The sequence below is a fragment of the Ipomoea triloba genome, chromosome 8, assembly GCF_003576645.1.
Source record: "Ipomoea triloba cultivar NCNSP0323 chromosome 8, ASM357664v1".
Lineage (NCBI taxonomy): Eukaryota > Viridiplantae > Streptophyta > Magnoliopsida > Solanales > Convolvulaceae > Ipomoea > Ipomoea triloba.
Window position 1 is genome coordinate 2787717 of NC_044923.1, and position 141321 is coordinate 2929037.

The following is a 141321-nucleotide window of genomic DNA, read 5'->3' on the forward strand; positions in this document are numbered from 1 at the left end:
TCTAATTGGTTGGTGATGGGTAAATATGCACATGTATTAGTCGGTCCGTAAATCACCTGTCCGTCGGTCACCCAACCTGTCCGTCAACGGTCACCCAAACGGTCCGTCGACGGTCACCCGGTCCGTCGGCCGCATGATCGGAAGCAACACACCTTGTGGATTGGAGGCTCACGAGCGCAACAGTTGCTTGATGTGACGACCGACAACTTTTCGGGAACAAGGGATCCGTGTTTTCATCACCTCGGGTAACTCAACCACTTCGAGCAAACCGATGCGCATTTTGCGGAGTGACAGCCCATATGCCTTCCACTTGCATATCAGACACCATGTGCATAGTGAATCCACTTTGTATAAATAGGGGTCATTCCCCTCACTGGAAAAGGAGGAAGAACTCATCAGTACTACACTAATACACTTGCGATTTGCTCATTTTTCTCCTACTTACTCTTTATTACTGTTCGTCACCCGTAGAGCGATATAGCTTCGAACCGCTCAGTCGCTGACGGTAGACCGACCATCTGACCGGCCGAACGACATTCCTCACCACCCGTAACACACGTATCCGTAGCGTAATCGTAGACCCCGTTTACATTTACGCTATCAGTTTGATATCGTAGAATTCTTTATAAGTTAAAAACAAATGACTATAATTCAACAGTTTGAAACGAGTAATACACAACTGTTAATGCACGGTAAAACTATTGGAATCTACCCTTATAATTAGACTGGAATCTACCCTTATAATTACTATACACGGTAAAAATTTGGGTGTGTGAGGACTGAGTTGCAGTCTTGCACAGTTCCACAATGTCAAATCACCGTAATCTGACATCAAACGTGGATTTTGATTTGATACTTTTAATCTGTCAAATAACAGCATGTCATAAATTGTGTAAATACTCCATTTCTACATTTTTACACCAAGGTTTTATCCTCAAAGCTTTATGTCAAATCTTACTGTACTGATTTTTAAATCTCGCGTAATGTACACCAAGCCATTATCCTCAAGGATTTTTAATTTACGGAGTATTATTTAAAATTGTGCATTTATAATTAGACAATTAAGAATATTGACAAGAATTAAACTCGTGATCTTCAGATACTAAAATAATGATTCACACATTCAATTCTCGTTTAGGACAGTGATGTTATTTGAACTCTTAACCTTATACTTAAATGATTCAGATCCTTTTTGTTAATTTTTTTATTAAAAAGACGGGAGGAACCCAACCACTCAAAAACAAACGCTCCATAAATTATATTGTATAAAAACATTTTGTCAGTCAAAACACTTCCATTCTAACTAAAATTAAAAGTAAAAATTAATCTATTCCCGCTTAATAACGGTGAATCTTACCATATCTACCACCAGATTCAACTCATAAATGGAGTTCATTGTCTATTGCTACACTTTTTTTACCCATCACCACTTCTAAGTGTCTTTAATCGAAGAATCCACAATATCTGAAGTCTCATGTGATTTAGATCACTTTTACAATAATTTACAACCACAATTTGTACAAATTGCTAGTTTGAGAATGGTGTAAACACAGCAAAATAACATTTATGAAACACCAATTTCTGGTCTCTTTTTTTATACTTTTGTTAGTGTCGGTTGAAAATTACATTAGGATATATCGTAATATTTTATGGGGCATACATTTATAATCAAGTTTTTTTTAATAATTCAAGTTTCCTAACCTCGTAGGGTTCTGAAATACATAAATTTACATAAGGCCCATAAAAAGATAAATCAAGTTAATCAATTCTAAAAATTTAACACTAAATTGCATATTTTTACACAAACAATCCAATATAAATTCAAACTCTCGATGTCTGTGGCAAGAATCAATCTAAATACTATTGACAAAAATTAAGCTTCATAACTTTCAAGTACAAGGATAATGCTCTACACACTTATTCACTACATTCAAAACAAAGCTATGTATATTATTACACATACAAAAACGGTGGTCCACCAATGGTGGAGCCATGTATATAAATACATAGGAAGAGATGTCCAAATAGAAGGCTACATATAGTAGCTATACAAAAAGCCTAGTACAACTGTAGTTGAACAGAGATAACCCTATTCAAATGAATTTTTATATTCCCTTTATATATATATATATATATATATATATATATATATATATATATATATATATATATAAAATTTATTTTATAATATTATACATCACATTTCGTATACTTAATTAAAATTTTATATACTTTTTATATACTATTTCTTAAACAAGATTTTATGCAGTATAAAAGTCAGCATTAAGTTGTGAATACTAGAGTCAGAAAAAGCTGGTAACCTCTTAGATTCTTGAAGTTGGAAAAAGGGCAATTTTTTTTTTTTTTTTTGGGTAAATGAGAAAATATATTCCAAAAAGAAAAAAAAAAAAAAAAAAAAAGGCAATTTTTGAAAAGCTGTAATGTTGAGTGTTTATATGTATAATAATGTATTCCAGCTTGGTTTAGGTAGAACATCACCCCCTTCCTTTGCAACTAATGTCTCCCAAGTTACAAGCATTTGTCAACAATTTCAGGTCAAATTCGTTATTTTAAAAAAAAAAAATTCTTAATATTTTTTCTTGTATAGTGTAAGTCTGCTAATAATATAAGGTATAATAAGAATGATAATATATTTGATATGAAAAAAAGGTACATTTTATAATACTAGATATTGTTGATATTGGTGTTGATCAGTGTCGCAATGTTATATTTTTAACCAAAAATTATTAGTTAAATATTAGAAGTCAAGAGTTACAAAAACGAATCTAAGAGATATGACAATGAGCGATTATTATTATTATTATTATTACATTACCTAGTTTCATTAGGTAATTTGAGTAGATAGACAAGAGGCGATTAAATCTAGTAAATTATTCATCATCAAATTAGCTTGACGGAAAATGTGTGACACCAAAGCACATAAGTCAACCATGGTACATTTGATTTCCTTGGAACAAGAACGATATATATGGCAGGAAAGATGTATTATATGTAGATAAAGGTAAGTCATAGAAATTCATGAATCTGGTTCAATTTTCACTTGTGAGAGGTCAAGGAAAGAGCGTTAGCACAACGCAATGCAAAAAGGAGAGCATCCAATTATGTCTCAGCGACAAGTCCCTTGTTTGATCTTTTAGATTATAAGAAATTTAATTACTAGTAATGGAAAAGTTTGTAAAGATTTATAGGTATTTATGAAAAGAAATAAATGTACAAAATATATACAGCGGATTGAATAGTAAGAAAGAGATGTATTTAAGAGATCTACAACATGAAAAAATTTATGAAAGAAAAAAACAAAAAAGCGCTTATGATACATTGCATATGATTTCATCATTCTTGCTCCACTTCATACTTCAAATATTTTGACTTTTGCAGCCTAGGATTCTATTTGAGGATCGACATAGGAAGTAGCTTTCATATCAAATCGTAATAATACCAAATATTAAAAATAGTACATGATAAAAATAAAAAAATAAAAACAGTATATCTTTTCATAATAACAGTTTTATAATACCATCAGTAATTCCTTACCTCTCTTGTTTGGTCCTTAGTATGGCTTTAACCTTATATATTGGCACTACTAGTAAATCAAAACTTAAAGAATTTATTTTGGATTAGTTGATAAGTTAAAGTATACTCAAGACCATAATTGTAATTATAATAGCATAGGGAAGGGAAGTGTAGTGCACAAAATGGGAGCAATGTCATATTGTAAACATAACAAAAGTGTTATTCTCAAGAAAATTGAGGGTTACTTTGGACCAGTTAAAATGATAGGCGAAAACCTGACTAGTAATGGCGTAATATCTTCATCGAATATAGTAATAGTAACAACACTCCCACAAGTGTAGACTGCAAACCAGAGGGTCACTATGTATGAGGAAGTGGATGTTTGCTACTTTTTAAGTCTATTTCCACTTTCTCAAAATGTGGATCCTTGAATCGTGTTCTTGGCAAAAGGTGACAGTGGGTCAGAGGGTCACGAGATGATAATAGCTATGTAGAAAATGCCAAAAGTCTCCCCCTAACATTTAATGTGGTATTTATAAGCTAGGGGTGAAGGGAATACATGTTGGAAGCTCGGCATGCACAACAGTGTGGTCCATGCATAGGGGAAGATTAGAGGCTTTGTTGATTCCCCCATGTGTACTAAGATTCCTGGTATCCTCGTTTCCGTTGCGAATGTGTTGAACTAAGAGAATAAGACTTAACTTTCTAAGTGGGGAGGTCGGATAAAGTTCATCCTGACCTAAGATGGTCGGTGCAGATCTCAAGGCAAGAGAATACTACTACCAGCTGAGCCTCTGCACGGTCCACTATCTTAGTTCGGTTCAATCAGCTCCCAGGTCAGTTATGATCGGGAATAGTCTCTCACGTCTCTCTAGTCGGCTACCGAGCAGACACCCAGTACGTACTGAGTAGTCCAGTGATATTTCTTACCACTAACCTATATTTGTACCACAAAATATTCACTTACCATATCATTTTATGCTATTTTTTAACCGGACAAACCATCTATCATCATTGAGATCAAAGATTAAACCAGTGGCATAGATATTGGGGCAAACCCGACCATCAGATTTAATGGGCAAGCTGCGTATAATATTAGGAACTTTAGTACGAAATTACTACAATAATGGAGAATTCTAGTAGGGTACCCTTTATATTCGGGCGTACGAACCGCGATCTATCTTAGTTCCGCGACAAGATTCATTCATTAAATTCCGACGGAGAAATGCGAAAAGGAACGCCGGCGAGTTTTTACCGTTCCCTGTGGTTTTTACGGCAGCTGTCGGTCGTGTAATTCCGGTTCTGTTATTTTAACGTTGTCCAATTGTATCATAGACGACATGCCAAGCCTGTGCCGACAAAAATATTTAATGCCCACCAACACCACCGGATCGGAGAAGGAGAATTTATAGACAAAAGTCATTAATTTCGCATTTTAAAAAATACTTTTAACTAAAAAAAATGATGGGAAATAAGTTATATCAATCGTTGATGTGACCTATCATTGTTGTTCCATATGATTCTATAATCATTTAAACATTTGGTTGGCTTTGTTTCAAAAAAAAAAAAAAAAAAACATTTGGTTGGTTTTATATTTTGGGAAAGAGTTAATACCATTTTAATCTTTTAACCAGCTTGGTTAGCGTGAGTGGTTATGCCATCTTATCCTTAATAAAGGTAGAGAGTTTGAACCCCTGTCCCTGACCTTTTTGTATGGAAAATTTAATCTGGCCTTTAAAATTGACCAATGTCGTTTCAAGTATTGATTTATTTGTTACTTTTGGACTTCTGACATTTTTCTTAATCAAATGACCATTTTAGTCAGAGTAAAAAACGTAAATTTGTGAAGGGTATGCGTACCGTGGCGTCTAACTATGGGACAGTTAGATCGGTCACGTCACGTGTTTTGCGTTAAATGGACTAAATTAAAGTTGATTGTATGGATGAGAAGACATTTCATGAGTCATTTTTCTATTCAAGCAGGTTCAGCCTCCCGACCTAAAAGGTTCGAGCACGCACTTGTGAGATAGGGATCAGTCGGGAACTATTGCGTACACTATGTACATTCTTATTATAAAATTTATATACTAACACTAAAGTATTAAAATTAATTTAAAAAGATTAAGATGGGATAAAATTCATCGTTCAGTGATAATATTATATTGTTTAAATTAATGTTGAAGCCAAACGAGAATACAAACTTGGAAAGAATCTTGTATGCATGCGCACCTCGAATTCTAGTACTCAAGCAAACATTTGTATAGGTATTCGTAAACAAAATTAATGTTGTTGATAACAACTTTATAACGCAGTATTAATTCCAATGATGATTGACTACTAATTAATTAATTACGAAACACGTGTAGTAATACGATTTGTCTTCTTTGGGGGCGAATTAAGAAACACAGAATAGACCACACTATACGGATATTGCCTGGATTGAAAATTATTTTAATTTGTTCACAAGATTAATGCATAAGCCATCGACATCAACTTCATCATGCAACGGACAACACATTACCAGAGTGAATGAAACATGATTCTCGTACCAGATAGTCACAAGTTAAATTTTTGTCAAAATTATATCAGTTGTGTCTGTTACAAATATTTTTTCTAGTTTTATTTACTACTCCTATATAATTTGCGTCTTATTACACATGATTTTATATGAACTATTGAATAATGATAACGGATTTTTCACGTTATTTAAAAAAAAAAAACACATAAGAAGAGAAAGCAACAACACGTTTTATGAAAATGGACAATTTCACGTCATCAATATTTGGAAGGGTGCTATTGTAGTTAGGTGTGTGGTTGAGTTGGTATTCTAAAAAATAATAATGGGTTCTGCTTGGCTTTTGGGACCAAAAATAATGGCAAATTTTCTCAGAAAAGTGTCGGTCTTTCTCATATATGGTGATTTAGGGGGTGTTTGGTAGGATGGAACTCCAACCATGAAATTGCAATTTCTAGTTTAGGTTCTTTTGAAATTGTAATTTTAAAATTTGAAGAAAAACATTTTTGTTGTTTTGTTCATGAGAGTATTTTTTATTGAATTTAAATTCTTCAAATTTGAGGGAAAATTTTATTCATCGAATCAATATTATTCTAAGAAACCAAAACCAAATTAATATTTTCAATAATTTCTTTCATCTGAAATTTAAATTCTATTTTTGGAAGAAAAAAAAAAAACTGATGAACTAGACGGGATATAAATGTAATTATCTTTTTTCCTTTTGTAAAGCAAATGGAACCGCAGACAATACAAAGATCTTCTCTAGGCTCAATAATTCACTCTTATTCTCTAAATGGAAAATTGTGTATCAATAATTTGATTTCCCGATTCATAGATACATCCAAAATTTTGCCTAATTATTGGAGACCAATACATTTATTACCGCTCTATTTGGAGGTACGCTCAGAACGAAACTCGTCTTGTAATTGTAGCTGATAAAGAACCATAAAGAGGTAATCAACCTAAGTTGTCAATTGCGCTACGTTATCTTAATAAGTAATATCATATATTTTGTCAAAGTTATATAAAAATACAAATTATATATATAGCATCAATTATACAATATTGTAAAATTTTTTGAACTTTCAAAATTAAATAATGTTTAAATTTGATTCAAATAAGGCGTTTAAAATTTGTGTAAAATATTGTATTGGGGAGCAAGCCAGTTAAGGTATTCTCAGTCAATTAAAAAATGTTTAAATTTGATTCAATTATTGTTGAGTTGAGTTTAAACTCAAGTAATTTGTGTAACGACTTGAATCGAATTGAATTTGAATATTTTAATACTCTGCCTGGAGTATTATAAATTTAGTTAATATATTTATATATTATTCCGTATAAAATGCAATAATTTATATGTAACATTGAGTTTTGTCATAATATTTTGTTTTAAAATGATTATTAATTATTATTTAAAATTTTGTGGCATAGAAAATAAAACTATTTGAGTATATATGAGTTACTATTAAATCTAAATAGAAAAGTAGTCAAACTTCGTTCTCACCTAGAGGAGAAATCTGATATAGACACCAATTAAATTATATATATATTTCCCAAAAAGTCATCGTGCGATTGGAACATGATTCTCATACATGAAAATCACGAGTTTAATTCTGGTCAATACTCTTTTGATTAAACTCATTGCAATATCTTTTTAGTGCGATTTACTTCTTCTGTGTGATTTGTATGCTATTATGCAAGAGCGAATTTGTCCAGTGCATACTTCTAAGTGATTGTGAGCTTCTTTCGTCATCCAAAAAAAAGTCATATATTTAATTTCATAAAGTTTGAGTAGATGTTTTGTTGGAAGTATTTTGATTAAGGCAGTCTAATCACTCAAAAAGATGAATGATTTATGAAGGCTAGCTTATCCTAGTGATGTTAAGTGTTAACTAATGAACAATTATATAAATCCATCCAGATTTATACTATTACGGGAATGAACCTGGTCTTACGTAGTACCAAACAAAGATGACGCGAAGGATAAAATAAAATGATGTTATGCATAAAAATGATGTTATATATATATATATATTATTGGTAAAAATTAAACTCGTGACGTTTTTATATGAAAAATATATTTTATTCAGTTGGCTACTCATTTTATAATCATGTAAAACATTTTGCAATATATTTAAGAATTAAGACCACCATTTTACTATAGGGAATATAATATAGGCGCGTATAAAACGGCATAGATATTCAAAGTAGTTAGTTTAATTTCATGCTCTATGTTCATATATGCGTTGTTAGCTGTCAACGTTGAAAATTGCCCAATAATGCAATACGTCACATAAGTTTATTAGTTAAATATTAGTAAAATACTATAAGCGTTATGTTACATTTATTTTCAAAATTCATGTTCTAATATTTATCTTCTAATATGACGTTAGACATTTGATTTTGATGATATATAATATTTAACTTCAAAGAAATTAAAATAGTAGGTCACTACCTTTCATCTATGTATAAATATTTGCTCTCAACTGGCCCGCATAGTTGATCACAGGAGTGAAGTTTGGGACAATGACTAGGGATTGAGTTTACATCCTCAACTCGTCGATAACAACTACCTTCTAGACAGATTCCCACGAAGTTTAACCTATGAATTGACTCAAGACACTTTGATCGAGCCCCTTGAGGCTAGATTGTACTATTTAAGACACACGCTCCCACTCTCCAAACTCGCAATGGCATTATCATTAATGAGTCATTCTTTGACTTTTTTTTTTAGTACTACTGACTCTGTTACAATATATAGTAGTATATGTTCATAACTACTTTCTCAACATACTGAAGCACAAATAACAAAGAGTCAATACCGCCCCACTAAAGTTCAAACTCACAACCTCTTATTTAGGAGAGTCACTATGTGTCACTACATTTTTATAACATCACAAAAAGATGAGTTCCTCACTAATTAATTATTAATTATTTGGTGAACTTTTTTTTCAACCCATATCCATGCTTTGTTGATACGAAAGCATATAATGGGCAACCCTGAAACGGAGGGCAAGGGATTACAAAAAAGAGGGATAATAATTGGGAGCCAAATTATACCATTTGGGACCCTCACCTTTGCACCTATACAACTTTAGTCTCTCCTACCAACCCCCACCTAGAATATAGTACGATGATGGTAAATTCTAAAATGGTCTATCAAGAATTATTTCTTAAATAAACAAGGTTTTAAATTTAAAAATTTTAAATAAAATACCAATTATATATGAAGAAAGTTTTTTCAAATATATCCTCATATATAGTAGTTAAACATGGAAAAGAAATTAATGTATATTGGTCAAACTTTCTCTCAACTCAGATTTTGTGAGCATGATTCAAGTTGAATTCAGATTAGTCTCACAATAATGAGAATGACAAATGTCATAATAATAATAACAACAACATAGCTTTTTTATTTTGAGGAAAAAAATACTTTTGAGTTTCTCAAGTAGTAGTAATATGTAATAGATAAAATCCGGATTATATGATATTATAAATGTTATCGTTAATTTTTTTTAAAGTAACTATATCAGTCTCTATATATGTTTTGATAGTCGTTAGTTTCGTCTTAAGTTTTGCATATTTTAGTTCTCCATATCATTCTCACTTTTAATTTTAACAAGAAATATTCGAATAAATGCATAATTAGAACTAAAACTAACAAGTACCTTGACATAAGAATCAAAATAATCAACTTAACAGCTTAAGACAATCCTTTGTGATAATCCTTTGGTGTGTACCCCGGAGCCGAATTATTTGAATAATCCTCTTGTTAAGTCTCTGTTTCTGAGTGGTACAACTTCTTGGGATGTGGATTTATTGAAAGATATCTTTTGCCCACGAGATTGCTCTCTTATTTTGAGTATTCCTACTCTTTCCATGCTTGGGCAGGATTCTTTATTTTGGACAGGAGAGGAACATGGAGGGTATTCGGTTAGGAGTGCTTATCGTTTAGTGAGAGGGTTGTGTGTGGATGATGGGAGTTATGGTTGGACTGGAGTATGGCGTTTGTTGCTGCCACCAAAGTTGAAATGTTTTTTTTTGGACTTTATGTACTATGAAGCTCCCTACTAAAGATGTTTTAATTATTAAACAGGTGCAATGTGATTTGTTATGTCCTTTATGCGGCTCTGAGGCAGAAACTGCTATTCACCTATTCGCGAATTGTAGATTTGCGCACGAGTGTTGGAGGATTATTGATAAGGATTGGGAGTTGGGGTTTGTGGACTCGATTCAAGGTTGGGTGGATGAGATGTGGGGGGTGTTGTCGAGGGAGATGTGCGAGAAGGTGGTGGTTGTTTGCTGGGCTATTTGGGAAAACCGGAACGATAAGGTTTGGAACAACACGTATAAAGATCCTGCTTCCTTGCTTCGCTATGCTTTCTGTTTTGTGGAAAATTGGAAAGCGGTCTATAGTGCAAATGTGTTTGGGGCGTCGTGTTACTCAACAACCTGAGCATGGAATGTGGCATCCTCCCCCCCCCCCCTCGGTTTGTGAAGATCAATGTTGACGTTGCTATGGATTTCGCGAATAGCAGAATGGGTTTTGGATGGGTGGTCCGGGATGATGCCGGGGTCATTCACGGAGTGGTTATGCGAACTGTTGAAGGCCTTTTTTCTGTTCGTGAGGCGGAAGCTATGGGAGCAAGGGAAGCTCTCAGTTGGATAAAAGGCAGGGGTTGGCAGCATGTGATTGTTGAGACTGATGCACAGGTTGTTGCAAATGCGGTTCAGACCGGGGGCAATTATACTCCCTTCGGTGGTTTAATTGATGAGATCTGTGAGCTTTTGCATCAGTTTGAGTCGGCTTCTCTTGTTTTTATTAGTCGAAAATTTAATATGCCAGCACATGTTATAGCTAAGCGATCGCTGTCTATGGTAGGCGTTGAGTTTTGTGAGCTTTTTGATTCTATTCCCCGGTGTTTGGCCGGTCTTGTTTGTTTGAACTCTGTTTTGGCTTAATGAAGTTTCTTGTTTAAAAAAAAAACAGCTTAAGACAATTGATAAGCTTAAGATTTAACATCTTCTTCCGAATAGGTGTCTAATACCTAGGAATTAAAAGCAACTTTTTCCCTTTTTTGTATTAATTATAATTATATACTAGCATAATCAATTATCATTAAAACAATGGGTTACCACTTACTTTACCATAATTTATCCTGGCATCTGAGTCATATGAACGGACACGAAAACGCTCTCGACTCCCAACGGTCCTCTGAGGACTCCGATCTGCTTGAACGAAGCACGTGGAAACGGAAGGTTTCTGAGGATGACTCCGGTACTACAGCGGTGGTGCCGGATGAGATTACGCCCCCGGAGCAACTATCGCCTGCGGAAGTTGTAGCAGAGACGCCAACGACTGAGCATACAGGTACGACCATGCAGATCGAGAATGATGGCGTGGTTCAACGCGGTGCCACTGTAGATCTCGGTGCTGAGATGACGCCACCGGCGCCGATTGCGGACGCTCTACCTAGATCTTATCTGGACTCGGTAGTGGGAAGTAGTGCGGGTGCTGCTCCGTTCTTGCTGGCATCTCTCTCCGACGATGATGATGTGGACGATCAGATGGGGGATGATGACCCGGGGCTAGAGGAATCTGATCCAACTTGTCCTCGGATCCGATTCACTGCGAAAGAAAAAGATCAAATCAGGGCACCATGGAGGCAATCTTTGATTATCAAAGTGATGGGTCGACGTGTTGGCTATGCATACCTTTTGCGACGTTTGAACTCGATGTGGCACCCGAAAGGACGTATGGAATTAATAGCGCTGGAAAACGACTACTTCTTAGTCCGTTTCGGGATGGTGGAGGGTTTGGAATTCGCTAAGTTTGAAGGCCCTTGGATGATCCTTGATCACTACCTAATTGTTAAGGATTGGGTGCCTAATTTCGATCCGTTTGAGGACACGACTGAGAAGGTCTTGGTGTGGGTTCGGTTTCCCAACATTCCCGTTGAGTATTATAATCTCCTTTGTTTAAGGAGAATCGGTAATAAACTTGGGCACACTGTTCGCGTGGATCACACCACTAGTTTGGTTTCGAGGGGAAAATTTGCAAGGGTTTGCGTTGAAATTGACATAACAAAGTTGCTTCTTTCGACGTTTACTTTGGAAGAAAAGGTTTGGAAGGTGGCATACGAGGGCATTCATCTGGTGTGTTTCTCCTGTGGCCTTTATGGACATCGACAAGATTCGTGCCCTCACAATGCGGTTGATCATACGGCGGTTGAATCGGAGAGCAGTCAAGCGGTGGCTGATCAAGCCACGTCTACACCTCGCAATGCGACCCCTGTCGTGAATACTACAGTTAGCACGAATGCTGCGCAGAGACCGAAACCGTATGGCTCCTGGATGCTTGTAACGCGGAAAGAGCGGCGCCAGTCAGTGCAAGTTTCGGGGCCTGCCAATCGTATCCCCGGCGGTGGGGCTGGCAACGAACGTGGAGCTTCTGGTTCCCGTTATGCGCCTTTGGAGACTGATGACGGTTCAGGCACCGTCCCTAAAAATGCGACCCAAGCCCAGCCGAGGCGACGAGCAGACAAACAGCCTGTTGTGAGCGGTTCGGAGGCTGTGCGCCATCAAGCAACGTCCAGAAGGGCCAATGTGATTGTGAATGAACGCCAGATTGCTAATGATAGGGCAGAGGGCCGAACGGGGAATCAATTAGCGAAGGAGCAGGCGACTAGGCGTCATATGGCCAGCGGCTCTAGGTCTAGACGTGCGGCGGAAGAGGATGAACATGTGGTTGTCCGAGGCGAGAACGGGGGTCAGGTCGTTAATTCAACCAGGGTAGTCAATGGAGAATCTCCAGAGAAGACTCCGGTTGCATCGACAGAAACCTCACCGGAGCACCATGCTGACCCTCCAGATGCTTTGGATGTGGAAGGCGATGTTGTTATGGAGATAGAGGATCCGACTGGAGACAATCAGATGGAGGGTGGCGCTGCCACCACCTCTATTTGAGTCTCTGTTTCGTCTTTTTGGTCTTTGTTTTTTGTTTGTTTTCTGTCTCCTTTTCCTCTTGTTGTTTGTTTTTATGAACTGCATAGTTTGGAACTGTTAAGGCGCGGGGGGGCGAGCTTTCCACCGTGTCCTGAACCATCTCATTCACACCCACAAACCAACCTTTTTGAGCCTTGTCGAGCCCAAAATATCGGGTGCCCGAGCAGATTTAATCTGCAGGAAAATGGGTTTCTCCGATTGGGTTCGGGTCGAGGCGGTGGGTTTCAGTGGAGGCATTTGGACGTTTTGGAATAAATCTTCGCATGTCTCGGTCATTGCTACTCACCCTCAATTCATTCTTTTGCAGGTTAAGAGCGACCAACAAAATCCTTGGTTTTATGCGGTGGTCTACGGCAGCCCGACTCATCATTTACGTCGCCGGTTGTGGGCTGAGTTAACCATTACTAAGCACAACCTCTATGGGCCTCTTTTGATTGCTGGCGATTTTAATTCAGTGATCACTCGGGAGGACATTGATAACTATACCACCTTCTCGTCTCAACGTAGTTCAGATTTCGCTGAGTGGATCCAATCGGAAGGCCTCGTCGACATGGGCTACAATGGTCCAAAATTTACCTGGGTTAAATCCTTTTCGAGTGGTGTTACTAAAAGCGCCCGTTTAGATAGAGCTTTCTGTAACGTTGAATGGCGCCAACGCTTTCCGGAGGCAGTAGTTTCTCATCTCCCTCGAGTCGCGTCGGATCATGCACCGATTTTGATACAAGTGGCGGCGCGTACTCCTACTGTCAGGCCTTTTCCTTTCAGATTCCAAGCAGCCTGGTTCACGAATAACGGGTTATATGACATTGTTAACACCACCTGGGATACAAGTATTGATTTTTGTACTAACGTAGCCCGTATGGGGTTTACCCTTGCAGGTTGGAACAAAAGTGTTTTTGGGAACATACATCACAAGAAAAAAGCGGTTTTGGCTCGCTTGTCTGGTGTTCAACGCCGTTTGACCTCTTCTCCCCATGTCGTTCTATTTAAGTTAGAACGAAAGCTTATGGAAGAATACAAAGATATTCTGTATCAAGAGGAGCTTTTGTGGTTCCAGCGGTCCTGGGAGGAATGGATAGCTTCAGGCGATAGAAACACGGCCTACTACCATGTTGCAACCACCATTCGAAGGGCACGTAACACAGTTACTACCTTAAGGGGCGATGATGGCTGTTGGATTACGGATTCGGCGGCCCTAAAATCATATGTGAGGGCTTTCTACGAAGACCTTTTCTCCAGTGAATCCCGGTCTCTTCCTCACGCAGCTTTAGGAGGAGCTTTCCCCTGTTTACCATAGGCTGATTGGATCTCTTTTAATAGAGAGGTAACGAAGGATGAGGTCCAAGCTGCTCTCATGGTTATGGCACCGTTCAAGGCCCCAGGCCCAGATGGCTTCCATGCAGCCTTTTATCAAAGATTGTGGGTGACAGTCTTTACCAGTTGGTTCAACAAGCTTTTACCAATGGTACTTTTCCGAGGGAAATCAACGACACACTGTTAGTTCTCATTCCGAAGATACAGTCTCCAGAAACGATTAAACAATTCCGACTGATTAGCTTGTGCAACGTAAGCTATAAGCTTATTACCAAAACCATCACAAACAAGTTGAAGTGCATTCTTCCGACGTTGGTAGGGCCTTTCCAAAGCTCGTTTGTACCGGGGCGACAAATCTCCGATAATGTTATCATCTTTCAAGAGGTTATGCATTCTATGCGTACTAAACGGGGTCAATGTGGCCACATGGCTATTAAACTAGACTTTGAAAAAACCTATGATCGACTTTCTTGGTCTTTCATTGAGTCGACCTTACAGGAAGCCGACTTTGACCAGAATTGGATTACCTTGATCATGTACTGCATCCGAACACCTAGTATGTCGATTAACTGGAATGGAGAACGGCTCCAGCACTTCAGGCCAGAAAGAGGGATTCGTCAAGGTGACGCTATGTCACCGGCTATCTTTGTCCTCTGCCTTGAGAAATTAAGCCAAATGATTTCCCTGAAAGTGGACTTCGGGGAATGGAAAGGGCTTAGGTTGGTACCTTCTTGCCCTACGTTATCTCACTTGTGTTTCGCGAATGACACGGTCCTTTTCACGGAAGCTTCTTTGGAGCAAGTCGATATTGTTAAAGATTGTCTGTTGCAGTTTTGTGACGCGTCTGGCCAAAGAATTAATTTTGCTAAGTCACAGGTGTTTTTTTCAAAGAATGTTCCACCTGTTCTAGCTTCTGCCATTTCCAATCAGTTGCAAATCGAACAGACTAATGATCTAGGGAAATACCTCGGGGTGAAGTCGATTCATGGTCGAGTGACTTGCCACCACTTTACTGAGTTATTGGACCGTATAAACGGTAGATTGGAGGGCTGGAAAACTAAAACCCTCTCTGTGGCTGGTCGAGTCACACTTGCAAAAGCGGTCCTTAATGCCATCCCTACGTACACCATGCAGACGTCCGTGCTGCCCGCGAGAGTCTGTTTGGAAATCGAGAAACGCACTAGGAGGTTTATCTGGGGGCACACTAGCCCCGATTCTCAATCCAAAATGAACCTTGTTAGATGGGAAGTGGTCACAACGCCTATCCATGCAGGGGGTTTGGGCTTGTACAGACTACAGACTCTAAATCAAGCTTATATGGCAAAGCTGCGGTATCGCCTTCATACTGAACATGATCGTTTCTGGGCAAGGACGATTTTGAGCAAATATGCCAACCCTCGGTGGAGCCAGTCATCAAAGAATATTTCGAATGTGTGGAGGGGGATCATGTCGGCACAGCACATCACGGAAAGGGGACTGGTACAGCAGGTTCGAAATGGTAAATCTACAAAGTTCTGGATGGACAAATGGTTCAAGCCATTTCCTTTGCATTCTCACCTCACGACGTCGCTGAGTCTACCGGAGTTATATGCCACCGTTAATGACTATTGGGAGGAAGGTCGAGGGTGGAAATGGGAAAGGCTTACAGGGCTCATTCCGGATGATATTCTTGAATCACTCGCTGGGTTTGTTCTTTCGGGAGATGATACTGTGGATGACGAAGTTGGCTGGGGTTTGGACAAATCGGGCTTCTTCTCTTTATCATCTGCGTATGAAGTAGCTACCCATTCAACACCACAATCTGGAATGACTATATGGACGAAGATTTGGGGCCTTCAAGTTCCCCACCGGATTTGTTTTTTTGTTTGGCTTTTGATGCATGAGAAAATTTTAACTAATGTCGAGAGAGGGAGACGTCACCTGACCTCTAACATTTACTGTATTTCTTGTGCAGGGCATCATGAGGATTGCAACCACTTGTTCCGACAATGTAAGGAGATACGAGGGATATGGGAGGCCGATCTTGGCACGCAAGCGGTTCGAGGACTCCAGCATCTTGATTGGGCAGACTGGCTGAAGGTGCAGATTAATGGTGATCGATACATGGGTATTCCCATCACTTGGCCGGAGCGATTCGCGATTCGTTTGTGGTGGATATGGAAATGGCGGAGTGCTAAGGTGTTTAAGCAGAAAAGTTTCCTGCTGTCTCATAAGCTTGCATGGCTGAAAAGGCAGGAAGAGGTGATCAACAGTAGTTTTTCCAGACGTGCAGCTCGGGTGACGCCGAATTCGATTTGTGTCGCGAGATCGGACAGTTGGACAACACCTACCGGAGGGTGGTTTAAGCTCAATGTGGATGGTAGTGTTATTAACGCCACTGGTGCGGCGGGCTGCGGCTGTGTTTTGCGGGATGATACAGGTCGATGGGTCGAAGGTTTCACTTACCATATCGGCCGATGTTCGGTTGCGGAAGCCGAAGCTTGGGGAGTGCTTCAAGGTCTACGAATGGCGGCACATAAAGGAATCTCCAACCTAATTGTGGAAAGTGATTCGAAGGTGACAATCAATCAGCTGAGGGGTACTCATCAAAGTTTGGGTCAGCACAACAATATTATCGGCCGTTGTATCTCTGTAGCGCAAACGTTTGGCGCCATTCGTTTCACCCACGTGTTGAGGGACCAAAACTGCCTAGCAGATGCTATGGCCAAGAAGGCTCTCTCGACTAATAGTGGTGTGGTCACTTGGTCTGAAACTCCTAATGAGTTAGCTTCTTTAGTCCTCCATGATCGCTTGACTGGGGGTGTGCACTAAGCTGCTTTGTTTTTCTCTGGGTTCTCCCCTCCGTTCTCTTGATAAAAAAAAAAAAAATAAATAAAAAAATTAAAACAATGGGCTAAAGTTGACAGACAATTCTTAACTAACCTAAAAGTAATTAATGTGACATAAAGTTAAAGTACATATTAAAACACACATATCTTAACTAATCCAATTAAATAATGGAGTAAATGTGAAATAGGCCATTGAATTACACATAAAATTACATTTAGAACATCTAATTAAAAAAAATTACAATTGAGTCTTTAAACAATCCAAAATCATGCAATTAAACTGAAAGTAACATTGTATATTGACGTGGCCATTGATCTTTTAAAATAATTAATTTATTAATCTTTAAAAACTAATTTTTAAATTTATTTTAATAATTATAAATAACTTTAAAAAAAACCCACTGCACAACGGCCCGAATACACCAATGCATCATTCCTCATATCTTGACTGTCCAATCTCACATCTCAACGGTGTGTGAGGTTCACATCACATGTTCATACATGAAACGGGCCCTATATATATATATATATATATATATATATATATATATATATATATATATATATATATGCTTTTTAGTACTTTACTCTTCTTTTTTTCCAAATATTGCAGAGTGTGTCATCCCATGCATCAATGATTGCATCTGCACTCACGTTTTTCTCCAACTTCCCCATAGTGTGATCGAGTCTATGATCATTACATGTTTGGTCATCATAGTTTCTTGTCTTTTATGAGCCACAATTAGCCTTGTGAACATTATTGACTCATGCTTCTTGAGTTATGATTCACAAATCCAGTTTCAACCAATCTTTTAATTCCTTGCATTTTCAAGAATATAATGAATGATGATAGAACTCATATATAGCATAAAGGTTGCAATTTCAATTAACATTAGCAAATATTGAAGTTTACTCTTGCAAAAGATTATAATCTTGATAGATTTAGCCTTGGCAGGGCCGTTCCAATAAAAATTGGGGCCCTGTGCCATATCTTAATTTAGACCCCTTTTTCGAGTAATTTTTATATATAAATAATAGTTGTTCAAAAAGTTATATCAAAATATAAATATTGTATAAAAAATACATTTAGAATTTTATTTAAAAAGTGACATGAATTGTTCACGTTTAGACGCAAAATCATCAATCAAACTTTTGATATCAACTTCTTCCAAAAGCTCATTTTTAATGAAGATTAAAGCTAATCTATTGAGTCTTTCTTGCAACATACTTGATCGTAAGTAATATTTTAAGAATTTCAACTTTGAAAAACTCCTTTCTGCAGAGGCAATAGTAATCGGGATTGTCAATAATATTCGGTATGCAGTAGTAGCATTTGGAAAACAACTCATCTGTTTCAAAAAGAATTGAAGAATTAGTTGAGTTGCGGTTTGCGATTTACAAAATTACCGAACTGTGAATTAGGAATTGTTGAATTGTTGAATTTCGTTATGGTATTGCCGTATTTTATAGGGTTATGAATTAAGAATTTGCTAATTGTCTAATTGAGATGTGGGATTATATTTATGAAATATAATTGCGGAACGGAATTTGCAATCTTTTTGGATTAGGATATATGTATGTATATATATATATATATATAGAGAGAGAGAGAGAGAGAGAGAGAGTTTTTAAAGCAATTGTCAATTGGGCTCAATTTCATCTTGTCACAAATTGGTCCAATCTACATATATTTAGCCTAAATTTTTGTAAACTATATATACATATAAATATATTTTTTTTAAATATGGGGCCCCCAAAAATTGGGGGCCCTGTGCGGCCGCACATGTTAGACATGCTCAGATACGGCCCTGAGCCTTGGTACAATGATAAAAGCAAATTAACATTATTGTTTTTAATGAATATTATATATGGTGTAATGATTTTTGTATAGTAGAGTTGCAGTTTTTTTTTTCCTATTCAAAAGGGTGGTATCGAATTGCATGATCAAATAATTGTTACGATCACTGATCATATTTAATTTATTCATAATGAGGTTTATATTTTTATTTATTACAATAAATATGAAAAAGAGCAACTTTTTTGTCTATATATTTATACAAAATTAATAGTGATTCTAGTTCCTTAATTGTTGATGTTTACATTATTGACCCTCAAATTTATTATAATGTAGTTGTTTTGGGTCTTTTCACTGAAATGATTTTTGTTCCCTAACATGTTAACGGAGACTTTAATAGTTTACAATTGTAAATTATAATTCCATCCCTTATTGACTAACATACATCATACATGCAATGTAAATGTAACAGGCTTTAACAGAATATGTCAAGAATGCAATAACATTTTCAATAATGAGCGTATTTCATCGTTTGACAAATTATTTTATTTACAAGAATTCTATTACCAAAAATGAACATTTCCCTTACAAGGGAAATAATTATTCCGAGGAAAGCCTAGTATTAAACTATTCTTGGCATAATCCTACTCTCATGTAAAAATTATATATGGTGGCTCTACATCACAATGAAGTAAAGAGAGAATCTCATAAAAGGATCAAACATTTGCTAAGTTACATGTCCAATAATGAATATCAATAATAAGTATTAAACCTAAACCTTAATGTACATAAACACTAAACTTCTGGTACATTATATATCGATCTATTTTCATTCACCCGTAGATTTATAATATTACTTTTATATATAATAAGGATTCTTTAACTTGCACCAATACCCATTCAGCCACCCTTCTGACACAAAAAGCATCCAATTTTATTATAATATATGAACCACCTAATACAATTACTCTATCTTCACATACCATTCAGAATAAGTTAATCTCGTCAGCTAAGGTCACAAGACGTGCTTTACCCAATACACACTTTCCTGTAGCAGTCATGCCTCACGAACTTTCCCGTAAATCAAAGAATCGTCGATCAGAATAAGTTAATCTCGCATTCTCGCGTCCCATTCAAATTCAATACTTATATAAATTATATGGTTAACAAAACTCAAACCCACAGACAAAACCAAGAAGCCTCTACCTAGTGAACAACAACTAACCAAAAACAGCAAAACAAAACAAAACATGAACCGACGTGTGACGATGTGTAACGATGCGTCCTCAGGAGGACCACAGAGAGGGTGGCAGAGACTCGTGCATGGGCTATTTCTACTACTTGTTGTCCTTTTCTCTGTTTACATTTCAGGTAAATTAAAAGTAAGAAAATGCATGCATGCATGCAATATAATCCTTCCAAAAAGTGGCAGTAGAGTTGCAGGACGTGTGGTGCTTATGAGAAAGTGAGAAACGGTCTCTTTTGTTGGTTACTTTGCCAATGGAAACATGCATCACAAGAGGTTATTGGTAGTGGTTGTTCACGTGTCTGATCTGTTCTGTTCTCTCCCATTGGGACATCATCTGTATCAAAATGGAAAACATTCTTACGTTTGTTGTTTTTGTAAAAATTAATGTTTGTTTTGATTATGGATTCTTGGTTTTTGGGTGGGTTGGGTCGGGTATCCAATTCCGGCCCACTCAGGGTGGGCTAAGAACAACTTAACTTGTGTGCCTGTGTGGTTCTCAAAACCCAACTAGATTTAGGGGCGAGTTGATGGGGTTACTGGCCAGTTGAATGGTTTTGGATAACTATACATGACCCTGCTGAATTTTTATTTATTTTTTTTAATATTGCTGCTGGAACAATAATTATACAATGGACCCGTACGTCACGATTTACATATTGAATTGTGAACGTTCAGTATATAAATTGTGAACATTCAGTATATAAATTATGTATTTTGGATTCGGATCTACAGAATAATTTGCTGAATGCAAAACATAATAGATATCCACAGGCTGAATAGGAAATATTGTATATAATTGATGGACTAAATTTATTTAAATTGTCAAACATGATTATAAGTGCAATTTTCTTATATTTAAATATTAATGTAATACGAACTCTCTATTCATGCACAGTTGAATATAATGAATGGTGATTTACTTATCCAAACTCACTATGACATAGTAGCCTTTTGGATCACATTATCCTATTCTTCTCCAAAGTTCATTACTATATTAGAGAGTATTTCAATCATTGGAAACTTATCAATAAATTAAGTTTGAATCGAAGAAATAACCTTATCTAGAAGTAAAAACATTAATAAACAGTCAATTATATATAGTAACTTATCTTTTGTCGGTTAGGATTACAAGGCAAACTTTACCTAATTTGTATTTACCGGCTAGGGTCACAAAACAAACGTTATTCAAAGTGTATTCTCGAATTGCAACTGTGAACCTTTTTTTTAAATCAAATAACCTTAATATATGTAATATGGATAATATTGCTTGAAATACAGTGTGTCTACAATTTCAATTTTGGTTGAATGTACAAAACCCCATTAATCATCATTTCTGGTTTGAGGATTTGAGGCCTCTCCGAATCAAACAGGGACGACTGGCTGCCATCTCCATCATATTCGCCGGAGAACAATTGGCCGGGAAATCAAGAAAACAAAACAAAAGAAAAGTTTCAATCGCTGAATTGCCGGCCTCCATTAAACAGGGTTGGGAAGCGATTAATTCGAGTCCTCACCCGAGTCAACGGCGAGTCATTGGGCGATTCAGCAGCTCACCAAGTCGAGTTTTCGCCGCGCAAGAGCGGCCGCGACTCGGGGAATAATTCTAGGCCGTTTCGGATTCCGACGTGGCAATGTCTCTGAAAATCCTCGAACCGGGCCGCGGCGATCTTGCCCGGATCGGACCGGGCGGAGATGAACCGGATAATTTCTTCGAAAACCGCCTCGTCGCAGGGAATGGCCAACGGGCCGGCGGCGGCGGCGAAGCCGTACTCTTCCTCCGCCAGCGATAGAAGCTTCGAGAAGATTGGGTGGTTCAGGTACGTGGCGCGCACCACGAATCTCCGGCGAGTGGTCCCCACCGTCACCGCCACGTGCCCCGCCGGCACGTCGGACGGCACGCGACTGCGGCTGCGAGTTGCCGCCGCCGCCGCCTTCCTCCGCCACCGCCGGAGCATTTGGCGGAGCTTGACAATGTGCCGGATTTTGCTGCACGCCAACATTATCTTTTTTTTGGTTTCGAGAAAATTAAGGAAAGAAATTAATCCTCCGACCAAAGGCGTTTTCCTCGTACTATGTCTTTCTTGCCTTTGACAGTTCAGTGTTCGGATGCTACTATATGTGTGGGTTTATATAACGGTAGAGTTCGTTACGGTTTCAGTATTATAAACTTAAAACTTTATCTAAAATAATAATATTCCCTTTTCCTATTTTATTACTTTTTTAAAAATATATATATAAAAGGTGGGCCGTGGGCCGAGCAAAGGTAGGGCCCAATAAATTGGGTCAAGTCAATGAGATATATGCGATTTTTTACATGACAAGTGTCATGCAATAGTTATACTATGGATTCGTGTCCACACTTGCAAAGTGGATTCATGTCCATTTACAATACTGAATATTCATAATTTGTATTGTAAACATTCAGTATGTAAATTGTGTATTTTAGATTCGAGCTCACCTTGTAAGGTGAACCGGAGTTCACAGAATAATTTGGCGTGTCAATTCATACAAAATAATTGACCAATGGGGTTTATGTTAGCGAGTGTAAGGTTAATAGAAAAGAAAATACTAAATGTACTCTTTTCATTTTACTCCATAACTCCATTAACGCTTTTCTTTTTACTTTAGTAACACTTTTCTTTTTTGGTGGATAAGTAACTATAACATGCCATTTTGTTGCAAGGAGAAAATTCGAGAGAGAGAGAATTGTAATTCTGTGAGAAACAAATAAGGTAGGAATACAATAGAAATTCAAATTTTATTATTTGGTAGACATGAATAGAATTACTATAAATTTCAATTATATTGTTTGGTACATATAAGAACTGATCGAATGAGAATAAGTAGTTGCAATTCATAGGGAAAAAGATGTAGAATTATTCAGGAGTACGTGTAAATTGGTCCTCACATTCTAGACTTTATTTTTATGTATATATTAAAGAATTACAATTCCTCTCAACAAAACTTTAAAAATTTTCAATTCTCGAAATTAAGTAGAAAAAGAATTGGGCAATTTCTTTGTACCAATCATGCCATAAGTTTTTTGATAATAATATGAGTGAAGCCGTTGAGTTTGACTGATGGAAGAATGGAACGCATTTGTTAAAGAGTGTTGTTAAGTTTAAATAATTAAATAATTTGTTGTAGTTATTAAAATAAAGCATATTAAATTATTAGAAATTTCTATTAGTTAAATTAAATAGGTATATAGTAAGCATTACCCATGTGCGAGGATGTCCCATCTTCGGTTTCTTTAAAAATAATTTAGCTAGTAGCCAATGTGTTTTGGTATCACTAACTATAATATAATATATGCATTCAATTATATATGTTTTTAATAATTAACTACAAGTATTTATTAATCAAATTTCAGCAGCTGAATCATGATTGGGTTGGGTACCTTCTTCTTCTTATTATTATTATTATTATTATTATTATTATTACTATTATTATATGTGCGCGCATTACAGTAACTAAAAAGTGTTAATTCTAGTGAAAAAAGTTTGAATCATTTAAGTGTGTTTAAAAGAAAATAATAATATAGTTACTGTATTAAAAGGACTAAATTGAATACCATAAAAGCTGTAACGTGACAATTTAAGTTCAGTGTCTTAAAAACTTTTCAGCGTCCTCTCAAGGTTGGTTTTACACCGTTACCCTTCCTTAATCCAACACACTTACATTACAATATAATTAAAAAAAATTGTATATGACATGAATGTAATATTGTTTCGAACACGTGCAATATTATACTTTTTTCGCAAGGTACTGAACGTGCATGTGCAGTATATGACGACGCACAAGTGTTTCAATTATATTTTTTAGCAACTATTTTATGATTATTCATTGTTATATATATATATATATATATATATATATATATATATATATATATATATATATATATATATTATTAAAAAAATGTATATGAATTGTAGGGCATATATTTCATGTGACTTTAGGTTTTAAATTCTTTTAATTATATGTAATAATTAAAAAAAGTGTTTATAATAAAATATTACAAAAACATATGCATGGCTTAAAGAATTAAGGGAAAGAGTACATGCATGCATCTCCACACACAAAATGATAAAATGCCTCCCTTGGGGAGATTTGAGGATCGTAGGGCACTTATACTTATTAGGTTCATTGTTTTCAGCATAAAATACTTCCAAACTTATTTTCCCCAAACATATCTTAACAACCCATTTATTAATATATGCTATGCAGTCCTGCTTACAGAACTATATATATATATATATATATATATATATATATATATATATATATATATAAAACTTCGTGGCTAAGTTGGTGGATCATGATTCTCGTTTTCTAACTGTGTTAGCAACGCGCAGGACTTTTCTTGCTGCCCCAGTAAGAAGTTTGTGAGGTGCGGTCACATCCTCTTGGTCGAGCCCGTCACATAAGGTTTTCCTAATGCGACACCTTTGAGTAGTGACTGCGAGTTTCTCTCGTCACTAAAAAAAAAATTATATGAACAAATTTATTTATTTTTATATAATGTATAGAGAGAGAAAGAAAGTACGTAAGTATCCCTTTCAATGTTTTCTTCAAATGCTACAAGAATTTTTGTTTTTTTTAGAGACAAAGATTTGTGGAATATATTATAGATGAACATATTTTGTAATAAAATTGCAAATAATAGTGTATAGGTTTTTGCTTGGGGAAAATACATTGTATTATATCAATGGAGTTAGTTTACCCTATTGGATTTTTGTTTATTACTCCCCTAATAAGTTTTTAAAAATTTTATCATGTCAACTTCATTACTTAACCCATTAAGAATGCGTTCACCCATCAATATTAGGACTAGTTATGTTTTTTTTTTAAATATTATTTATCATTTTACGAATATTATGGTACGCTATGTATTAAATGTCTTTATTATTTTGTTGATTTAATTGTAGGTTTCATTTAAAGAAATTACTAATTTTTTTTTTGAAAACCGAAATTACTAAATTTATATTTTTTAAAAATGAAAATTATATTAACATGTCTTACCGGGTCCTAAACGGGTTATTGTGTCGTATCGTATCATGTTGTAGACTCAAAACTTGTTAACTAAACGTGTCTATCGTGTCAACTTGTTTAAAAATCATGTTTATGTTTATATTTAAAACTCTAACTCGTTAACCTTAAAGAATTCTGACCATGTTTCGTCTTATAGTGTCAACCCATTAACGAATCTGTAATTTAATTTGCAGGTGTAATTGAAATATGAGTAAATTATGTTGGATCTGGAAAGTTAAAGTTCCAGCTATCTTTTGTTGACTAAAAGGATTGTTCTTTAAAGTTACAAAGTCTCACTACTCACTCTCTCTCACCTACTCAAAACAATAGAAAAAAGAACTCTCAATAAATCTATCCATTATTTAGATGATGAATGCAAATGACATGATTGATATATATTCCATTTTAGCCCTTCATTGCATTGGGTTTGCTCCTAAGATTATTCAAATCTTCTATCACCTCAATAAGAATCCAAGGAGCCAATCTTGACATATATCTGCTCATCATCTTTCAGATTATTCTTTCTGGTTCATATACAGAGAGAGGACTGGTGTGTCAGATTTTGGCCAAGCATAGATCCTAAAGCTAGATGCTTTTCTCTCAATAATTTTTCTATAACCTAGGTTTTCCAGTTTTGTCAAACTATAAGCGAGAGACTCAACGGTAGATATCGAATCCTCATATTATTGCTGAAAACAAATCTTAAGTGATACTTCTCGTCCGCTAAACCAATGATGCAGGACACTCCCCTCAATATTCAAGTCTAACAGAGAGTTTCCCCTCAATATTCAAGTCTAACAGAGAGTTTTCCACTATTGATCGGTACATAATCATATAGGATAAGTTAACTTTAGTTAAGAGTAAAATATTTTCCTTATTAAGAAAGGTATGGTATTGAGTTCAAATTTTGTAAGTGTTAGGAGAGATTCCTTGTAATAAAGTTGATCAAGCTCAGAAGATAGTATTGTATGTATTAAGAAAGGAAGTACTTTTCGTCCTTATATTTATATGATATGAAATTAACCTTCTAATTTTCCACGAGGTGACAATTTTGACGGTTTTGGTTCCGGACTTGTTAATAGAGATGTCAATGGTTTACAATTGTAAATTACAATTTTACCCCTATATTGACTAACCAGCTATGCTCATGCAATGCGAAAGCAATCAACTTTAACAATTTCCGTTGGTGAAGAACCAAAATCATGACCTTTAGAAAAAATTAAAAGACAGATAATGCTCACATTAACAATTGAGCGAATAAAATCAGTATCTCATTTAAAGAAAACAAAAAAAAAAACAAAAAAAACAAAAAACAGTAAAATATATTCAAGGCCGGATCACACGGAATTTGCTGTTACAAAAGCCCTTCTCTTTTTGTCCTGATTAATAAACCAGGCCTGCACATGGAAGAATATGCAGCTGAGGCCAATAAGGAATATGGTGTGTTTCTGAAAGGAACATAATACCTAAATGCTGATATTGATTCCCCAGTTGGTCACATATGCAAATGTTGTTAAAACTTATCCTAACTATAAATATATAACTATATATATTTTAGGTATTTTATATTAGAAAGATAGTATTTCTAATATTTAGAATATGATAACCGCTCTCCACTATATGAGATATATGTATTTTACGAGTTGCTAACATAAGCACTGCAGTGTCTCTATCTTCACTCGACACAATCTCACATTTGCAAGTGATACATACAATCTTGCGTCAACTATGCAAGAAATAGTTACATCAAGGACACATGGTGGTCCTCCTACTTAATGAGCTTAGTCACAGTGATGGGACCCTGAGACGAGGGATTTCGCCTTTTGTGGGCAAGAAACAGTTGTTTAATGTTTACTGAAATGGCAGGTGTTTTCATCAACATCGACACACTTTAAAGTCTCGAGGCCATCTGATGTGGAAAAAGAAAGGATGGTATTTCCGAAAATAAACCTTATTAAAGTTTGAAATACCTATTTCTCCATATAATTTTAGTTAATGGAAAATGATTTGTTGGGGTGGGGGGTTGAATTATATATGTGGGGTGTTCTTGAAAAGAACAGAATACCTAAATGCTGATATTGATTCCCACTATGGCATTAATAATGATATGTGGAAATGTTGCCAATGAGTCAATCATAAGTGCCATAGCACAAATGGAATGTACTTGCATACATATACCATAAAATCTAATCCATTCAATGGACAAAAGTAAACATCAAAAAAAAAAAAAAAAGTTGCAGCTTCATGTTCAAAGCCACTTTTGAGACCTCAAATCACTCAAAAAATTCCATCTGGAGAGCAAAACTGACTGATGCAAATGTACCCAAAGATTCCAAGGTCCCCCTAAATCTATACTAGTACAACAGTTGATCACAGTGCACCACCTATAATAAAGTTGTGTATTGACACATCACCAAATCGATTGGGGCGGCTAAAAAGGCTCACCTGCATGACTCTGCATTGGCCTTCATAGTCCCCGCTTTTAGGTCTCCTTTTGGTGTTTTAGTTTGACTGTATACACCCTCTGGAAGAGAAAAAAGTGGAGGAAACAAACAAACAACCTTAACATCACTCACAAATTCCGTTTATACTAGTGTTGTCATGCTCAAAGCATTTCCCGTGGGCTTCAGATTCCTCGCCTTTTGCGAGTATACACTGCATTACAGTTTTGCAAAATGAACTGAGCATTGTTGTGTCTGAATCTCATATAAGATGTTTGTATTTTGCAAAAGCGAGCACTTTAAACTTTATACCTGTCTGTTTGTCATCGTTCTCCTGCGTTCATTTCTAACCAATGAACACATCCAGTATTTGGGGGAATTAACGATCCACAAATGTGGAGCACTTCTACATCAAAACTGCAACCATAAAATTCTTCTTAGTTGAAGATGAAGATATGTTTAGAAATTCCTTTTATGAATCATGGTATAGATGTTTTATAAAATAAGGCTAAAAGATGAAAAGAACATAAATTTTAGTAGTATGATGAGCACAATGTCCTCAATACTCTACCGCTATATTGACTTGCATCCGGAATAGGCGAATAGCAGTGAGATAGAACCACAAAATTTGCTTTTATACCCCAAATATTGAAGCGGGGTTAAGGATTTCCAGAAGAGACAAAAAAAAATTTAAAACTAATCTAAAGCACAAACAAGGACAGCAGAGAATTTCAAAGGGACTCCATAAAATAGGAAGTAGTTAGGAAATAAAAAAAATAAAAAAAAGAGTTTGCAACTGGTTAAAAACATAAAAAAGCAAACGAGCATTTACCTCTTGACTGAGAAACGTACAATTGTTCCCACTTTAATCTTATGTCTTTTATGAGATTTGCTGACAAAAACTTCCTCACCATGCTTCTGCAGGAAGAAGAAAAAATCAAATACAATCAAATCTTGCATCGTGTAAAACAGTACTCCGTAAAGGAAAACATGGTTCTGGAGAGCTTACAATTTTATATTTGAATTTTCCAGACATATCCTCAACTGCAACCACGCCCGATGAAAATCCAAGAACAACTATGTGAATAGACTGTGGTGCTACTTTTACTACCTCTCCTTCTGGAAACAACAGAAATCAAATGACAAGATAACCAAGGTTAATCCAAAGGTTTTACAAATATAAGATAACTTTTCCCAAGTGTAAGACAACTGCCAATGCTCTGAGAAATCCAGGATCCAAATCTTTGAGGAAAAAGAAAACTTCTTTACAGTGATATTTTGCCAACAAAATGACTCAAAAACGCACTGTGGCTATAAAATTTACAGATTGAAACTGTAAAAGATCACAATAAAACCAACTGAGACTACCTAAAAGCATATCTGGCTTTGGATTAAAAGTTAACAACTTTGCTTGAAATCTCACGCCAAAATATGGTTGAATCCCTGGAAGAATCTTTGCCAAGGTAATACGAAACTCCGGTTCATAAGCCAGTACCACACCATCCAAGCATTCATTAAACCTTTAAAAGAGAAAGCGAATATGATGAAAAAACCCCTTGATGATCAAATGCAACTAAAACATAATAGTCTAAACTGCTAAACACGCTTAAAGGCCATAAAACATTAAGAATGTAATCATCCATCCAGTTTATTCTCGTTTTCTTTGGATTCATATAGATACACATTAAGAACAAAATATTGCATTCATACACTTATAAAGACATGTATACTCACAGATATCTCCAAATAAGAAGTAACTACGGTTCCTATCAAATGAATCGAGCTCAAATATAATACTTGTCTATCTATATATAGCAGGAAATGCTGGGAAAGAGAATGAGCAATTACTTGAAAAGCAGATCGCTCAATTCACGGTATATAGCATCCTTTACATTCTTAGACTTGGAAGGGTGAAGATAAACCACTAAATCCGCATCGCGGTGCTGCAATGCCTCCATTGAATCACTCCAAAACGCGAGAATTAGGAGTGTTCTGTTGTGCTTGACAATGGCAGAAACCCTAGATAAACCCCAGCAGTTTTTCTTTCTGAAGTCAACATTACTTCTTTGGATGTGGGCTTGAGCTCAATGTTTGAGAGATAATGGGCTTGTTGGCATGATCACTTTGGGCTTCTCTTAAGTTCAATCAGTGAGGCCCAATTAAGTACTGCCCAAAATAGTTTTATATAGGGTAGAGGTGAACAGGGCAAATTTTACTATGGACCATGGTCTATGTTGCAACGTGAACTATGAAGTATGTATCATTTTAATTATACTTCAATTTCATTTGACAATATTGTTATGTTTTTTAGTTTTATTATAGTCTCATTCTCGATTAAGTTTTTTTTCATTGGATTTTTCTAGCGAAGTTTCCGAATGTTGTATGGTAAGATAATGGTCAAGGGAGAGTGTTATAAATATTTATTATTTATGGCAATTATCCTTATACGGTTTCCTTATATCAATTATGTTATTTTTGACTTACGCGTAAACTCGTACTCGTTATCTGAATATGCGCTTTGGGCGAAGTTCGCTCACAGTCGTTTACTCGAATGTGCGCTTTGGCTAAAGCCCTAGTAAATTATGTCATCTTGCTCCTAATACTGCCTTTTTTTTTTTTAGCCCAAAGTTTTCACTGTTAAACACAGTGACTAATCCTCTTGCTGGATTGTAGGCACCTCTATTGGATAGGACAGCTGGTCTGAAATATTTCACTTCAAATCATCAGAGTGAGTGGAGAATAAAAACTTTCAATTTTGCCACTTCAAATCCTTAGTCCTTGCTTGTGACACCCAAATTGAGACAGATCATGCCTCTAAAGTTCGACTCTTACTCATTAGAGGTGTAGCCTAAAGTTCCTTAACGCGGTGCACCTTTACAAAAGTCACATTGAAGTATCGAACCTTGCAGTTGCATTAGCGGTCCGTTTATATTCATATAATTCCACAGCTGTTATAACTTGATGCATTCATCCTTCTATGAGCAAGACAGATTGCATCAATAAAACTCTAAGCTCCACCACAAAACCAAAATGCTCTCACAAACATGAAGCTCATTATGCAGACTATACATACAATAAACTCGATTGCAGAACGGGAATAGATCCTCACGAGTAATAGATCGAGAATTGTATTCTAAAACGATGCTCAATTTTCATCACGCTTGCTCGTTAAACCCCGCTAAGAGAACCATTTCATACAAATGTCGATTTTAACAAACATGTGATGCAGAATAGTATCAAGGGAACTCACAAGAGTACTTTTTATCTGTAATAAACTGAAAAAGTGAAGATTGATACAAACAAATATTCATATCAATGCAAAATTTTTCATGTTACAATGCTCTCTCTTCATTCCTTAACCATTATAGAACAATTCTGAAACAATAATCGCAGATATTTCAAACTGTCTAAACTGTAGAATCATCATAATCCTAAAATGTTTCCATTTTGAAAGCAAACAAGCACTGCATATCACTTATTATGTACTACAAACTACAAAGAAATTCACGAGAATCTGAAAAATATGAAATCGAAAAAATTATCATCACCTCATAGCGTCAGGAAGTAATCTACTGCTAGCTAGCCATTGTGTGTTGTTGTCATCACGCTCGTACAGGTTTCTGCAACACAGCGGACAAATAAACCTCGGGCTTTCCCGACCCATTGTTCTTCTCGCCCACAACCCATTTCAACTTCTTGTACCCAAACCGCTCAATCAACCGAGTTAAGCCCTTCTTCTTGTCATCACTAGAGCAGTAAAAGTTATCCAACCAGAACAAACCCCCGGCCCTCAGAACACGATCCATATCAAACATCAAGAACTCCAATTTCTCGGGCTGGCCATTGACATCGAGGCCATTCCCCACATGAACCAAATCGAACACATTATCGTAGAATGGGAACCGATGGTCTAAGCTCAAGTAAAGCGGGAAAAGCCCTCGGGCAGCAATGAATTCGTTGAAAGGTGCATCAACATTCAAAGTAGCAGTCACCACAGTTAAACTCCTCTCAGCCATTCTTGCTGCAAAAGTTCCAGACCCTCCACCAATATCAAACCCTACCCTAAACCCACCCACCCCCATGGCAAGCACATCATCAATCAGGAAATCATTCTTTTGCCTAGCCTTAACATATCTCTCAGTCTCATACCCTCTAGCTAAATCAAAACACCCAACACTACAATCCCTACTCAATTTCTTACCATTCACACAAGCTAAATTCTTGCAAGAAAGCCCACTCCAAGAATAAATCTTTTCACTGTTATTACTCCAAAGGGAAAGAGGGAAAGGGTTTAGGTTTAAACCCACCTTAGGAATTGTCTTGGCAAAGCATCTCCTTCTTGGCAAAGGCTCACATCCCTTCAAGATTAGTTTCTGACCTAAACTCCAATCATCCGGGCAGGGCCCACTAACCTTATAGCTCATAAACTGGGACAGCAAATCCAGGGATTTCTCACAAGAATGCCCCACAGAAGCCACCATTTTAGTGATCCCAGTTCTTGAATCTTTCCCCAGAGGGAGCTGATGCTGGATTAGAAACATCCTTAGCTCAGCTGCAACATTGGGTCTGGAAAGATCAATGCTTTCATACCCCAAGAGCTCCTTTTCCATCCGGGTCAGCTTCTTTTGGGAAGACTCAATCTCTCTGAGGATCAAAGACACCTGTTCTGAGATATGGGAGATGTTTTTGTGGTGGAGCAGGAGGTGGGATTGGTGATTCTTGGGCGAGTATGTGAAGGCATAGAGAGCAAAAATGTTTGTGGTGATTACTGAAATCAGCATAAGAATGTTCACTGCTGAAGAGCAATAAACCCCCCTCTTGAATCTTGCGGTTCCATCGCCTATTTTCAGAGATACAGTTCCCATCTCAACTCTGCCCTGCTTTCACAGTCTCAAGGCTACTCAGCAAGAAACAGTTTAGAGTGAGGAGCTTTAGTGTTGAAAGAGGAAATTAATGTTTGATTGTAACTTGTGAGATTAAGAATATTTGAGGAGACCCGATCATTGAGTTGTACTACACTATCCACTTCTTGTAGATCTATCAAGAAAGTGTACACTTGTGTAGAACCTTTATAAAAAAATCAAAATCAATTCTTTAAAAGTAAATATACACTTGTGTAGAACCTTTATAAAAGTAAATAAGAGAAGAGTATTGTAAGTTTGGGGCTAATTCAATTAGTTCAATTAATTATTTCAAGTTTCAGATTTTTTGTGAGTAGAGTATACAATACAACATAAAAGGTGAAAATTGGGGGTGGAGTTGTGATCCTAAGCATCCACATCTATGATTATGAGGTTTTTTTTTTTTNTTTTTTTTTTTTTTTTTTTTTGTGAAACTCACTATTGACTGTCCTACAAAAAATCGGTATGTTTTCACACTTGACGGGCGAGTAAAACTTCATTCGCCCCCTCCCCCCACCCCCTTTTTAATTTTTTTTTTTAAAAACTTTTTTCTTATACTCTCTTTCTTTATTGGCACTTCAAAGATTGTGGAAAAATAATAATAATAATAACAATAATAATAATAATTCATTTGAATTAAATTATATTCAAATGTTTCTTAAACTAATATAATTTCATGCTTTGATTAATTGATTTAGTTCATTTGGTCTGTTACATCAAGTAAAATTTCGATAAAATTTGATTATAATTTTACATTTGGTGATAAAATGGTTTGATATTATTTTTGGTGATAAAATAGTTTTAGGTGGAACTTTACTATACGAATTCCTAAATAACCATTCAAGTGAGTAAAATATAACTTTTGTTTGTTCAATTATTATCAACGCATTTTCAATCAAGTTTGCCGCATCATAACTCACAAAGCAGTAGATGAGGTTTCTATCGTAATTTAAGAAAAGGTAATAGCTTACAAGGAAGATGGTAGAAAGAAATGTCAATATAACAATTTAGAATAATACTTTTAACCAAAAATAAATAAAAGAAGAAATGAATCCAAGGTCTATCACCTCGCAAAATATTAGCGAATATAAGAAAAGCTCGCAAAGCTAGTAAACATTTAACTAAAAATAAATAAAAATGACTCTTTTCACTGAAGAAGAAGAAGAAGAAAGGGAAAAGAACCAAGGAACAAAAACATTGCAGGGCTGCAATGGCCGCAGACAAAAATGTACATGGAGGAGGGGAAATGCTAACAGCCACAACTATGTCCCAGTAATCTCCCTATCCATTTTCATTCTCTTTGCATTCTGCACTTCCGGCATGTTCGCGACCCGCTGCTGCGATGGGGCCCCGTCGTGCAAGTATGCGCAGTTCACGCCGTGTCGGCATCCCCTCGAGCTGTTAAAATAGATGCAAGGCTTCATGATCTTGGGTTTTGAATCTCGTGATCTGGAATTGATTGGCTGTTCTTGAACTGAATCGATATGGTGATTGCTCCGGTTGCTGAATGGTGGTGGCAGGGGAGCGTCTTGTCTTTCTCCCCCGTGTTGCTGAATGAGGCTTTTGTAATAGTTTATGTCCTTTGCGGGGGCGCCAGAAGATGATGAGGTTGATGGTGTGACTTGTAGCGGGGCTCTCACGGATGAAGTTGAGGTCGAGAGGACGTCGGGCATAGGAGGCCGCATGTTGGGGATGGATCCTATCCTGCCGGGAGGAGGGTTGAAAGGTGCGGTAGAGGTACCTGGGATAGAAGGGGGGACGAGGTCGGGTCTATTGCCATGAGCCGAGGATGGATCTACTCTATTGATGGGAGGTGGCGTTGGAGTTGAGAAGCCGAACCCCGGTGGCCTCATATTCGGCATGTTTTGCATGGCGGTGGCAGGCATATTATGTACACCCATGGCTGGCATGCTCGGTACGCTAGTGGCGGGCCGAGCTTGTGTTGTGGCGGCAGCTGGCATGCTCTGCAAGGTTCCGCCTCCTCCTCCTCCTCCTCCTCCTCCTCCTCCATGATGCCTAACCAATTGCCCGATAATTTGCGGGTCACCCAGGATTTTCATGAGCAATTCGCGGTCAATCAGATTTCCCTGGTCATTCGCCATTATCGCACTCAAGGCCGCTTGTGCTACCGCTAGAACATCCGGTTCCAAGCTAGGTGCAGCTCCGGTAGCTGTAATTCCATTCACCGGAAGATTATTACTCGGACCATGGGACGAGGCAGCTCCCGCCTCCATTAGATTGGCATTTGGAGCCACGGCATCTTGTGACGTATCACCGCCATCCTCCTCTTCGATAGGAGTGATCGGAATCAGAGGAGTCTGTTGATCATTGTGAACAAAGTTTTCTGCTGGTACCGAAGGGCTGCAAGGTGAAACAAACCAACGCTTTAATTACAAATACAACCTCAGAAAATTCAATCACCAATATGGAATTAGAGAAGAAGCAACGTACTTTAGGGGAATAGCAGATGGGCGAGGATAAATTGCTTCAAGCACTCTCATCTCCCGTTGTTTTTGAACTTCCACCTCTTGGCTCTCCTCGCCAGCAACTACTCGCCAATTCGGTTCCAATATGAACTGTTAAAAATAGGGGAATAACAATTGGTAAGCAACTAATTCAGCGAATTCATTTGCCATTGTAAAGCCACAGCAACCCTTATTCTACTAATAAAGTAAAGATGTTCAAGAAAACCATACACCCGCAAAATTGCCCAAACCAAATTTTTAATCACCCATTAAAACATGGCTTTTTAAATTTTAAATAAAATAGTTTTAAAAAACCACCAACTATATATCTGTAATACAAAATATAAAAACAAATGTGAAATTAGATTATGTAATCTTTTCCATTGTCCTAGTTTAATTAAGTTGATTTTATTTATTATTTTGTCATTTATATTTAGTTTGGTTGCACTTGTAAATATTACTCCATATTATGAAAATCAATAATGCATTAAATTAGCTCCCAAATTTTAAACTGTCCAAATCGCCCACAAAACCATTCAAACCTATGAAGAGCAAACTGCATGTTTTTTTTCAACTTCACGTTGTACAAAACCACTAAAGACTGGCCAGCTAAAAGAAAAGATTTTAAACTACTCATGAACACTGCCTAACTAGTAAGAGATTTTTAGTATTTTGAAAAGTTCATACATAACATAAAAGCAAAAGGAGACTAAAATGTACCCACATTTTCATCAAGAAAATTGAAATGCCAATTAGCGATGCTCTCCAACAAAACAACTTAAATCAAACTTCATGAAACTACTAGGACAGACACACTCATAGTTTGACAAATATCATCCATATGAAAAGATATTATCATTTTGGAGTATTATTTAGCCAGTATTGTGGAGTATAAACATTCTAAACTCTAAATTCATCTTTTCTTGGAGAAAGTGATGAGATTTTACAGCATGACGATTTAGATTATGTTATTTGGATTTTAAAAACAAAAATTCGTAGTTAAACTCACTCTTGTAGGAAGTTCCCATTTGACGAGAGGAATTTGAGCTAACTTAGTTCTCCAAAGGTTTGAAGCCTGGGCTCCTTCGAAACCTGGAGGTAAATTATCATCAGATGTAACACCACTTGTTTGCGACGTCCATGATGATTTTGCTTGGAGGTGATCCTGAGCTCCCAGTCCAACTTGCGAAGGAGATTCTTCAGATAAGAAAAGCCTTACCTATTGAAAGTAGAATGTTTTCAATTAACCACTAAAAGAAGGAACTTCACTTGGATTAAGATAGAAATCTTTAACATTAAAAAAAATGATAAATATAAATAATTCATTAATAAATGCATAAAATCGATATGTTTTACAAATATGATACAGCTACAAACAGGTTCAAATTGGTAATGGGACTACAATTAATGGATTAGATACCAGGAAAAGGTCAATTCATCAAAACAGTACCACAAACAGCTTATGAAAACTAAAATAGACAACCATCATTTCAATGAACATCCAAAGGATGCAAATTGTTGCCTTTTAGCAGACAGTCAGATACTGGTTTTGAGCTTATGAACATCAATATTATCACCACATTGCCTATAATCCAAACATATATATATATATACATACATATATAAAACGATTAATCTGTTTTAGTATAAAGATGCATACTTCAATGAAAAGATGAGTCCATCATAAACAACTGACTCCCTTGTGGCACTAAGAAAAAATAGTATAAGGATAGTATAGGTGCTCCAGTTTGAGGGGAGTCTAAATTTCAGGAGGCTATAAAATATCACCTAGGCACTGAAAATGCTTTCTTAATAACAAAAGTAGCACATAAATTGCATAAGACAAGGTTATCAACAATAAACTAGGTATGTTTAGCACAAGAGTCCAAGAGGGACAGACAATTCTCAAACAAAAAATACAATTAGGAACATGCATTAGGAGAAAAATCACATCAACATAATGGATGTACCCAAATCATAAAATAAACTTCAAGAAACAAAAATTTCACTATGCTTGAAAGTTATGAAAACCAGATATCCATATCTGTCAACCAATGATATTTTAGGTCGCCTCTCACTACTGAAAAGCATAAAATGTAAACATAATTCCATCATATTTTGTATAGAAATTCTAGCACTTCTTAAGATGCCTCTCCTCATTTAGTTGTCCTTGCCTCATGAAGTTCAAAATATAGCCTTAAAACACCCTCAAGGCATGTTAGAATTTCCAATGTTTTGGTTTAGCACTCACATCATTCCATCTGCATTCATCATTCATCATGTAATGGCACAACCCCAATCTACTTTCAGTTTACAGTTCTCCTCATGTAAATTAATTTTATGACCAATTTAAACTTAAATATATTTGTCAACCATTACCTCATCCATTTTGACCCATGCTAATTACAATAACTGGTTTTGATTTATAGGTCTCAACCACACTCCCAAAATGTCAATCACCACATGGCAATGGCAAGAGTGATTACTTTGTATGTATAATCAATATAATCTCAAGCCATTAACACATCCAGACTACATCCCTTCATTCACTGTGACATAATGACAAATATGTCCATGTTATCTGTTAATTGTTTGTCTATGCTTACATTCAATTCGAAATTAAATTAAAAACTCCTCACAAAGCTCTTGAGAAAGGCTCACATTCCATGATTCCTAAACTAACAGAAACATCATTGTAGCTCCAAAACGGGCTTTCTACAGATGTTCTTGGAGCTTTTGAAAATAATTCATAAGATTAGTACAACACTCTTAGGCAAATCAACTTGAATTTATTTCTTTAAATTAGTCTGTGTTGACTCATTTGATTCACTTCTGCTTCTTATTGATTATTGAGATACAGACCATGCTTGCTTCAATTCATTGCTTTGATTAACATTTCAACCAATTATTATCACTTCACACAGTTCAAATTATTAACTAGTTAATCAGTTTGATCAATGTCTAACATTTTCCAAAGAACATTAGTCAACTTAGCCCAATTAGTTTTGAGTTTTGAATTGGCATAATTGCAAAACTTCATTAATCCAATTCTCAAACTATGAGTGCTGCTGTCCAGTGAGAGCCTACAACAACTAAATTTAAATAATTCATAAAGATTTACATGAACCTCGTTCACTAACTTCATTTTAACCCAGAAAATTTCAATTTTTTTTTCATAATTCACATGTGTAATTAGACGGAAAAAAAATCTAATGGAACGAGAAAAATTCAGAGTTTTTCAAAGATTTACCTGACAAAGATTTACATCTGAAGCCCAAGTAACCCGTTTTGGATTCAGCAGTCTTCGCATATTTAACAAATTCAACTAATTCGATTCGATTGATTGGTGATTCTCAAACGATAAAAATCTAAAATCAATCGCCGAATATCGATTTATTATCAAGGTCGGTCTCCGGCTATAATCAATCGAATAGCAAACAAACATACACAAACAAATTGACCTCAGTATAAACCTTAAATTTGTCCGATTTTGAAGCAATCGATAATCGATTCAAATGTATGTTCATTCATCCATAAACGATACATACAAAGCAGAGAGGCGGAGGGGGGGAAGCGAGAGCGACCCAGGAAACCCTAGATCCTCCGATTTTCTTATCTTTTTTTTTTCTCCGCTGCAACCCTTTCTTCACAGTATTTTCATTTTGGGGGAAATTGCTGTATTTATACTCCGCTGTTTCTAGTGATTCTGTATCATTGTAGGACTGTGATGCTACGAATGCTTTATGCTCGGCCGCGGAGACACACGCGCCTAGGAAGCGCGTGTGGAGAGATTAGGTTTCAATCTTTGACCCGATTCGAATTACGACCGCAGTCTTTCGGAAAAGATGGAATGAAACGACTGCTCATTATTATATGATGACTTTACTACTTAACTACCAATTGGTCTAATTTTAGTCTTGGGCCTCTTGCAATCCCTTTTCCGGCCCATATAACTTTTTGCCAATCATGTACGACAATTTATATCGTGTACTATAGACCCTGCTAAAAAAACGACGAGGTACAAAATTTATATTCATAAGACCAACCTCATTTGTTTGGTTTTTAGTTTGATTTTTGTTGTCAATGACCTCGAAGATCAACCTCATTTGTTGGGTTTTTAGTTTGATTTTTGTTATCAATAATCTCGTGGTCAAGTAGCATGTAGTGACTCTTACACATTGGAGATTATAAGATTGAGTCAGCATAACATACTTTGTACCAAGCACATCACTTTCCCAATCCTATAAATACTTCAGTATTTGTTCATAACTATTTTCTCAACTTGCTGAAACACAAAGAGTTAATATCGCCTCCACTGAAGTCTCGAACCCACTTTTTCCATATGAGAGTACAATTAAGTATCACTAGACCACAAGGTTTTGGAAACTAAACTAGTTATATCATCCTGTCATTCCTGTGCTATTCAATAGCCTATTATTCTTAATAATAATTTACCACATTGAGGAACCACGGGCCAAAGAGCCGTAACAAGTAACAACTAACAAGAATTGAATAGATTTGAATCAATAGTACACGGAATGGAAATCCTTTACATTGTCTTGACTCTTGAACGACAAGTGTCCCAAAATCAAATCCAGTAAACCATATAAGAAATTCGGGACAGAGGAAAATGAAAAGGAAGAGACACTAAACATGGAAAAACAGTAAGTCATTTACACAATTACACGAAAACTTGATCTGTCTACATCTATCTCCACCATTGATACAATACTCCCGGCACCCATACCGGCAGATTTTTGTTCATATAGCACAGCACTGGTTGCTTTGGAAGCCTGCTGTATTCAACTAATCACCTCTGCCATTTTCGCTCTGCGGGGGGAAGGAATGAAGAAACATTTTCAGAAAGAAAGCCAAAGATAACAAACTAACCATAACTAAATCCTTTAGGCCTATGTTATATGATGATGGGCCAAATTTATATGAAAAGTAGTGGCAAAAACACAAGCATGCCTTATAAGTATTAAGTAGTTTCTTAACTCTTTACAATGGTAAGCCATCCATAAAACGCTATTGGCTTATTGCAGATGGCGGGATCCATATGGACCATAAGTCAAAGAAAAGAATCCACTCTTGGTAATCAATTAAGGACATCTATGCCAGGAAATAAAAATAGAACAGTTGGAAAATAAATAAAATAAAATAAAATAGTGTTGGGTAAGTTTTTGTAGGATTGGAATAATTATGTTGGTGTAATGTAGAAGGTATATAGAATGGCAATTGAAACTCTTCTTAGCACAATACTTCTAGCAAAAGTACACTAGCTATAATCATAACAGAAGCGTAAGAAAGTTTAGAAAATACCATGAGGGGAATGAGTTCCATTTCCCTTTGCACCAGGTTGTGCTTGAGACAGAGAACGCTGGATACGTGGTGATCCCTGCCTTCCATTTGAACCAGATAGAGAATGTCTCTTCTTAATGTATGCATCCTTGTTGTGGGCATCTGGACTAGATCTTGGAGAACTGTTTGAGACAGCTTTGGCTCTTGCTGATTTTGTTGCTTGCATGTAACTTGGGAGGGAACTGCTACTACTGCTATCCCTTGGTTCTTCATCCACATTATCACTTTTTGTTGAACCAAATGAACTCTGCCGCTTCCCACTTTTGTGATCCTTAGATGATTGTTCCGGACTATTTGTGCCAGCATCATGATTAGAATTTGAAAGGACTCTTTCTCCAGCAGATGAAGACCCATGCTTGGGGTTTGATCCACTTTTTTCACTTTTGATTTTATTTTTTATTGATGCCTGAGCAAAAGATTTTGCTTCAGATTCAGGGGCAGTTACATGGCTCGTTGGAGATGCCTCAGTTGACTTACATACCTTAGAGCCCGTCTCAGATCCTTGTCCTGTCTGCACATCAGTTGCATTTGGTTCAGGTGTCAGCTCTTCAGGTAAATCTTGAGCAACCACAGTATCTGTATGCCCGTTGTCCTCTTTGCTACTGTCAGGTCTCTCTGGCTGAATAGAGTCAGAAGGGGCCATGTCCACACCTTTAAAACTCTGATTATTAGCATCAATATCCAGGTTTTCATTGCTATGATGGTGATGTATAGAAGTATCCATGGAACTATTTACTTCCTGCTCAAATTCATGAACCCCAATATCGTCCCTATCTGGTGAATCAAGTGTAGAAGTAACAGATAGTTCGGTGCCACATTCTGAGCCTCCTACTTGAACAGAACTGTGAGCATCAGAATTCTCTACTGGGTTAATCTCCCTTTCCCTCACAGTATTGTTGTTGGTGGATGATATTGTATAATTACAAGATTCAGTATCTTGGAAGGACAAACTAGTTACTTTTGTTTTATTGGCTGCTGAACTCAGTTCTTCAAATTTTGACTGAGCAGCAATGAATGCAGGATTACTTGCTTTTCTTGAACCAAAAGAAAAAGTTCTCCCCTCAGGTTGCTCAGGGGCAGCTCTCTTCAAGGAATTCACTTGTTGCTTATTCTCAGTTTCATTCTTAACAGGGATAGAATCATACTCAACGTATGGCTTCATAACTGTTCCTGTAAATGGAACAGGAAGAAAGCTGAAGTTATCTCTTGAAGTTGTTTTACCAATATCCTGAGGCAGAGGTTCCTCCAGTTTAAAACTAAAAGAAGGTGATGCCAGCTGGTGTGCTTGAAAGTCTAAGCTGTCAGCATCATAAGTGATCAAATTATCTTCACTTTCAGATGGCACTGCAGATGTCTCAATACCACATCTGATATCTGATGATTCAAAGTCACTCTCAGATTGAGCTACAGTTTCTGTGAAGTTGTCAAACTGTTCAAGCATTTTCTTCTCCTTCTTCTCACCAGATATTTCAGTATTTAGTGATTCCATTGGTAAAACAGGCATCCATCTCTCCAACCATTTCCATGCTGAGTCAGATTTGGAAGGATCACACTTGATATTAATAGTTTTGGTCCTTGGAGATGATTCGAGAAGCTTCCCCAAAAAAGGAGAGCAAGTCATTTTCAGGGGGAAAAAGAAAAAGAAGCAAACAATGTGTTGTACCCTACTTATCACTTATCACTTGCAATAATGCAATGCAATTACAGACTACTCAGTTGTACCTGGCAAGCAAACTTATTGTTGAGAAGCTTCTCAATGGATGCGTATGTGACTTGTGGCTTTACAACTGAATTTTCCTTTCCCTAAAAAAGGGGAAAGCATCAGACACAAAACATGTAGTTCAAAGGAAGTATATATAAATAATAATAATAAGAGACATCTTCCCCATATGCAAATGCAATGGAGTGTTTTTATATTTATTCTCATTTTTATGCAAAAAACCAGAGGTTATTTGTATTCCTCGGAAACCCCAGTCCACATCACCATTCAATATTTCTTGGCCCACTATTGGCCAAACCTTATACACACACACACACATATATAGATCCATGAGTATGTTTTCAGCTTTTCACAAGCTCACTCTAAGCCAATGCAGAGGTATTTGTTTCCCATGAGTAATAGTCAAATTGAAGAATGTTCATAGTCATAGTTAAGCAGATTTTAGACTAATCAAAATGAAATCTCAGATTACCGAGGTTTTTGAACCATGATGGTTTTTCTCATGCTTCTCATCCCGTTGTATGCAGTGGTGAGCATAGCGAGCTCGAACAAGACCTTGCATTTTGACAATGGCTTTAGCACAACGTAATGTTCCCACAGCATGCCTGCGAACTAGATGTCCACGTACAGCAGCTTGCAGTTTGATCACATGCTTATGCTTCATTAAGACTTTTTTAGCCTAACAAGAAAGATTATCAAAAACCAATATTGTCCATTTTGTTCAACCAATTGAAATATTTACTTTTGTTTCTAGTTAAAGGAAGAAATAAACTAAAAGTACCAGAAACAGTCTGATAGCAGTCTGGATAACAATAACATCTTGTTCCTCTGGGGTTACATTAGCTTTACTATCATCCGCTTCAGTAGCTGACATCTTCAACAATTTTGTGTCCACTGGAGCTGTTAACTTGGATTCATCTATACAATCAATAATGGAATTCTTCTCTGAAACATTAGAGTCAGGTTCCAATACATGGGTCTTCTCTTGGATATTGGACTTAGGTTCTGTTCCATAGGCCTTATCTGGAAATTTGGATTGATGTTGTGCTTCAGGGACCTTCTCTTGGTCTTGGAAGGAGCTAAGCTGTGTTGCAGGGGTCTTTTCTGGAACATTGGAGATGCCAGCAAATTCTGCACTGTCCTTGTCCCCAGATGGTGTTTCTGAGATTACTGTGTTGCTTAGAACCTGATGCCGTGCAGATCTCTTACCAAAACTCCATCCACGCCTATCGCTTGAGTTCTTAGACTGGAAACAGTTTTTCAAATAATACAGTCTCAGTAAAAATACTAATCAAAGCTAAATATAGAAATACAACAAAAGACAAAATAGTCAATTATTGTTCCCAACATTTGAATAAACTTTCTACCAAGGATCTTCTACAATATGAAAAATGTGATATTCTAGCTACTTCTTTGCATTTGAGCATCTTGCTGTGATTCTACAAAAACAATGCACAATATAAAAGGTTTGTGGCACCATAAGTCCATAACCATACAGTACAAAACATTTGTCAATAGTAATGGCTTTTGCTTTTGAGGGTAGGAGGAGCATTCCATGTCCATAGCTATGCAGCAAGAAACAAATGACAAGTTAATGAATGAGTTAGACAGCAGAAAGGCAGATGAAGAACCGGCTGAAAATTATTGCAGTCATTGTTTTCTTATCAAACATTATCAGACTAACATTCCAAAAACTAAAAAGCAAAGCATAGAAAGACACTTTGGAATTGCATTTCATATGAAGTCTACGTGTTCAGAAAATGCATTGAATGACACTGAAAGATCGATCAACTGCAATTTGAACTCTTCGGATAATTCAAACATTAAAACAAGCTTTAAAAACTCAAAAACATCAAATCCTGAGTCACAAGGTAAAAAACAATATTGAAAAAAACGCATTGCTCAGCCTGATCTAACAAATTCAAAGACAGAGTATCCATTTTTCACTTAAATTCATTCCACTTACAGCAACACAATCATATCAGATTATCAGCTGCAAAACAGACAACATGAACTCCAAATCAAACGTATAAACATCCAAACAAAAGATCTCAAGTTAAACGAGTTAAAACAGCTAAACAGCAACAAAATATTACATACAAACAGACATTAACGAATATACATTATACCTCTGAAGCTTCAAGTTCATCTCTGTCGACAGAATCACTGCCGCACGCAATGATCTTAAAGCAAGAAGCTGTGGATCTTCCCATTCTCTCTGCTGCTTGCAATGCCCGGCTCTCACTCTCTGCAATCACACTGCCTCTCAGTAGTAGTATGCTTGGTTTGTTTGTACATTTGATAGGCTCTTTTTTGTTGTACCCGCGATGGCCAAGAGAGTAGTTTTCGGAACTCGGACCTCAACACACTCCTGAAATGTAGCCTAGTTTTGCGTTTCGAATCCGCTCACGGCCGTTGCCTAACAGCCTGCGGATTCCCGTTTCCCGTTTCCTGTTTCGCTTTTAAATATCCATTGGGGAAAGCTAATCTAACTTTTTTATTGTTAGTACGGGATTGAATCTCCAATTCCAAGACCCCTACATTCTGATTCGATATAGATGTAAATTATGGTAATTCAGTTGAATATAGAGAAGATTTTCACTTTAAGAAGTTGCTCTTTCAATCTCGAGCCAACTGAGCTCTCATACGATTTAGTCCATAATCTTGGGTTATTGTTCCTAAATTTCACTATGTGATGAACTAAGCTCCCTCGAAACGCTCGAGTGCATTGGATGGAAATTCATGATTTAGTCCGTAAATAATTATAAGAAGATAAACCATCTTGTGAACTTTTGAAGTTGATCTTGTATCCTTAATGTACAAAGGATTATAAAGTAAATCTTATGACCTTCCATATAAGAGCGTCACTACATGTCATCTGAGCACAAAGTATTTGAAAGTGAATTTGAAATTATTTGTACAAGATTTAAGCTTAAAATTTTTGTGATTACTAAATTATAAGTGTAAATAAACTCGATTGGGTTGGTAAAAAAAAAGTTAATCTAGCTGGGCGGCGTGCCCGTGGTGGGTAGATTTCCATTTAAGAAAAGGTTGTCAGATATGCTTTTTTTAAGGTTGTTCGTTTCTTTACCCTTTTTCCTCCTCTTAATGTGTATATATATATATTTTTTACTTTTGCTTTTTTCTCTTTTGTTGTGGAGTGAACAAGGAGATTGTCTGCAGTGTGTTTAGATTCTGTAATTATTGCATCACTAATCTAAACTATTATTTTAATAACAACACAAGGAGGATAAGAGATCAACTGGATAAAATCTAACATATAAATGACTTTTCTAGTTAGTATAAATGTGAGCATAAATATAATATGTGCAGTCCAACTATCAGCTTAGCCTTTTAGTTGAGATGGAGCACATGCATTAATTATAAATTATCTAATTAGCAAATTGTTTAACAAAAGAGAAGCAAATATATATATAAAAAAAATGTTTTGTCATTTTCATTGAAAGTTATTATATATGTGTGTATGTGTATGTATATGTGTTTTTTTTTTAAATACTATATGTATACGTATATGTATATAGAAAAACTTAAGTTACTTATAAGTCGAGATATCGATGCATGTGTATGTGAAATAAAAGTAAAGTTTGAGATCATTAAATATTTTTTCTTATAACTTGAAGTGAAAGTGAAGTGTTCTTTTAATGGTTGATATGATCGGGGAACCATATATTAATAGTCATGTGGATTACACATTTGATAACGATATATTTATTATCTTTCAAAATTTCAGTAAAGAAGACACCTACTATGTACTACTTTACTCTTCTTCTTCTTCTTCTTCTTTTTTTAAATTATAAATATGTAGTTGGTTTCAATTAGTGGAGTTAGACTTTTACGACCATTATTGAATAACAATAATACTGATATTATTATTATTATTATTATTATTATTATTATTATTATTAATATTATTATTGACTTTTCATCTTTACTGCCATTATTAATTACTATTATTATTATATTATTATTATTATGAGAAAATTCATAATGATAAAAAAATCAAAGAGACCTTTTTTAACAATGATCAACATTTGTCTTTTGATTTTCTTCAATGATTCCATTAATTAGAGCAACAATCATTCATTTCTGTGATTAACTAATCAAGTTCATGGTCAAACTAAAAGCCTTTAGTTTGGACATATTAGGCAAAGGCTGCTCGACAAATAAGTGAATAGTCCACTGTAAACCAATGAATAATGCTTGAGAAGCTTTGTCAAAAAGTTAGATCGAAAAAACTACTTTAAGCAGTTTTTTGAATTTTAACATTTTAGAGCAATAAGTTATTGCAAAAGACTGATTAATCAAATATTCATATTGATTAGTTAACTAAGCCAAACAGCTAATAGTGGTCAAATAAGTCAAAATTGATTGATAAGCTAATTATGTTACCAAACAGCCGTCAATATCGTTTTCGGTTTCAATTGTATTAATATAACTACTAAAATTTGGAAATGTACTCAAAACAAACGCAAAATCTTCTCAATTCACTTCAATCGAATACAATCAGAATCAATCGACAATTTAAAAAAATTTCATTATTTACTAATTAAAAAACATCATTAAATGATACAGTACTATATAATTCATAAATTTAGTGATTTAAAATACAGTTGGATGCAAAATATTCTGGACAAATATTAATTTCCTCAAAATTATCTAAGGAAGTTGTTGGCAGCTGTTTTGTCAGCATTGTCCACGTGGCAGAATCGTAGGAGACACGTTGGGGGCACATGAGGAGGCAGAGATTCCGCTATGGCTGTATCCACTATACGAGGCGTGCCATGCCAGGGTGGCAGGCTTGTCTCAATCCGGGTGCCATTAACATATTCTGGTCGGGTCAAGTGATATATCGGGTCTGTATAGATGATCGAATATATATAATTATAAAGACTAATTTTTTTGAGTACTATTCACTATATTACAATATAGTATATGTTTATAGCTATTTTTTCAATCAAAAAAGTACACGAGCCAATGTAGTATGAGTTGTTTTCTCAATCAAATAAAGCACAAAGAGCCAATGTAGTATCTGTTGATAGGTACTTTCTCAACCAAATGAACCACAAAGAATTAATATCGCCTCCACAGAGTCGAACTCACCCCTTCTATGTTGTGCAACCGGGTGCCACTACTACTAGACCACAAGGTCTTTGGCAACTAATTGAATTTTTAGTTTGTAAAACAAGCATAAATGATCTTTTTTTTTTTTTTTTTTGAAAGGAAAGCAAAAATGATCTAATTGATCTATATTAGTCAAATAAGTGAGTTAACGCACTCCTAATTATACATCAAAGTGACTATTTTAAGTCCCGAAAGAAGTGACTAAATTGGTAGATCATAATTTTTTTGTGTCAAAAGGTCATTAGTTTGATTCTTATGCATCAGTAGGCAGTGTATGCAGGTTTCCATTGCCTCCCAAAAAAAATTACCTAAAGAAGTGAGTCCATGCACTCCTAATTATGCATCAACGTGGCTTTTTGATATGAATATCATTAGCATCTTCAGGTTCAGAGTATAGATAAAGTATGGTTTTCATATTAAAAAGTCACGAGTTTAATTATTATCAACACTTTTCGATACAGCCCGTCATATAAGGCCAGAAGTGACTTCTTCAATTGTTTTTATCTTAAAAGTCATTAATTTTTATGTTAATTGTACACATGTTTCTAATCATCCATGTTGTAGATGAGGGGGAGAAAGACAGCACAAACACAGCCAACATTTCTCTGAGCAGAGTGGAGCCTTAGTCACATGGACAAAGGTTTCAATCATTACAAGATACAAAACAATATCATTTTGCAACCTCTTCTTTTTAATGTTGGGGGGAGAGGGGGGAGGGGGGGATCGAGTGGCCAGTAATATTACCAGCTCGCAGCAATCATGAAAAGTTTGTATTACAGAGGCATTATAACAACATCATGGGCAACATTATATCACCAATGATCCATGGTACATGAATCCAACATTCAAATCCCCTTAGCCAACTTGTTCTCCTTAAATAAAGATCTCGTCTTTAAATGTTACTACCTCCGTTCCAAAATGATTGTCTGATTCGTTTAACGAGGCTTGATTGAAGTTACTTTTAATCCAATTTTTAATAATATTAAGTTTAGCATTAATATATAAAATTTATATATTTAGAAACTACATTAAAAATACTATTAAACACAAAAAATTAAGTTTAAAAATAATAAAAATTACTAAAGAAAATAAGTAATGAAGAAAGAGTTGGGTTGACCAATGAATAGTAAATAGGACAGGTAAAATAGGACAGAGGGACTAATAATAAGGTCATAATAATAACCAACATGACTGGTGTGGTAGTCTCCACCCATGTGCATGGAGTAAATTATTTGGCCAGTCTACAATGTAAGGTAAACTCTAATTCATGGTAAAGTAGTTATAAACAGATATTGCAGAATCAGCAGTACTCGAAAAAAAAAAGACGGTCCCAAACTAAGAAGGGCTAGGACTTGGCTCCAACAGTCAAACTACTAATTTTAGAACAAAAATTTCCATAGGGCTGAAAACAGATTCATGTGGTACAAGATATAGTCCGCAAAACAGGAAAACCTGTGTTATAAAAAAAACTAGAAATTTCCATATCTTTTGCTTTCTTGCACTCTCCAAAAACGAGCTGACAGATACAACACTACAGACAGTTTCATCAGATGTCAGCTCTGTCAAATTTTCCAAAGAAATTTCTAGTAACTTGGTTGAAGCTTTTCTCTAATGTTAAGAGAGTATGTAAGCAATCTCTAAGGATAGAAAAAAGGAATACATAATAAAACACTGCAAATGATGCAGCAGAGCTTGGCAATGGCAATCAGGGTAAAATTACATTTTTCATCTCATATGAACAGATTGTTATCACTTAATCACGGTAGGGTACCGCTAGTTCGATTTCTTGGGTCTTCCTCGTTTACCCGAGCCGCCTTTTGCTTTCTCGCTGGCGCTGCTCTTGGTTGCAGCGGGCGGGCGGCCCCTACCGCGACCAGTGCCGCCTTTTTTCCCGCGTGTCGATTTGTTACCACCCTTGCTGCCGCCTCTCCCCCGACCTGCAGGTTTCCCGTTCGGCTGTTCTTCGCTGTCATCGCTGTCGTAGTCGCTGTTTTCCTCCTCGTCCTCCTCTTCTTCGGACTCCGATGAGTCTTTCGCCTTCTTCCTCTTTTTGGAGTTTGCAGCGGATTTCGTAGCTTTCTTGGGAGCTTTTTCGGGAACTGGAGTTTCGTTCTCGGGTCCTTAAATATGTACATAGCGAAAAGAAGTTGGAATTAGAACTAGTACTGTAGCATTGAAAGAATCGGGAATAAGAGGACAGGTATTCTAACGAATATAAATGTTTGTTTGAAACGAGTTTGAACTCATTGTAGCGAGATTACAAAGACCTGGGGCCAAGAGCATTACCTTCTTCGGAAGCCTTGCCATCGAATACTTCAAGCTGTCAAGATATAGTTATGAGCGTTAGAAATCTTCCTCAACTTCAATACTTTGAAGCACACCGCAAAATACTCAGATCGATGAAGAAAAATGGCGAAATCAAATGGCTTCAAAGATGAAGTCGTGAATGTATATGTGGTTGTGTGTAAATATAGAACAGGATCGCATACCGAAGTTCCCGATATAAACAAATTCGAAGAGAAGAGTCGGTAGCCTAAAACTTACCTGGTCCAATTTATCACCGACATCTGTCCTGTCAACGACAACCATGGAGTGTGCAAACCCGCAAGCAACACTACCGAAAGAAACAAAATATGAAGAAGAATAAATGCCCGAGTAAAAAACACTACCACAATTTCGTGGTCAAATGTTCAAGTCGTGGATATCCAACACCAACCTTATAACATGCATGCCTTCAAGGATTTCCACTTTTTTAGGAATTGCGGAAGACCTGCACGAGGTAGCATAGGAGCAAAATAAATAAACTCAAAGCCAAGAAGAAAAAAAAAACCCATAATATCCTAAAATATAATGTAAATTACTTTTGTGCATTCGGCCCATATCCCAACTCCCCGGATTGTGCATGCCCCCAGCTTATACACGAAGAATCAGCACCGACAAAGTGATGCATATTGCCCGAATCCATGCAACGCAAGTGCCAGCCACTTCAAAGTACATAACGTAAAAATAAAAGTCAGACAGTTAGCCTCATAATTATTTATTTTTTATTTTTTTTAAAAAAGGAACCTTTTTGTATTGCTTGGCCAAAAAGAAAAATTAGCAAATGCACAAGTGGGAAGGAACCTTAAATCCATTAGAGGTTTAGGATACATCGAATCATCCCCCGTGTTTTTTATTTTGCCCCACATGTATAGCTGTCCTCCCCCTGTATAAAAGGCAAAACGTAAAAACACTAGATGAACACATTATTCAATTATTACCCGATGCCCAAATGCAGGATCAAACGGAACGCTCGACCAACCACTCCATTTTCAGTATATGCCGGAATTTAGGCATAAAATGCTCGATAGGCAAGCAAGAGATCAATGGAAAGGCGATAAAATTATTCACTCTGCTCCTAAAAGGTTGAACGATGCATATCATACCTGCAGTGCACGACGAGTTTACTGAACCAGCTGATACTATAGCTTCCGGGGGCAGAAAATTTTGCCTCGTAAAGATATCAACACGTCGAGGAATCCACTCGTCCTTTTGCTCTCTATGTCCAAGCCTGAAATCAGTCAACGGGTAAGCACATAAGGTTCTGATTAAACAAAAATATTACGCAAAATGACACATTAACAATAGTATAGATCATAGAAAGAATACAAACCTTCCATAACCACCGAAGCCCCAGCTGAAAATTTAGTCAAAAGGCAGAAAAAGAGTTAATTGTTGTGTGTATTGTGTATCGAATATACGTGTCATATAAGTTTAAACCATACAAAGAGAACTTACGTATAAACAAATCCATTTTTATCAACCGCAACTGATCATAACACCAAATTAAAGGCAAAGGAAATTAGCAAAACCACAAAGAACAACATATATAATTCTTTTTTTTTTCTTTATTTATTTATATGTATATAAAACGGTTATATTAAGAACCTGTGTGATTTGAACCACAAGCTACTTTAACTATGGTTTCTCCAGCAAGGGCAGCTATTGCTCGGGGTTTGGGTTGAGCTTCATACGCAAGTCTCACTGAACTATCTTTGGTATTGTGCTGTGACGAAAAAGTACATCATCGAGTTAACAAACAAGTGAAAGAAACTTATTTATGGAAGGAAAGGAGAATCGGTTCAAATGAGAACTACTCCCCTTGTGAGAACGTGCGGACTAATCTCATTCGTTCATCTAAGATGATCAAGGCTGAAAATTAAAGAAAAAACATAGTGGCATTTCTGTAATTACAACCGTGCATTTGGGAATACTTGACAATGCATTTGGAGTAGAGATTCCTAATGCACAATCACGTGTTACAAAATGCACAACCGTAATTACAGAAATGCCACCACATTTTTTCCTTAAATTTCAGCCCTTGATCATCTTAGAAGGTCGGATGAGATTTGTCCACCGATCTCACAGGAAGAGTAGTTTTCAAGAGAGCAAGACCCTATATATATATACACACACACACACAATGAAAAAGACAAAATCTACATACCTCATTGTCGGTGCCATGACCAAGCTGACCATATTGTGGCAGACCGGCAGTTCTAAAAACCATGAAACAACACGCAGATCAAAGAATAAGCGATGTTGGAGCATCTTGAAAGAAAACATGAATTAAAATCAAATCCACAACCATACAATATAGAAGATCCTTCAATGGAGGTTAACCACACAGTAAAGTCAGCCCCGCAAGAAGTTGTTTTGACTTCAGATACAAGGCAACGTACAGGAGATTCCTCAAATTCTGCAAAATAACCAAAGGAAAGGGCAAAGACGTTATCGAACTGTAATCCAATAAATGAAATGACAGATTACTTCCTCAAAGAAGGCGAGAGATATCAATTTTCAAGCATAACACTCGTTTTCTTTTACTCTTTTCTTTGTGCAGTGGGGGGGGGGGGGTTGTTGACCAACCATTTTTAACAGATCCTGTCCCGAGTTGCCCATGTTTATTCCAACCGAAGGAGAAGGACTGCCCCTCGTTAGTTACAACTACAGTATGGCTCCTTCCAGATCCTGCTCTAATAATTTTATGCCTGAAAAAAAAAAAATTAAAGAAAAGTAAGGGATCAAAAAGGGGTCACAACTCACAAGAACATTCTTAACAGAATGCCGGACCAACTAACTGAAAGTCTGAAAGAACATGACATTAAATATCCTACACACATCATGCAGAAGAAAAACTTAACAGCTTGAGCATACATATAACATTCCGGGCCATACCATTCAGATCATCCTATTAGAATTAGTTGACAACATTGTCCAAACAAACGAGATAAACCTCAAAGTTATGAATAACGCAAATCAAGTCCAAAAGTCCAAAACAATTTTATATTACAGAATTCACCACGCATACGAGAAGTTACATTCAAATTAGAGCAAGCAATGAAAAAGATACAATCTTGTGACTTGTGAGCATACCTAGAGAGTTCTGAAACAACCGTTGGTCTATCACGAGTAATTTTATCTCCATGACCAAGCTGTCCCTTCTGCATACACAAAAGCCCCCATCTTTATACACATTACCAGAAATCTACAGCATTTAGCAAATAAGTAGGCATACAAGAAAATACATGCCTCGTTCCGACCCCATGTGTAGCAACGACCTTCAGTATCCAGTGCAACACAATGACAAGATGCTACATTTATAAAAACCAAACAATTAAACCCACAGATACTTACAAATTTACTGCAAAACCAACATAGAAGCGAAGACCAAGAACAAAACATCATAAGTAGCCTCAAACAAGCAATTTAGTTCCACTGCAACACAATGACAAGATGCTACATTTATAAAAACCAAACAATTAAACCCAAAGATACTGACAAATTTGCTGCAAAACCAACATAGAAGCAACCAAAAACAAAACATCATAAGCAGCCTCAAAAAAAAAATAAAAAAAAATTATAAACTTTACCACAGCCGGCGGCGACAAAGCAAATATTGACGCCGACGAGAGGCCGGAGCCTCGTCGGCGAAATCAGGTTGAACTCCGGCGACACCTTGCGCCGGCCAATGCCGTCCCAGTTCGTGCACCCACAAAACAACAACTCGCCGCCCTTCACCGCCGCGCCCTCCTCCTGCTCCTCCACCTTCTTCTCCGCCATCTCCGGCCAACTCAACGGTCCGAAAATTCAAAAAAATCCAAAACCGAAAATAACAGATCCAAGGCGTATCAGCACACTACTCCCAAAGAACAGCCCGAAATCGACGGAAAAAACGGCGGCAAGTCAACCAGTCGAATCGGCGGCGACGGAGTTTAGGATATATCGAGTTAGCAGTATCAGAAAAAACTAAAAAAGAAACATTCGAAACCCTACAACACCACCAAATCTTTTTTATAATTATTCTTATCTGCGAAGTGGGTTTTTAATAAATAGGAGAGAAAATTTAGAAAAAAGGATGTTTTGGGTTTTCCAAGAACGTGACTTTTATAAATACACTCCTCCTTGTACTCTACTATTACAAAGGTAAAGCTGAGGATAATACGAATGGTCCGAACGGAATGGCGACAGATATTTTTTGATTTCTTGCCCACTCCTCTCCAAACAAACATTTCTATTTCTATTTCTACTTCTAGCAGAAATCCCCATTTTTTTTCTTTCAGATCCTATATATAATACACCACTGATCTCCTAAGTAGAAGAGATTTTTTATTTATCCAAACATAAAGATCCATTCTTGGGGTATAGCTTATCCTAATTCAACTTTAGATTACTTATCTTAAGATTATAATATAGAAAAACGATAAAGTTTATCCCTTTATTGCTGTTTCGGAAGTGTTTTTGTCTTTTAGTATATAGTGTACAATATATAACTTAGACAATGACCATTTTTATATTTTTTGGATGTGCAAGACGTGGCATTTTTATCGTTAAGCTAACTTGTATGAGTTAATTCCCAAAATGGTCCTCCGACTATGGCCTTTTTCTTAATTTAGTGCCTTGACTTTTAATTGCACCCAAAGTGGTTCCCAAACTATTTAATTTTAAGCCAATTTAGTCTCCGTTAGCTTTGACGTGAACTTGGCGTTAAATAGAAGGGCAAAAAGGACAATTTATATTGTTTGCTGTGACCTTTGACCTTTGACGTGAACTTGGCGTTAAACAGAGACATGTGACCTTTGACCAGCGCGAAACCATGGCCAGCATCGCCGCAAGGTACGTCTTTCGCTCCGCCACAGCCTCCGCCCGGACCGCCGCAACCAGACTGGCAACTGGAGCGAAGCCTAAGACCTCCGGCTCTCCTTTTTGCATCCCCACTCAGAAGCCCCTCACTACTGCACGCATCTTCAGGTCTCCTTTGGAGTTGAGCTGTGTTAGAGTAGAGATTATGCTGCCGTATCACACGGTGACTGCCTGTGCTTTGCTCAATTCCATGCTCTCAGTCGCTCCCCGGAGCCATTGTTGGAGTCTTGAAGATGGATGATTGTTAGATGTGTTGGGAAAATCTGAAACCATTCACGTCTTCTTCGTAGTACCTACCATGGATGTCAATGGACAATGTATTACTACACAGCCTGTGACATTATAGTTTCTGTTTGGTTCCCATATCAAAGCTATAAGGTTTTTTGTTCTTTCATTTGAAAATGATGCACATATTTCTTTGACAAAAATAATATATACATCTGATCTGTAAGTTTAGTTTCACTGTGCATCTAGTCTAAGACTAGACAGACAGATAGCAACATTAGCCAAATTGGGTTAATCATGATTCCTAATATTTTATTGTTGTAAAGAGAGAGAGAGCAGCAGAGGCTGAAGGGCTGTGTGAAGTGGTTCAGTGACCAGAAGGGATTTGGGTTCATAACCCCCGACGACGGCAGCGAGGATCAGATCTGAGGGGTTTCGCGGCCTCGCTGAAAGGGAGGCTGTGGAGTTTGAGGTGTCTCCGGTGATGACGGCAGAGGCGGAGGCGGCGGTGGCTGTAGCAGCGGTGGTGGCGGGTATGGCTTTAAAGCGGAAGCAGGAGCGGTGATGGCTGTTACGGCGGCGGAGGCGGAGGAGGTTGCTTCAGTTGTGGGGAGGATGGACCCTTTGCTCGTGATTGCCGGAAGAGTAATTGCTAAACTATTTACCCAACAACCCATCACATTTCATTCCTCTGTTCTATGCCTTTCATTTTGTTTTTGTGAACTGGGTGATGTTAAACACTTCTCCATGGAAAAAAAAAAAACTAGCTAGCCACCTATCTTCTTTTTAAGTCTTTTTTACTGCTTATGCTTAGTAGTAGAAGTAATGAAAATTAATGCGTTTTGGGATTTGGAGACCAATCTGTCGGCAAAACCAGTCCTTGAATGCATATGAGTCCTAGCCATTATTGATCTATCAGAGAAAGTGTTAAACGGGAGAACAAGACTTGAATTACCCATCTTACCCCTCATTTTAACACTCATTTGACGCCATATCTAACAGATGACCTTTTTGGCTAATTGAATAGTCTGGGGACCACATTGGGTGCAATTAAAAGTCAAAGCACTAAATTAAGAAAAGGTCATAGTCGGAGGACCATTTTGAGCATTTTCTCTGACTTGTATATTGGTTTGATTCTTTTAAAGATTGGTGATTTACTTTTGGAATGACAAATGCTTGAGACCCTCGAATGGAATAAGGTTATTCTTGGCAACGAATTGTGTGGGAGTGGCTTAGTAATGACTTTTGTAGTTAGTTGTTGGTGGTTATTTTTATTATGGAGTATTTTTTTATTTTTTTTTTGTTGTATTTGAAAAGAAAAGAACAGATTATAAACTTAATAATAGTGAATCAAACCCTTCCCTTTATACGGGAGGTAGTGGGTTCGAGCCTCAGTGGAGGCAATACTGACTTTTGTGCTTCAATAGGTTGAGAAAGTAGTTATGAACAGATACTGCATTGTAATAGAGTTAGTAGTATTCAAAAAAATAATAGTGAATGACGAAAGTAATTTTTTCGTAGTTTGAAGAAAATAGAAAATAGAAAAATATTTTTTACATATTGTATTAACTTCAGGAGAATGTATGTTGCAGAGAAATTAGATTTGTTGTAGTCAATGTCAGAATGCTTTTGTTGGCCTTTTGTTTTATTTGTAGGGTTTAAGGGTTCCCTCAAGCTTTTGTCCCCCTGGGAATTTTGGGGCAAATAAGGGAACCAATGCCTGAAATGACAAAAGTGCCACTCACTTGCTTTTTCTGCAAATTGGATATTATTGTACATTGGAGCCCAGCTTGACTCAAGCAAACCCAATTGCTAGATTTTTGTTTGGGTTTTTTGTGGGTCAATAAAGAAAACAATTTAATTGCTCATCATGATGTATATTCAATATACAAATAATGTATTTTTAATATATTAAAAATGTACATTATATTCAGAAAAAAACACATCATTTAAATACTAAAAATGCATAATTTTGTATAATATATATTCAATAGACAAATAATGTACTTTTTGCCCAGCCTTCACCCCTAGACTTGCATTATCTGGGTCTAATAGTAATCGAATTTTCCCGTAAATCAAAGTTATAATGAATTGGTCCAATTGACAAACAAACAATTCCTCATGAAATCAAATAGCAAACATGAAGAGTATATATAAGACACAAAACACGTACAAAAAAACCTCAGACAAAGAGTCAAAGACATGACAACCTGTGATATATTTTAAGTTCAAATCCCGTGTAGTCTAAGTATAGACAAGAAAGCCCTATGTGATATGATCAAATTTAGAGTTTAAATGAGAGCTCGCGCTGATGTAGGTAGGCGTCGCTTAAGTTGATGCGGTCCTAGATGTTGCCATCGACAACTGTGGAACTTGACCGGGCTGCTGGCGCTGCATCTGGGACATGTGATGCTGAAGAATTTCCTGGGGCACACAACTCGATGATAGTCTACACTCGTCGCTGAGCTCGCCTGTTGCAACCTTTAGACGTTGCACTTCTGCAGTTAGTGCCTCGTGCAGAGCTGCCAAATAGAACCGCAAGTTAAGCATTTCTCAAGGGTATGATACAATTGTATGTATATTGTATACTACTCCGTGGTCAATATGATGGAAGATAACCACTAAATTGTTAAAATTACGGCTAGCATTTGAATGCAACTGCGCTATTCAAAGTAATGGTGCCGAAGGTAACGTGAAATGGTGCTTCAAATGAATATAGCACAGACAAGCAACTGTTAAAAACTATGTCCGAGAAATATAAGTGCCCACTTGGCAGTTGGTCGAGATGACATGATTAGTTGAACTGTTAAAGTCTTGCATTAAGCATGAAATTAAGTGTCAACAACGGATGGAACAAAGTAACAACATTTTCTGAGCAGGATGGTTGGTGAGTGGGTAATCATCTAAAGTCTCAACAACCCCTCCTTTCCTCCCTCTACCCGGCACCTAAAAGAGGAAAAAACAAAATAAATATAGAACTTCCTTTTTCAGTTTTAAGGCCAATGGGAAAACAAGGTCATTTCATTCTAGATTCTCTCTCCAATAGTCAAAGTACTAATAGATTTGGTACACAACTACTTTACTAGCCCCCAATGGAACAGTTGGGGGTGCACACGTGGCGAAGTTCTAAACTTCAACTTGACTAAACTATAAATATATAAATAAACTTAATGACTAATCAAAAGCACATCACAGTGAATCATTTGAGTAGCTTTGGTCAAAGACTTTTTTTTCAATAGAAGCAAACTGGCAAATATAAAGAAAATGGGGGAACAATAGGAGTTCTCAATTGTTTTAATAGCAGTCATCAAATTTTCTTTAGTTATTTTGTGGTTACTTATAATGTGGTTAGGTCTTTGTACATGGGCCTTTAAATTAATCAAATAAGAGTAAGCACAATTTAGTAATTTAATTATTCGAAACATTTTCATGTAAAAGATGTAAAGCTCATCGGAGAATGGAAGAAAGTAGAGTAGTTATGCTCACATCAATGTTATTTTGGATGGTAACAAGCTTAAATCAAATGATTTTAAAAAAGGAAAGTTCTTACTTTTAACTTTTAAGAGCTTTATACTTTATCCAAACATGCACTAATCAGAAGCATAGATGATAGATGTGCTACATATAGTTGCTTCACATTAGTCATTTGGGTTTCCGAAACACAGTAAACAGGATGCCAGTAATAACAGTGAACTTTAAAGTAAATCTGTTGATGCAACACATGCAAAGATGCTTGTAAAGGAAGGATTGAAGGAAATACCATCTCTGAGTTGTGCTTGTTGCTCCATAGCTTGAAGACGGAATTTCAATTCATGATTATGACTTGAAAGGTCATCAAGATCTTTCTGTAAACAGAAGCACAACAATCAATTACATACTCATCAAGTTCAATCCTCAAAGGAAGTTTAGAGTAATTCCACAAGCTTCCAAATCACCTGCATAATATTAACTTGGGCTGACAAAGTGGTTGCCTCTGACTGCAGAGTTTGAACCTTAAGCTCCAACTCTGATATGTAGCGCAACTTTCTCTCCTTAGAGCGGGCAGCTGATTGGCGATTAGCCAAAATCCTGCAACAAAAATAAATAAACAAATGACACAGATGTACTAAGTCAACAAATTCTTTACAGAATTATGGTTAAGGAAGAAAATGTATTTGCACTAGCACCACACCTTTTGACACGTTTAGGGTCAGATGTTGCAATCTCAGCAAGTCTTTCATCAGCCATAATCTTTTTCATTTCAGCTTCATTAAATTCAGCATTTCCAAAGTCGAAATTCAACTTGCTAGAGCTTTCATATCCTGAATTGCTAGGAGAAAGCTGCCCAACCTGATTTCCTAGGGAAGCAGGTAACTTTGGTGATTCATCACCAAAATTCAAATTTTCAAGTGCGCTATCCATTGAAAGACTCCTGAAGTGTCTAGCAGTTGGAGCAATATCTCCAGCAGCGCATCTTTTGACTCCTTCTCTTGAACCTGTTATATGGATTTGGGTACCTTTTCCTTTAGAGACACTTTCTACTTCATTACCACTGTCACCGCCACTCATCTTGGTGCCACTGACCATGCTGTCCTTGTCTTTGTCATCAGTCCCAGAAGAGTTGAATGTTTCCATATTATCCAAATTCATGTATGAAGAGAATAACTCATCAATAACCTCTCCCTCCGATTTCCTATCACTACTCACATCAATTTCCCGTTTCTGCAGACAGATAGGCTTTTCCCTTCCCAAAAAATCTCCGCCATATTCTGATTTGCCAAACACCCCGTGACCGCTTATGGGCATTAATTGAGGAGAAGATTGAATCATAGCGGAGAATCCCATTGGAACATCACTGTTAGAGCGACGATGTCCTTTACGAGGTGGTAGACTGTCACTACCTCGGAAAACATTCTCTTTCACGACAGAAGCAATAGGTGCACCTCTCGAATTCACATCTACTTCATCCATTTGTACATCCTTCATGCCAGAGTTTGTCGGTGGCATTGATGACTCACCATGAGGAAAAGGGCTTAGCGGCGGCAAGCAATTGTTTGCAAAAAAGTGCGGCTGAGATAATGACCTAGCATGAGAAGCTCCAAAACCAAAATTCTGCCCAATGGGCGGCTTAGAATTTGACTGAGCCATAACAATCAGCCTAGATGGTGATGAGTAATCACAAGTCACAAGTCACAACCAAACTAATCTTAATCTGGACTTCCAGTAATTCACACCTTAAATTCCCAAAAAAACACAATAAAGATTCCAACTTTCACCTTAACTGAACAAGAGAATCACAGGATTGAAACCAAAACTAAATGAGCATGCCTCTTTAACAATGTTCTCAGCCAGACAAGCGAAGATTTTCAGCTCACAGAACCTCACCAGCTTCCATCAGACAAAATCATACGCCTCTACACCAGTCAGAACAGTCAAAACTTCCTGAAACACAAAAAACCCTAAGCAAAAAAGCAGCTCAAAACTCAATCAAGTCAAATCAATCTAGGTCTACAATCCTAGATGACAACACACGAAGCAAACAAGACAAAGCAAAAGAACATACTAGAAGCAAAGAGAGACTTTCGAGAAGAAATGTACCAGTAAATTGCTGCCCCGAATCGCTTTAACTCACTCACAGGCAATGTCGACAACGTGCCGAGCTGTTCTGCGATTGCGCGAGAGCGAAATGAAGCTTAAAGCGGAGAGAATAAAACAGGACAAATTTTTTTTCTCGATATTTTTCCCGCTTAATACGGCGGTGATTGCGGTTAAAAATACAAGTCGTAAGAGCAGAGATGAAGCATTGAAAAGAAGACAAAAACTTTGTATTTTGCATAAAAAATGACGGTAAGGTTTCTCTCTCTCTCTTCTTTGAAAGTGTCGCTATCTATGGCAGAGGTGCCGGCACGAAGTAACCGCGTTAGGACAAAATCCGAAATTCGGGTGAAGGCGATGGAGACCGGACCGATTGGGAAGTCCGAGTGAATTGAATTTCATTTCATTTGCATTTCGTCTGCATCTCAATCTCAATAATCGAATCGTGGCTGAATTCGGGTCAAGGGTTTCTTGCTAGGCCCATTAGGTTAGGTCCAATTCTTCGTCTTCTACCTTTAGTGCAGTTGGTAGAATATTGACTCTGCACTCTCATTCCCATTCAGCCATTTATATATTTTGTTTATGAATATTCAGTGATTGGAGGAGTGGAAAGAGTTGGATTAAAGTCTTCATTCAAACTTGAAGCGTTCGGATCGTAGCGACGTGGGCGGTTCGTTACTCGCGAGAAGTCCACTGAACCTTATCAGTTAGAGGAAGGAGAAGTCGTAACAAAGAATATGCTTGTTATTCAATCTTCTCGTCGAGGTGTATCCCTCCTCCCCGGGAGAGGGATTGTCTCAGAGCGATTAACGAGCCCCCGGCATGAAACGCCCCAAGGAATATTGTCGCAATGTAGTAACTCATTGATTGCCTTAAATAGGAAACTTTGATAACCACATATTTCGATCTTCTGAATAGCTACTTTTTAATTGTTATTGCGTGCTAAGTTTCCACTTAACAAGCATATAAAGAATTCAACGATATTTAATTTTGAAAAATTGAATTAGTCATAACTTTTTTTGTAATTCGAATTAGTCAAAACTTATTTTAGAATAAAACAAACGAAATCATATACATTGAAAACTTATAACATTTGTGAAAAGTTGAATTTCATATTGCGAAGCCTTCAAAACTCGCAAACTAAGTGTTAAATTCTCCATTTTTATGCTATCTAGTTCACGGACATGTTTGTTTAAAATAAAAAAAAAAAGTTCACGAACATGTTTGTGTATAGATGAAAATGCTTAATGATGCAAGCCCAATTGCAATGCAATAACTCCTTGATTGCCTCAAACATGTGGAAGTTGGCAAATTATGCTGTGGACCCCAGGTCCACATTACAAGGTGGACCTGAGTCTAAAACTACGTCGTTTTTGTTTTCTTTTTTTTTTTAATTAATTAGTAAACATATTGCTGAATATAAAGTTGTCCAAAAATGTGTGAATGTAGAGGTTTCAAAGTGTAAATGTAGAGTATAGGAATCGTGAATGTACAGTTATGATTGTGTGAATGTAGAGTTGCCTAGAAATGTGTGAATGTGAAGGTTTCAAATTGTGAATATAGAGTATAGAAATCGTGAATGTAGAGTTATGCATGTGTGAATCTGTAGTAGAGTTAAGAAGTTCTAGCAACTTGTAGCCCTGTAATGTGTGAATGTGAAGTTTTCAAGTTGTGAATATGGAGTATAGGACCTATGAATATAGAGTTTTGAATGTGTGAATGCATAACAGTGGTAATATAGTTACTAAACATATAATCTTGTAATGTGTGAATGTGGAGTTTACAAAGTGTGAATGTAGAGTATAATATAATCATGTAATGTGTGAATGTAGAGTTTACAAAGTGTGAATGTAGAGTATAGTGTATGTGAATATGGAGTTTACAATGTGTGAATGTAGAGTATAGTGTATGTGAATGTATAAGGTGGACCTGGGTCCACGGCATAACAATTGGTGGAAGTTAGGGTCTCTATGTTAACCACCTATTGCAATCGTATGTGGTAACCACATCTTACAATTTTTTGAGGAGATGTTTTTTATTCGTTCTCACGTTTTACACATGTTGCCACTTTACAAGTATGTGAAGAGTTCAAGAGTATTCAATTATAGAATTCGAATCAGTCAAAACTTATTTTGAAATTTGAATTAGCCAGAGCTTAATGTGACTGTCAAATATTGGGTTGTGTTAAAAAAAAAAAAGTAGCAAACTTTAACAACAGTATGGGGTGTTTGGTATGATAGAATTGTAATTCCATTCCTACTAAACTCCATGGAATACAATTTCATGGTTTGGTTAGAGAGAATTACAATTCCTAAGTAAATGACTATTTTATCCTTCTTATTATTATATTATTATATAATATATAATATAATAAGGGTATTATAGTCTCTATTCACGTTTTTCCTTTCAATTCTCAATTTATTATTTTCCAACCGAATTACAATTCTTTTCCTCCATAATTCTAGCATCCCAAGCATCAATTGGACTTTGAGAGTAGAAATGGGCAAATGGCCACCATAGTAAATAATGGTCACATGTATAAGTTGAGAAATCTGCAAAAAGTGATTATAAAGGGGATGTGAACTACCCAATTTTGATATACAATAGAGTACAAGAGGCATGTGAACACCATAGCCCATATAGATATTGGCCAAATTATATATTATTATAAAATAAGCCTCAAGAATCTACTACAATTTGGGGGTGGGGGTGCTTTACACTGAACTGGAATACAGATAGTAACATGAACAACAGGGCTAAACAACCAATATTACACTGAACTGGAATCTAAGGTAAATGCATTAAGGTATTCAAAGTACAGAGGTGCTTTACAGTTATCTCCGGTTACTCGGGCAGAGGCTTCAATTCGAGTCTTGAAATCAACATATCTCGGGGTTTTACACAATGCAGAATGAGAGATGATTATGAAGAATCTAAAAGTTTGGTTGGTGATGATAAATGGTAGTCAAAGAGGTACCTGTTCTTTGGCGTTTTATCGAATGCACCACAGTAGTTTAACTGGAACGAACAAAGGAAACATATACCTTAAGATGTAATGTTGCGGGTTCAAGATGCTCGGAGTTTTATTTGATGGTGATGTATCGATTTGTTCCATGTTTTGCCCAGTGTTCCTTCAGATCGACTGGATTTGAGAGATCGTGGCCTTCTGCAGCGAGCCTGCTAAGTAGCTTGTTAAATGCGCCCCCGCTCATTTTTCTACCACCAATGCGGGCGTGTCGCTTGTTAGGAATAGCGGGTAGAGGATACATTGACAAATTGGTTGTACAGCACGAGGATTGCCACCCGCCGTTTCCCCATTTGTAGCAGGGTCGTAGAACTCCCGTGCACGAACAAACCGGGACTGGCATAGTTGATTCGTCGAAAGAAACTTGGTTCAGCCCTAGGTCCTGATCCTTCCAATCTGGCCTCGACATGCCTAATTGTCTGTTTAGGTCATCACTAGCCCCGCCAATTTCTTGTGTACCCTTCCATTCCTGCANTCTGTAGTAGAGTTAAGAAGTTCTAGCAACTTGTAGCCCTGTAATGTGTGAATGTGAAGTTTTCAAGTTGTGAATATGGAGTATAGGACCTATGAATATAGAGTTTTGAATGTGTGAATGCATAACAGTGGTAATATAGTTACTAAACATATAATCTTGTAATGTGTGAATGTGGAGTTTACAAAGTGTGAATGTAGAGTATAATATAATCATGTAATGTGTGAATGTAGAGTTTACAAAGTGTGAATGTAGAGTATAGTGTATGTGAATATGGAGTTTACAATGTGTGAATGTAGAGTATAGTGTATGTGAATGTATAAGGTGGACCTGGGTCCACGGCATAACAATTGGTGGAAGTTAGGGTCTCTATGTTAACCACCTATTGCAATCGTATGTGGTAACCACATCTTACAATTTTTTGAGGAGATGTTTTTTATTCGTTCTCACGTTTTACACATGTTGCCACTTTACAAGTATGTGAAGAGTTCAAGAGTATTCAATTATAGAATTCGAATCAGTCAAAACTTATTTTGAAATTTGAATTAGCCAGAGCTTAATGTGACTGTCAAATATTGGGTTGTGTTAAAAAAAAAAAAGTAGCAAACTTTAACAACAGTATGGGGTGTTTGGTATGATAGAATTGTAATTCCATTCCTACTAAACTCCATGGAATACAATTTCATGGTTTGGTTAGAGAGAATTACAATTCCTAAGTAAATGACTATTTTATCCTTCTTATTATTATATTATTATATAATATATAATATAATAAGGGTATTATAGTCTCTATTCACGTTTTTCCTTTCAATTCTCAATTTATTATTTTCCAACCGAATTACAATTCTTTTCCTCCATAATTCTAGCATCCCAAGCATCAATTGGACTTTGAGAGTAGAAATGGGCAAATGGCCACCATAGTAAATAATGGTCACATGTATAAGTTGAGAAATCTGCAAAAAGTGATTATAAAGGGGATGTGAACTACCCAATTTTGATATACAATAGAGTACAAGAGGCATGTGAACACCATAGCCCATATAGATATTGGCCAAATTATATATTATTATAAAATAAGCCTCAAGAATCTACTACAATTTGGGGGTGGGGGTGCTTTACACTGAACTGGAATACAGATAGTAACATGAACAACAGGGCTAAACAACCAATATTACACTGAACTGGAATCTAAGGTAAATGCATTAAGGTATTCAAAGTACAGAGGTGCTTTACAGTTATCTCCGGTTACTCGGGCAGAGGCTTCAATTCGAGTCTTGAAATCAACATATCTCGGGGTTTTACACAATGCAGAATGAGAGATGATTATGAAGAATCTAAAAGTTTGGTTGGTGATGATAAATGGTAGTCAAAGAGGTACCTGTTCTTTGGCGTTTTATCGAATGCACCACAGTAGTTTAACTGGAACGAACAAAGGAAACATATACCTTAAGATGTAATGTTGCGGGTTCAAGATGCTCGGAGTTTTATTTGATGGTGATGTATCGATTTGTTCCATGTTTTGCCCAGTGTTCCTTCAGATCGACTGGATTTGAGAGATCGTGGCCTTCTGCAGCGAGCCTGCTAAGTAGCTTGTTAAATGCGCCCCCGCTCATTTTTCTACCACCAATGCGGGCGTGTCGCTTGTTAGGAATAGCGGGTAGAGGATACATTGACAAATTGGTTGTACAGCACGAGGATTGCCACCCGCCGTTTCCCCATTTGTAGCAGGGTCGTAGAACTCCCGTGCACGAACAAACCGGGACTGGCATAGTTGATTCGTCGAAAGAAACTTGGTTCAGCCCTAGGTCCTGATCCTTCCAATCTGGCCTCGACATGCCTAATTGTCTGTTTAGGTCATCACTAGCCCCGCCAATTTCTTGTGTACCCTTCCATTCCTGCATCTTGCCACACATCGTCTTGTTTAGGTCATCGGCTTCTTTCTTAGCTTTCTTTGACGGTTTTGAAGCCTTTTTAGGCGTTGCTGGCTTAGGTTCTTTAGCCCGTTTATTCCTCCGGGGCTTAGCAGGCTCGGGATCAGCTGGAGACGTGGGTATGGCATCACTTAAGTGCATATCCCTCGGGCTATACGATGTTTTCCCGAGATGTGGCTGATGATGAACGTGCTGTTGGGGATGCTGAATGTGTTTCACTCCGCGGGTAATTTGGCAACTTTGGGCCGATGGAGACATACTGCCAGTATTCATCGAGTTTTCGCGGTACTGAAGAGTGGCTATTGCGTTGTCCCGTTCCATTATGGCATTGTTTCGTTCAGCAATCGCTGAATCTCGCTGTAGGATAGCCATGTCCCGCTCGTTCAAGGCAGCCTTTTTTTCAGAAAGGGCTAAGTTCCTTTCTTGAATGGCAGCGTCTCTTTCAGCCATGATCGCCATTATCTGCTTCATCGATGGCTGATGCTGCATCAACCACTGGAAAAAAAAAAAAACGGAAATTACCCAAAGTGCAAGAGTTTGAAATGACGAACTTCATTTCAAACTACGATCCACATTTAAGACGAAAAATTGATGGCATGGCCAAACTTAAGGTGCGTTTTCAAGAAAGAACACTTGACTCTTCCCGGTTTTTGCCATTCGTAAATTCATAATTACCTGACCATGTGGCGGTGGTTTGTACCTTCCGTTTTCTCGAGGCCCACCGTCATCCATCTAGGTCCACTTCGAATAACCCCCTATGTTGGTTCCGATTCTCAATCAACCGTTGCAACTAATACTCAACCAAGGGCCTAACGGCTGCCCATAGTCAGAGCCCTATAACCAATTCATAAAAGCATACTCAATAGAATTACAAAACATACTTTTCTAGAGTAGATTGTGTTCATCAACACGGTTCTTATCAACAAAGCAGAGAAGAGAAGCAAAGGGAAGAAGTTTTATTATGAAAAACAGTTTTACTGAAGCAACAAAGGAAGCTTTTAGTACACAGAAAACGGTTAATGCAAAAGTCACTTGGTATGCTGACTTGACACGTCAGCTTCTACGTTTGATAATTTTTTCCTTTTTAGACTAAAGATAGGACCGACAAAACCTGAGCAGAGATATCTCAGCAATCGAAGTCCATTTTAGTGATTTTCTTGCCAAAATAGGCGGAAAACGGGGTCGAAAGTACACAAAACATAACATCCAGCAGAATGAAATCAAGAACTTCAAGAAGCAAAACGTGCTTATAAGTGCAACCAAACCACAAGCCCGACAAGACTGAACTTACCAACTGCTCTAACCCACACGCATTCGATGCTGCATCACTTCGGGCCTGATAAAACCATCCAACATCATTGACCCAAATAGTGTGAGGAAACACGAAATCATAGCAGACGCACTATATAGAAGCCAGAGATGCAGATACAAGCAGGCACTGTATGCTATCGTGTACAAAAAAGTTGGGCCTCGTGAAACATTAAAACTTCAATTTACTGTAGAATTTATAGCAAACAAGCATGCACAAGTTGATTAGTTAGTTACGTCCTCCCGACACCAAACACGCAATATTATTAGAAGGAAAAAGAATCAAACAAGCAAATTTCATAGATCATTTATGGGAACTATGTATCACATTATAGTGACACGTGGAAGCATAAACACAAGCTCTTAGCACACATATCATCAAAAGTATGGGCATCATCTTGACACACACACACACTCACAATACGCCAATAACAAAATACGCTGTATAAAACAGAACAAGCCAGATTTTGAAATGCTCACCAGTCATAAACAACAAGACTAAATTATCTAGGATGGCAATAGAAATTTAGCAGGAGGCAATACTGATTTCAATAGTCCACGAAAGTAATATTTTAACTTTTGTAGCCATGGAAGCAGGTGTAAACAATTTTTGTGTTGCAAATTTTCGAGATATACTAATTGATCGCACAGCACATCTGGAAGTTAACCAGACAAGTCATAAATTGACGGCACTCTGCAATATTAATCAAAACAAGCACGTCGCAGTTAATTCATAGAAATCATACTCATGTATATAAATGGTCACAAACTTAAAGAGCAACCATTGTAGCCAAACCCTCTCACTGGATATGAAAAACCCTTGTCGAAATATGCATCTTTTGCTTTAGAAGAATCACTGTTGTGGAACTGATACAAAAATGGGCATAGTCTATACTCTCAACATCTCAACATAACACACCAATGCAGAAACTAAAAACACATCAAATTGAGCATAAATTAACTACCCCAAGTTCATCTAGGGGTGGACCATATTTACCTTCTATATGACCACCAAGCCATTGAAGGGAACAAGAGAAACACTAAGCTCAATCATGAAAACTGACCCATCAGATATTCATTCAGCACAAAGATCCTCACCACACCAGCAGGATTATACTAAAGCAGCAGTTTTTCATATAATGAATGGGTTAGCAACAGAACTCATATTCATAAAAACCAAAACCAATCTGAAAATTACCCAAAATAGCAAGTTTGGATATAATGGGCATCTCAGATCAAACTCTAAAAAACAGTCAATTCAATACCCAGAACTTGAAATCCAGATCATCAACAAACACCCCCACTGAAATTCACATATCAGAACCCAAATAGCAGATATAAGGAGCCCAGCACCCAATAGAGCTGAACATCATGCAGAAAACACACCACAAGAGAAGCTAAAGAAAACCCAAAAAAGTCCCCCCAAGTATGAGATGATTAAACTTTAACTCAAATTCAGCTATAAATAAATCATTTCCAGAAGTCCAAAAACTTGAAAAAGAATGAGAGCAAGCTAACAAATTAAGCACCCATTAAAGCTTACAAGATTCACAGAGAGCTTACAGGTGGAGACAGAGACAAAGGAGGGTGAAAACCCTAAATCCAAGGAGAAGAAATAGCTCTGATGCAAGAAAGAAGGAATATTAGTTGAAAGAGCATAGAGGAAGGCACACTCACTCACAAGTCACACTCTTTTTTTTTTTTTTCTTGTTTTTGAGAGTTTTTATTTCACCTGTCACCACCACTACACCCACACCACCACCCTTGGCCTTTTTTATTTTTATCGAAACCACAATTATAAATGACTAACTATTGAAACAACAAACGTAATCTAACTATTAAATTACTCAATGTCATTTTTACTAAGCTTCTTTCTTCCAAAAGGTTAAATCTCCAACTCCAATAACTCCTCACATCTCGACCTCTGACAGAACATTTAAAAGGATATAAATCATGTAACTCAGCTAAACACAGAGGCTAACATTTGCTAGAGATTACTCTCACACTCTCACACTACCACTGGTGAGACTCGATTACTTATTTTGCTTGATTTTGAGTAATAGTTTGAGACTAGTTTAATAAATATTTTGGGTTTTGAAAAGGATTAGAAAAGGTAACATAGTCAAGTAAGTTTGGGGTTAGACTCTTTTAGTTTAGAGTAAAAGGGGAAGAAGTTTTATTGAGATTCTTTTGTTTGGAGGTAAGACATTAGACATGCCTTTTATGTAGTCCTTTTCACCTGACTTTGTAATGTTTCTGTTTTTTAAAATTTGCAGTGGTCTGGTCTGAAAAGCGAGGACGAACCAACGGCCAGTTTTTATTAGACTTTTTCACTTTTTCAATGTAGAAAAAACTTCATTTTTTTTGACTTTGAAGCTTTTGTAACCCATCCTTGACCGCAAATATTTTGCATTAAATGTAGTTTTTGATTTATTGAAAAGTCCCAGCTACTATTTAAACGTGCGTTCTGAGTTAAACCCTTATGATTCTAATTGCTCAAAGATTACAAAGAAGTAAACCAAAATAAGTTGTCTACAATTGAGTGATTCAAACCGAAAAAAGGTTAGAATCAAATTTAAAATATTGTAATTATCAAATCAACAACCTGACAAACTCGGTTAAGATTACCGACATACATTCAGTATAGTTTTAACTGACACAATCATATATACTATACATGCATTGAGTATTATTGGAAACCATGTCACGATAATATCTGATAATCATATATGATTACATTCAATAATATCTGATAATCATACATGATTACATTGGATACCATCAGTATCATAGAAATTCCCTGATCAATCTTTAACAATGAATAAATAATCATTACCATTTTGTGAACCTTGACATTTTCAAGAAAATGAGGTAAACAAAATGTGGCTGATGCTTAATCTATTCTACATGGATTTTAATATAGATAAACATATAGTATACAATACAACTCAAACTCCTTGCAAGCAACAAAGAGAGTGTAAATAAGCTCTAAGCACTAAATAAATATATGGATAATCATAATAATGAAAAGATTACATTGAGAATTACACAAAGGGGATGCTCAATAATCTTAGCAAATATCATCCAATCAATCTATGGTTGGATGTGTTTCTTTAACCAGCAAAATTTTGGGGTGAAGTTGAGCATCTGATTCTGGGAATCATGCCTTCAAAAGTGAACTGTTAGGGTTGCATAAAGGAATACAAAACCGCGGTGGCAGACACCTAGCTTGTATGTGTTTTGCTCTCTATGCTTGATTTGGTCATAACAAATACTCCAGCGACGATAAGTGCAGCACCGACAAACCACTATAAAAGGCAAGATTGTGACGAGACAAGCTAGTTAGCGAATTTGATAATGTCATGAACCAGGTTCAATGTCATTATTTTGCATTGGACCAAAGCAATCTAAGTTTTCAATTGCAACTGAAGAAATAAATCTAGACAGGAAATATAACTTCAACTCTCACAGAGTAGATAGTAGACAATAAGAAAAACAGTCAGAGGTTGTAACAGTCAAATACCAGTAAATGAGAACTTGTCAAAACTTTAGATAGTAGGTGATTCAAAGAAACAGTCAAATACTAGATAGTGGTCAAAAACTCCTACAATGCAGACTAAAGTAACACTGGATAGTGGATGATTAAAAGAAATAGTTAAATTCTAGCAAATGAGAACTTGGCAAAGCCTTAGATGACCTGTAGTGGTAAAGGTTCCTTGAAAAGCAAAAATCCAGCCAAGCCGGAGGAAAGGAAATTGGTCGCAAAGTTCGTTACAGTAGCTTGTAGCGACGAGAGAGCTTTTAGGCTATTAACATAGCAACCCCACATTATCACGTTGCAAAGTACAACCATGCCATATTTAAGAACCTGTCAAAGAAATTGCAAGAATTAATAACACCAGTAATTCAGAGAAATGCAATATGTCATTGAATCAAGGAGTTATTCCAAATATATTACAGCAGTTGAAGTTTAGATCATGTAGATACATATTTCAAAATTTCAGTAGCAGCAACTTCTAGTCTAATATACAATGATGACTTAAGAATTGAACTTTTAAGACAGCTAACCCCCTTCATTTTCGGAGAATGGTAAAGCTCAGTCCTTGGTTGGGGAGAGGGGACAGTTTCCATAACATCTTTGTCAATAATTCATTTTTGTTATCTGCACTTGATTGCTGTATCCTTCATCAAGTGCACTAGCCATTACTTTGAAACCCCACCATTCATCCCTCACCTTTCCCCCCACAATACTAAATACTTCCCACCAGCCAACTGCATTCTCCCCATACATTAATCTCAGCTCACAACTCATCTATCTAATCTAAGAATAAGCCTTGTGTGAGACTGTCTCACCAAAGGTATAATACTTTTTATGATTGTATAGAAAAGTATTACATTTTAATTAAAAAATAAAACACCTCTCGCATGACACAGAAGACTTACTCTATATCTAACTGGGATTCATGCTTCGCCAATATCTTACCTTAATCCAAAACTAATCCTATTGCAACTTATGCTCCAGCTTAGCATTTCATTTCCTATTATTCTCAATCCAAGGCAATAACAATACAAGCTACAGAGTATTAAATCAAATAATAGTTCATTGAGATTACGATGTGGAAAATCAAGGTTAAGCTAGTTCAGAACAGAGAATCAGAATTGATAATTGAGCAATCCAAGCAACAAATGCTAACAGAAAATCAAATTTTCCTACTGGTATATCCAGATGATACTTGAATGAATGAGTTTCACAGTGCAGCAATAGGTAATGAATCAGAAATACATTTGAAAGCAAAAGGTTCAAAATTAAGCTTAATTGCACAGTAAAAAAATCACCTGGGAGGAGAAGAACTTGGCTGCAACGGCGGCAAGAGCGGCGCTGATTCCGGCGCCGATCGCCGACGCATAGCCTTTCTTACTGTCCATTGGACGACGAAGCCATTAGCGATCTGAATAAATCAGAAATGATTATGGGTAGTTGGGAGAGCATATTCTAAGGCCCAATTTCCTAATAACAGGCCCATGGACCATGGCCCATGACCCGGGCCCATACCGGCAACGAGAGGGCGGTTACGTAAAAGTCGGCGGAGTTTCAAACACGTCAAACTTTCCAAAGGCCAACACAGAGACAAAAGAAACACAAACGACCCTCGATCCTCGCGAGACTAATCCAGACAATCGCAGCCGTTCATTTCAAAATTCTAACCAATCAGAATCTAGCACGCGGATCATAACTTTTCAAAATCGGCCCACTTTCTCTATCTAAGAAGCCGTTGATGGTTGCCTCGCTCTCTCTATATAAATTCACAACTCTTTATTCATTTTACCGTTTCGCTTTCCGTGAGTTCCAATCGAAGATCCTGTTGAGGTTAGTGTTCTCTCTTTTCTCTTTTTCTTTTTACGTTTTTTTTTTGTTTATCAGAATTTGAATGCTTAATCTCTGTCACGTTTAAATTATGGATCGGTGCTCTCCGATTTTAATCTAATTTTCGTGTGAATCTCTCAGATTCTTGTTGTTGCGTTTGATTTTTGCTTGATAATCGGAGGAAATGGCTCGTACTAAGCAAACTGCCCGTAAGTCTACCGGTGGAAAGGCTCCCAGGAAGCAGCTTGCTACGAAGGTATGTGTTCGCCTGAGAAACGGAATTTATTTATTTTTTTTTAAATCTGACAACAGTTTAATCAATCGTAGATCTATTATTATCTGTAGGTTTTTATACTTGAAATTTAGGGTTTAAATTTGATTCGATAAATCCTGATGTTTAAACCGCTGTAGGCGGGGAATGTATATGTTGTAGGGCTTGATTTTCATTTATACAACGCATGAAGTGTTTAGGGTTTCTCATATAAAAATTTAGGGTTTAATTTTCAAAATTCCTTCAATTTTTTTTTAAATTATTCGTTTTATTTATTTATTTTTTAGTAAATTATTTGTGTAATTTATCATTGGTTTGAATTGGTGATTCTGTTGTACGTTAATTTTTGTGTGTTCTGATGTGCATAATGGTTTTGTTGTGTCTAGGCTGCCAGGAAATCAGCCCCTACCACTGGTGGAGTGAAGAAGCCCCATCGTTATCGTCCAGGAACTGTTGCTCTCCGGTAAGGGTTCTTCTATTTATGCAATCTTGTATGCATGTTGTTTTGCTGTTTGGAGTTGGTTGGATTTATCTAACCTGAGATTATTTAATTGTTGGAAACAGTGAAATCCGCAAGTATCAGAAGAGCACTGAGCTCCTTATCCGTAAGCTTCCCTTCCAGAGGCTTGTCCGTGAGATTGCCCAGGACTTCAAGGTAATATACATTCAATCAATCTAACAATTGTTTGCTATAAATGAAGAAATGAGTGATGATTGTGTATGATGCTAGAGTTGTAACATTAGCCCTGATAATCTCATGCTATCATGTTATGATTATTACAATTGTAACAATCAATTGGCTTGCTCCTAACTAATGATATGAGATATAATAGCGATACTGGATTTGCTTAACACTAGCATGGTATTATCTTACGTTATCATAACAAGTATCTAGCTTGCTCTAACTATTGAAATGAACTAGGATACAAGTATCTAGCTTGCTCTAACTATTGAAATGAACTAGGATTGCGTTGTTGGAATAACATTAGCCTTGGATTATCAGTCATACAATCATAACAAGCATCTGGATTGCTCTAAGTAACAGTCATACAATCATAACAAGCATCTGGATTGCTCTAAGTAATGAAATGAGCTAGGATTGTGATGTTGGATTAACATTAGCCTTGGATTGTCTCTTACGATTGTTACAAGTATCTAGCTTGCTCTAACTATTGAAATGAACTAGGATTGCGTTGTTGGAATAACATTAGCCTTGGATTATCAGTCATACAATCATAACAAGCATCTGGATTGCTCTAAGTAATGAAATGAGCTAGGATTGTGATGTTGGATTAACATTAGCCTTGGATTGTCTCTTATGATTGTTACATTGCTTGATTATGGTGTGGAACAACATGATACTGAATTAATTTGTTAACTTGTGATGGACAGACTGATCTGAGGTTCCAAAGTCATGCTGTGCTCGCGCTCCAGGAGGCTGCGGAAGCATACCTAGTTGGTCTGTTTGAGGACACCAACCTGTGTGCCATCCATGCCAAGAGGGTTACCATCATGCCGAAGGACATTCAGCTGGCTAGGCGCATTAGAGGGGAGCGTGCTTAAACCCTGCAACTACTGGGGACTGATCTTGTTACTAATAGGATTGTGCAGTAGACATAACTCAGCTTTGATCTCAATGCCTAGTTGATTGTGATAAGAAAAGATTTTAAGACAGTAATTGTTTCTTGTTTTTTATATTGTTGTGGTCAGATTTGCCATAATGATGTATACTGTTTGGATTTTAATTATTGTCTGCTATGCTTATTGAAGTTTTATCCTAAAGTATTTGATTATAATTGTCTGATGAAGTGATTATGATTCCTTTTTTGCTTGAAAGGTTAAGTATTTGAATCCAATATTAGTTGATATTAAACACTCTGCCTTGGGGTTGAGCGGGTAGTGTGTGACTTTTGTATATAAGAGCATAATTTTTCCACTGTATATTAATAGCTTTCTAAAAGGATCAAATATTTGGGCCATGAGGCATAACACATCCAACATTTGGGTTATCTATTTAGGCCCATTTTTAAATTAATTAGGCCTTATTAAATAGCAACCTTTTTTTATTTTTTATTATTATTATTTTATTTTACCTAATTAAGTGATTAACAACCAAAAAAGCTCATGACTTCTTGCTGTCACCTGCATAGTCCAATCATTATTCCATGGATTATGATTGTGTGGACAATCATTATTCCATGGATTATGATTGTGTGGACAATAAAAAGAAAATATATTTAAAATATATTATTTAAAAGTATATATTATTTGAGTATTGAAAGTACAGTATTTTGTATACTATTAAATACTACCTCCGTCCAAAAATGGTTGTCTGGTTCGTTTAATGAGGCTTGACTGAAGTAATTTTTAATCCAATTTTTTATATTATTAAGTTTAGCATTAATATATAAAATTTATATATTTAGAAACTACATTAAAAGTACTATTAAACACAAAAAATTAAATTTAAAAATAATAAAAAATTACTAAAGAAAATAAGCAAAGAAGGAAGAGTTAATTTGACCAATGAATAGTAAATAGGACAGGTAAAATGGGACAGAGGGAGTAATATATATTGATTCAATACACAAATAATATATAGTTAGTATATTACAAATGTACATTTTAGTGATGATTTCCACAATAGTTGTGTGGATAGGAAAATTTGTCTCCATCTCTCCAAAGTTAACACAAGTTAACTTGGATGGAATGACCTAGTAGGTAGGACATAATTCTCGTACTTAAATGGCCGCGAATTTTATTTTTATCATATACTATTTTGTTTAACTCATCGTACATTGGTCCTCTGCGATTTATGAACTATTATTAAAAACAGAGTTTTTTTTTTTTTTTAAACAGAGTTTACTCATAGCAAACTTTTGGTGACTGAATTTGTCTTAGTTATGGCCAATAGATGGGTGATTCATTTGAAACTGATCTCAAAATTTTCTAGAAGTCTAATAACTAAAATATATTTACTTGTACATCTTGAAAAAATAGAAAATAGAAGTAATAAAGAATGAAAAGAAGAAAATGAATTGAAGCAACACAAAATCTTGTCGTGTGCAATTAATGAAGGAAAAGAGGTTAGTTTGTTCATTATTATACTATAGGTTGAGAGAAATCCGTCATAATTACAGAAGAGACCTATGTTACATGTCTTTCATTATTACAGATTAGACACCTCACAAGCTGTCCCCAAACACCCAACTAATTAGGAGTTTTAAACCTCAATATTTGTTACAACTATGTCAAATATGTCAAAAGAGTGAAACATAATTCTTTATTAGAAAGTCATGATTTTGATTCTTTTATAGTTGAGTGTGTTGTATAAAATTGTTTTGTACAATTTATCTTTTTTGTGTTATTTATGAGTTATTATATATAAGCGAATTTTATCTAATACACACCTTTAAATATACGTTATGAGTTTCTTCGTGACCCTAAAAATGATTAAAGGTGCCAACACTATAGTTGCCACCTTCCATATCCAATCATCACGTGAAAGCAATGTCATGCCCACTAGCTGCTTCCTTACTTGTCCTATGCGACAAAGTATAATTGTAAAAATAATGATGGAAATTTCTTGGTGCCCACACTGTACTTCTGCAATCCCTAAACCCAAACAACATAACAAGAAAATTGTTTAGAGTTGATGGAGCAAATGTACCTCCTAGTTGATCTCCACCCTTTTGCTAACTTGGGAGTCCAAGGGACCAAACTCTGGTATGAGGCTCAAAGATATTGTTGGTGGGAGTTGAACCCTTACCTTACACGTGTAGTGACTTTAAATCAGATAGTTTATCGCTTGGTTTAGCCTTGCGGGATGGTTGATCTCCACCCTGTCGCTAACTTGGGAGTTCAAGGGATCAAACTCTGGTTGTCTGGTCTGAGGCTCCAAGATATTGTTGGTGGGGTTTGAAGTCCCACGTTACACTGGTGTGATTACTTTAAGTAAGATAATTTATCACTTGAGCTAGTCGTGCAGGACAGGTGTCAGTCACTATTTAATGGTTCACAAAACACGCAAAAGAGTTAAATTGCATTACGTAGGAAGACCCTTTGCAATGGATTCAATTGAGAGGGTGTTGAAAAAAGAATTGAACTTGTTACTTTATAGTAAGACAATTATGCTCTACTCACTTGACCATTCTTTTTGTGTTGCATGAGCTTTTGATTAGGGAGTCAGATAGTGAAGAATATGATGATTTGTTAATGGGAACTCGAACAACCGAATAAAACTTGGCTAAATTTGTCATTTGTCTCGTTAGGATGGTGGCTAGGTCATTAAACTTCTTTCTTCTAAGTTTGTTAAGTCTCCAAAGCATAGCTCAATCGATTAATCAAAGAAGTATTAATAAGTCTAATTTGTTGATAGTTCTAATGTGTATGGTTCAATTCTGAATACAAACACTATGTTTATATATAAATCGTTAAGACATATGTTACGATTTACTTCCTCCACCCGAGCAGGATTGGAGGGAATGCAATCCTAAGTTTTAGTTAAAGTGTCACGTCTCAATTAGCTTGCTATTAGTTGCTTAATATGCATACCCCTATCGATATGCGTTGTACCAAAACATTCTAACATTTAATGAGAAATGGACAGTGGGAAAGAAATCTGCATAAGACAATATTCTACTCTCATCTCCACATGCACTTCACTTCCTATCTAAACTCTGTAATCTTATTTAAACAAAATCAAACTCTTCCAAATCAGGTTGTTTAGTTGTTTATTATTATTATTATTATTATTATTATTATTATTATTAGGGTAACAAAAGTAATATGCAACTATTATCCAAAAGTTTGCACTTGATAAACTTGTTCATGTGTAAGAACAAACTCAACAGTTTTTACAAAACTTTGTATTCTTTTGTCAACAAGGAGAGCGGGGGAGAAAACTAGCAAAAAAAAAAAAAAAAGATATTGAGCGGAGTTGCTGGTGCACGCATCGCGCACGCATCAATTTTTTTTTTTTGCGGAGCCCACAATTAAAAAATATTTTTACAAGGACATTTGCAGTTGTGGTGTTTAGTGTGGTTTTGAGGAAGCCAAACTTATGTGGAGAGAGGGTGAGGAGAGAAGATTTGGGTACGCACTTGCAAGGACTTGGTTTTTGGTAGTAAAGTGAGTCCCACCACAGCGCAACAAAAGCGTCATTTGTGGCTTGTGAGGTGCAACACAGTGCCCAGGCCAGCTGAGCGCGTTAATCTAAAGATTTTTTTCTCCTTTTTTTCCCTTTCCTCCTATATTTTCTTTCCTAGTCACATTGCAAAAACTCTTCAAAAACTATAATGGGAGATGCTCTAAATTCTTTTTTTTCCTCTCTTACCATCTCTTCCCTCTACCTTACCCAAATAATCCACAAAAATCCCCTTAGACTATTGGGGATGCTCTGGTCTAATAGTTGTAAACAACACAAGAGAGGTAAATTACATTAAGAAAATCTTGTGCAACAAACTCGACCGAAAAAATATTGACAAGATCGAATTAAACACATGACCTTCAAATACGAGAATCATATTCTATTTACTCCGTCAATCAGAAATTATTATTATTATTATTAGGGTTTAGTGATATTACAGTTAATGTGAAAGGCAGAAGAGGTGTACATCAAGAATAAAATTATTGCAGACTCCAAGTATATGCTGACAATTGAAGCCCGTGATCTATCTCTTTAGCTTCCAATTTCACGGTCTCCATCACACGTGAACTCACCGATCTGCCCTCCTATAATTTACTCTGCTCTGCATTTTTCTTGTTTTATTATTATTATTATTATTATTATTATTATTATTATTATTATTATTATTTTATTCTCCATTACTGCCATTTCCCATTCTTCACAAGCAGTTTTCCAGCCATGCATACATCATATCCGTAATAACAACATCAAGCTGGCAATTTATGAAACTGGCATTATTATTTCGAGTTTGGAGTTAATACTCGATTTGGTCCCTCAACTATTTTTTTTTTTTTGGCAAAGTCCCTCAACTATTAAAATTTTATCATTTTTATCTTCGATTTTCAAACTTGTTCAATTGCATCTCCAACTATGCAATTTTTACTTAAAGCTAGTCTTTTGTTCAAACCAAAATAATCCCAAGTAGGACAATTTTGGTTAACAATTGTATAGTTGGGGATGAAATTGAGCAAGTTTGATAGTCGATGATTAAAGTGATGAAATCTTAATAGTCTAGAGATCAAAGTATAACTAAATTGGTTAACCAATTTAAGGAGGGTTATGTATCTTGCTTTGCAGGTTTTCATAAGGTGCAAGTTGTGGGGGGAATTTGTAAATCCGTGACGATAAGGATAGATGGAGACATTCAAAATTGGAGTGCATGCAATTTATTAAATTGGCATTATTTCGCTTATAATACATAGTTTAACTAGTTAACCAATTCAAAGAGAGATACGTGCCTTACTTGACTAGCCGCCATAGAATGTCTATTGTGGGCTCTAGTTGGGAGCATATAAACCTACCACTCTAAGATAAAGCTAGCTAGGTAGAGGCATTCGGGATTAGGGCGAAAGTTATTGAATGAATTGATGACATTGCTCGACGCCTCGACACATAACTCAACTGATTAACCAATCTAAAGAGAGCTAAGTACCCTATTCGGTTGCAGGTGTAGAGTTTGGTAATCTATAAATCCTCGAGTCTAGAACAAGAACAAATAGAGATATTCGAGATTAGGATGCAATTTATCCAACTAGAATTTGACAGTATCCCCAAATCCCAATGCGTGTGACAATCTAGCTGTTCAACCGTGTTACATACAGTAATATGTATATATCACAATGTCTGCATCCATCCTTCACGGTGCAATGATACTAAACGATGATTAATAACCTTATTCTCGTCAAAAGCAACACCCATACGTATCAACCACTCTCGTTGACTCTATAATTAGTATCACCATCTCTCATTCATTGTGGATTCCAGACTGATACCCATGCCATATTATCTCATCTTCCCATCCCCACAAAAAACCGAAATACCCTCGCCCCAAAAGCCTCACATTTGATCCGACAAGATAGTAGATGAGTAAATTACAGTGACCCAAGTGCCTCTTAGATATGACTAGTGTCTGGTGCTTACAAAGAACTCATTACATTAGGTATAACTCCGATACTGCTGTTATTATCAGGTCTCGATTATGTGTCTTTGCTTATAATCTATCACCTAAAAATCAACTGACTGGCATGGATCTTGACAGTTGGTTTTTCAATTCTCCCACTCGAGATGCAATTGCGGATTTAATGGCGGAATATATAAAAGACAAAATTGTCCTAAACATGATTCTAGATATAGTCTTCCTTGCTAGCTTTTCCAATGTACAAAATGAGACTCCATAACAAAAGAGAATATGCTCCATGACAAAGAGGCCACAGTGCATGCCAACATCAACATGAGTTAGTTTGATTGGGAAAATGATTCTTATAAGATTTTGATACTTTAAGAGGAAATTAAATCTCTTTTGTCTTGTAATATTATAGTTCGTCTTTGCTTTTAAACTGAGATAATACCCGAAATGACGGGTTTCAAATAACACGTTCGAACTCATGACTTTTGACATGGAATTAGTTCTGATACTAAATTGAAACAAGTACTCCATCTCAACTAAAAATCTAATTTGATAGTTGGACTGCTGTTGGGCGTCGGGCAGGTTGGCCGAGCTCAGCCCCTGCTCGATTTGAGATTTAGCATTGTGGCTTACCATAGGAATGTGGTTAAATAGTTAATGTCCACCTACCTATATTCAGACAACCAGATAACCAAAGAATTTTGTGATTAAGCATGCTTCACTTACCATAATCACAAGATAGGTGACTCACTGGGAAGTAAGCATAGTTCCGGATAGATGTACGTGGGTGTAAGTCAGACCAAGTCTAGTCTCGAAATTAACGAGACGAAAATCAAGTCTAGTCTCAGATGGAATGTGGGCCCGACGACCAAGTCCAATCTCGGACAGGATGCTCAACAAAACGTATTGAAACGCAATAGTAAATTCATCAATACCTAAATAACTGAATTAAGATACCACACTCAAAATTATTCCCAAATTTTCATCCTAATTCCTTTAATTTGTACCAACAAGAGAAAAAAATTAAAATCGCCAGATTTGCATAGAGTTAATAAAGGGTAATGGGTGGAATTCCTATGGCAACTTGTTCATTATCAATTGAGAAAGCATCATATGCAGGATTGTCTGTTTCCCTCAAATAGTTAAGTTGTAAAATGAAGTGACATTTTGTTCCCAACTTTAGTTTCACATGCAACCCCAAAGAAAATTCCAAAACACCCAATTGTAGCTTGATCGCTTTAACCACGTTCACAATACTAAACAATGTTTGGCCATACATCGTGAGGCCAAATATGTCACATCTGTACTATAATTTCTCCATTCCAATATCGTTGTCAAGGTCAGACTAATTCAGATTTTACCCTAGAGTAGAGACATGATATAAAGACTAATTTGAGTTTAACTCGAATGAAAGTTTGTTTAATTAACGCCCTAGAGTTCTTTTAACATGGCAGATGAATATAAAAATTTATTAACAATAGATTTACCAATTACTTTAAATTGCTCGTTTGATTTCTATATCCGTACATAACAACCACTTCGTATGTCCATGTAGCTAAATGATACTCCGTAAGTACTAAATTCCATCATATTCTTCACCCCATGACTTCGATCTATATAAACTTTTAAATTTTTTTTGAATGACGAGAGAAACTCGCAATTACTTCTTGACGATGTGTACCTGATAAATCCTTTAAAGTTGTGCACAGGGTAAATCCCACTATGTGTAATAGCTATATACACATTTTTGGTTTGAACCCCAAACTTCTTTTAAGAGCCCATCATCTATCCAAAAGACTAGTAGAGAAAGTAAATTATAGTATGTCTCAATTAACCTACATGCTACAAGGTATATATACGCTTTTTTGTCTGAATGATACATATAGTATTCGTATCTCCACCACGACAAAACTAATCCAAATTCAATTCCAATTCAATGTGTAGAAATTGTGTCTTATAAAGGAAAGACTTGACTAAGAATTCCTTCAACATAATGCATATATATATATATATATATATATATATATATATATATATATATATATATATATATATATATATATATATATATATATATAAGTGATTATCCGACCTTATGGTTATATTAATTTGGCGTTTTTTCTTATTATAAATTCAGCGGCTCTTTCGTTCTCTGTCCATTTAACTGTTCGGGTCTATTCGCGTTCGTTCTGGGATGCACGGGAGCTGGCTCTAGGGATGATTATATTAATTACGTATTTATGAACTGACAACTTGTACGACATACATACTATATAATATACGACCACTTCGTATGTCCGCGTAGCTAAAAAAATATGTACATATATGATATATGTACAATGATAGGTGAAAGCTGCCGACAATCTGACGTTCATGGTCGTATATAGGACTGGTGGAGGGGTCCAAGTGAGTTACTGAGGTTGCAGCAAGGACCAAGGGGGAATGGTGTCAATTAATTACAGCATGTGCATGCTAGGTACTACACCTAAGGGACCTTTAATTTCAACATTTTGATACAAACAAAACAAAAGAGAATGAATATCGTTGGGGTTATAAATACCCTACAATTAGCCCAAATTTGGCTTCGTTTGGATTGCAATTCGATTTAAACTTAGCGTGTCTGAAAATATACTTTAGAGGTGTTGGGCGGAGGTTGGTAAAGGGTCAAGTTCAGCACTCGGTGATAAGAAATTGTTGAATGAAAGCTTGAAAGGTCCGTCCAACACCCTACTACCTCTTGAAAATGTGGTGGCATGCAGTATAAGAAAATAAAGTTACACATTTGCTATTAGCTATAACTTTAATTTTAGCGTAACGGTAAGCGTTTATCCTAACAAGTGGTATCAGAGCCGAGCAATCAAAATACGTCTAATTAATCAATTGTGAGATTGGAACCTATTGGAGAGAGATTGGACGAGGTGATTATCAAGTAAGTATTGTAGGTCTAAATCACCAAGAATGAGTACACGACTTTAGGCATGAATCTTGTTTGTTTGTCTCCATATGACAAAAACCTTAACATCAAAATATACTCTTGATTATGAGTTTGAACTTCGCCGGAACTGTCTCATTCTACTCGTATATATAACTTCGTTTATATTGTTCTAATTAATACGAAATGTCAAGACCCAAAATATAGCACATTAATGCACATATAAAGGTATAATAACTTCAAATAAAGACCGGTCTTAAATCTCAAGGCCAACTGTCCAACTAAAGAGGTGCTTAATTACAATTCAGTGAGTGAGAAATTAGTTACTGTGTTCGACGGTCAGCTGTTTCACCCAAAGAGGTGTTTATAATTTACTGAAGGAATTAGTCATTGTGTTCAACGCTAGAAATTCTGGGTACACCCAGAAGAAAAGAAAAATGTAACAAACAACATGGTATGATATTATTAAATAAAAAAATCATATCTTAATATGAAATTATATAACAACATAACACTTATCAAATCAAAAATTCNAATATATATATATATATATATATATATATATATATATATATATATATATATATATATATATATATATATATATATATATAAGTGATTATCCGACCTTATGGTTATATTAATTTGGCGTTTTTTCTTATTATAAATTCAGCGGCTCTTTCGTTCTCTGTCCATTTAACTGTTCGGGTCTATTCGCGTTCGTTCTGGGATGCACGGGAGCTGGCTCTAGGGATGATTATATTAATTACGTATTTATGAACTGACAACTTGTACGACATACATACTATATAATATACGACCACTTCGTATGTCCGCGTAGCTAAAAAAATATGTACATATATGATATATGTACAATGATAGGTGAAAGCTGCCGACAATCTGACGTTCATGGTCGTATATAGGACTGGTGGAGGGGTCCAAGTGAGTTACTGAGGTTGCAGCAAGGACCAAGGGGGAATGGTGTCAATTAATTACAGCATGTGCATGCTAGGTACTACACCTAAGGGACCTTTAATTTCAACATTTTGATACAAACAAAACAAAAGAGAATGAATATCGTTGGGGTTATAAATACCCTACAATTAGCCCAAATTTGGCTTCGTTTGGATTGCAATTCGATTTAAACTTAGCGTGTCTGAAAATATACTTTAGAGGTGTTGGGCGGAGGTTGGTAAAGGGTCAAGTTCAGCACTCGGTGATAAGAAATTGTTGAATGAAAGCTTGAAAGGTCCGTCCAACACCCTACTACCTCTTGAAAATGTGGTGGCATGCAGTATAAGAAAATAAAGTTACACATTTGCTATTAGCTATAACTTTAATTTTAGCGTAACGGTAAGCGTTTATCCTAACAAGTGGTATCAGAGCCGAGCAATCAAAATACGTCTAATTAATCAATTGTGAGATTGGAACCTATTGGAGAGAGATTGGACGAGGTGATTATCAAGTAAGTATTGTAGGTCTAAATCACCAAGAATGAGTACACGACTTTAGGCATGAATCTTGTTTGTTTGTCTCCATATGACAAAAACCTTAACATCAAAATATACTCTTGATTATGAGTTTGAACTTCGCCGGAACTGTCTCATTCTACTCGTATATATAACTTCGTTTATATTGTTCTAATTAATACGAAATGTCAAGACCCAAAATATAGCACATTAATGCACATATAAAGGTATAATAACTTCAAATAAAGACCGGTCTTAAATCTCAAGGCCAACTGTCCAACTAAAGAGGTGCTTAATTACAATTCAGTGAGTGAGAAATTAGTTACTGTGTTCGACGGTCAGCTGTTTCACCCAAAGAGGTGTTTATAATTTACTGAAGGAATTAGTCATTGTGTTCAACGCTAGAAATTCTGGGTACACCCAGAAGAAAAGAAAAATGTAACAAACAACATGGTATGATATTATTAAATAAAAAAATCATATCTTAATATGAAATTATATAACAACATAACACTTATCAAATCAAAAATTCTCCTAAACTTATTCATTTTGTTATCCAATCAACCTTAAAAATAACTACATTTTGGATTTAATTTTCTAATCTCGTGTAAGAATTTAATCATTAAAAAAAAAAAAAAAAAAAGAATTTGGCTAATATCCATGTATATGTTTTCATGGAATGTGCACCCAAATACCCTCGCTAGGTATTTCTTGATGAACCACAAAGAGCATATAGTACCCGGATGGTGCTAGAATGGCCGAACCCGGTGTCACTGCGTCGATCTGGTACGTACTTTTAGCAACATATTTCACACCCCCGGAACCAATCACTAGAAGTCTTTGGTTCATAGAGAATGAATGTGTGTTAAATGAAGGTGCAACGAGTGTCACCGTGACCAAATTTGTATTCACGGGTCCCGCCACCTTGAATCGAACCGGAACCCGTTTTCCATACCCGAATTGGGAATGTGAAGCGGGCGAGATGATAGTTGGGCGGGCGAGAGACATTGCCGGGTCCAAATACCCCGGCGAGAACGCTTCCAGCCGTAACTCCGTCGGGAATAAGACGTTGGTGAAGTTGTAAAGCTCGTGGGCATTGCTGCCACCGACGAGAACCCGGCCGTCCCGGAGCAGAAGCGCGGTGGAGTGGTACATTCGGGGGATCGCAGTCGGGTTCTGGAGCTCGAACCGCGCGCCCACTGGGTTATCGGGCCGGTAAAGAACCGGATTCAAAACCGGCCCCCGACCGAATTCCCAACCCGCGGAGCCGGCACCGGCGCCGTTGATAATAAGGACGTTGCCGTTAGGCAGAGTCACCATGTCCCCCATTAATCTAGCTTCCGGCATAGTTTCCATCACCCATTTCGGGTTCGGATCGGTTATTATAATCCGCCCACAAGTGTTGAGCGCGTGGAGAAACTTCCCGTTTTGGGCGTTAATATATGACCCTCTTGGAGCGCCGCCGCAGACCAAAACCTCCGCCGAGATCGCCGGAGACTGCAAATTTTTCAGCGGGAGAAGAACCGCCGACCCCGTGCTCGGATAACACCGCGGCTGGCCGTCCGGCATTTCCGGATAAGCCCTCACAACGAAATTCTTAGTATAATCGAACAAAATCGCCCGATTATTCGCGAAAATGAAGAGATTCCCATCGACATTGAGAAAAACAAACGGGTAAAGATTATTCTCCTCATTCTTATCATTAGTCTCAACCAAAAACCTCAGACTATACACATGATTCGCAGCGGTTTTGGGGTAAAACTCATAACTATACGCGCGTCGCCCCCCGACGACGATCTGCCGTCCATCTGGCAAGATTTGGCTAGTAGAATACCACCGCCGTTGGATCAACCCGCCAGGAATTTCCTCCCAATCACATTTATTATCACTACAAGGCCGGAAAACCCTCACGACGTGATCGCCGTCGTTGAACCCGCCGGTCTGAACCAAAATGCCGTCCGGCGTGACGGCGCCGGAGGAGCACCACACGTCGGTGTTGACCGTGAGCGGGCGCACGGAGTTCGAAGCGACGTCGTATTCAACGGAATGAGCCGTACAGTCAACGGCGAGCACTTTATCGTTCGGATCGTAACGGCATTTCCCGTCGGGGAGAGAAATGTTGGAAAGTCCGAAATCTGTGCGGTCGTAGATGACAACTTTGTCGTTGTGGAGAAGCTGCATATGCATGGCGACTATGCCGAGGTTTTGCTGGAGTAGGTCCCACTTTCCGCCGCCGCCTGCGGCGGCGAAGAGGCTGTTACGGCGGCATTGGAGTTGCAGAAGAGAATGCAAGTGGAACAGTACGAAGAAGATAACAATAAATTTTCGATTCATGTTTTGAATGTGGTTTTTTTTGGAGTGGTGAGAAAGGTTGGTGTTGGATAGGGTATTGTTTTTTGGTTTCTTGGTCGGAAGTGTGTGGCTGAGTGGGAAAGATAGCCATTTTCCCTCCATTATATATAACGCAGGGGATGATGGATGGGATATATGATTACTACACGCAAGCACCCGCGTCAAATTTCAACCTATCTGGGCTTGGTACTCCGAATATAGTGATTTTCTCCCGTTCAGATTTAAACTTTTAAATTTATCACCTATTTATTGTCTTTGAAACATAAATAGTAAGATTTTGAAAGTCCAAGAATTACGGGTTTTCAATTTGAAAGTATAGCACGTGGCAAAACCATTATACTCAGAGAATCGCATAAGAAATTGACTCATTTTTTATAAACTATGTTTTCACTATATCAAAAGTTATAACAAATAATGATAGATTTGAATTATACACAAAGCGGCATGACCATTGATAGAATATGGACTATGGGTAATTATCCGATCGCAGTCAGCTTGACATTGGAAGGTAGTTAGACCGGCGCTCGACACTCGGGTTTGGGACTTGACCAGTCAGCTTTGACGGTAGGAGAAGGAATTAAGTGATAACTCCACGATTATAGAAAGATAATCAAGGTTAACATAAATTATATCGTACTTCCTAATTATTTTTTCTATTTTATAAATCACCCCCACATCTCATTAATTACACCACTCTACAATAAATACCAAATTACCCTAATGATATTCTACTTCCATATATATATATCCTATTACTAAGTAAGCTTTTATGATGGAGTTTTGTTTTCGTTTTTGTTTTTTTGTTTTTTTTCGAATTTGAATTTGAATCCAAAATTTATATGTATAATTCTTTTGTGCTCATGTCTTAAAAATGAGTAAAGTAAATAAATTGTGAGATATGAATCAAATAAACTTCAATACCATATTTGTCTTTTTGTAAGTTTGTTCTTTTGGTTGTTGTTATAGTAGTCGTCATGTGAATACATGATTGGGAAATAACAGAGTTTATTTAGGGAGTAATGAATGAATTATTCCCTCCATCACATTCTTCCAGTTTTATAAATTTTTTTTTCTACGATACTAAATTACTAATATATTAATAGGACTGATATTAATAGAAGAAATGTATATATGCTTAATCTAAAAAGCACATAATAAATAATTCTTAAAGTAAAAATATGGTTTTCGTGCAAAAACTTGTAAAACTTTTTGGGTTCTACAAACAATTAATAATGATTGTTGAAAACTATAATTAAATATTAAAAAATTACACTTTTCATTCATAAATTATAAGGTAATTGTAGAATTCGTCCGACATATATATGGGAGGATGTAACCCATGATAACTCAGTTAAACACAGATGCTAGACATTTGCTTACTGTGCACACGGAACTATTTACTTTGAAAGGTTATTCCTATCGCTGGTGAGACTCGATCCCGAATCATTGTAACTAACTGAGCTACTTATATGGGACACTAAGGGGATGTTTGGTTGGGTGGAAAAAATTTTCCATGGAAGTTGTTTTCCTTAAAATAGAGGAAAGTATTGATTTATGATGTTTGGTTCATGGAATTCATTTTCCATTGGAAAATGAATTCCATGAATTTGAGGAAAACAAAATCCTTGGTTGGACCAAGGATTTTGTTTTCCATGGAAGATGGGAAGAAAAGTTGGTATACTTGGACTATTTTACCCCTTGTGCTCTTTCCTAATTATTATTATTTTTTTTAATTTGTATGGGCATATAAGTCTTTTACACTCATTATTCCTTACAATTATAAATTCAACCAAACAACGGAATTAGTATTCCCAGTAATTTTTTTTCCACCAACCAAACAACAAACTTCATCTTCCTAGTAACTACTTTTCCATGGAATTACAATTTCACTTCCCTTAAAATATTTTTCCCGAACCAAACGAGCCCTAATATTTATAGCAAATTTTCCGACTCTGAGAATAATCAAGACGTACATTTTAATTTCCAATTGCTAATATTTTAAAAACTGAAATTTCAGAAGACTATTCTTTTAAGGACAATAGCATTTATTTCTGTCTCTCTCTCTTGGAATTAAAAATGAAATTAAGACGACATTGTACGACGACGTTGTGCAATTATTATTATTGTTTACAGAAGTGGATCACCGAAGACGATGAGTTGTTACGATTGCGGTGAGCTGCTTTATGGTTGCCTGGTTGGATGTGATGTGGTAAATTGATGTAAACCACTCGAGCAGTGAAGAAAAAACATGGTGTACTGTGATCCGAAAGGAGTGACCAAATATGTGGAGTTATTAGAAGATAATAAGTTTAATTTTTGTTAACGTCATTTGGATTGATGTGGTCGTTCAGTGTATTTTTATTGTAATTTATCTCGTAGGTGTGATTTACATGTTGTTATTATACATGAGGAGAGTGGTCGTCAAATGGGTGGAAATGTGGAATCATAAAACTACGAATTCGATTCCTACCCTATTAAACAAGATTTTTCTAGTGCGATTTACCTTTCTTATAGAGTCGGCGGGGTAGAGTCCACTAAAGTCCGCCATTTGCTGGGCCCTGCTTTAGACCCACGATCTAAGGCGGGGCTATAATGATTTTGTTGTGTACCATTATGCACCGTTGATTTTGCTCGATCTTGTGGTTTATAATGATTTTGACTTGGTAAATATACATCACTGCACTATACCATTGCACAACTGCACAACTACACTGGATGCACCATTATATTGCACCACTCCTCGATCTTTGTTAACATGCGAACCTGTGTACCATTATGCACCGTTGATTTTGCCCGATCTTGTGGTTTATAATGATTTTAACTTGGTAAATATACATCACTGCACCATACCATTGCACCACTGCACAACTACACTAGATGCACCATTATATTGCACCACTCCTCAGATCTCGGTCATTCAATATCACATCTCAACGGTGCATAGGAGTTCATAGATTCAAACCCGAGCAGTGATTAAAAGTATGTAAAATTATGTATATTTACACTAATATTAGTAATATATTCACATTAAGCGGGATAGCTTGGCCGGTTAAGCCTGTTTGAACGACTCTGCTCTCATGTGTGTGGAATTAGTAAAACATAATTTTTGTACTAAAAGGTTACGAGTTTGATTCTTACTAATAACCTCTGACCCGTCGCAAAAAATCTCCTTATAAAATTTACCTGTGCACACTTTCAGTGAGTGGATGCGGATCCCCATTACTTAAAAAAATGTTATGAAAATTGGTACAATCATCACCAATTAATGATTATTATGAAATCGAAATGTATCATCTTTCATTGATCAGCTGTGACAACACATGCACACCCCCCTTTCACTATTCATAGCTTCTTTAATTTGGTTCTCTACTTGCATACATTGGATCCAAAATTGGAAATTCTTGAATCTTGTTATACATTCACGTGATTTTCGTTATCCTGTTTTGTGGAATTATTTGCTGCTGTCATTCCTTTTAAAGCATGCATGTAGGTTTTGATCTGGAGTTAGGTTTCATATCTATGAAGATACATGATTGACATATCATATATGCGTCATTTAATCTGTTTCATCAATGGCCTAATAGCCTTTTAAATTCGAATTATTAGGTATACCTTATATATTGTCGTTATGATATCTCGATAAACTTAATTGGCCAAATATGCCAAAGACCTTGTAGTCTAGTGGCACCCGGTGTCCTAGTTATGAATACTACATTGTAACAGAGTCAGAAGAACTTTAAAAAAAAAAGGGGCCAAATATCATTACTTAGTCAATTAATATATAATTTTTGTGATGTGCTAAGAGCATCCTCAAAAGTAACAAACTTTTGGTGATTCTTGTCGGGCCACATGTGCTAGAGAAGAGCGAAGGAAAAAAGAATTGAAGAAAAAGCTAATAGTAAACAGCGTTGAAGAATGCTTTATTTGGCTTTTGATTGGACCCACAAAGATCCTTGATTTGCCGGAGAAAAATCATGCTTTTCATTTGTCAAAAACAATACATGATTTTTTCTTTATTGCAAAAACCAACAAAAAATTTCAAATGGGAATGCTCTAAGATATTATCGGTTTAGTTTACAAGGACGAAGCAAATTAATGTTTCCGTTTAAGGAAACATGAGAAGGGAGATTGAGAAATTCTTAATTAGTTTTTTTTTTTTATAAATAATTTGGATTGAAATGAGATTGCATATATAGTACATATAATAAATTGTTAATACAACTAGAATAAATCTAATAGTATTGGTTTTAATTGGAATATATATTGTTATTTGGTTTACTCTCTCATACCATCCACACCTGAAAGTGGAGAGTAGTAGTGGATAATATATAATATACATGTACAAGCTAAGTTGTTACACCTCCTTTTTCATCTTATTACTACATTATTAGAAAATTAAAGGTACAAATGGGTTGAAGTATTATTTTAGTTTCTATTTTTTTTATTAAAATTATTACACCCTCACATGATATTATATATCTATAAGATTCTTTTTAAAGGAAAAAAATCATATGGCAAGGAATAAACAAATTTACACCTAAGTAAATAAAGAGTTCATGATATGTGTGTAAATAGGTTCCTATAAGAACTAGACTCCCTATGAGAAATGTCGGCAAATTTTGGTGTCATCACCGTTATTATAGATGAAATTCCCAACGCAATACACCAACCAAGGGCATATATTTAGGGGGTGTTTGGTTATTGGCTTATAAGCCAAATTTTAGTTTATTTGATCAAGTTTAGCTTTTTGACCAACCAATAAGCTATTTTGAAGTGTTTGGTAAATGGCTTATTGGGCCAATAAGCTGAAAATTGAAAAGCTAATGAATGTAGCTTTTTGTATCAGCTGGTTTGGAACAATGGATATATTGACTATTTTATCCTTTAAAATCAATGGGATTTACTTTTAAATGGGTGGTGTGTTTGTTATTTTATAATAATAATAATATTAATAATAATACCCTTAAATGTCATTTTACATTCAATCAGCTACTAGTAAACAACTAATTTACCAAACAGTTTTTTATAACCAGCTAATACAATCAGCTGGTCAAACCAGTTAACGCAATCAGCCATCAACTACTAGCTAAACCAACCAGCTATCAGCCGTTTGCCAAACACCCCTTTAGACCATGAGAAAAACAAGAGTGGCAACCACTGCAATCAAAACACATAAACTCCAACTTGGAGTATGATTGAGTGGAAGAGACTCATTCATCCTTAATCAAACGGCAAGGGTTCGATCTTCATCCCCTATCGCATTTAATAAAATTATATGATTAAATATGATAATGTTGTACTCAAAAAAAAATATGATAATGTTATGATAATGATCGAAATCAATGGGCTTGTAATTGGTGTGTCCACTATGGCAATCCTTTCGTCATCTATCTACGTGGATTTGGTACTCTACATTAAATGCTACACCCAAACAGAGATCAAGACTTCCTGCTAACTCTGCAGCTAATTATTTCCTCTGCTCCAATATATAATTGCTTTGTTTTAAGTTTAAACCCTAATTAACACAACAGTTTGGAGCAATCGAGCAGCTCTTACTTGTAAATGTGGTTTGGGCAAAATTCGTTTTTATAATCGAGTAGTTGTTACTTGTTACTTGTTAGTAGTGTCTATAATTTATAATGAAACCGTCATTCATGAATTTGCATGGAAAATGACTTGCGACTTACATGCACACTTTTGTGTGGTAGATGATTTACATGCATACAAAATATGAATAAAGCCACCATTATATTCCCTATTTTCTTCTACTGTATAACTTTGAGCAAATTCATTAGTTAAGATTTTTTCCTTTAGGAAAAAGTGTCAAATTGGCCCCCTAAGTAGGGTGAATAGTGCAATTAGGTCCCATAACTGAAAAAAACTCCATTCAAGCCCCCTAAACCGACAAAAAAGTGTAATTGAGTCCTACGTGACTTGTTTATCAGGTCAAATTCAGTTAAGGGGCCTAATTGCACTATTCACCCGACTTAGGGGCCAATTTGACACTTTTTCATTTTTTATTTTATTTTTCAAAATAAATATTCTATAATCTATGGACGAAAAACGTAATTTTTCATTTTTAAAAAAAAGTTTATATAGAATTATTATTTTTAAATTATTTAAAATAATTTTATAAAACTTTTTTAATAATATAAAAACAATTATTAAAAACAAAAACAAAAACAAAAGTCGGCAGTCCCAAGCTGGACTGCCGACTTTTTTTTTTAAATAAAAATAAATAATATTTTTAATTAATAAAAAATGAAAAAGTGTCAAATTAGTCCCATAAATTGGGTGGATACTGCAATTAGGCCCCTTAACTGAATTTGACCTGATAAACAAGTCATGTAGGACTTAATTGCACTTTTTTACTGATTTAATGGGCTTGAATGAAGCTTTTTTCAGTTAGGGGGTCTAATTGCACTATTCACCCCACTTAGGGGGCCAATTTGACACTTTTTCCTTTCCTTTAATTTTTTATGGCCCTACCATTTACTATCTCACTCAAACTCAAAAACTATTCTTTCCATTAGTTTAAGTTTTTCCTCAAGTTTTTATGTGAACACAACAGTTTACATAAACTATTTCTTTATTTATTATCATTCTAAAAAATATAATTATTTAAATTTAAATTAAACATGTTAAAATTTAATTGATAATTATAAATTTAATAATAATATTTAATTAAAAATTTACATAAAAAATGGCAGCATAGGTCTTTTAAAAAATGATGTTATAAAAAATAAATTACAAAAAAAAAAAAGAGAAAAGAAATCAGCTGGTCATTGCAATTTGCATGCAACGGCAAGCTTAATCTCAGAGAAATTAAAAGAAAAAAAAAAGTTTTAATCTCAAAGTGGTCTCCTGCTGACAGACACTTTGAAGTGCCTTAGTGGACAAACGCCCTCCCGCTGGGGCGAAGTGTGCGCTTGTCTCTCTTTCTATTTTTTTTCTCTCTCTACTAAAAATCAAATTTGCAGGAGAAAAATCTGCCGGACTTAAAAAAATTTCACAAAAATCCCTATGGGATTACTTTTATAAACAACTTGTTAGTCAATGCAAATTTTGTCCCAATTATACTGTTAGGGTAATATTACTCCAACCAATAGCCTAGCACTCTACAAATAAAAGCCTAAACAGTCCATTATGATGATTGATGATCAATTAGTCCATTCTAATTAGGATAGCAGATTTAGCTATTTTAGGGATCAGATTCCCTATCTCTATACCATAAACAAGTTCTCATTTGCCTCATTCCGGTAACACATTAACTCAACGATTAACCTTATAAAATTTTGGTAGAATATTAATATACTTGTATCGAACAAAAAACTAACTGCTCATGCATGAGCATATATTATGAATATATCGTAATAAATCTCATCAACCAAATTCTGCCCGAATTACAAATTAATCCAGCACGATCAACTTTTCTAGTGATTTTTTAAGTATTCAATAACTTTCTTTATTAGTTATACATATAATTTTGTGACAAATATATGTAACATCTATGAACATGGTACATTGCAACAAATGCTCATTACAATAAGGAAAAAAAAAGATTTGATAGAACATCAAGACAATTAACTAATAAGCTTTTTATTATTAGAGTAATATCTTATACATCTTGCTTGGACTTTTACCAAAATATTTATAAAAATTATTAGAGGAAATTAAAAACTATTCACAATTTACCTTTTACAATTATTTTGCTTGGACTTTCACCAAAATATTTATAAAAATTATTATTATTACTATTATTATGATTATTATTAAACCATTTGAATCCAAATACCTTCACTTGGTATGCCCTTATGAACCACGAACAACATATAATATCCCGCCGGAGAAAGATTGCCGGAATTCGGTGTCACCGCCGTCATATGGTATGTGTTTATTCCGACGGGTTTCACCGTCCCTCCGCCGCCGAGATCCAACAGCCGTTGGTGTTGAGAAAACGAATGTGTAGTGAACGACGGCGCCACCATTGTTACCGTGACCAAGTTCCCGTCCACCGGTCCGGCGGCCGTGAATTGGATCTCTATTAATTTTCCGTACCCGAATTTGGAGTGTGAACCCGGGAACGTAATATGCGGGCGGAGCCCCACCGTTGTCGGGTCAAGATACGGCGGCGAGAACGCCTCGAGTCTTAGCTCCGTCGGGAAAAGAGCGTTTCCGAAGACGTAGTTCGGGTGAGGGTTGCTGCCACCGACAAGAACGCGGGAATCACGGAGGAGAATGGCGGATGAGTGGTACATTCTTGGGATTCCGGACGGGTTCAGGACTTCGAAACGGGTCCCGACTGGGTTATCCGGGTGGTAAAGAACCGGGGCTTGAACCGGGTCCCGACCGTCCCCGTACCCGGCCGACCCGCGAGCCGCGCCGTTTACGATGAGAATATCCCCAGTGGGTAAAGTTACCATATCGCCCATGAGCCGAGCCATCGGCATGGCTTCCATGGCCCAAACCGGGTTCGGGTCATTTATCCGGATCCTCCCGCAACTATTCAAACCGCCCATGAAAACCCCCTTCTCCGACGCCGGAAACGCCCCTTTCGGCGCGCCACCGCAGATCAACACCTCCACTACAATCCCCGGACCTTGAAAAACCTTCAATGGCAGCAAAACCGCCGACCCGGTACTCGGGTAAGACCTCGGTTCGCCGCCGGGCATACCCGGGTACAATCTCACAACCGCGTGCTTAAAATAATCATACAATATCGCTCTATTATTAGCGAAAATAAACAAATTCCCATCCACATTAAGGAAAACATAGGGATACAAATTATTCTCGGCTCCGGGATCATTAGTTTCGGCTAAGAACGGGAGATTATAGAGAAGATCGGCGCCGGGGGTTTTTGGGTAAAATTCGTAATTAAACTCCTCACGGCCCCCAATGATGATCTGGCGTCCATCTGGCAAGATATGATTGGTCGCGTACCAGCGCCACCTGTGCAACGCGCCGGGAATTTCCACCCAATCACATTTTTTATCATTGCACGGCTTATAAACCCTCACGACGTGATCGCCGTCGTTCCACCCGCCGGTTTGTACGAAAGTCCCGTCGGGCATAACGGCGGCGGAGGAGCACCACACGTCGGATTGGACCATAAGCGGACGAACGGTATTTTCTGCCACGTCATACTCGACCGAGTGGGCCGTACAGTCAACTTTGACCACCAATTCGTACGGATCTCGCCGGCATCTTCCGCCGCCGAGGGAAATATTTGACAGCCCGAAGTCGGTCCGGTCAAACATGACAACCTTGTCGTTGTTAAGGAGCTGCATGTGCATGGCGGCAATGCCGATGTTGGGCAGCAGTAGGTCCCACCGGCCTCCGCCGGCTGCGGCGGCGAATATGTTCCGGGGTGGCGGCGCCGCCACTAGAAAGAGGTGCCATAGAGCGAATAAAAGAGTGAAATTTCGATCCATTTTGATGAAATTAATGATGTTTTGTTGGAGAGATTTGGTGGTTGTGAAGTAGTGCATGCATGGGTTCTCCTTTTATAAGATTTTTGGATTTTCTATTATTGATTTTAAAGTCAAAATTCATAGATTATGAGTCGTACAAGATAGGTTTATTGTGTATTCAAAAATTTGGTTATCATCAATATTTCAATAGTGACATGTGATATTGTATTATTGTAAGCTAACAACTACCTTTCTCCATTTAATTCTTTAAAAACGTTTTTATATAGTTTTAGAATTTGACATATACTTTACTACCTACTAACACTTTATTTTATTTTACAATATATAAATTTCTTTTAATAAAATTTACAATGCAAAGAAACACAAGACCCGAATCAAGCTTGTCAACCTTAGGGTTGGCCTAAGAAGGTTGACTCGAGAAGATGAGGTCAAGGCACTCGACATGTGGGATGGGAGAAACAAAGCTAATCGATCGATAATCGTTACATCTGTTATAGGCACCTGCTTTACACGGGAAACATCTGGCTTGGGTCGTGTGGGACATTGGACTTATAGTTATAGTATAAGTAGGCTAATTCTTGTCTTGGGTGTACACCTTTTGTTTCACTCTAACACTTCTTAGTGTAATAGTGGCGCAATCAATAGTAAGAAAACATGATTCTATTGTTCTTTTGATCTTTTTACTTGTCTTTGCATTTCAATTCATTGCAATATTTTATTTGGGATATTAATTAGGGTCTCTGAATTAATTTTCTCCATCAATCACTATGTAGGTTTGTAATTGTGTTGGTAACTTGGTATATATATGAGTTTTTCTCGTCAAGTGGAATTGGAGAACGATTTCTTTGTGACAGCTTATAAGATAAAATCCGATGCTATTACAAAGCATCTACACTTTTATTTGTTGAAAATTGGAGGCTATTAGAAGTTTGACTCATTGAGACTAGCATTATTCAATTCGACATATTCATAGAAAAGTCAATTTATATGTTAATTGGAATTGACAACATATCACAACCATACCTATCCTTCTTGAATGATCTGCATTTAGAATATTCTTTTATTTTATAAAGTAAATCTTACCGCCATAATTTGACTATTGTACTTTTTAAATTTAAAAAAAAAAACATATTTTCTCTATAGCGATCATTGTTGATGGTTTTGCACATGTATTACTTTTATGTAGTTTCTAATTAATATATTATTTTTTCCATGTAACTAAAAAGGATACGTATTCTCAATGGACAAATCTCTCTTAGTGACGTGCGTTGATTGATAAACTGTTCAAGAAAAAAAATTAGGTTTAGTAATTATCCAATTCAAAATGCAGAAATTTACCGACAAAAACATTTCAAGCACAAAAAATGTTTACATTAATCATAAAATTTGTACTTATAGAATTGATGATAACACTCTTTTCTCTTTTAGGGATATTATCCATTTGCACTACTTGGACAATATGGTAGAAAACTCAACTGAAAATGTGATTATACACACGCAATTTTTACCTCAAAGAAAACTCATCGTACTAAACTGATTAACTTAAGGTTAATTAATAATATAAGGGAAAATTACTCGTTTCCTTCCTAAATTATACGATAATTGTAGTATTCATCCCTAATTGTTGGTCATGCTCACTTTCGTCTCTAAGTTATCATTGGCATTGCACTTTTTGTTTCTTTACTAACAAAACATTAAGGACGAAATTTGCAACTTTAGTATAACTTAGGAATAAAAAGTTAATAAAAGGACGAAAAGTGCAACACTAATAATACCTTATGGGCAAAAGGTGGACACAAATCAGCACTTAGAGATGAATTCTACAATTACCATGTAACTTAGGGACCAAAAGTACAGTTTTCCCATGATATAATGACTTTTTTTGGGTGACGAGGGAAACTCATAATCACTATTCGAGATGTGCACAATGCATTGAGTAAATCCCGCATTGTGACCTTAGTCGACAAAAAACTACAAATAGGTAAAACAATTTTTTTTTAATACATTTGACTCTGTTACAATACAGTATCTGTTGCATAACTACTTTCTCAACCTACTAAAACACAAAGAGTTAATATCGCCTCCACTGAGGTTCAAACACACCCCTTCCATATGGAAGTGCAACCGGGTGCCACTAACCACAAGATCTTTACAGAGTAAAACAACTTAAATTGTGTATATAGTTGATTGATTCCACCCAAAAATGCCCTCCCACAAAAGTAACATTTAATGACGTTTGAGTGGTGGAAAACAAGAATTAGATCCGTTTAGTTTGGTACTATAATTCTATGGCAAATTCTAATTTAATCAAAACTGAAGTACTTGAGGCAACTTACTAACCTGGGTTATGGACAACCTAGTCTCAACCGACGGCCAGTAAATAATAGGAAACTATCAACAGTGCTCTTTTGTTTTCTAACCTCCCATGGAGCATTCAAAAGTCAAATCCTATTTAATGTGTTCCTTAAAACCTTTGCTATATCTTTATAATTGAAAACGACCACTTGTTGATTTTTTTGGTGCTGATTAGATAAAAGATAAAGTTTTTGTGCTTACACTAAGTAAATCAGCACCGAGGGTAATTGTTACTTGTTAGCACAGAAAAGTATACTTAGTTTTTGAGGTTCATCGAAATTTTAATCAGTGATAGTTAACGTAGCTAGTGTATGCGGCTATGGCAGCTAAGGAATTCTATTGATTTGATTAACTACTGTATAAAAAATAAGTAACAACAAAATCTAGTTGTAATAGATTGATTTTACGCTAAAGGCTTCAACTTCTAATATTTATAGTATACTAAACAAAATTGAAGAAAAATGATTGGCTTAAAAGTTTTATTTCAATGCTTTTAAAATTTGAATATCTAGTTTTATAGTAATAATGTTGAAGTCTTTGATGCACTAATATTAAAGGTTGCATGCGTAGTTGCAAATTTTATATTAGATATAAATGTATGAAAAAATGATTAAAATTGTTAGTATGAGATTCACTATATACCTATAACATTTTTCGAGGTGCATATAGAGAAAATTTTTTATTACGTGTGTAGGTGTGGGTATGGAGAGTGGGGTGGCATAGGCCAGGGATATACCCCCCACCACACCTTGACCCACCCCATTGCGGTTCCTAACTGACCATTGCACTTAACTAGAGAGTGACATGCTAGCTCACTTTATAAGGATTCATCAAGGTATAGAGTTTAGGCCGGGTTCAATATAAATAACTTCACAATCTTGTATTTTGCGTCATCTTTCATCTACCATCTCTCATCCCATATCTCATATCTATATATTCACTTATACTCGATCACTTGCATTAGTGAGTCTGTTGTACGATAACACTAGTTTGACCGAACTTCCGATCTCGTCGTACTCTGCCATAGTAACAAAAATATACTATCTATTTCTACCTATTATAAACATAAATCCAGCCTTACATACCCTTGATCTAATTTGCACTATCTATTAGATTTTACATTAAGACGTATTTTACATCATGTTAAGATAGATCAAATACGTGCTTTAATATTATATAATAGCAGGTAGGTAAAAAATTCAAACTCAATCCTTAGCTTGTGTATAGGAAATAATATAACTTCACCATCAATTTGACATTTTAGTCGAATCGGAACAAAAAACTTAAAAATATCTATTATACTTTTCTTATTGCCTTAGATTAACTCCCAACCTCCTAATGCATGCTTAGGGTTCAGGTTGTTCTTATCAATTGGATGAAACCGGCCGGCCTTCGTCATCTGCATTTTCGTGTCAAAGTTACACAAATAAATAAGGAAAGAGGCAGAATTTTTTTTTTGAAACAAAAGAGGCAAAATTTATTTCGTGTGGGCATATGTTAATGTTGTGCAAATTGTATTGTATTACTGGCTTTGCGTGAATGCTTAAGAATTTATTATATTTGCCTAGATCAGACCTGCAGGTTTGAATTGTATTTAACAATTGATTGAAGAAAACATTGCATGTGGGTTTTGCTTGCTCTCATGCAAAATGTGGATAGCCTCTTTGAGGACCAATCATTGGGGGCTCTTGGGGTCTGTTTCAGATAGGTGTAACATTATAATGGTTATATCATTTTAATCACATTGTTATTCTTCGAATTATATTGATGCTTATGTGTTTCTGAGACGTACAGATTACTCCGAGGAAGAACCAAACAAGGTACAATTCAAGTCAAATATGGATTTTGTCTCACCGTGTTGGAGATATTTAAATTTCTGATAATTAAAAACATTTGGTTAGAACGGTCCAAACGCTGCTATAATGGCTCAAACAACAAATCATCGATCAAAGGGTGAATAGTTGGAGCGACGGATTGTTCCAACCACTCTAATTAATCACTATCTATAAAATGGTACGGAGTAATTTAAATCAATATTATCATTGAAACAGTTGAGTAACGGTTCAACTAGCCTACATGGTCAACACCATACTTTTTAAAAACTTCCAATTTTGAATAGTGAAACCGAATTTTACTTTAGTATTCATGAATGATTTGAGCTTTCCATTTAGGATATGACATTTCAAAATTATTAACAAATTACAATATTTAGATTAAAGCATTTGATATATGTTTGTTACCTTCATACAAAGTGTAAAACTCTAATAGATGGTTTAGCAAATATATTGTACTTGCCACACATGATGACTATATGACGCTTATCAAGCTAATTATATGACCCCCACAATTCTTGTAGTCATCAAGCCATTTCAATAGCTCAACAATTGACTTTCTCTCTCTGCCTTGAAAATCTATGAGTATCTTCATTTTTTAAAAATTGTATTATCACTAGTATGTATGGAGATTGCTCATGCATGTAGTCCCTCTATACAACTCAAATGGAACAATATATATATATATATTTTATGAAATCACAAAGATATATCCATACACACATATTAATGATAATTAATTCAAGGCAAAAACTTGTGTGAGACCGTCTCGCTATGAGACGGGTCGGGTCACGATGCAAATGTAACACTTATATGCACAAATATCATACTTATATGCTCAAATGTAATACTAATCAGGAATAAAATTTTTGTTACTTATTAGGGTAAATGTAATACTTTTAAGGGAAAATATAATACTTTTTCATTTCGATTTAAAAGTATAATATTTTTCCTCAAAAGTATTATAGTTGCCCTTATAAGTGAGATGCACTTGTCAACGTTACTTATTATGAAAAATGTATTACTTTTTCTCTTATAAGTAACAAAAATTGTATTTTTGATGTGTGTTATATTTGAGCATATAAGTATGAGATTTGCACATATAAGTATGACATTTGCATAGTGCTTTGACCCGACCCAACCCGTCTCACGAATCTCACGAATAAGGATCCGTGAGACGGTCTTACACAAGTGTGACCCTTAATTTAATGAGTCGACATATGCATATGTATACAATCTATATACGGACTTTACACTGAAATAATTAGTCTAATCTCTTGGTATTAGTATTACTTTAATATTTATATCAAAACCAAAAAAAAAAAAAAAAACCATAAAACTCATACAACATAAATCATATTATGGGATGGAATAATGAAATTATTCCCCATATATAACAAAACAATTTGTGACCTCAAATATCATATATTGGTTTCAAAATTCGAAACGCAAATAAATATATTTAGGGTGTGTTTGGTTGGTGGGTTTAGGCATAAGGAATAGGTATGAAAGTGATTGTTTGTGTTTGGTTGATAGGTTTTGTGAATGCTACTATGGGTTTTGAATACCCCATTAATGACAAAACCCATACCCTTATTAAATAAGGGTTTCATCCCCCTTCCTCATTTCTTCCTCAACTATTAATAATCATTCCCATTCCACCCAATTACCAAACATGTTAAGGGTGTGTTTGGTTCGCACATGGGAATCGGAATCGGAATGGGTATCAAATACTTGGTAAGGGTAATGGGTTTTGGTGAAAGTATTTAGCATGTTTGGTAGTTGGGTGGAATGGGAATGAATATTAATAGTTGGGGAAGAAATGAAGAAGTGAAATGAAACCCTTATTTAATAAGGGTATGAGTTTTCCCATTACTGGGGTATTCCATACCCATAGTAGCATTCTCAAAACCTATTAACCAAACACTAGCAATCACTTTCATACCCATTCCCTATACCAAAACCCCCCAACCAAACACACCCTAAATACTTTCACCAAAACCCATTACCATTACCAAGTATTTGATACCCATTCCGATTCCAATTCCCATGTGCGAACCAAACGCACCCTTAGAATCTTGACCCCAAACAAATAATTTATAAAGTTCTAAATTTGAGAAAATTTAGATATATACACAGTTACTTACCATGCACACACATTATCATAATTGTAATATAATACCTCGTAGTCATTACTAAAATTCAATTATAAAGCCATATGAGTGAAACGATATGTATTGCATATAAAACTATTTTATAATAAATCGAAAGGAATTGCATGCTCAAAATAGAGGCATGCATGTATATTATATATATACCTCATCAAGTGGCAAGATATGCCACTCAAAATCTCTATATGTCGTCTCCATGTCGAAGTTATATCGCGGAAGCGAAGATTTCTTTGAACTCAAATTAGATGATCGCTGGAGGGAAACTACAATCCAGCAAGATACGGCATGGACTTGTTTCCTAAAAGTCAAGATAGATGATGGTAGGTAATTGACACCATCATTGTAGTGTTCCAGACTAATTCTAAGCTGCTCCAAGGGGCTTAGCTAATTGATTTTGTAGGGCAGTATTTGAGATAAGAGAGCAATGTTTGAATCTTGACAGCGACAGTGTAGGAATTATACCCAAAGTGAACACATCTCTTGTACGAACCTGTATTTGGCCATGTCTGCTGATCAGTTTTAAAATGTTCATATATAATTCCATATTAATTCAACTCACCTTGCAATTTCTACTTTCTTTTCTTTTCCCTTCTCTCATTGTTGGCTTGATCGACCACCTAACAAAAATACCCATATTTAAGTTCACCTAATTAAAAAAGGACTATGAGTCCGACTATCATTGGGATAATTTCTCCAGGCCCAAAATAGTAATGGCAAAGGGCCCAAGCCCAAGACCAAGCCCATGTAGTTGATCTTCGGCTACTATCCATTAAAGTCTCTCAACTTCCCATTCTCTGCCCTCTTTGCAAATCATAGAAGAGAGATTTTTCAGATCCGATCAAATCCGCGATCGAGAAAAGCTGAGAAGATGTCTACAACCTTCAGCGGAGATGAAACGGCGCCGTTCTTCGGCTTCCTCGGCGCTGCGGCCGCCCTAGTCTTCTCCTGTACGCCGATCTGTTCCTTTCGCACTCGCTCCGATCTGTTGTTCGTTTTGTTACATTGATCAATCGTGAGTTCTGATTTTTTCGGTTTTTTTTGGGGGATTTTTAGGTATGGGAGCTGCTTACGGGACCGCGAAGAGCGGGGTAGGTGTGGCGTCGATGGGCGTGATGAGGCCGGAGCTGGTGATGAAGTCGATTGTGCCGGTGGTTATGGCTGGTGTTTTAGGTATTTACGGATTGATTATCGCTGTGATCATCAGTACCGGGATCAATCCCAAGACCAAATCGTACTATCTCTTTGATGGCTATGCTCACCTTTCCTCTGGTCTTGCTTGTGGCCTTGCTGGCCTTTCTGCCGGTATGGCAATCGGCATTGTGGGGGACGCCGGTGTTAGGTAATCCTCGTCTTCCATTGCCTTGTCTTTGCGAGTTTCAATTTTGTGTAACTGCTATTCCGAATATTGTGATACTGAAAATTGACAGTTTGAATCGGTTTCGTATATTGATTTAATCCAATTGTTCTAGTAATTGGCTCTATTTTTGCTTTTTCTACAATTACGCATTTTATTTGTTTTTGCTTGTTTTACATTGTCATAGTGATTAGTTGAATAGGCTAGCTATATGTGCATGTGGAGTTGTGGTGTAGGCTATGCTTGATTTGTTTGCTTCCATGAAAGAATGAAAGAATGAGTCTTGTGTTTTCAAGTTGTGTAGTCTAGCTAAATGGACGATGGTATAAATTCGAGGTGCAATAATTTGTTTGCTGCCTTCCTGATGAACATTGTTATGCATGGTTAGACATAGCAGTTCGCATTATGAGCCAAGGAATTTTCTGTAACCTTCATTTGAGTAGGGTTGCATAGTCAACACCCAAATTAGTTGGTTTTGCAAGGCTCTTCCTGACTTTCAGAAAGTTGAGCTTGAATCTGGTTTAAATTTCAGTATTATTGCTGGTTGATTTTTGAACTTTTACCTTGAAAGTTTGAGATTTAGTTGTTAGGGTCACAAGTTTAGCCTGATTTAACTGATAAGAACTCATCTTTTTCATTGAAACAACTGATTTTTATTTGTTCCATACCTAAACTTTTATGTGATTTTGTGCAAGCACCCAAGCACGCTTAATCCACTGTCTCACAATCTTGAGCAATGTTACCCAATACCCACCATCTTAGCAAAATGGTGGTGTACGGTGTACCCATGTACATTGACACAATGCGCATGTGCATCCATGCACACCGCTTGTAATGTTCAAACATGTGTGTCCTATAATGTTAACATCATGATCCTGCTTTGTGAAGAGAAACTTAGTGAAATCTGTACATGATTTTTTCCTTAACAAGCAAGTTTTAAAAATTAGACCATCAAAGTGTCTACTATCTAGAACCTTTTTAGTGCTATGGCTGTGTCTTTTTATATCTGAATTGGTTATGTAACTGCAGTCAAATGTCTTCCTATGGTATTATTTTGACCATTCTCTGCATGAGTAGTTCCATGCTTATCATTTTAACTTGATTTTTGTTCATTTCTTTGTATGCTTTATTGATGCACCTACCTTGTCCACGTGAGTATTCCTTATTACTTTTCCCATTTGTTTCCACAGAGCCAATGCACAACAGCCCAAGCTCTTTGTTGGGATGATTCTCATTCTCATTTTCGCTGAAGCTCTGGCACTTTATGGCCTTATTGTCGGAATCATCCTCTCTTCTCGTGCTGGTCAATCTAGAGCCGAGTAGACGAAGAACAAATTTGAATTATCTTCAGGCACATTTTATTTTATTTTTATTTATTTTTCTTTATTCTTTTGGTCCAAGAATATGTGTGTTAATTGCTTGGCTAGAACAACTGGTTCATATGTGATGATTTGCATTTGTAGATTAGGTCTCTCCTCAAATAAAACTCAGGTATTCTACTGTTGTATTTTTCTGGGACCAGAATGGATTGCCTGTATTATTTATTCAAATTTTTTCCAAGGTTAAGCTATTCTGATAAAAATTTCTGGTCATTCTAATCTCATTAATTGTTGCAAAATAATGTTGTGTAGAATTTTTTGCTAATTTTATATTTCATTTATTATTTTTTAAATTTATATATAATTTGTTTTATACTTGACGTATCAAAATCATGTTTTTACTGTACTTCTTATACTAAGAAACTAAAAGCATGACTTCAAGGTCAATCTAAAGAAAGATGGAGTCTAGTATATACCATTACACCAGGAACACTCTGAAAGGCTTTCAAGATTACAAATGACACTTTCAAAGGCTTTCAAGATTACGAATGATCCATTTAATACTACTACTCAAAAATTAATGTTTTCAATTCCTCAACCACGACGTGTATAAAACTCACAATGCAACTTACAATTTAGAGATTGGGCTCTCAGGGTCGGCCAAACTTTTCAAAAATGGTGGTCCTGCAGGGTGCAGACGACAAGTCAGAAGTCACAGCTCCATCCCCTGATAGGAATAGTGCAGCTGAGCATCAAATGAATGTGAAGAGCAGAGATGTCAATTTCAGCAATGGTGTTACAAACTCAAAGGGCGGGACTGGAGGAGAGACGAGAGGGCTCTTGCATTTACTTCACTCCTCTCTCTCTCTCTCTTCACTTATTATTGCACTGCTACAAGTCCGTGCAGCCTGCCACAACTCACCACACTCCAGCTAGTAGTGTGTGTTAAGTACAGTGTGGAAAGTGAATTTCAAAGTAATATGTGATTACAATTTTTTTTTTTTTTTTTGTTGAGATTGAAATTGTGATTGAACTGATTTTCTTTCCTCTATCTCCTTTTATCACAATTAGATTAACTTATGTGAGTGACAGGTTTAGTCATAGAGGATATTAAGTAAATAATACTTTGAAATTAGTGTTACAACTTACAAGAGAATATATGTTAGATGAAAAGAGAAGGAAATGGGTAGTCAAGTGAAATCTAAAATGATATTATTGGGCAGCCTCCTAATTCTTCTAATCAAGGTCTGGAGTTCACTTTAAGGAATAGACAAATAAAGCTTCTTCTCCTTTCTCTTTTTCTAGTTTGGAGACTAAAAGTCTGGATCTTTCCCCTCATAAATGAGAGAATATACACAAATTACACGAAGTTGGTTGACACTAAACATTTATGTCCTAAGATACAATTACCAACTACAAGTCCTTCTCTCATACTTATTGGTAGAATGGTTATGAGGGAACAACGGGGCATAACCTTGTCCTCTTTAGGTCTGGCAAGTTGTTGACTTTACTTTGGTATAAGCTTGGCTACTTCTCTTTTCAACCCCTAGAGATGTGCTAGGCTAGTCTTGCAACCTATATCCTTCCCCTCACTAACAACGTCAACATCTGTGGAGTTTTTACACAGTTTTTTAGGTAGCAATGTATGAGAGATAATGGAAGAGAAAAAAAAAAAAGAATTTGACAATTAAAAGAAAAAGGGAAAGCAATGTTTACTAGTCAGAGTGGCTGCCAGCGTGTGTGACTGCTGGGGGAGCGAAGTGTGCTTAAACACGCTATTCTGACGTTTTTTTTTTTTTCTTCTTCTTCTCCTACACAAAAAAAGTCTTGTTTTGCAGGAGAAAAAATTGACCAAAAACTATGTTTTCCATCAACCAAAAACCACCTACTGAATTTGTTATTGTTTCAAAAACCATTCAAAGTGCACTACTTTTGGATGCTATAATAATACTAGTCTCATCTCTAAGTAAGTGTAGTTATTGAACTACTAACTTTTTTTCTTTAAAATTTTAACCTTCTTTTATTTTAATTCTCTAAACTTATAAATTATTCTCTCTAAAAAAAATTTAGGGGTGGGCACTTCGGGATTCGGTTCGGTTTTTTCGGTTTCGGTTTCGGTATTACAAAAAAAAAATGATACCATTCGGTTTTACAATAAAGTTCGGTTCGGTTTTGATTCGGTATGAAACGGTTCGGTTTCGGTTCGGCATTATTTCGGTTCGGTTTAGGATGTTCAATTTTCAACATTTACTAATTTTACAAACAACACACTGCCAAATAATACATATTCGCATAATCCAAAGTCTAAAATATAAATATTACATAAAAAACAAAATAATTCAAACACAAAATTAACATAGCAATCCAAATTGTAAAGTAATATCTTGTTCATCCATCATCCCCTCATCACGGATCAATATTAATTATTATTATTTATTATATTTATTTAAAAAACCGAACGGTTTTTGGTTCGGTTCGGTTCGGTAAAAAACCGAACCGTTCGGTTTCTCTATATTAAGTACCGATCGGTTCTTTCGATTTATACCGAACCGAAACGAACCACTGCGGTACGGTTCTTTACCGAACCGAAGTGCCCACCCCTAAAAAAAAATTATTCAATTAGTAAACAGAACCATTAAAAATCTACAGTAAGTGTTTGTAATTGTGCAAAGTGCAAACACTAAAGAGCCCTCTAGATGCATTTTTTTTTTTATTGTAAGTGAAACTGTATTATTATTATTATTATTATTATTATTATTATTATTATTATTATTATTACACTACTACGGAGTATTATTATTATTATTATTTTCAAAACATTATTATTATTATTATTATTATTATTATCCAACGTAATAATTGTTTCACAATATTGGACGGGGGCAGAGGACCCATGCGAGTGAGCGGTCGTTGGTCAACAGTATAACTTCCGTAAACTCCGAAGCGGGGCCCGCAGGTAGGTCCCACAAGTCCAATAAGACACCTTCACGGATCAGTGATATCCATCCCCCGGGCCCCACAACCCCCCTTCCCCTTTTACGATAAAGACTGTCTCCGCTTCCCCTGTCTGCCACATTAACGGCTACTTTCTGCGAAACCCATTTAATATTCCACGTGGACTCCCTGAATTTACAAAACAGCCCCTCTTCTTTTGGCGGGAATCCAGTTCCTGGGCCCACCCAGTGCCCTGCACGGCTGCACACTGCACTACCCCACCTAGTTTAAGAAATCCTGTTGCGGTGTTGCCTTGTGCAGTTTCTGCTCTAATGTTCAAATTATTTGTTTAGTAATTTATGATTTGATTTGAGTTTTGACCGAATTTATTTTAAAATGTTAGTTTTATTTGAGATGTTACATGAAATGAATTGAAGTGTATCGAAAAGTTAAATGTAACATGTATCGATAATGCGTTTGTCTAATGATTTGTTTTTGAATCGAGAGAAGGCCTCGAGGACTAACCGGATCCAACATGTATTTAATAGACATGCGGACCACCCATCTCATTTTCTTGGATCAAATTTTAAATGTTGTCATGACAAAATCAAGTGATTTTGAAACCTCTATCTTGGCGGCTCGCCATATTTGCCAAGAAATCAGCCACACAATTATATATATAGTTGTTGTTACTTATATAATTTCAATAGTATAATGTGTGACCCTATGAATTTGGTATTGTATGATTGTAAAGTGCCGATCAATACTGATGTTTTTTAGAGCATTTACATAAATTGAGTTTTTACACATTTTTTAGGTAGTCATGTAGGAGAGAATAATGAAAAAAAAAAAAAAAAAAGAAGCAACGTCTACTAGTCAGAGTGGCCGCCCGTTGGGGGCGCGAAGTGCACTTAAATGCGCTATTCCGACACTTTTTTTTTTTTTCCTCCTGCAAAAGATCTTATTTTGCATGTGAAAAAATTGGTCAAAAACTATGCTTCCCATAAGCCAAAAATCACCTACTAAATTTGTTACTATTCTAAAAATCATGCACAGTGCACTAGTGTAAAGATAATTGCATCCCTTATTGCGAAGATAAGTGTTGATAATACCTAATATACACCCGCCCCATAAAATGTTATATAGCCTAACTTGCTAAAAGTCATTATTCTTAAGGAAACAAGAAAATCAATGATCAAAAACTTTAATTATGCGTTCAAAGAATACATGAACAAGGAAGAATAATGAAGAATGAGCCACTTTTTTTTTTCAAAGAAGAAATTACACCTAATTAAGAGATAATAACAATCAAATGGGAGAAGGAAGGGTGGTGGGATCGGCCGAGGAAGGGATATCCGGCCCGACCCGGCACCCTTCAAGCATGAACACCACGTCAGTCATGGAAGGTCTCTCCAGCGGATCAGGCATGGTGCAAAGCAGACCCACTTTAACTCCCAGCAAGAACTCTTCCCATTCGGACGACTCCGGGTCAAGCTCCAGCAAACCCGGTTCAAGCAGCTCGGAGATTTGCCCTCTCTGCAACTGTCTCTTCACCCACTTGACAATATCTTCATCGCCGTTGAACATCACCGGTTTTCTCCCGGTGAGGATTTCTAGTAACACGATCCCAAAGCTGTACACGTCGGCCTCTTTTGTGGGTAGCCCGGTTAAGGTGACCTCCGGGGCTACATAGCCTAGAGTCCCCACCGGGGCGGCCGAGGTGGAGGCGGCCCCGCCCACGGCCGCCGCCTTGGTGAGCTTTTCTAAGCCGAAATCGGTTAGATGAGCTTCGAAATCGGCGTCGAAAAGAACATTATGTGGTTTGATATCAGCGTGGGTTATTCGAACTGAATGCAAGTAGGCTAATCCCCGGGCAATCCCGAGGGCGATTAAGTGGCGCATTGGCCAGTTAAGAACATGGCCGTCTTGGTGAGATGCTTCTTGTAAAAGAGTGGCTAAATTGCCGTTAGGCATGTAGTCATATACTAGTAGCCGGACGTCCGGGGGAGGTCCGGGGTAATATCCCCGGAGAACGGTGAGATTCCGGTGTCTGACTTTGCCTAGAGACTCAGCTTCTTTCCGGAAAGTGTGTTCTTCAATTGAGGTATCCGGGAGGCGGCGAATGGAGAGGACCATTCCATCTGCATAATTAGCTTTGAATTCAACTCCAAATTTCCCTCTGCTCAACACATTCTCCTCATCAAATTGCCTTGTGGCTTCCACTGTCTCTGCATAAGTGATCTTGTTGTTGAACATTATGAGCTTAGGCCCTCCTCCATTTTCGCCGCTTCCTCGTCCCGTTTCTCCCCCCGAGCTAGCCCGCCCCGGGCTGCGCTTCTTCTCGCCCACGCCCCCGCCTCTCAGCTTCCTGTTCCATTGAATCAGGCTGTAGATATAGCCACAGCAGCAGAATGTGAGGACAATTAGTCCTATTGCAGACAGAACAATGAGCAAAATCAGCTTCTTTCTCCTTTGTTTCGCCTCCTTGTCATTCTTGCACTCCTTCAATGGCTTCCCACACAGACCATCATTGTTAGCAAACAGAGATGGGTTGTTGAAGAGAGAGCCCAATGGGAGCGGGATTTCGCCCTCGAGATGGTTGTGGGAAACATTGAAGAATTTCAGAGAACTCAGGTGCAGATTTGAGGGGATTGTGTTGCTCAAATTATTGGATGAGAGATCTAATATTGCCAGGTTTGATAGCCTTGATAAGGAGTCTGGAATGCCACCTGATATGTTATTTGAATCTAACAAAAGGGTAGCCAATAAGGAGCAATTGGAGATCTCTTCTGGGATTTCTCCTGTTAAACCATTATGGCTCAAATGAAGCTCTTTGAGGTGAGATAAATGGGAGAATTCATTGGGGACTTTCCCTCTTAGATGATTGTGTTGAAGCTCCACCACTTCAAGAGCAGAACAGTTGCCCAATTCAAGTGGAATTGAGCCATTGATTCTGTTCTTGGAAAGAGACAGAACTTTCAAGGATCTCAGGAACCCAAATGTGGAAGAAATCTGCCCAGAAAAGCCATTAGATGACAGATTCAAGTACTCCAGACTGGACAAACTGCTGAACCCTTCAGGAACATCTCCGGTGAACTCATTTTCTTGTAAAGCAACAGCTTGCAAACTGGGCAGCCCAAAAAGCTCAATGGGCAATGCTCCAGACAGGTTTTGTTTACTCAAATCAAGAGTCTTGAGCCACAATAAGCTTCCGATACTCGCCGGAACCCTCCCGGAGAACCCACATTTGCTCAAATTCAGAGCCTCTAAACCATTCAGGTTCTCAATATCCACCGGAATTTCGCCGGAGAATTTGTTGCCACTCAAATTCAAGGTGCTCAAATTGCTAAGCAGCATCAGCTCCTGGGGCAAATTCCCACTCAAATTATTGCTGCTTAAATCCAAATACACAAGCTGATTAAGACCACCAAAACTCGCAGGAATCGAACCATTGAAAAGATTGTTACCAAGCGACAACAATGTCAAGCTCTTCATCCCTCCTAAGAACTCCGGAATCAAACCGGGAAACCGATTCCCACTAACATCAAGTAACTGCAGCTTCCGGCATTTCTGAATACTATCCGGAATTTTTCCGGCGAGTGAGTTGTTAGCCACGTTTAGCTCCTCTAGCATTCTTAAATTTCCGAGATTGCTAGGTAAAGCTCCGGAAATCGAATTTCCAGATATATCAAGAACTTTTAGGCTAGAAATGCTCAACAGCCAATTGGGGAAAACGCCATTTATGTGATTCCCGTGAAGGCCGAGAACCTCCAAAACACTTGAGGAGCAAACTGCATTTTCCGGGTTGACTAAGCCCGTGAGTTCATTAAACCCTAGCTCAACAATCCTTATAGTATGAGCATTATTGACTGAGGCTTTACACAAGAGCGATGCAGGGACCACGCCTGTGAGTTGGTTATGCGATAGTGAGATGACTTGCAGGTTCGGAAGTGAGCCAATCGTCGCCGGCAAGAGTCCTCGGAGATTATTGTCGCCGGCGGAGAAGTGTATCAGCGAGGAACAGTTGGAGATCGCCGACGGTATAGTTCCGTAGAGGTGGTTGGAATCGAGCCAGAGGTACTGTAGGTTCTGGAGCGCTCCAATGCCGGCCGGAATTTCTCCGGTGAAGCGGTTGAACGACAGGTTTAGCAGCTCGAGGTCGGCGGCGGCGGAGAGGTTGGCCGGGACTTCGCCGGAGAAAACGTTGGAGGAGAGATCCAGGAACCGGAGACTAGGAGGAACACCGCCGGGGATTCCACCGGACATAAAGTTCCGAGCCACATTAAGAACCTGTAGATTCGTCAAATTCGAAATCCCCGGCGGGAGGTCGCCGGAGAGCGAGTTGTTATGCAAATAAACCGCACGCAACAGAGAGCACTCCGACAGCCCCCGCGGAATAGAGCCGTTGAGGTTGTTAGAATGCAGGCTTAACCTACGCAGCTGGCGCAAGTTAGCAATCCTTTCCGTTATCCGTCCCCGAAGTTTAAGGCGCGGAAGGCGGAGTTCACGAACACGGCCGCCGTCACACCCAATCCCCACCCAATCACACGGCGCCGCCGCCGTGGAAACATCCCAGCCGTCCAATGCGCCAAGCGGATCCTCCAAGTTCCCCTTAAACGCCATTAACGCCTCAACCTCCATCTCCTCCGGCGTCATCGCCGCCGCGGAGGAAATTAACAACAAATGCAGAAACAACGCCGCCGCGGCGGCGAAGAAGGAAGAAACAGAAAAAGTAGCCGTTGACATGAGAGCGGGGGAGAAGGCTATGGGAGCGTATTGCAGACTGAGAATGAGAAGAAAGAAGATGACAAGATCGAGGCCATGTGTAAGGGCGAAGTGCGTTTAGTTTTTGTAAGTATTGTAGGGTTCCATTTTCTCTCTTCCCAAAGGCGTTTTTAGATTTTTTGTGTATAAAAAGAGAGATAACACAAAGAAGCTCTGCTGGAAACGCCCCTTTTTCATATGCCGACGGCTAATATAATTAACAATCATTATATAAATCAAATTTTATCTTATGTTTAGCTGGACCATAGTTCAAAACAACGTTTTTTTTTATGCAACAAAAATAATGTTATTATAGATACATAATTTATTAACTGTAATCCACAGTCTATTAATTACCATTAGATTAAAAAAAGTATTCCAGCATGAGATTAAACTGTGAATGGTAACATTTGGTACAAGGTGAACTAGAATTGCAGGAATGTCCTTTGTTAATTTGAATATTACTTTCTCTATCCTGACAATACCGTTTCATTTGAATGAATATGTATATTTAATATACTGGTTAAATTATAGTGTATTTTAATTGTGCATATGAAAGTTGGGTCAGATTTACTACCGCATCTGGTATCTTCACCACTGTGAAACTGATGTCACATTGGTACACATTTTTTGAATTTAAATTATATTACCGATCTGCTTATCAATTGTCTCATATTGTTAGGTTAATTGCCATTTTTTCAATATAAAAAAAAAACAACAAAAAATTGCATAAAAAGATGCTCTCGCCACTCTAATATTGTTCACTGTCAAAATAAATTACACAGCAACTGCAGACCATCCAAAATGGATTAAATTGTAAATAACTTTTGTCAATATTCAAATTAAACCAAATATATAAAATGGGAGAGAGGGATTGGAGTATTAAGACGAAGGTTAGGCCTTCACCATTAGTGAAAATTGGCACAAGATTTTAGCCCTCAAAACTAGTGCTTGGGTTTAATACAAATAGGAAGAATGAAAATTTGGCCAACTTTTTCTCCTGCAAGTGTAAAAATTTTATCAGAAATGAGTGGGCCCCACCTGACATTTTGATTTGCGCCTCACATGCGTGAGGCGCAAATCATGCGCCCAGGCGGGCGCGTGCACTGCACGCACTTGCCTGGGCGCGTTATATTATTTTTTTTTAGCTTTTTAATTTTTTTTGGTCAGCTTTGTTTTGGGTTTTTTATTTTTTCTTCTTCCACCTCATTCTCTCTTTCCTAATCACACTTACAAAATCTCCTCAAAATCTACACTAAAGTTTATACTATTGGAGAAGGCCTTATAAAGGATTAAGCGTCACTTCAATAATGTGGGAAAGCATAATATAGATAGAGGCATAGGATTGCTATATTTGGTTGGGAGAATCTTTTGCTTGGTTGGCATTCTCAATTCTATATGGTGCCATTTCTTATCAAACAAAATTTTTACTTTCATATCTTTCTTCTTTATAGTTATGACAACTCTTATTTTTCATCTAATTAAGTTACCTAAGTTCAATCTATGTAAATACCTAAGTTGATATTGTAGAGTGAAAAAGTAAATAAACAAATCGTATATGTGATTAAACGTAAAAATAATGTTTCACGAATATTGAATGGTGATTACCTATCTAGGTTTGTTTGTTTTCTTATGATCTTTTGTCGGCTATCTAGGGTTACAAGAGCAAGGATTACCCAATGCACATTATTGAGTAGTAATTGTGGATTTCCTTCGTCATTAAAAAAAAAGAATAAGAAATGAATTAACTAAAAATAGAAAAACAATATGTTTACTTGTATATTTCTCCAATTCAAAATTATATGGTTCAGAGAAAAAAAGTAGAGAAAAAAATTTTGAAAATTTGATGTAAACGTATATTCTCATCTCGAACACAACTTAGCTCGGGATGAATGGTTGAGATTAACTTTAAGAGGGGAATTCTTGTGCGCAGTGAGCAAAGGTCTAGCCTCTGTGTTCAGTTGAGTTATAATGATTTACATCATCTCAGATGCTTTGTCGGACCGGAGTGTGGGGGACCAATGGGATTGGGGATTCAACCTTTAGGGAGAAGAATGGTTGAGATTGAAGGATTGGGGATGGGTGGGGTGGGGTGAGAGGGGGGGGGGGGGCTAGGCATCATTAAAACAAGTTGGGGATACATGGTGCTGTATTTAAAGTCACAAGGATGGGTAGGGTACTCAACTCAAAAGCCAAAAGCTCACTCCTTTTGGCTGATAGGTGATGGTACCCTTTAAATTGAGTCTATTTTATTTTGTTGGGGTTAGGTCCAATGTGTCATGCAGAATTGATTGCCTTTACAAAATGCATCAATCTTTTATAGAGTCACCTTTCAGTTGTGACTATTCATGAAGATAATAAAGATAATTGGATTTGGACCACCTTTCCCTTGTTTTGCGAGGGTCAACTTCTTTTGTCTATTCCGGAACAAATGAATGCAACTTAACTTTGGTAGGTATTATCTCAATCTCATCACTATCAAATATTGTAAACCATTAGAGTTTGTTGGTGATGGTGTGTTCGAGGGGCTTGTTATGATAGTTTATTGCTTTTTGGAGAGTTATTTGGGTGAATTGTGATTATAACTATTTGAGTAGTATATGAATGTAATTGTAAACATTTTGACGAAATAGTTCGACGAAGGCAGTGCGATTAGAGCAGTCCAACAACTTCAATCTTACTGTCATCACTTTAACCTCACTTTTCTCCTAAACATAATGGTGGACTACGTCCATTGTAAAAGTTTCAACAAGATAACTAATGATGGGTTCAATAATGGGAGCAATGCAACTAGACTGCAGGTCCAATCACTCTAATCCTACAGTTATTATGATTAGAACTAGCGGTGGACTGCTCAAACTGTATAGAAAAAACTTCAATGAGTCGAGTAATGACTTGGTGGTGTATAGTGGTATGATTAGAAAAATAAAAATGTATAATGGTTTTCTTTCTAATACTCATTTTTAATTTTGTAGTATGTCCCTTTTCCTATTTTGTTTTTTTCCCAATTACCTTTGTTGTCTACTTGTCTCTTCCCCTTTATTCCAAAACTTTTTACTATTACACCAATTCATTCAGATTCCTAAAAAAAAAAAAAAGCAAATATTATCACATCCAGTAACGAACTAAATAGTCTATATTCAAAAATTAGAAATATGATACGAGAATTATGTTTCATGTACTCGATCAAACATTGGGACTTGTTTTNGGGGGGGGGGGGGGGGGGGGGGGGGGGGGGGGGGGGGGGGCTAGGCATCATTAAAACAAGTTGGGGATACATGGTGCTGTATTTAAAGTCACAAGGATGGGTAGGGTACTCAACTCAAAAGCCAAAAGCTCACTCCTTTTGGCTGATAGGTGATGGTACCCTTTAAATTGAGTCTATTTTATTTTGTTGGGGTTAGGTCCAATGTGTCATGCAGAATTGATTGCCTTTACAAAATGCATCAATCTTTTATAGAGTCACCTTTCAGTTGTGACTATTCATGAAGATAATAAAGATAATTGGATTTGGACCACCTTTCCCTTGTTTTGCGAGGGTCAACTTCTTTTGTCTATTCCGGAACAAATGAATGCAACTTAACTTTGGTAGGTATTATCTCAATCTCATCACTATCAAATATTGTAAACCATTAGAGTTTGTTGGTGATGGTGTGTTCGAGGGGCTTGTTATGATAGTTTATTGCTTTTTGGAGAGTTATTTGGGTGAATTGTGATTATAACTATTTGAGTAGTATATGAATGTAATTGTAAACATTTTGACGAAATAGTTCGACGAAGGCAGTGCGATTAGAGCAGTCCAACAACTTCAATCTTACTGTCATCACTTTAACCTCACTTTTCTCCTAAACATAATGGTGGACTACGTCCATTGTAAAAGTTTCAACAAGATAACTAATGATGGGTTCAATAATGGGAGCAATGCAACTAGACTGCAGGTCCAATCACTCTAATCCTACAGTTATTATGATTAGAACTAGCGGTGGACTGCTCAAACTGTATAGAAAAAACTTCAATGAGTCGAGTAATGACTTGGTGGTGTATAGTGGTATGATTAGAAAAATAAAAATGTATAATGGTTTTCTTTCTAATACTCATTTTTAATTTTGTAGTATGTCCCTTTTCCTATTTTGTTTTTTTCCCAATTACCTTTGTTGTCTACTTGTCTCTTCCCCTTTATTCCAAAACTTTTTACTATTACACCAATTCATTCAGATTCCTAAAAAAAAAAAAAAGCAAATATTATCACATCCAGTAACGAACTAAATAGTCTATATTCAAAAATTAGAAATATGATACGAGAATTATGTTTCATGTACTCGATCAAACATTGGGACTTGTTTTAACATTCTTTAACATTATTAGTTGTTGTCATGCCATTATCATATATCCATCCATGCAACAATCATTAAATCTTATGAGAGTTACGTGTAAGGTTTGATTAAGAAGTTTCATTAGATTAGAATAATGAGTAGTGAATAATGTTACCTTACTGAAATTGACATTTGTACATGTATAGAATTTCACTATACGTTCTCTTTTGTTTTGTTTTATTTTATTTTGTTTTATAATCTAGATTTCCCGTTTTCGTCAGACTATATATCTTGAACTCTATGAATCTGTCTTACGCTCATGAATCAAACTCTCATCTAAATATCTAATCACGGTAAGCAAGTAATTAATTTCCCTTGTATATAACATAAAATTAACAAAAATAAAAAACAAAAAAAGCCGAAAGCATTGAACAAACCGCCATTGACGGAACATTAAAAACATCTTACATAGCATCATCTGGTTCAGAATCCTTGGCTTCTTTTATGGTTTTATCGATGGTTGCCGATGAATATTGGACAAAGAATAAACTTTTTTACAGGTTATTTAAACTTTTAATTAAAGTAAAAAAGAAAAATTGCTTATTCCATCGTAGCCATCAAAGTTGCCTATTCCATCGTAGCCATCAAAGTTGCCTCTACCCCAAATTGTAAACCCCAAATTTGAGTTTTTTTGTCTACTTTACCGGCGGCAAATTATTCTGTGGACCGGGTCCAAAGACAGGGTCCTCCTTATCTGGTGGACTTACAATTTACCTACTAAAGGTTCATAATTATCTTTTAAAAATTTAAAAGTATTGTATTCACAAATTCTCAAAATTTAAAAACATAATTTATATTCTAAAAAGATCACAATTCCAATACTAAAAATATACAATTTAAGACCAAGATCACCGAGAAAAAAAAGACATAAAAGTTGGGTGGTAATTGTTCTAGAGTGCTCAACAATTGTGTGAAAGGCATGTTTAACAATTGTTCAATTCTCAGTGGGAGCGTTGGCTCTTCGTGTTTCAGTAGGTTGAGACTGTATGTATGGACAGATATTACATTGTCTTCGTGTTTCAGTAGGTTGAGAAAGTATGTATGGACAGATATTACATTGTAATAGAGTCAATAGTATTAAAAAAAATGACACTTATTTATTAGTATTGGTTTCACTAAAGAAAATAGACTCTCTCATTTATTGGATTAGTCTTTTAAAATTAGTATTAATATTTTTATTGAGAGGTCAAGCTGAGCAAAAAGGCTACATGTTACCAATGCAGGCTTTGAAGTGAAAGCTTTTACAAAGTACGTAGTGCATTTATTTTCTCCACGGAGTGTGTGAGTAGCTATAGCCTATAGACTCTACTTCTTGAGATTAATATTGTCCATCCTTGCCAGTTGATAATACAACATTAGATCGAGTCTGAGTCAACTATGAAAAAGACTTAAAGCTAGAGTATAAGGTCGGTTTGTTTTATCTATCTTCACTTAGGATGCTCAATCAATATACTTATCAATCTCGTGGATGCGTTGAGTTTGTTACAACTAACTATCCTATACTCATCGTACTAGCCCTAACAACAAGGAGAACTGCTCTTAATGTGTGTCTATGTTACTATATTGAACCTCTTGTAACGGCTAAAAGCCATTAATTTCTAACAGAAAAAAATATAATCGCAATGTAGTAAGAAAGGGGAACAAATTGAAACTATACTCAATTAAATACACTAAAATTCTCACCCGGAGTACCCAAGAACCTTATTTCCTATTCGTTCCTATGTTTTTACGATCTCAATTTACATTATCTTGCCTAGCTTACCGTTTACAACACCAACACTACTTATTAATCAAATATAAATGAAACCAATTAAATATTGCCACATAAAAAAGTATGGTGTAAAAATTAAGAGGGAAATGCAGCATTACTCCTCAGTTATTGTCCAGAGAAGTTGATAATTTTAAAACCTTCTTTCAACCCAACTTGAAATTCCCAGAAATTGATAACTAAGCTAAGGGTAATAAAATTCAAAAAAATGGTCTCTCTTTTTTGGTCTTTTATATTATTAGTATTTTTATATATAAAAAAGTACACAATGAGAAACATGGCAACATGAAAAATTGACTATACACAGCTGAAAGGGCTCTTTCAAGAATCTATGAAGTCACAATGTTGTTACGCAGAATGAAATTACAAGGAATGGGAATGGGATCATATTTGATTATACACCTTATATCACCTTCATAGCTTTTGCTGGTATGCCAAAAGGAAAAAAAAAAAAAAATACTCAGCAATGGCTAGGATGCTAAGAAACAAGTGATGGAAAACCATGGCCATCAGATATTGTTTTTGTGCCAAACTAGCCTTAGTTGATGAAAGGCATTCTTGGTGCCCAGCTGAAGGATCTGAGGCTCATAGGCTGGGGAGCAAAGCTGAGTCCAAACATCTCCTTTGATGCCGCGTTTGGCTCTATGATCCCGACTAGTTTTGCGACGAGCGCTGCACTTTTCTTCAGATGCTCCACGTCTTTCGTGTTCTTCCACAGCTTATTGCACAGCTGCAGCCTCCTTTGCTTCGAGTTTAGCCCGATCCCCCATTGCTGAAACATGTCGTTCCTCTCGCTTGCAGAGAATGTCCTCACCATCTGCTTGCACAGCATGTCCCTTTCGCGCTTTAAAGCTTTTATGCTGTTGAAACAAACAAGAAATTAAAGAAACCGACGAAAAACTGCATTGCCAATTCATATTTAGAGCATTGTGCTGAGCATAAATAATATATAAACATAAATGTGCAGTCCAACTATCAGCTTAGACTTTTAGTTGAGATGGAGCACATGCTTAACTATCAGCTTAGGCTTTTAGTTGTGGTGGAGGACATGCTTCAATTCATTGCACAACTAGATTACCTTGCAGCCTCGGTTAAAATTTGGCCGTCTTTTACCACTCTTTCTCCCCGAGACCACGAGTTCTTGAGAAAACATAATCGCCTGAACTCCACCTCCATGTAAACCGCGTCTGATGGATCTCCTTTGAAGAGAAGGAAGAAATATGTTCGGTGGACTAATGGCACGTGGCATGCGTCCCAAAGCTGGATGATCTCGCTTCTCTGCCTCTCGAATTCCTGTGGCCACTCGGAAGGCGTTTGCTGCAAATCAGTTGCTGGAACCGCACCAGCATTGGCAACTTCTGCCAATGGCTTGCGTTTTGGTTCGTCTTCGTGGAGCTACACAGATAGGAAAAGCTCTTCGAGTATGATTCTTGAGAGAATAAGGCTAAAAGATTTCATTCGTGGTATGAATGTGATGAATAGTCGGTAAGTTAAGCAGTAAAACAGATTCTTACCATATCAATCAAGAGTTGGTTCTTGGGCACAGGCTTGAGATCTTCGTTTTCATCACAGAATTGCTTCTCAGCCACCGGTTTGAGATCTTCGTTTTCATTACAATTTTGCTTCTCGGGCATACCTTTGGCGTCTTCATTTGGCTTTGTTGTAAATAATACTTCACACATAGTGGCATTATTCATTGATGTCTTAAATTCGTGTTCCTTTACATCCAACGAGCCATCATTGGCAGCAACACGGTTAGAATCTGCAGTGAACATCTTGCCAGAGCTAACATCTTCATTTGTGTGGCAAAGTTTAGCGTCTTCGTTTGATGCTGCAACAAATGTTGCCTCACGAGCAGTGGCATCGTCCGTGGATACCTTAATGTTGTGTCCCTTAACATCAGAGGATTCATCATTGGCATCAGAATTGAATCCCGCGTCCATGGATACCTTAACATTGTGTCCCTTAACATCCGAGGATTCATCATTGACAAGAGAATTGAATCCTGCATCCATGGATACCTTAAACTTGTGTCCCTTAACATCCGAGGATTCATCATTGGTGGGAGAAATGAATCCGGTATCCATAGATACCTTAACATTGTGTCCCTTAACGTCCGAGGATTCATCATTGGCAGCAGAATTGAATCCTATGTTCATAGATACCATAACATTGTGCCCCTTAACATTGAAGGATTCATCATTGGCAGCAGAATTGAATCCCGCGTCCATGGATACCTTAACGTTGTGTCCCTTAACATCCGAGGATTCATCATTGGCACCACGATTGAATCCCGTAGCTAAGACCATGCCACTGTCAGATGCAGCTCTAGAACGAGTAACCTTCTTATCAGAACCTATCAGTTTCCCCGAGAACTGTTTTCCAAGCTTACGACTTGCCACCCCATTTTCCTGTTTCCCATGAACCACAGCCAGCAAAGATTTACAGCTTCTTGTCTTTTGCATATTACTCGAGCACGAGACACCAGTTTCAGAAAAAGGCGAGTATCCCATGGTTTCAATATCATCTTGATAATCTCCATACTCGGAGGAGGCCACGGTGAAATCTATGCTTCCTGCAGTGGATTCCATTTCGACAAATTGAACTTCTCTGCTGCAGCTATCTGCAAAACTCTGAGAAGATTTATGAGTGGCAATGTGCCAATCCTTGGATGGGTCGGGCCCAAAATACTTGTCGATGAAGTGCCTCGGAGAGGTGTCATCCGAGAGAAACGAGTCATCACAAGCCTCAGTAACAGCTTCGAATCTGTCAGAAAAGCTCGACATTCTGGCTGCAGCATCCATCTGAGAAGGCGTGGCTGAAGCTTCAGATGCTGGGTACTCCGAGGTTTCTGAATTGTAACTCATCTCCCCCTAAACGAAACGGGGCTAAACTGTAAGTTGTGCATTTTTAGAATACAAAACTAGTTTAAGAATATGCATCCTCGTACGTACCCATGGTCTCGAACGTAACAGATTCTGAATCCGAGATTGAGCTATGTCGCGTTGCATCATCAAATTCCTCATGTCTTTCTCCATCTAGATGACATTTAACAGTAAAGACAAAATACAAATGCGCCAAATTTTATGTACTAAACATTGAATCTTAAAAACTTTTACCTTTTCAATGACAACTTCCTTCTCCTTGAGTACTAAAGCAGAATTTTCATCCATAGAACGCAATCTTAGTGCCCTCAGTTCACTTTCCAATCTCGCCAATTCTTTCTGCAGCTGTTTCACTAACGCCTTATCGGACATCACCACATTGACCCGTGCTTTCGTTGCAACTTGTTTAGCACACGTAGCGAACAAGAGAGTGTTTCTCGACTGCTCAACATGGGTATGCGCGGGGCTCATTGTGCAAATGATGGCGGTTCTAGCATTGCCTCCTAACGAGTGTTGTAGAATGCGAGTTAGCTTGGAGTCTCTGTAAGGGACGTGCCCATTTCTTCCTTTGCTGCTTAGAACACGAGAATGGATCATCATCGATTAACAAGAAGAACATCGAGCATTGCAACTAACTATAGCACGTAAGCCACAAACAATCACCTCAGTTTACGAATAACAGTTCCAAGTGACAGCAAGCTGCGGTTTATGTGGCAACCTTCTTTCAGTCTCGTTCCAGCTGATAATGTTTGTGAAGCACGCTCGCTCCCCGCAAGATCAATAAAATTCTGCATTAGGAAACGAAAAGAAAAAAATGTTGCTGTTATATCAAGACTATATCACAGACTGCCAAAAAAAGAAACGAACAATTCTAAAAGACTATAGTTGCTTATATTTAGTTCCATACCACTGCAGCTGATAGAGTGTTATTGTTTCGAGAATGAGATTGGGTTGCAGAACTTTCAATCGTCTACAAAAAGGCCGCCACATTGTTAATTAACAAGAAAATATAACATTACCAATGTTCCTAGTACTAGAAAATGAAATACATACATACCAACCGCAAAATCTGATGAGATCTGGAACTCATTCCGTTCAGAGATGTCTCTCCTATTTGTCTTTGAGCTGTAAGAAAGCGAAACCAGGTCAGGCAATATGGCGTGTGACATGACATGATGCATTTTGGGGACTGATGTTTCGAGGAAGAACACGTTAACGTTACAATGTTGCATACGTGACATCATACTACAGTACGAGGTTTTTGTTACCTTCACAGATAGACAAGAGTTCACTTAGATGGCTCTGGTCCCTCGGCATCACTTCTGAAAGTTTCTCCACAACAGTTCCTCTCTGCAAGAAAAAAAAAACTGTCAAATAATCGTTGCTTCCACGAGAGAATTTCAGCACGAACAAACGAATCTTCTGTCAGTCACTACGCTAAAAATAAAATTAAAAAAAAAAAAAAGAAAAAGTTCATAGGTTCTTCGCTCAAAATTCAAATATTCACCTCTGGATCATCAAGGAGTCTGAGTGGAGTATTATCGGTGCTAAGGAGGTCTCTCACCACTTCATTATAGATCTCTATAGCGGAGAATTTCAGCACGAATCTTCTGTCACTACGCTAAAAAAATTCATACATTCATGTAAAAGTAAATGTCAGATAGGATAATTCTGATTGCATATAAACTCATCAACCCTGCCCATTTCGAGAAGGCATGAAATGTTTTAGAGCATAGCAGTAGGTACCTTTTCGATATAGTCAAATATATCTTGCATCGCATACTCAGTGACACCAGACATCGTATATGTCTTCCCGCTGCTTGTCTGTCCATATGCAAAAATACTCGCTGGACAACCATTTCCACGGGTTATTAAGCTAGTCGATAAACTAAGTTACATACTAGTGAACAAGAAAACCAGCAAAAAACATACCATTCATGCCGCTTAGAACTGAAAGAACAACTCTTTTGGCAGCCTCATCATACACCTCTCTCGTGGAGGATTCACGCCCAAATACTCTATCTATTACCATTGAATCGTTCGTTAGCAAAGAAATTAAAGAACCAGACGAACCATAAATCTCGAGGAAACATAACAAGGATAAACACGAGCATAGGTTTGATCATCCAAATAGTGTAACATGTACACGAAGTGAATCAATAGCACAACAAAGCAGAAATACTAAATACTAAAAGAACATATACCAAATTGGTAGGTTGTTGGGAGGGAGGAACGTTCCCCTTGAGCATTCTTGAACAAAATGGTGGTACTATCAATGCATTCCCAATCTGCAACATCATTCCTCGAAATCTCTCTGTCATTCAGAGGCCTAACCCTGATTGAAACATAGATCTTCTCTTCATGTGCACTTGAACCCTGGTCATTCAATTGGGGAGGGAACCCCTCATCCCCACAAACTGAGCTCATATCCTAAAACTCCCCCTTTTCCAATGCCAACAACAAATGCACTTGAAGAGAATCAATGTGTTCAAACCCAAATATCACAATTCTTCATATGGTCTCTCTCTTTGAGCCAAAGAGAGGACCAATCTTAATAGCCCCCCTTATCTGGTTTATATGCCAAAATTTTCTATTAACAGCAGTTTATAGTCTTCTAATTACCTGCAATAACCCCACATCATTCAACCAAAATAACCATTGTTAGAAACCTACAAAGATCTACAATTGTTATTCCATGAACCAAAGTCTATCCACCTTGCATTGTGGACCTGTCCAAAACCACATTCAGATTATGTGTTCTTGCAGTTAACATGTATATGTACCCGAAATTTCACTTTATTTACATTGTGGACCTGTCAAAAACCACATTCAGATTATGTGTTCTTGCAGTTAACATGTATATGTACCCGCAATTTGTGGACCTGTCCAAAACCACATTCAGATTATGTGTTCTTGCAGTTAACATGTATATGTACCCGCAATTTCAATTTATTTATATGTACATAATCTCTTAACTACAACCACGGACACAATTACAATGCAAGGTGAACCCTGGTGATACATGGTATAATATAATTTGCCTACTTCAAATTAGAAACCTAAAAAAATCTTACCTTGACCTTGGGATTCAGAATCCAAGAATGGGTTGTTTTTTTTCAGATCATGAAATGCAAATGCACTTCAATATAATCTGTCAATGGCAACACACAACCCTAGAGAATTAGAAGAAATAAAAAAGAAAAAAAGGAAGATAGGAATGATGAATGTGTTGTTTACCTTTGAGTTATCAATCCATTTGATATCTGTTTTGGCAAACCAAAGTACCCTTCAGAAAGTGAACTGCGTTTTATATTAAAGGAAAAAATTAGTAGCAAAGACAGAGAGAGGAAAGGCATTTGTGGTTGTAGGTTTGTGAGAGATCTAAAAGAAAGGCAAACCAGGAGATTTTTAGAGAATTGCGGAGAAAATATTTCAACGGAGCTTCTTTTGGATGGGTTGTCTGTGTTTTTAATTTGCCGCGGAGCTTTGAAATCAACTGCCACCGCCATTATTGAATAGTGATGAAAACTTAGTGATGATCATGATCATGCACATTGCCATCAAACTTCTTCTTATTTTTTGCAAACATATTTTACTTTTATTATTTAATATTCATTAGTCAAATAAATTATAGTTTCTTTATTATTTCAAAACAAAGTGTTGTTTCTTTGTTTATTTTCTTATAGTTTTTTTAATTGGATTTTTTTTTACTAGTTCTTTTGATTAACCTTAAAACATGTAAATTTAAAAAATAATGGTCAAATAAGTCATTAAATTACACGCAAACTTATAATTGAATCATCTAATTTAAAAAAAAAATAAATTACAACTGAGTTTCAAAACAATCTAAAATTGTGCCGTTAGACCTAAAATAACATGCAGTACATGTCATTTTGCTGGTAACTTCTTTTTAAAATTTAATTTTTAAAATAAATCAAACTATTATCAAAATTACTATACTTCATGATTTATATTCATTAAAATTTAATGCAGAATAATCAACAAATATTATTTCATTGAATTTTATTTCAAACCAATTTATTAGTATCGTTGAGGTTAATATTACAAATTGTTTACACAGACACAAGATGGAAATTAAACTTCAATTCTTATTTTTTGGAAATTTCATCAGAACCAGCATTGAGAGGTGTGTGACTCCAAGCTTTTAGCAGAGTCCTCCTCCAGATGAACAAATGTTGTAAATCAGAAAAAATAAGCATCAAAATCTCTCTGAAAGGAACAAAAAAATAATAAAAATAAATATAAATCTAAAGCTTATTAATTGAGAGACCGTTTCGAGATCAAAAACATATATAAGAATATAATCTCTTTATATGAAATCTCTCAAAACACTCTCCTACAGAACAAGTCCCTAGAAAATACAAAATTAAAGAAATAACACAAATCTATGACATTTGTCATGGGTCGGCTCTAATATTAAATTAAAACATGTGCCTCATCTAAACTAAAAGTCTAAGCTAATAGTTGTATTGCACATTTATGTTTATATATTATATATATGCTCAACAAAAGGCATCGAAACAATTATCTACTTGAGAGCACAACAGAGAAGGATTCTTGATTATGGAGGGGAGAAAATGGAGTAGACCAAGGAGATGGCGGCTGAGGGTGGCAGTGGCGGAGAGGAGCGAGACTGGAAACGACAACCGTAGCTGAGGGTGGCATTGGAGGTGGCTGAGCGCCTGAGCGTGGCAGTGGTGTCGAGGGGGCAATGAAGGAAAAATCTTGTTGGCGGCGGTGAGGGTGATTTTAACATAGCAAATCGCGAGGAAATGAGCAGAGAGAAAATCGGTGGGAGGATAGGAGAGGAGATTAGAGCAAAATCGCGATATGTTAGTTTTACAATCCAGATTTGACTTTCTGTGACCTATTTAAAAATAAAAATAAAAATTAAAAAAACTTTCTAGAATGGATTGCGAAAACTCAATCGATATAATTTATTTTTTTAAAGGTGAATACTCACCGCCTTTTTTTAAAAAGAAATCACGTCCCTTTTGTTTAAAAAGGGTCACAATTTCTTATTAATTTATTTATAATTTTTCCACCATGCATTTTTTAACCAAACACCACCCTTTTTTAAAGGGTGGCAAAATATTTAATCTATACTCCTATATATTTGTATTAGTGTACACTGTCAAGCCTAATTACAAAAGAAATCATCATTCCTTAGTCTATTAATATCTCTCCGTTAAAAATTAGATGACATCTTAATCTATAAATACAACACACATATATTGTAAAAGGGGTCAATATTTTACTGAATTGACTAAACTATATTCTTGACAATCGCAAGTGAGTAAGTACCCTTTCAATTACTCTCATTTCATTTTGCATTACATTTGGAGTCGTGCTTATAGCAAAGCCTAAGATTTATGTTGGGATTATAGGTTAAATAAACACCAACAAGTATAATGATAATGCATAGTCAATTTTAATTATTTTCAAATGTCTACTACGAATGAACAAATCTATAATCCTCCATAGAGGAATAAATCAGAAATCCGTTGTAGTCTAGTTGGTTAGGATACTCGGCTCTCACCCGAGAGACCCGGGTTCGATTCCCGGCAACGGAATTGTTTTATATTGTTGGTGTTGATTGGATATAATCCTGTAACGTTGTTGACTGGATTTTCAATTTTTTTTTTTAAAGCATAGTTGAGTTGCACGGATGATGCCCAGTAACTTAGGGTGTGTTTGGTTCGCACATGGGAATCGGAATCGGAATCGGAATGGGTATCAAATACTTGGTAAGGGTAATGGGTTTTGGTGAAAGTATTTAGCATGTTTGGTAGTTGGGTGGAATGGGAATGAATATTAATAATTGGGGAAGAAATGAAGAAGTGAAATGAAACCCTTATTTAATAAGGGTATGAGTTTTCCCATTAATGGAGTATTCCATACCCATAGTAGCATTCTCAAAACTTATTAATTAAACACTAGCAATCACTTTCATACCCATTCCCTATACCAAAACCCTCCAACCAAACACACCCTTAGTAAGCTTTGGGCCCCAACGGATAATTGGAATATATTTTTAATATATTTTAAATAAATTAAATCAAATAAAAAGTCAACCAACCCCACTCCCATCATCCTCTCAAAGACTCCAACTATATTTATTATATTAAAGAAAAATGCTATTGTACTTCTAAAAAAAAATTATTTTTTTGTGCGATTTATAGCAATATATGTGTGTAAATAGATCAAACTATTATATAAATTACTATACTTTATCATTTATATTCATTAAAATTTAATCCACAATAATCAAGAAAGATTTTACTGATTTTTTTTTTCCAAACCAAATTATTACTATTGCTGATGTTAGTATTACAAATATACCAACGTAGATCACTCTATAATAAGCAAGTAGCTTAGTCTCGGAACAAGCAAAATTGAAGGTTTTATAAATCACATAGTATATCATAAAATTATTAAAAAAAAATGTGCTGAAACTATCATAACGTCATTCAGTATGACTAACCTATACAATCATTGGCATTTAGAGTCGTGTGAAAATAATTACAATTGATTTATATTCATGTTGTCAGTTTTAATTACAAAGGAAATCGTCTTTGGACACACATCCTAATTGGTCTATTATCTCTCTTGTAACAATTAGATGACATCTTAATCTATAAATATAACATACATTTATGTTATTTGACATTCTATGAATTGACGAAATTATGTTCTTGGCTAATCCTAAGTGACTAAGAATCCTTTCAATTACTCTCATTTTGCTTTGCATTACAGTTATAGTCGTTTTATAGCAAAGCCTATGTTGGGATCATAGGTTAAATAAACACCAAGAAGTATACCGCAGAGTCAAATTTAATTAATTTTAGTTGTCTACTGAGATTGACAATTTATGTTATAAATTTACATTGCAAACCAAAATAGCAATCCGTTGTAGTCTAGTCGGTTAGGATACTCGGCTCTCACCCGAGAGACCCGGGTTCGATTCCCGGCATCGGAATGAAATAGTTTTGCCGTTAACGTTTTCTTTCTCCGCAGGTTTCTTGACTCCTGGTTCATGTGTTTATGACTTTTTGTGTGTAGCATTATGAAATTTTTGTACATGCAACAAATTAGTAATTGTGTCTTAAGTTATAAATGTTTGTGTTTCGTGTTGTAAAATTCAGTGTGTATGCATACAAGGTTCTTCCAAGTACATGATATAAATTGCCTTCTTCTGATTCCTCCGATGGGATAATTGGGGTAGTCGTTATAAAATTTGAAATTTGTACCTCACGAGTATGAATTTTATCAATAATATTATATAGACCCTAGTCGTCGATGTTATAGATTGCCTTCTTCTGACTCCTCCGATGGGATAATTGGGGTAGTCGTTAGCTTATTAGTAACGGTACCACTCCAATTATCTTTCTTTTTTAAATTATTTTTAAAAAAATTGTATAAATATAGAGATTGAAGCCCACAAAAACGCATAATTGGAGTTTCTTTCTAGATCATGCTACTCACTCCTATTTTTACCACTCACAAACAATCACTCTCTAGTCTCTACCCTTCCACATAAGCTTAAAGATTTAAAAAAAAAGAAATAAAAAAAAAAAGAAAATTAATATTTAGCATTCTGTCACATCATGAAGTAATTGTTTGTGAATAACAATTGTAGGGGTACTTAGCAACACAAAATCCAGAGTAAATTAAAGGGCATGAACAACTTTCAATTATTATTGTATTTTTTTTTTTGAGTACTACTGTTACAATATATTATTGTATGTTAAATCAAATGAAAAATAAATATTCTATAAGTATATAATATTACTCGATCGGTGAATATGGTCCAAGTTAATGAGTAACGAGGTAGCAAGGCTAGGCCAGAATTTTATATATATATATATATATATATATATGGGAAATCAGCGCTTTTAGCCCCTCAATTGTTTTACTTTTGGAAATTTAGTCACTGCCAATTGATTTGAACAAACTCAATCCTTTAATTGTTCATAATGTGTCACATTTGGTCCCTCATGTAGTATAATTAAAATTTCTTTTTAATAATTTTTTTTTCATGAGATTATAATTTCCCATTCCTTTCAACTATTTAACTTTATTCTCCTTCTTCTTAACACATGCCTTTGCAATTAAATATATGAGATTGCATTATACTAAGATTGGAGATTTCATAAAAACAATAAAAAAAAAGGCACAAATAAGTTGTAAAAATAACAAATAAGCTACGCATTATACTGTCGACCTCCATAAACTAAGTATAACATAAAAATAAACAACAAATTAGAATTTTTTTTTTGAGAATACAAATTAGAATATTTATCCAGCAAAAATAATGAATAGTAATATCATTTGCTTCCACATCATTCCAAGTCAAATACTAGTATTTTCACCAAAAATAACTTAACAAATAACAACCATCTACTACATTAAGCAAAAATATAGCCGTCATTTAATTTGGCATACCAGAATTCAATCTTATATGACCCCCTAAAGCAAAAAATTTACCTGGCAGAATACACAAGTATAATAACCTTCTGAAAAATAAATTATTTAAACAAAAATTCTAATTATATAAGATGAGGGACCAAATGTGACATATTATGAATAATTAAAAGACTAGATTTGTTCAAATCAATTGACAGGTACTAAATTTCCAAAAGTAAAACAATTGAGGGGCCAAAAGCGATATTTTCCCTATATATATATATATATATGAGAAATTGAGTAGCTGAAACGACCAGCAACGTTGTACATCGTACTCCATCCAACTACAACTGCCATAGCCCACTTCTCTTGCAAGCATGCATGAGCCACCATCAACAGTAGTATTGATTTTGGTGGGGACAAATAGAGTGCAATTCAAGTCATCTCTCTCGTGAAAGAAATACTCCGTATTTATTTTGTCACCCCACAAAAATTAGTAATTCCGGAAAAAGATTAATAATTTCATTTTGATAATCGTGTTTAAGTGTTAAGTTAGGTTGATTCTTATTAAAAATAATTGATATGTAATTAGTTTTGTTATAGACATTGGAATAAATAAACAGTTGAAACATATATTGCAATTTATTTGGTCCGTCGAGATTTCAAGATAGAGTAGGTGAGCCCATAGGCTGGGTTTCATTGTTTCAATAAATCTTTTAGAAATGTTTAATTTTAATTTTGTGAGGTTAGTTGGTTAGTTAGTTAGCTTCAAGATGACTAGAATGGGCAAGTGGGAATATTATATATAGTCATGGGAGACAACTATCATATATAAAATGAAGGCATATCACCAATAGAGTCACTGAAGTAGTATCAATGGCGAAGATTGTATGGAGAAGCTTGTTGGGGTTGCTCACAGTCTTTGCTGTGGTAATGGGGGAGATGAGAGTGAGATGTGATGAATGGGGAAGTAGAAATATTGCTCAATCTCCCTCCATGCTTCCACCTGGAGATCCAGCTGGAAAACCCGAGATTTTCGACCACCCAAAAGTTAGTATGGCGGATGAGATACCTAGGATTAACCATGGTGATAGTAGAGGTCGAGGTGGAGGCGGAGGCAGAAGCGGAGAATGGGAGAGTGGAAATATTGCCCCATCTCCCACCATGCTTCGGCAGGAAGATGGAAAATCCGAGATTTTCAACCATCCAAAAGTTAATATGGTGGATGGTAAACGACGGATTAGCGGTGGTGGCGGTGGAGGTGGTGGAGGGTGGGGATGGGGTGGTGGTGGTGGCGGTGGCGGGTGGGTGGAGGCGGAAGCGGGGGAGGAGGTGGTGGTGGTGGAGGAATGGGTGGGGCAGGTGGATGGGGATGGGGTGGAGGGGGAGGGGGGTGGTGGGCATGGGGTTGTAGGAAGCAAAACAATAACAAAGAGAGGAGGCATCATCACCATAATTGGCATAATGGGAAGAATGGAGAGTACAAGCTTGGAGAGTTTGCACAATGCATGGGCAATGGAAGATGCAAAGGGATGAGGTTGGACTGCCCTCTTCATTGTGGTGGACCTTGCTTATATGACTGCACTTACATGTGCAAAGCTCACTGTCGTCGAAGACAGTAAGAACGACTCTCGAGATTAGAGTACAATTCTTAGTTCAATTCACTTCTGACACCCTGATTTGATTCTGAACTGATGCTTATAGTTCAATTCAATTCCGACACTCTGATTTGATTCTGAACTGATGGTAATGGAAGCAATTGTCATTATATTCCTAGTAATCATCATCACCTAGCATATATAGGGCCTATAGCTAGCTAGCTAGGGAGATTGTTGTCAGCTGTCATTTGCAGTTTGTAATCATTTTGAAGAGCTTTTTGAGTTGTGTTGCATTTTATGTTGTGTTTAATCTGTGTGAACCAATTGGGTGTGGGAAAAGTTTGCTTCATTTTAGTATATGTACTGATTTATATCATCTTTTCTGCAAAAGATGATTGCTTTTTGGACATGTTTTGATTGTGTAAGTTTTACAGCTGATGAATTCTGAATGTTGATTATAACTATGTTGTTTTTGGAATAGATAATATCCAAAAAGGAACATGACATCCAACTAATGTGGAACATGCATATGCACACATAGAAATGTGGTTCTACTAAGGAATACAATTGTTATAAGTGCAAGATTTGTTAAAGTCGGGACAACTCTAATCAAGTTGATCACATAGTTGTTTTAATAATTACAAGGTTCCAAATTCGATTTTTTGTGAGAATTGTCTGTTGGCCTTCTCAGTTTGAACTGTTTAGTTATAGACGACTTTACAACTTAGATTGATTTATCTCGTGATCATTTATCAGCTAAGATTACAAAACGTTTTTCACTTAGAACACATTTTCCACTGGAAGCTACATGTTTGATTTCTCAATTCTCATAAATCAAAGATTTGCTAAAGTCAGCCTGAAGTTGCAGTTAAAAAAAATGAACGGGCATGAGGGACAAATCATAACCATATGGGAACATGATGATTACTGCACATACCTTACAACTAAATCCTTTTTTTTTTTAGAATAAAAAAGAATTTTAAAAGGAAAATAAAAATCAATAAATTTTGTAATTAGTATTTTAAGTTTGGTGTTATGGCAACTCCATGCATCATTCAGAATCTAATACTCCCTAAAACATAATGTGGGCATACGAGGTTGAATCTCCAACTCCAAGAGTCTCGCGCTCGCTGAACACAGAGACTAGAGGTTGCTCTTACACTACTGTTGTTAGTGAGACTCGATACTTGCGGTCTTTCTTCCTAAATTTCACTTGTGTGGTCAATTGAACTGTCTATGCAGACAAATTACAATGCTCTTGTTTGGAAGGCCGGTAAATGTGATAAATTATAAAATATGAGTCAACTAGTTTTCAAATTATTGTAACCATCGAGATGATAGAATTTTAATTCATGCCCCCACAAAGGGGAATTTCTAGGTGTGAACCAGACAAAACATGGGCTATTCCGAGTAGCCATACCGTACCGGCCACCTTATCGGATCATATTCTGTCACCATCTTCTTAAATTTCCACTCTGAAAAACTTGCAGTAGATTATGCATATCTTCAGTTACAGTACAAGACAACAATTTCTATCGAACCATCTACTCTCAATCATGATAATAGGTTAGAGTAGTCGGACCAGTGCTAAGACTCGACTTAAATGATCAAATTTGGAGTCAACTACAAAGTGCTCAATTGTTCGGCCTTAATAAGAAAAAAGAGTCTAAAGTACATGAACGTGACCTGACGGTCATCAAATTTATTTCCTAATTAAGATGTTCTAGGTTCGATTTTTCAGTAATTTTCAAAAGACAATAAAAACATTCTTGACTTTATCATTCTTCCTCGATTTAACGATTGTACAATCTAAGTGATTGTGTTGGTTTGCCCCCATTGCTCCAGTCGTAAAACCAACACATATTTTATTGATTCATTCATTCGTAGCTATTTACAAAGTGGGGAAAATAAGAAAGAAATTGGAGAAAATTATAGATGTTTGGTTGATATAATACATCATCACTGGATATCCTAGCTAGCTAGCATAGAGTTCTTGATTTCTTGAATGTGAAGGGAGATGTACTGATCTGTGGCACTGCAAAAGAATTATTGTTATTATCTCTCCACTTTCTGCTGCTCTTGTTTGCAGCTTCCATGGAGTTCTTGATCCCACCATAAGCTGTAGTTGCAGGTGTGATTTCTGAGCTGAAAGTGCTTAGATTGCTCTCAAGATCATCACTACCCCAAAATGGCAACACATCATTATCATCACCAATCTACAGTCATCAATCAGAAAACAAAAGAACTGAATTCAATGACTCAAGTCTGTGTTAATGATGGAACATAATTTCCTGGAAGAAGGACAAAAGGGCAACTAAGCTAAGTTAGTCAGGTTGTTAATTTCGTGTTAGGATCAAGCGTATATCATTACGCTAAAAGTTGTAGTTCGTAGGGAAGATGTAACTTTATTTCCTTTACACTGCCACATTTTCTAGAGACACGGTGTTGAATTTGACCATTCAAATTAAGGATGGCAATTTGTCTCGTCCCAGACAAGGATTCCCGATCCCCGCCTCGTCGAGGATAGGAATGGGGTATTTTCAATTCCCCGCCATGGGACAGGGGCGGGGACGAGGTCGGAGTTTTGGTGATGGGGACGGGGGTATACTTCCAGCCTCCACCCTGCCTAGTTGACATCCCTATTTTGGACTTCCGCCCAACAACGTCTGGTCACTTGGTATTGACTAGCTACTTAGTGCTGGACTTGTCATTTCACGAGTCTTCGCCCAACACTGGGTAACTATAAAATTACAAGTTCACTCCCAACTGAAATAACTTATTGACTTTTTAGTTTGAACTAATCAACTATGGACAATTTAAGCTAGTTTACCTCTCTTCAAGAAGGATAAGGGGAGAGGATGAGAGAAATTCAAACCTTGCAGAAGCCATAAGAGGAATCAAGAAGCTCTTCAACATGGAAGCCTGGTAACATCTGTAAGTATTCTGATATGCTGCTACTAGTCATCATCAATTCCCCATTTCCACCACCCTTATCACCATCATAAGGACTAACAGCAGGCTTAATATTTGTGGGGTTTTGAGTGTGATTTGTGGGTGATGATGATGATGATGAAGAAGAAGAAGAATGGGGAGCAGAAGAAGTTGCAGAGATCTTAACACCAGTCAGAAGAAACCTGTTGTGCTTCTGGGTATGGTCATTTGCCTTGTGTATACCAACATCACAACCTCTGCATAGTATAGCCCTGTCTTGCTGACAAAACAAGAATGCCTTCCTCTCCTATATATCATCAATCAAACCAAAAAATTGTCAGCCAATTCGACCCAGATCCTAATTGCCCCACAAAAGATAAACCCGAATCCTAGATCACATCATTAAGACTAAGAATTCGATCAAGAAAAGAAAATAACCACCCCAGTTAAGTTAGTTCAGTCCAAGGTTACAAATTAAACTGTTAATTGGAGCAGCTTATTGGCCGATCAGCTATAGACAACTTAGTCAGTTGTTTGCCGGTTAGAGTTACTAGACATAATTTATCCGAGTTTGCTTATTGATCGTTTGTAGCATGTTGGTTGATCAGTTATAGACAACTTAGTCAATTCTTTATCGACTAGAGTTACAAGACATAATTTACACGAGTTTGCAGTTTATTGGCTGATAAGCTATAGATAACTTAGCCAGTTCTTTGTGGATTAGAGTCACATGACAGAATTTACCCGAGTTTGCAGCTTATTGGCCGATCAACTACAGGTAACTTAGCCAGTTTTTTGTCGGTTAGAGTCACAAGACAGAATTTATCCAGTGTATAAACTGGGTAATGGTTGCAGTAGCAGCCAAAGTGGGACGCATCACTAAGGTTAAGAATTCAAGAAAAGAATATAAGGATTCTGACCTGACAGATATCACAGAGAGGGGAGTGTTTAGGTGAAGGTTGAAGGAGGGACAACGTAGGGTGGTTGTTGTTGGGGTGGTGGATTCTGCGGTCGCAGGATTGACAGAGGGCGGCCTCATCTGCAACACAGAACACACAAGCTTCGGCCTTGTGGCACACATCGCACTGGATCTTCATTTGATCGAAATAATGTTTTTCAAGAAACAAAAAGATGGAAATGCAGAGGATTATATATAGCAGAATTGAAGGAGGAGAAGAAGAAGAGAAGAATGGTTGAGCGATGAAGAGAAGCTGGTGGGGATAGAAGGTGAAGATATATAGTGGGGAAGGTGGCGTTGAAATTGGGTAGGAATGGAGATCATCACTATTTTATTCCACCTTCAAAAGTAATCCATTTACTATTTTACTGTTTTTTCTTCTCCCAAAAAATTGAACCTTTATGCCCTGACTAGTCCATTTTAAACATTGATCCCTTCTTTCAAATATTGCATACTAAATTACTGAGTTAAGTCAGTGCGAGCTATTTTACTGTTGTTTTTTTAATAATACAAGTAACAATAAAGGTTGGGTATCACGAAACAACTTTCTTGTAACATTATTATATATATCTTGGGGTATGTCCCTCGATTGAAGCATATTTTATGATTTACTTCTTCCATCAATCTCAATAACAAGAGCGATATGGATCCTTAAGTTTGCATCAATTCAAACTTATATATGTTTTATTTATTTGAAGAATTACAATTCAATCAAAGTTTTAATGAAAAACTATTTATAATAATGATTAAGATTAAATTGTTTTGATTCTTTAAATGGTTAACGAAACTCTTCTTCATAAATTCTTATTACATTTTCCTTCTAAAATTACTTACATTAGTACACGTCACATACTCGCATTAGTACATTACAATGGCACTTGGTAGTTGGAACAGTATTTATTTGATTATATATATATGTGTGAATGAAGATTATACCCTTCATTTTCGTACCAAAAATATTATAAATTTGATTATTGTCAATATTCAAGACTCTCTTAGTTAAATTTAATGTAAGTATGTACAATATCGCTATTACATAGAATGTGAGTTTACTCTATACACACAGTCGAGTAGTGAAGTCGTGGGTGCGGAGTGTTTGTAATATTATCCGAAACCCAAAGATGAGGCAACTAAAAGAGCAGAGGATTCCGGAGTCCTTCAATTCGTCCTCGAGTTGGGTGATTTGAGTTATCTGATCTTCTATGCATAATCTAAGCTTCAAGTGGCCCTCTGTGATTGAACTCAAATAATATCAGTGATACGATGGAGGCATTGCCATGTCAACTTTCGCTGATTGCTTCATGGTACTAACCTACTTCTAGTCTACTGCTACTCCCTATAAAATAGCTAGCTAGCTTGCCCTACTATTTATAATAAAGTACCCTAAGGCAAACCACACACCGATAAGTTATAATAACTCAGCGATTCATTAAATATGAAGATTCATAAATACCTTAAACTCTTTATTTGTTGAGGTTTTTATCAAAAAAAAATAAAATATGAGGAATTATTAGAGTTGGCGACCACTCTCAATGTGTTCAACGGGCACATGTTCACTAGGGCTAATGGTATGCAAAACGTGTACTGGATTTTTTTTATTTTTTTCCGACGAGACTCAATGGCTCTCTGCTTTTTCTTTTATCCACCTCACTCAAAAACTCATTAAAAGATCTGTGTTGGTCTTGCTCTAATTACTCAACTTAATATAAATGTCAATAATTATATTCAGAGTTCTCAAAGAGAACAAAACTTCCTAGCCTTCACATATTTTGATTTTATTGAAAGAATATATATATATATATGTGTGTGTGTGTGTGTCCAAACCAGTTTCTGTGTTGGATAAATCAGAGTATATAATGTTCATAATTTTTTTTTAATTGTTCATTAGTGAGAGTTTATATAATATTACTTATTTAATATTGTCATTATTACATCATGCATGACATTATTTTAGCAATATGTAGTAGTATAATAGTAGGATCTCCCTTCTTCATATATTTTGCCATTAATAATATAATGTACATGTGGCAACGAACAAGGCCAACTGTTTGTCTTAATGCTTGCTTTAGAAGACATTTGGTACGATAGAAAGCAAATCATTTGAGTAAATTAAAGATGATTCATATGTTTGATATTGTTTATTGCAGTCTCATTTTCGTCTTATGTCTTTAATTCAATCTCATTTTAATTTGTTGTATATATGTGTGAAAGGTTAAATAATTAAACTTATAATAACTTCTTATGTAAATATGTAATATCATAGGTTAACTCGGGCACATTGATTTTATTTTTTTTAGTTAGCCGCCTAAGCGCTAGGCCACTAGGTACTATTGTACCTCCCCACTAATGCCTAGCGCATACTGCAACCATAGCCACAACATAAATGATGTTAAATGGGGTTTTCTTTTATAATGAATATGTATTCAATTGACCAAAGAAGTAAGTGTGAACACCACAAGTTTTTAAAAGGCAGTGACAAAAACTGGCAGCAAGATTTTGCTCCATCTATCTCATTTTACCTGTTATGTTTATTATTTAATAGTCAAACTAATTATTTTTTTACTTATATTCTTTAGTATTTTTAATTATTTTTAAATTTAATTTTTTGTGTTAAATAGTGTTTTTAATGTAGTTTCTATATATAAATTATATATATATATATTTTGAGAACTACTGACTCTGTTACAATGCAATATCTTCATAACTACTTTCTCAACCTACTGAAGCAATTCTATATACTAATACTAAATTTAATATTATGAAAAATTAAATTAAAAATAACATTAATCAAACTTTATTAAGTAAATCAGACACATAAAATGAGACGGATGGATAAATTGATTTTGTTTGCAGAGGTTGTGTCACACTTCTGGTCATATCACAGCCGTCAGGAATACATTGTCCAGTGCCATTGTCAAAGCATCATTTAAGTTGCTTGCAATTTAGTTGCATAAAATCCATTGACAAGATGAGCACCACCAAAAACATAAAAGAAGGTTTATTATCAACAAACCATTATATTCAACTTGCATTCCCCATTTCCTTTGTTCTATCAAGCGCCAGATAGCACCTTCCTGGCCCAGATAATCTTCTTGGTAATTTTTTTTACCATCGACCTCTTAACAAGATTACTAAATAATGAGACACTCAAGTTAAAATCGTAACTTCACCACAAAAAATTAGCTTATGAGTGGAGGTTTGACCCTAACTTAAGTACCACTTCACAATCTCTCGCTGAGCCAATGGGATCGTATATGATATTGAGTTAAATCTTGTAAATAAAATAATAAATGTAACTCTAAATTAATCAACGTCTAATGTGATTGTTGAATACCAAAAAGGCATGGTATGAACTAACAAAACAAGGGTTATTGACAAAGCACTCAACTTGAACTTTTCTTATTAATTTTGCTTCTCCGTAATATTAAATAAAGCTTCAGGAAAGGAGTTTAGTTTTTCTTTATCAAGATATCGTGTTTGGATCTAATGAATAAAATAGTAACCTATGAATTTTTGAATAAAATTCCAGAAATATAATGTCCAACTCTAGATTAATCTTAAGTCTAATGTGATTATCAAATATTAAAGAAAAAAAAGTTATGATGTTTTTTTTTTTAATAATTTAAAAGGTTCAATGATTGAGTAGTAGGTTCACTTTTATGTGTAAAAACAAATTGCATATATAGCTGCTATTTCTAGTCAAGCAGCATGGAAATCAGAAACTGCTACATAATTTGTTGCATTATTGACCCCAAGCTACCCCAAAGCATAGTTCAACTTTAACAAGTATATTTTCAGGAAAACACACACACACAGACTTTCACAGGCATATGATATATGGCTGAATATAATTGGCAACCCTTAAGATTGGGGTTCTAACTTTTTTTAAACATGGTTGAAAGCTTTCCTGAGACATAGTTCAGCTTTGCTTCATTGACAATTGTAAGACGTAGGATTCAATTGGCAGAGGCAATTCAATAGGTGACGAGTTTCAAGATCACGATCCTAACTTTAATTTGAAATGGTTAAAGTTTTCTTAAGAGTAAGTTCATCAGAAATTTTTTTCTCTTTCATGGTTTTTGCAGGTTTCTAGGTTGAGTCGAAGGAGAGAGAATGAAATTGACTTACTACAAATGCAAGTTTTATGTGAATCCCACTACAACAACAACAAAAAAAATGAAAATTTTTCTGCATTAGACGTACCTGTCGCTCCCAAAGAGCACGTGCAGTACACGCACCAGTTGAGCACGTAAAAGCAGCAAAAGTTTATTTTTCCCCCAATAAGTGAAAGCAAAAGTGCAAAACTAGTCGGCAAGCCCCAAAAACTATTGTGGTCAACTGGGACATCATTCAAGAAGATGTGCCTCACCAAACCTTGATTTAGTATGAGAAAAAAATTCCTTAAAAAGGGCATGCAACAGGGTTTTTCATCCACCCAGCGCAGCCACTCAATATCAACTAAAAGACAAAACAACACTTTTTTGGTGCAGGGTGGCACAACAAAAAAGAATGGGGAAAATCACCAGATCAGATGTGGATTTCCTTGTGTGAAAGCTTGAGATTTGGTCTGCTCTACATGTATTTGGTTGCCTCCATTAGGATTGGAACAACTCATTTTGTATATTTATCTTAGGAATATAATTTCCTAGTGATTAATAAATATAAAATGTAAATTACATACATTCATATAAAAGACACGATAAGACAAGTGTAGAAGGTTTTATCAAAGGTAGACACGAAATTTCTTATTGAAAATGGATGTTGAAGACCTCGTCAGAAATATGCATAACAAATATCACCTGACCGTACTTAGTCCTCCACGACAACTAAAAACCTTGTTGAGAACAAGTGCAGAGGATTGAAAAGCATGAGCTCCAACAACACATTTCATCATAAGCATGTCAAATGAGGTTTCATCAACTCAAACAAATGAAAAGCATGCTGACAACCAAAAAAACATTAATTCAAATGCGAGGTATTTGAGTTGCTTAAACATGACCGATGCACAATATGGACTTGACCGGTCCACGTGTGTGGGGCCCAACCACATGAGATATTTAAGTCGCTTAAACATGAAGTAAAGTATGGACCTAATGGGCATGTGTGTGGGGCCCAACCAAGGCTATATTGGGAACCTAAAAACACAATTGTTATATCATAGACCAGAGTTTTCAGTTAACTCATTCTGTACATACGAGGCTCTGTACATGTAAACAAATAATAACTTGATAATTGCTGACACATAATATGATAGCTACAACCTATAGGTACAAAAACTTTCAACTACAAGTACATAATATGTTAACTATAGATACAAATCTGAAGATTATTTTTGGACCAGGATCTATAATGCAAAGTAGACCTGGTCCATGGTATAATTTGCCCTAAAAATACTAGGTAGAAAAGATTAAGGAATCATGGGCCTAAACTTGTTACAATCCACTGGGGATTTCTGAATCCCACCTTGACAAACATATACCTCTTCTGGACACCTATACAGACAGTTATCCACTAAACTGACATTACTGGACCCGGGCTTCAACCTCCATAATGGGCCCGGAACCGGCCCAAACAAGTAGTTCCCGCCCAGCAATAACCGCTCGAACGACGCCGTACCGGCCTTAGGAATCGCCGCCTTCGTTGCATACTGAGTCGGTATCGTCCCGGAGAATTTGTTATGCTCCAACGACAGCGCCGATAGCATCGGCAGCGACGCC

General features: G+C 36.6%; 19 protein-coding genes and 2 non-coding genes across 26 annotated transcripts in view; 6 read left to right on the plus strand and 15 right to left on the minus strand.

Moving 5' to 3' along the window:
- The first annotated feature begins 10567 nt into the window (after positions 1-10567).
- LOC116027568 lies at positions 10568-11011 on the plus strand. Its single transcript, XM_031269270.1, has one exon. The coding sequence runs from the start codon at positions 10568-10570 to the stop codon at positions 11009-11011; it is 444 nt and encodes a 147-aa protein (XP_031125130.1).
- A 2227-nt stretch (positions 11012-13238) lies between these two features.
- LOC116027569 lies at positions 13239-17179 on the plus strand. Its single transcript, XM_031269271.1, has 3 exons — positions 13239-14340; positions 14430-16223; positions 16323-17179. The coding sequence occupies exons 1-3, from the start codon at positions 13239-13241 to the stop codon at positions 17177-17179; spliced, it is 3753 nt and encodes a 1250-aa protein (XP_031125131.1).
- Positions 17180-21469: 4290 nt separating this feature from the next.
- On the minus strand, positions 21470-22313 carry LOC116028006 (auxin-induced protein 6B-like). Its single transcript, XM_031269806.1, has 2 exons — positions 21755-22313; positions 21470-21620 (listed from the first exon to the last, which is right to left on the minus strand). Exon 1 carries the CDS (start codon positions 22238-22240, stop codon positions 21791-21793), a length of 450 nt encoding a protein of 149 aa, XP_031125666.1. The 5' UTR covers positions 22241-22313; the 3' UTR covers positions 21470-21620; positions 21755-21790.
- A 5052-nt stretch (positions 22314-27365) lies between these two features.
- On the minus strand, positions 27366-29721 carry LOC116027801. Its single transcript, XM_031269558.1, has 6 exons — positions 29564-29721; positions 29084-29235; positions 28725-28834; positions 28548-28633; positions 28028-28132; positions 27366-27929 (listed from the first exon to the last, which is right to left on the minus strand). The coding sequence occupies exons 1-5, from the start codon at positions 29671-29673 to the stop codon at positions 28039-28041; spliced, it is 552 nt and encodes a 183-aa protein (XP_031125418.1). The 5' UTR covers positions 29674-29721; the 3' UTR covers positions 27366-27929; positions 28028-28038.
- A 1284-nt stretch (positions 29722-31005) lies between these two features.
- LOC116026834 lies at positions 31006-32728 on the minus strand. Its single transcript, XM_031268248.1, has one exon. The coding sequence runs from the start codon at positions 32578-32580 to the stop codon at positions 31318-31320; it is 1263 nt and encodes a 420-aa protein (XP_031124108.1). The 5' UTR covers positions 32581-32728; the 3' UTR covers positions 31006-31317.
- Positions 32729-33598: 870 nt separating this feature from the next.
- LOC116027754 (zinc finger CCCH domain-containing protein 6) lies at positions 33599-38741 on the minus strand. The gene is made up of 4 exons (XM_031269498.1): positions 38332-38741; positions 36091-36300; positions 35068-35192; positions 33599-34977 (listed from the first exon to the last, which is right to left on the minus strand). Exons 1-4 carry the CDS (start codon positions 38389-38391, stop codon positions 33879-33881), a joined length of 1494 nt encoding a protein of 497 aa, XP_031125358.1. The 5' UTR covers positions 38392-38741; the 3' UTR covers positions 33599-33878.
- An 830-nt stretch (positions 38742-39571) lies between these two features.
- Positions 39572-44558, minus strand: LOC116027897 (protein IQ-DOMAIN 32-like). Its single transcript, XM_031269665.1, has 6 exons — positions 44292-44558; positions 42944-43408; positions 42635-42841; positions 42165-42245; positions 40404-42036; positions 39572-39911 (listed from the first exon to the last, which is right to left on the minus strand). The coding sequence occupies exons 1-6, from the start codon at positions 44373-44375 to the stop codon at positions 39892-39894; spliced, it is 2490 nt and encodes an 829-aa protein (XP_031125525.1). The 5' UTR covers positions 44376-44558; the 3' UTR covers positions 39572-39891.
- A 4177-nt stretch (positions 44559-48735) lies between these two features.
- Positions 48736-53882, minus strand: LOC116027450 (protein RCC2). Its single transcript, XM_031269088.1, has 16 exons — positions 53217-53882; positions 52876-52937; positions 52720-52787; positions 52213-52334; positions 51937-52042; positions 51791-51842; positions 51232-51349; positions 51082-51112; positions 50957-50980; positions 50730-50854; positions 50428-50509; positions 50166-50288; positions 50021-50074; positions 49849-49918; positions 49591-49624; positions 48736-49424 (listed from the first exon to the last, which is right to left on the minus strand). Exons 1-16 carry the CDS (start codon positions 53404-53406, stop codon positions 49078-49080), a joined length of 1608 nt encoding a protein of 535 aa, XP_031124948.1. The 5' UTR covers positions 53407-53882; the 3' UTR covers positions 48736-49077.
- Positions 53883-56754: 2872 nt separating this feature from the next.
- Positions 56755-60666, minus strand: LOC116027579 (transcription factor RF2a-like). 2 transcript variants are annotated; one of them, XM_031269281.1, is made up of 5 exons: positions 60289-60666; positions 58883-60132; positions 58647-58779; positions 58472-58556; positions 56755-57233 (listed from the first exon to the last, which is right to left on the minus strand). In XM_031269281.1, exons 2-5 carry the CDS (start codon positions 59836-59838, stop codon positions 57040-57042), a joined length of 1368 nt encoding a protein of 455 aa, XP_031125141.1. In that variant the 5' UTR covers positions 59839-60132; positions 60289-60666; the 3' UTR covers positions 56755-57039. The 2 variants fall into 2 exon arrangements, with proteins under 2 accessions (XP_031125141.1, XP_031125140.1); XM_031269280.1 differs by having other exon boundaries at positions 58883-60149.
- A 2184-nt stretch (positions 60667-62850) lies between these two features.
- On the minus strand, positions 62851-68703 carry LOC116027352 (protein BASIC PENTACYSTEINE6-like). Of its 5 annotated transcripts, none has more exons than XM_031268920.1 (5): positions 68585-68703; positions 67005-67049; positions 66389-66547; positions 65668-66208; positions 62851-63769 (listed from the first exon to the last, which is right to left on the minus strand). In XM_031268920.1, the coding sequence occupies exons 3-5, from the start codon at positions 66443-66445 to the stop codon at positions 63369-63371; spliced, it is 999 nt and encodes a 332-aa protein (XP_031124780.1). In that variant the 5' UTR covers positions 66446-66547; positions 67005-67049; positions 68585-68703; the 3' UTR covers positions 62851-63368. The 5 variants fall into 5 exon arrangements, with proteins under 5 accessions (XP_031124780.1, XP_031124782.1, XP_031124778.1 ...); XM_031268922.1 differs by having other exon boundaries at positions 62851-63706; positions 65605-66208; XM_031268918.1 differs by lacking the exons at positions 62851-63769; positions 68585-68703 and adding an exon at positions 68019-68533 and having other exon boundaries at positions 64749-66208.
- Positions 68704-69831: 1128 nt separating this feature from the next.
- On the minus strand, positions 69832-71990 carry LOC116027708. Its single transcript, XM_031269428.1, has 3 exons — positions 71858-71990; positions 70719-70889; positions 69832-70329 (listed from the first exon to the last, which is right to left on the minus strand). The coding sequence occupies exons 1-3, from the start codon at positions 71945-71947 to the stop codon at positions 70246-70248; spliced, it is 345 nt and encodes a 114-aa protein (XP_031125288.1). The 5' UTR covers positions 71948-71990; the 3' UTR covers positions 69832-70245.
- Positions 71991-72257: 267 nt separating this feature from the next.
- LOC116027451 (histone H3.3) lies at positions 72258-74453 on the plus strand. Its single transcript, XM_031269089.1, has 5 exons — positions 72258-72389; positions 72528-72642; positions 73044-73120; positions 73222-73312; positions 74050-74453. Exons 2-5 carry the CDS (start codon positions 72571-72573, stop codon positions 74218-74220), a joined length of 411 nt encoding a protein of 136 aa, XP_031124949.1. The 5' UTR covers positions 72258-72389; positions 72528-72570; the 3' UTR covers positions 74221-74453.
- Positions 74454-84591: 10138 nt separating this feature from the next.
- Positions 84592-86565, minus strand: LOC116027819 (aldehyde oxidase GLOX-like). Its single transcript, XM_031269580.1, has one exon. It carries the CDS (start codon positions 86484-86486, stop codon positions 84825-84827), a length of 1662 nt encoding a protein of 553 aa, XP_031125440.1. The 5' UTR covers positions 86487-86565; the 3' UTR covers positions 84592-84824.
- Positions 86566-93953: 7388 nt separating this feature from the next.
- LOC116027202 (aldehyde oxidase GLOX-like) lies at positions 93954-95976 on the minus strand. Its single transcript, XM_031268683.1, has one exon. The coding sequence runs from the start codon at positions 95933-95935 to the stop codon at positions 94277-94279; it is 1659 nt and encodes a 552-aa protein (XP_031124543.1). The 5' UTR covers positions 95936-95976; the 3' UTR covers positions 93954-94276.
- A 7119-nt stretch (positions 95977-103095) lies between these two features.
- LOC116028047 (V-type proton ATPase 16 kDa proteolipid subunit) lies at positions 103096-105250 on the plus strand. Its single transcript, XM_031269841.1, has 3 exons — positions 103096-103240; positions 103347-103632; positions 104838-105250. Exons 1-3 carry the CDS (start codon positions 103162-103164, stop codon positions 104968-104970), a joined length of 498 nt encoding a protein of 165 aa, XP_031125701.1. The 5' UTR covers positions 103096-103161; the 3' UTR covers positions 104971-105250.
- A 3842-nt stretch (positions 105251-109092) lies between these two features.
- LOC116026838 (probable LRR receptor-like serine/threonine-protein kinase At4g36180) lies at positions 109093-112867 on the minus strand. Its single transcript, XM_031268251.1, has one exon. It carries the CDS (start codon positions 112644-112646, stop codon positions 109209-109211), a length of 3438 nt encoding a protein of 1145 aa, XP_031124111.1. The 5' UTR covers positions 112647-112867; the 3' UTR covers positions 109093-109208.
- A 6212-nt stretch (positions 112868-119079) lies between these two features.
- On the minus strand, positions 119080-124962 carry LOC116027674 (kinesin-like protein KIN-7E). The gene is made up of 15 exons (XM_031269386.1): positions 124928-124962; positions 124765-124841; positions 123895-124312; positions 123623-123712; positions 123437-123537; positions 123198-123311; positions 122959-123040; positions 122748-122815; positions 122598-122660; positions 122354-122478; positions 121925-122261; positions 121760-121843; positions 120320-121678; positions 119884-120200; positions 119080-119665 (listed from the first exon to the last, which is right to left on the minus strand). Exons 3-15 carry the CDS (start codon positions 124115-124117, stop codon positions 119344-119346), a joined length of 3285 nt encoding a protein of 1094 aa, XP_031125246.1. The 5' UTR covers positions 124118-124312; positions 124765-124841; positions 124928-124962; the 3' UTR covers positions 119080-119343.
- Positions 124963-127211: 2249 nt separating this feature from the next.
- TRNAE-CUC lies at positions 127212-127284 on the plus strand. Its single transcript has one exon. It is a non-coding gene; the product is annotated as a tRNA-Glu (tRNA).
- Positions 127285-128617: 1333 nt separating this feature from the next.
- TRNAE-CUC lies at positions 128618-128690 on the plus strand. The gene has a single exon. It is a non-coding gene; the product is annotated as a tRNA-Glu (tRNA).
- Positions 128691-133563: 4873 nt separating this feature from the next.
- On the minus strand, positions 133564-135811 carry LOC116027924 (B-box zinc finger protein 21-like). Its single transcript, XM_031269707.1, has 3 exons — positions 135567-135811; positions 134591-134953; positions 133564-133931 (listed from the first exon to the last, which is right to left on the minus strand). The coding sequence occupies exons 1-3, from the start codon at positions 135741-135743 to the stop codon at positions 133695-133697; spliced, it is 777 nt and encodes a 258-aa protein (XP_031125567.1). The 5' UTR covers positions 135744-135811; the 3' UTR covers positions 133564-133694.
- A 5018-nt stretch (positions 135812-140829) lies between these two features.
- LOC116027146 (leucine-rich repeat receptor-like protein kinase PEPR2) overlaps positions 140830-141321 on the minus strand; it is a 1413-nt gene continuing 921 nt past the window's right edge. The window contains exon 1 of the mRNA XM_031268583.1: positions 140830-141321. This exon is cut by the window's right edge and continues 921 nt beyond it. Within this exon, the coding sequence (XP_031124443.1) occupies positions 141012-141321 (310 nt within the window). The 3' untranslated portion in view covers positions 140830-141011.

Coding starts and splice junctions, on each gene's coding strand:
- LOC116027568 (XM_031269270.1), top strand. CDS start 10,568: ATGGATTTCGCGAATAGCAGAATGGGTTTTGGATGGGTGGTCCGGGAT.
- LOC116027569 (XM_031269271.1), top strand. CDS start 13,239: ATGGGTTTCTCCGATTGGGTTCGGGTCGAGGCGGTGGGTTTCAGTGGA. Junction 14,341..14,429: donor TTTAGGAGGAGCTTTCCCCT/GTTTACCATAGG, acceptor GCACCGTTCAAG/GCCCCAGGCCCAGATGGCTT. Junction 16,224..16,322: donor TCAAGTTCCCCACCGGATTT/GTTTTTTTGTTT, acceptor TTTCTTGTGCAG/GGCATCATGAGGATTGCAAC.
- LOC116028006 (XM_031269806.1), bottom strand. CDS start 22,240: ATGTTGGCGTGCAGCAAAATCCGGCACATTGTCAAGCTCCGCCAAATG.
- LOC116027801 (XM_031269558.1), bottom strand. CDS start 29,673: ATGGAGGCATTGCAGCACCGCGATGCGGATTTAGTGGTTTATCTTCAC. Junction 28,835..29,083: donor AAAGCCAGATATGCTTTTAG/GTAGTCTCAGTT, acceptor TGTTGTTTCCAG/AAGGAGAGGTAGTAAAAGTA. Junction 28,634..28,724: donor GAAAATTCAAATATAAAATT/GTAAGCTCTCCA, acceptor TTCTTCCTGCAG/AAGCATGGTGAGGAAGTTTT.
- LOC116026834 (XM_031268248.1), bottom strand. CDS start 32,580: ATGGGAACTGTATCTCTGAAAATAGGCGATGGAACCGCAAGATTCAAG.
- LOC116027754 (XM_031269498.1), bottom strand. CDS start 38,391: ATGCGAAGACTGCTGAATCCAAAACGGGTTACTTGGGCTTCAGATGTA. Junction 35,193..36,090: donor AATGGGAACTTCCTACAAGA/GTGAGTTTAACT, acceptor TATTTTTAACAG/TTCATATTGGAACCGAATTG. Junction 34,978..35,067: donor CCATCTGCTATTCCCCTAAA/GTACGTTGCTTC, acceptor TTCACCTTGCAG/CCCTTCGGTACCAGCAGAAA.
- LOC116027897 (XM_031269665.1), bottom strand. CDS start 44,375: ATGGGAAGATCCACAGCTTCTTGCTTTAAGATCATTGCGTGCGGCAGT. Junction 42,037..42,164: donor ACAATAAGTTTGCTTGCCAG/GTACAACTGAGT, acceptor TTTTTGGGGAAG/CTTCTCGAATCATCTCCAAG. Junction 39,912..40,403: donor TGGAACTCATTCCCCTCATG/GTATTTTCTAAA, acceptor TTCCCCCCGCAG/AGCGAAAATGGCAGAGGTGA.
- LOC116027450 (XM_031269088.1), bottom strand. CDS start 53,406: ATGGCGGAGAAGAAGGTGGAGGAGCAGGAGGAGGGCGCGGCGGTGAAG. Junction 51,843..51,936: donor ATTGAAGGATCTTCTATATT/GTATGGTTGTGG, acceptor CATGGTTTTTAG/AACTGCCGGTCTGCCACAAT. Junction 50,510..50,729: donor AAACTCGTCGTGCACTGCAG/GTATGATATGCA, acceptor CCTTTTATACAG/GGGGAGGACAGCTATACATG.
- LOC116027579 (XM_031269281.1), bottom strand. CDS start 59,838: ATGGCTCAGTCAAATTCTAAGCCGCCCATTGGGCAGAATTTTGGTTTT. Junction 58,780..58,882: donor GACCCTAAACGTGTCAAAAG/GTGTGGTGCTAG, acceptor TTTTTGTTGCAG/GATTTTGGCTAATCGCCAAT. Junction 57,234..58,471: donor ACAAGCACAACTCAGAGATG/GTATTTCCTTCA, acceptor TCTATTTGGCAG/CTCTGCACGAGGCACTAACT.
- LOC116027352 (XM_031268920.1), bottom strand. CDS start 66,445: ATGGATGACGGTGGGCCTCGAGAAAACGGAAGGTACAAACCACCGCCA. Junction 66,209..66,388: donor AACCACCGCCACATGGTCAG/GTAATTATGAAT, acceptor TTTTTTTTCCAG/TGGTTGATGCAGCATCAGCC. Junction 63,770..65,667: donor CAAGATGCAGGAATGGAAGG/GTACACAAGAAA, acceptor AGGAATGGAAGG/GTACACAAGAAATTGGCGGG.
- LOC116027708 (XM_031269428.1), bottom strand. CDS start 71,947: ATGGACAGTAAGAAAGGCTATGCGTCGGCGATCGGCGCCGGAATCAGC. Junction 70,890..71,857: donor CCAAGTTCTTCTCCTCCCAG/GTGATTTTTTTA, acceptor TTTCTTTGACAG/GTTCTTAAATATGGCATGGT. Junction 70,330..70,718: donor AGGAACCTTTACCACTACAG/GTCATCTAAGGC, acceptor TGCCTTTTATAG/TGGTTTGTCGGTGCTGCACT.
- LOC116027451 (XM_031269089.1), top strand. CDS start 72,571: ATGGCTCGTACTAAGCAAACTGCCCGTAAGTCTACCGGTGGAAAGGCT. Junction 73,121..73,221: donor CCAGGAACTGTTGCTCTCCG/GTAAGGGTTCTT, acceptor TGTTGGAAACAG/TGAAATCCGCAAGTATCAGA. Junction 73,313..74,049: donor AGATTGCCCAGGACTTCAAG/GTAATATACATT, acceptor TGTGATGGACAG/ACTGATCTGAGGTTCCAAAG.
- LOC116027819 (XM_031269580.1), bottom strand. CDS start 86,486: ATGAATCGAAAATTTATTGTTATCTTCTTCGTACTGTTCCACTTGCAT.
- LOC116027202 (XM_031268683.1), bottom strand. CDS start 95,935: ATGGATCGAAATTTCACTCTTTTATTCGCTCTATGGCACCTCTTTCTA.
- LOC116028047 (XM_031269841.1), top strand. CDS start 103,162: ATGTCTACAACCTTCAGCGGAGATGAAACGGCGCCGTTCTTCGGCTTC. Junction 103,241..103,346: donor GGCCGCCCTAGTCTTCTCCT/GTACGCCGATCT, acceptor GGGGATTTTTAG/GTATGGGAGCTGCTTACGGG. Junction 103,633..104,837: donor GTGGGGGACGCCGGTGTTAG/GTAATCCTCGTC, acceptor TTGTTTCCACAG/AGCCAATGCACAACAGCCCA.
- LOC116026838 (XM_031268251.1), bottom strand. CDS start 112,646: ATGTCAACGGCTACTTTTTCTGTTTCTTCCTTCTTCGCCGCCGCGGCG.
- LOC116027674 (XM_031269386.1), bottom strand. CDS start 124,117: ATGAGCTCAGTTTGTGGGGATGAGGGGTTCCCTCCCCAATTGAATGAC. Junction 123,041..123,197: donor GACTCCTTGATGATCCAGAG/GTGAATATTTGA, acceptor TTTTTCTTGCAG/AGAGGAACTGTTGTGGAGAA. Junction 121,844..121,924: donor AGGAAGTTGTCATTGAAAAG/GTAAAAGTTTTT, acceptor AATGTCATCTAG/ATGGAGAAAGACATGAGGAA.
- LOC116027924 (XM_031269707.1), bottom strand. CDS start 135,743: ATGAAGATCCAGTGCGATGTGTGCCACAAGGCCGAAGCTTGTGTGTTC. Junction 134,954..135,566: donor CTCTCTGTGATATCTGTCAG/GTCAGAATCCTT, acceptor GATGATATATAG/GAGAGGAAGGCATTCTTGTT. Junction 133,932..134,590: donor CCTCTTATGGCTTCTGCAAG/GTTTGAATTTCT, acceptor TGATGACTGTAG/ATTGGTGATGATAATGATGT.